The sequence below is a fragment of the Diadema antillarum genome, unplaced genomic scaffold (assembly GCF_040938485.1).
Source record: "Diadema antillarum isolate AM-2024a unplaced genomic scaffold, OU_Dant_1.0 seq00000187_RagTag, whole genome shotgun sequence".
NCBI lineage: Eukaryota > Metazoa > Echinodermata > Echinoidea > Diadematoida > Diadematidae > Diadema > Diadema antillarum.
In genome coordinates this window covers 101,522-225,000 of record NW_027271251.1, presented here as the reverse complement: position 1 = coordinate 225,000, position 123,479 = coordinate 101,522, and the positions used below count along the sequence as shown (strand labels likewise).

Below are 123,479 nucleotides of genomic sequence, written 5' to 3'. Positions count from 1 at the left end.
TCTTCTTAAAGTTCAAAATTATGCAGCTTTAACTTATATTAGCTCTTTATTCTTTTCGAATAAATGAATCGAAAATAAAAATGTAGTGAAAGTTTCGTTGGTATTGATATATGTATATGCAAGTAAGAGATCTGAGAGAGAGTGTGTGTTCTTCGCGTCATTAACTTTGAATAATAAACGGTTTTGGCCGATACAAGCTCTCTGCATGGGATACTTGTCTAAATCTCTCATTTCATTTTTTTTTTCATTCTTAGCAACGTTTTCCATACACCTATTTCTATATCTCTTTTTCTCTGTTTGATTTAAATGGTAACAGTGAATTAATCATCCATGACTGTAATTTAAGTATATCTATATGTATGTTTATTCCAGGCCCTCGTGCAGATTCACCCCTTCAACTTCTCTCCGATGTTCTACACAGGAAGTATTTCAACAGGCTCAGGGTATATCGACAGCTAATGGCTCCCTTTACTCACTACCCTGATTTTTGCTTCATTTTGTCGTCCTTGCCAAGCAATAATCGTTGATATTGAGAATGGCATAACGAGCTCTTCCAAACACCTCGGAGATCCGTTTTTCTCCCCCACCCTCATCCCTCGCGCCACGCAGCTGTGACTGAAGATTAGCGCCTTGCGGAAAAGGGGGAGAGATCGCTCGCGCACTAAACCTTGACGAATTCGATCAAGAATAGTTTCACGGAAGTGGTTCATGCCGAGCGAAAACTGTGACAGCGATGGACAAGATTAGCCAAAATGTGGTACTTGGCACGTGCTTTGATTTCAAAAGTTAACGTGCAGATATGTTATATTTGCATTATGATATGAAAAAAAAACTCTATATACATCATTTGCAAATCATTGTAACTGTCATCCATAGACTCATCACCAGCAATAACGGTATCGTGATCTTCTGTACGTCATCATCATCATCATCATCATCATCATCATCATGGTCATCATTATGAGCGCTACATATTTTTATTCCATTTTCATCATCAAAAGTGATATATAGCATGCATGTCTCTCACGCGTGAGCGTGCTAGCTTTAATTATATTTTTAAAAAAATAATGATTCCCATTGGATTTAATTCCCCCGATTTTGTGTTGCAAACATGAATGATGAAGAGATGGTGACCCGACATCAAAGTAAAGTGACATGGGAAAATCATGACGTTATGAAAAAAAAAATGAAGAAAACAAGGAGCGTATTTGTATTTTCGGTGAAAAAGAATATACATGTCGGAACAGGTACATGATCGTTGGGTGTCCCAATTCTTATCAGAAGGTAGCATGTAAATGTAAGTTGTAAAAATCTGGGTATCAATCTGTGAAGTTATATGATTCGTATTATCAACTTGAAACATTTGCGGAAAATTGACCCAGAAAATAATTTTATGCCCTTAAAGGAAATAGATGCTTGTTATGCCTGAAGAATAAAAAAGATATAAATCATTAATTCTATACACTTAACATATTGCATAAAGATGATTATGAAAAAAGCGCAAACTAACCTTTGATGATGGATGAAGTTCTAACCCCAGGCGCCCAAGTAGCAGCCCTTGAGCCGCCACCGACCATTAATCAAAGGCACAATCATTACCACACCAGTGATTGAGAGTTCCCCTCGGATGAGTGCCAGGAAATTGATGTATAATCAGGATATCATCTGGGAGGTATATATATATATATGTACATATATATATATATCCACTGTATTATTACACATTGCTTTATTTACATCTTAATGTCATTTCTTCAAAGTATTTAAATGCATTGTTTATCTCATACTATTATATACATTCATTCGCACATTATACATTTTGTATCTATATAAATAATATGCTTTGTAGCTTGTGCTTCTTTGTTTCACTTTGTATTATGTATCGCCTTTTGTTCGATAAAAATACAGTTCTCGAAGAATAATAATATTAATAAAAATGATAGTAATAACAACAACCACAATAATAATAATAATAATAATAATAATAATAATAATAATAATGATAATAATAATAGTTATTATTATTATTATTATTATCATTATCATTATTATCATTATTATTATCATTATTATTATAAAAATAATGATAATAATAAAGATAGATAGATAATGCATAGCGTTATGATTTCTTTCACGTTGCTGTAAAAGAAGCAATGAATGCTTGTAAGCAAGCAACCCTTGGACCAGGGAGGATCTCTTCCCACCTCCCTGCTTGGACCAGCACTTCCTAGGTGATATCAGAGAGGTGCCGCCTCCCTGGTGATATACCTTGCCTATTATAAGAGCACAAATACTAACCCACGTCAGCACCCGATGTGGAGGAAGAATCACTGGGTGAAGCGGTGATGAATGAAAGACGAAAAGGTGCTGTATATGTCTTTGACTGTAATACATTCCTCCAAATGATCTGAAGACCCCGCTCTGTTCATGATCAGCATTTGACCGAAGCTGCCTCGTTTCAGCCGACGTCACAAAAAAGCAAACAAAAACACGCCCACTGGGGGACAAGGGAGGTATTGGATTCTGACCTAAGTCAAGGGCCGACGGATTTGGACGATTTCTCCAGATCGTTTTTGAGCCGAGATTTGACAAGAGATCATGTCTAAGCATAACAATTTGCATACAGACTGCATCGAACTTTCATGGAAGGCTTTTTGAAAGAATAATAAAAAACAAACAAAAGAACTGTACCAAGAAGCAAAACTGAACAAAAGGACATGCCACACCCTTATGATTTTAAAGCTGTGATGTGGATCTTGGTGTGGGCCTGCCGGAGGTGATGACAGATTCGTTGATGAACATCAGACTCTGATCAGAGCACTAATAACAGTTGTAAAGTTCGGAAGTAAGGAAATACGAATTAACAAGTACACATATGTGCGAAAGGAGTGAGGGATAGTGGATAGTTCGTGGAGAGATAGAAATATATTGGGAAAGAGAGGGAGAGAGAAAGGGAGAGGTATAGAGCGTGTGGGGGGTAGGGTATATGAAGAGTAAGGGGCAGGAGAGAAGCAACAAAACAGGTTAAACAAGGGAGGTGAGACAACACCTCCCTGGTTAAACTAATGGATTGACAGGAAGATAGAGTAAGATTGATGAATGGCTTACATTTTCGTGTAGTTCATCTAGGCCATTGCAAGCGGCTAGAGTGGCATGGAGTGCATGGGAGAGGATGGAGGGAGAGAGAGAGTTGGGGAGCTTTCCTAGGCAGGGCGCGAGAGCTGACAGATGTTTCCTGCGATACTTGTGAGAGCTGATGTACATGCTGAATTGGAACCAGCGAACGAAGAACCTCGGCACCATACTCGCGATCTCTCTCAAAGTCTATCCGTGACATTTACCATGACCTGTAGCGTGACTCGCAACACATTTACCGAGTATCGATATGTGGTGTTTTAGGCAAAATCAGTTCACGAAGCCAACGCGCTGACATCGAGAAAAGGTATTCGAAGTCGATCCGGCACCATCTGCTTCCCACCCCGCGCATCGGGGTCGGTGCTCTCGCAAAATCACCACTGCATTACGAGTTTCGACTTCTATCTTGTTCCCGTCTTGGAAAAGCTGGTCCCGTTAATATACCTTGCAAGACCTATATCATTTCAGTGGCTGCTTTGTCTCGTATTTAAGGTAAGTTCTAGTTTGAGTAGAACCCCTATGAAACTCTTTCTTATTATGCCGTCTTTACCCCAAGTGCCGGAAATGTTCATTGAGGATGAGTGATGTGTCATCTATCATCATATTTTTTTTAAACCCATTATATCATGAAATAAAGGGCAAAAGCGAAGGACCATAATCTTTCACGATTGTTCAATTAATATTGATATTCACAGCTACGCCCTTAAATTTTAGATGTCAGCTGAATCCAATAATGGGACAAGGATGAGTCCCGTATACAACAACGGAATATAATAGCAATTATATCAAATATCATCAAGTTGTAGGAGCGCTGTGCATAGATAAGAATGTTGAGGATACTTGCTCCGACACCTTTATGAGACTCTCTGAGTTTGACTCCTGCCTACCTGACGATGGTCCATAGGCCTATACCCTCATTATCATCAGGGTATCTTCCAACGTAGAATAATAACGCTGTAATGATGACAGGGTACTAAAATCTTCGTCATTATTCGCAGCAGTAACAACAACAATGATAAAGATAATGATGATGATGATGATGATGATGATGATGATGATGATGATAGTTCATGAGAAAAATAGAAACAACAACGATGATGTGTCATTTTACTTGTGAATGCTCCATCACCTTACACACGTCATTTCTTAGTGCGAACCTAATTTGTTATGATTTTCCTTCAATAGGGCAATTTCAGACGTATTATTATAGAAATGCGGCAAATTCTATCTTGATTTAATGAATGCATTTCATTCCACCTCCCCCACAAAACCGATTTATGTGACATAAAGCATTTTGCATGTGTTGATATACTATTACGTCGCGGGCAAACCTAAAGTTGGAGACACCGCAGACAAGCACTTGGTTGTCATGGAAACCAGTGTTAGATGTGTGCAGTTTGAATCCATGCGCAGTGTAAGAATATACTTGCCATAGCAACACAGGAAATAAAAGACAGTACTGAGATACGAATATATCAAGTTTTTGTAGTTGTTTCCCTGGAATATTAGGTCCCATTTAACGGATTTGTTGTGTCCATGTTAATTTCACGAAACGAACACGTCTCAACAAAACATGAACTTTGTGTATAATAAATGCCTTACCCAGTAGCATAAATCGTGAAGCTATCTGCATGTCTTTTATATCACCATTTAATACACGGGCGGTGTGAATGTTGGCCACACTGATGAATGGAGCCATCTAGACGTAATCCTCTGGGCCTAATTCAGATTACATTTTCATCAATCGTGGTCCCTCATCACACTTGAGTGATGAAGAAACGCGCGATGAAGCTATAAGCTCTAAGTCGGTCGACGTTTCCTTGGCCTTAAGTATTACTGATCGCATGGGCGTCTCAATAATGTACCCACGGTAGTAACATCCCAAAATAAGTATGTAAAGCCGAGCTAAGTCTGTAGTTTAAGTAGATGCAACATCTTTTTCCAGGATGTGCCCTATAACCCGTATATACACCTTTCACATATCGATATTAGTGACTTAGCACCTTATCACCGAGCATCCTCTCCAATCGTCAACTACTCGAAATAAACGTCACAACAAAGTAGAGGAAAGAAACTGCTTTGAAAACAAAATGAGAAGATATAAATCATTGCTGTTGTTTGGGGGTTTTTTTCTCCAACGTCAGACTAAGACTGCAGTCGCCAAACTGGCGATGAATTCTTCCGGCTCGATATTCTTCAATTTCTCTGTAATATAATTAGGCCTACAATATATTTTGGTATGCGAACACACACACACGCACACACACACGCACACACGTACACACACATACACACACATACATACTCCCTCATCATCATCAGTTCCCTTCTGAATCGTATTAATGTAGATATACCACTTACATCCGAAATACAAATTTTTCATAGTGGTAACATACGATTACTCTGCATTGCGAATGTAAATTATGACGTCAGCATAAGGGTCTACGTAGAAAATGAAGAAAAAAAATCGACAATGATTTCTGAAAAAGATCGATTATTTATTAACAGTATTTCAGGCAGAGAGATCATAAAGCCCGTGTGTCATTCATAATTGAGCGATTTATTATTTTTTCATATTTGCCTTTCCGTATCTCTGAGAGAAAAAAAAAACATGTCTGGAACCGATAGCGCTTATCTCTGCCAGCAACCCTGCTGCATTTAATTACATTTTCCATTACCTATGTAGACAGTTCATGCTGGTGCCACACATTAGCAAAAAAGTAATCTTAACGGCATTAGGTGTTCCATAATCATGCATTTTCTGTCACTGGTAGATTTGTGACGATTTAAATCCTGCCCCCTCATCTATAACCCCCTTCTGCCCCTTCTCCCTCCCCCCCCCCCCCCACCCGGGCTCTCTGAAAGAGCAAGCATGCAAATAAAAACAAAAATACACCAGCGATGATACTGTAGGTGATATACAATCGAACATTTTATACTTGCCTTAAACAGACGCTATAGCAATGGAAATTATTGCAAGATCTTTATTGTATTAGAAAAAAATAGAATGGAAATAATATATACGCACATCAGGTTCTTCCTTCTCTCCTTTTTTTTTTCCTTCCCATTCTCTTCACCTCTCTCAAACCGCTCTCACGCGATATCCAATATAGCATAATCATGAATGTTCATGTATGGGCAACCTGTAACACTACGTTGTCAATGGCAAAATAAGATTGTGGTGGTGAGAGGCTGCATACGTGTATATTGTTTCCGACGTTTAAACCCCGCTTTTCATATTACCTCGTACCCAGTTTTTCATGGGTGTATTTGATAGTAACGAAGGTGTTTGAAATTACCTAGATTAGATTTCAATTGTTACCACCCCTGAAGTTTTGTTTCTCAGTTTCTCCGCTATGGATTGAAAAAGAAGTTCGATTTGATAGAGATTATTGTTACGAAAATGCGGTACCGATCTTCATTTAGATAGAAAACACGCTGGACTGTCGTTCATATCATCGAATTAATCACGTTCCTGTACCAGAGAATTCGCCCAGAATATAACATCGTGGGAAGTAATGTAATGTCGCTTCACGTGGGAAGGAACATTTGAGAAGAAATGGCGGGAAGCAGCCATCCACTTTATTTTTTCAATAGCAGACGTGACGAAACCGTGCCTACACCGTCTTTCATGCCTCAGTGAAACGGCTGTCTCGGTGTAGCCAAACTAGGGTCGTGACATGAGGGGGAGCCCCCTATTGGGCCGTGGAGGATGGAATACGAAGCCTGGAGTCTGCCGATAGAGGAAGAGTCGCACAGCCCCACCCCTATACTCTTTAGTTGGCAGTGATATGGCGGATGATTGTAGATGTGTCAATCTGCGACTCGCGCTACAGACAAGAGACAGGTATAGATTATGTGGATATTTCTGTTCCTCAATCTTGATGCACTCTCTCCACTGTACTCCACCTAGCGAACTCTCGGTGTTGGGAGACAGCAGCACGTTGGTTTTCAAGTTCGAGGAATGGTGTATAACGACTGAAATGTGCGCCTCTCAGGATTATCTGGTTTGATTTTCGTTGCTGAAGCGGTAAGTTTTCTTGTGATAACATGGTGATACTGTCATCAACTGATATTGTTTATCTTATTCTCTCCATTGCGTCATTAGGAGCAGTGGCGAGAATAAAGATGAGGTTAATATATAAATGAAATATAGGCATACTTGTATGTATTTTGCAGGCGCAAAAGCTGACTGACACCTGCGTCTTGTATTCACTATGGGCTATCTTTGTTGTAGCTCTGTCACATAATTATACGTTTTCATTCATTTACGGTACTTAGGGTTGAAAAGCTTTGATGATCAAGTGCTGAAAAGCGCTCACATGACAATTTAAATCAATCGCCATCACCGTTTTCACATGAACTTCGATTGTCATTATCAATGATTTAACGTAAAGTCCAAACTTGCTTTCAATTTCTGTCTTTCTTTCGAGATAAGGGGAATCTGTCAGGAGCAGTTCTTACCAATTTCTTTTTAATCTTTGAAACCCCGAAAAGATGATTACGTTGCAATGAGATTGTGTCTTTCATACGTCCATATCGGTTGATGTTGTGAGGGAGTGCGGACTGGAAGAGCGTACACGGAGTGGAGAGCACAGGGTCCCAACTGGGGACGACCTCGAGAGTTTTCTCGACGGTCAGGGGGAACGATCATCTCTCATCGAGGTCACGGGCAGAGCGAGCTCTCGGGAGCCGCTGAAATGCGAAACACGTGCAGCCATAAACACAAGTCTAACGAGCATAGGTGATCTCGTTGACCTGTTCATTACAGGACTTACTCTGTGCTCGGTGTTTTCGCCGCACTAAGGAACGATGGCTTGATATCTGTGGTAATGACCGAGGATGGCATATTTTCACCGTTGTCTGCATGATGCAGGCAGGCTGGCGTTTGGCACTAATACAAATATGCTTTCCATTTGAATTGCTGTCATATCATTTTGAAGGACATCTAATATCGCTGACTTCGATTTCTGAGACCCCCATTGATATATCATCTGAAGTATACATGCTGAACAGTTATACTATTATAGTTGTAATTGAATTAGTGCCTGCACTGGTGATGCTGTAAATTCAGTTTGTATAGTCCCTTTGCAAAGAGTAGTGATTTTGTTTATCGTAAAACTCTGGCGCGGACAGTATGCTGCCTCGAGTTTGACTTTGCGTCTTTACTCTTACTTCATCACTTGCGACTTATTCATTACTCAGCATGTGAGACAGGAAGTTTGGTTTTTACTCCGCGTCGCGTGGCTGATGGCGAGATTTACCGAGGCTGGCTTTTGGATTACGGAGAGGAAAACGATGGTGTAATTTCTGCTAGGTTCCATAATATTCTGGGCACAGAGTTTAAAGGTAGAGACTTACTACAAGCAGTGGAATATTCACATCTTGAAGGCCAGTATGATTGAAATAAAGGTAAGGTTGAAATTGGCTTCCTTTTCGAATTCTTATAGGTCGTCTGCTAGCATATAAAAACCGCTGCTAGAAATGATGATTTCAGTAAAGGTTGGATGATACGTACATGACTATAACAACAGAAGAATGAATATGAGCATGATCTCAACTTTTGACCTCTCAGCACTCCTGATTATCTGTAAAATGTAGGAATCAATAATATTATTCATAGTGAGGAATGACAAGCTACCACCCATGTATAATAATAGATGAGCGAAATAAAATACGATTAAACCCAGATGAAAACCTTTCTGTACAATAGACAATCATCATCGATGTATTTTGGATACTAGTGTTAATAGATGACTATTGATATAACCACCAGCAGCATTGTTTTTGACTTCCCATGTTTGTGATTCGATTGCGCAAATTCTCATCTAAAATATCTCGTCTAAAAAAAAAAATCACGCCGCTGATTTTATGTGATGTCTTCTTGTATAAGCATGATTTGATGTGGAAGAAATTGATATGAAATTGGCCATGGGTGATGGTGTTTTCCAAAATGTATTTTCGAGATTCATTATAGACCGCATAAGGTAGATCGTGCTGATATGTGATGTAGCTCATTTCAGCCGACGTGACGTCACTTCAGCATGGACGACTTTGGCAAAAATAATGAGAAAACTGTTAAAGCACTGCTTGACTATAGTGTGCAGACACGAAATTGTAATTCCTGAACGGAGTGATGTGGAGGTATTCGCGTATAGAGCTGTGTATTTTTGGCTTGTTTCAGGGCTTGCGGAGGTGGACGTCCTTCTCTACCCCCTAAAGAAGGATATGCTGAAAATTAGTAGTTATTTTGAGATTAAGTTTATAATATTGTTACAATGCCCTCAGAAGTTTCATAGCGGTCTTGGATATGCTGAAAATTAGTAGTTATTTTGAGATTAAGTTTATAATATTGTTACAATGCCCCAGAAGTTTCATACCGGTCTTTAAATTCTTATAATGAATGTGATTTTATTTTTTGTCCTGGTGAATGTTAATTTTAGTTTTTGGCATTGACAATGCACGAGTTGACAAGTTTCATCTCAAATATGTGAATGAAGTTGATTATTAATAATATTTTTGTTGAGTTTTAGTCATTGCACATTGATACCAAAAACAAGGCTTCATTGCCCTATAGGTTCTTGGTTTCTCAGTTATTTTCGATGACCATCTTTAAATTTTTCTTTTCCCAAATATGTATTCTTTAAAAGTATATTTGGTTTCGCCTTTTCTACTATCATTCACGTGAAAATTTGATTCGTCACACTCGATATGAATTCAATTCAATTCAATTCAATTTCTTTCTTTATTCCGATTGAACAAAAGGGGCGTACAATACATGACGTTGATTGTTAAAAGTAAAGAAATATGCACACTATAAAGTTTATAAGTGTATGTGGGAATAAAATAAATGTATGATAGTATTAAACAAACAATGCATACTTTGCAGAAATGAAATCAAGAAGTATAAAAGAGGAAAGAAAAAAGAGTGATCCACTGAAAAGCAAAGCTTGTAGACGTAGATCCCTCAGTAAACAATATGCATAAAAACCTATCCAAAATGTATCTACGTTGAATATAAGTATGTTAACTGTCATGATAAAAGCAAATTGTCAACAGTATATACTATAAAAACTACGAATTTAGAATATGATGTATAATCGGGACGGTATCATGCGAAATCATGCGTGCTTTCAGGGTAGGAAGCTTTATTCTTAAACTTAATGGTGTTGACTCATTAACACTTGGCTTTCCCTTCATGAGTGGCGTGGTGCCATCCTGTCAATCCAGATAGGACTCGCGAAGAGTATCAACTTTTCGACCTCAAAACTGTATCTACCGTTTCCCAGTAGAACATTATCACCAAAGGGCAAGATAAACTACTGTAATTCCACTTGTTATGCTGGCATAAAGAAAATCAATATAATTCTAAATAAGTGTATCTATAACTCTTGAACGAGGTTTTGTCCCATTTTTCTTAAACTTTCACTGGGAGTTCACTAATCGCTCTGCATTCGCTTATCCTAGATTTAAGTTTAGGGAAGCTTCCCCTTTAAGGCGAAGGTTACAGTAGTTTACAAGCTACGTTTGTAGGTATTCTTTAATTCGCGTTCCTTCTTTTTTTTTTTTAACTTTCACACGTGAGTTAGTTTGTGGTTTACCTGTCATTCTCTGATCCATCAAAACAACCGGGGATTTTTTCTTTTCGTAACGTTGAGGTTAGCGTTGTGGATGACTTCATACAGCCACTGCTATTTCATGAACCCGCTTTTAAATTTTACATGTTTTATGTTGTCGTGACTCGGCCTGGATAATGTGCCTCGTCACTACCTGTCAAAAACTTGCTCCATAGTGTTTTCTGAAGTCTCCAACTTATGTTACGCATTGCCGTCATTGGACACCACATTGTGGAAAGAGGTGTCTTTCCATTGTGGTATGGGGCCAGTTCCCACTCTTTATCAATGTGAATGTCCTCATTTATCACAAGCAGCTCTGTTGTCATCAGCCAGCTTTTCGACTACGGCTGAGGGGAGACAGGAGGAGTCAAGAGATCAGAAGAGGTGTCAGTACGGGAATCCTCCAGTAGGCCTGGCAGATCCTTGATACTCCGGGGACCCGCCCCCTGCTGTTCAGCGACACATAAACGTCGACAATTCTTCCGCGTCGAGATGTTTCGCAAAACCGGAGCTCTTTTAACTGTCTACAGTTTGCCAGAACGTGTTGCGTGGCAATGAATATTTCGCCGTATTTATGGCTCGAGACCATGAATGATTGATACAGCCACCCGGTGCATGGGTGTTGATGAGACGCGAGAGTGTGAAAATTACAGGAGTGGAAAAGGGGGAACAGACAAGGTAAAGGGAAAATAGAGGATTATCCCTTTCATCTATAAAATATACTAGGTTTGTAGCGCGGATAAAATGCTAGTGGAGAAATGCTGTAGATCTTAAATCAGGGAGAAACTTCGTTTGGTACGTTGTTTCACTAGCTGTCACGTGATGCCTGTGGTGCTCCTTGTCTGTATCTCGACGCTATGTCAGGTAATGAAGGTCCATTGGTCATGCTCTCTCACACAAAACTTACTCTCTTACAAGAACGTCGCTGTTTTCGTTTCTCTTTCTTTGAATGATATAAATGACCGTGATTCTTTAAAACATTGGTCTTAATCAGTAATGAGGGAATTATGCATGAAAATGCTGTGTGAAGATTAAGTTGTATCAGCAATAGAAGAAGGAAAGAAAAGTTTAAATACAGACTAGCAAGAGACGATCCCACTCACGGCATTCTCCTGTCCCCCGAGCTTGCCTGCAGCCATGTCAGTCGGCGCGCCATAGACGTTGAGAATAAAGAGCTGAATAATTACAGAGGAGAGCTGACCCAAAACAAACTTGGAAAACGTAGTACAGTTCTGATGACATCATTCATTTGAGGTGAAACAATCGGTGTTTTGAATGAGTTGCGTCGAATCGAGAAGTGGAAAGGTAATACAATTATAATCTTAACATTTATGGTATTAAAAGATAGAAATGAAACGTGGACTAGGGAATACAATTTTATACAAAGCTTCCCGCACACTTCAAATAGTGATGACTAGAAAAAAATAAACAAACAAACGAACAAACAAACTTAAGAAGACAATAATGAAACTTGTGAAGAACACATACTGAGATTGCCACAACTAGGCTATCTCGTTTTGGGTAACTAGATTAACAATAATGTCATTTTCGTTGTCACTTACAGTGTCTGTGACTTTTTTTTTCGAGCATTTCTTTTTTTTTTCTTTAACTTTAATCTGAATGCTGACTCACGCTTTTGTATTGATATGTTTGTGTTTAATTGACCAACTGAAGAGGTAAACAAAAACTAGATTCAAGTGGACAACAGTTGGCCACAAACAATAATATGACCGTACCATGACGAAAACCCTCGATGACCTTCGGGGAAGAGGTAATGTACCTGGGACAGTAAATTAATGATTGACTTATCACAGGTTACCACTGTGTAATACCCTTTCATACGCCTATAGCTAGATTCAGTGTACAGAAAAGAGTGTGATCACGTCTTCTTAACAGGTTGCAGGTGTGATGGCAATTAAGGGATGAAGGCAAACAGATCAGTCGATGATTAATCAACTGTGTTGAACATTAAACACAGCGTTACCATATTCAGGATATTTTGACCATATTGTTTGTTTTGGTTGACAGAAGTTTGATTGAACGGTCGACTCAGAGTGTGAATACATAGAGCAACTAAAGATACCTATATTATGTCAGCCCATACAAATGGAAGCCAATTTGATAAACTTGTGTCGCCTCTTCCGCTGGGGCATGAGATCCAGGAATTGAATTTATACACAGTTATCAAGACTGGTGTAAAAATAGGCCGGGTCGGTGCCATATATGTTACGTGTGATCTGGCGGAAATGTTCTGCCCTCTCAGGGACCAGGATTGTGAAATATCTGCCATCATTCACCAGCTGCCAGTGACTCGTTATGAGAATAACGGATTTCATTTCGTCTGTTATACCAACTAACGGAGTATAGAGTCCAGCCTGTTACAAAGCTATTGAACTTTAGTACAGCGAGGTAGGCGAGCAAAGTGTGTGCTTCACAGGTAAGCCTGTTTTTCACCATTTTGCTCTTCTCTTGGATTCCAATCGATATGCTGTACTATACCGTGTATAATTATTGAAGTTACTCTGTGTAGTCGTTAGCCGTAAAAGAATAGTATTAATCATTTCTTTGCGGCCTTCCTGCGCAGATTTCTAAACAAGGATAAATGAGACTTTTGCATGGTGTGCAGAACATTGCGACAGTCATGCAAAATAATATCATGCCCGCAAATTGACTTGGCTTATTAATATGATTCAGCCTTTGGATTTCAAAATATTTCATACGGGATGGTAACACGCAGGCGTTTGTGTGTAATAAGAGATAAAAGGATAATGCTTTGCACTCTGTGTGTGTGTGTGTGTGTGTGTGTGTGTGTGTGTGTCTGTGTGTGTGTATGTGTGTGTGTGTATTTTCTATTTTGCTGGACTGCACACCAGAACATTATGCCTACGTAGCATCTGATATATAACTGTGATATACTTGTTCGTTCTTTCGTGTGTTTTTATTGGGGTGGGGTGGGATTCTATTTCTTTTGACGAGTTTCGATGGAAAGCCACCTCGTCTGCAAACGCAAATCCCAGACACCTGCTTAGTGCAAATACAGGTCGTCATGAAACTGATGTTTGTTCTTTTTTATTTTCATTCGAGCCGTGCTTGATGATCGATCATTGCCATTGTAAGCGACATATTATATTGACCACCCTCGCAAAGGGTTATTACTATGAACGCCTGGTCCATACAGATAACAAGTCCTTACCTCATGCATGCGGTAGACAAAACAACAGAATATTTATACGCTTTTATACAAACAAGCAACAACAAAAAAAAATCAAATTTGAGGGTCTACATCAATATAAACGTTAAGATTTACATTGACACAACAATCAAGAGTCAAACCATGGACCCTTGTGGTAGGGTCCATGGTCAAACAGAGCTGCCTTGCCCTCCAGGGGTGTATTGGATGTGATGTGTCGTCATGGATGTCAATGTTCCCTCCGATGTTCCCTTTTCCCACAACGGAAGCATCACACCTTTGCTCGTCACTGACCTAGTCAGGCTTGAGTCATGCACGCAAAACTGATACATTTTTACATTTCCTCATGTACCCCTTACATGGTATACCCGTAAGCCACTGTCGCGTGTATTTTCCTTTTTGTACAATATGGGATGACCTCGTATGTTTCATTCGGCTGTCGAAGAAGGAGTCAGTTGACGAATGTAATATACATGTACCTAATTCTTTGACGTCATTTCGTTGCCTTTTCTTACCTTGGCCGCTCGTATGTTTTCGACTAAATCAATTTCATATTCATCGAGATTTGCACTGATTTGGTCCTTCTAAGTAACGAAATGGTTCAAACTACCTCTCTGAGGTAATTCCTCCCCCTTAATGTGACTAAGTATGTTCTGCGTCACCACAGTCTACTTCCAGGGCTTTGAGAATAATTATTTTATGTGTCCCTTTAATCCAGCTTATGACTTCACATAACACAGGGTTCACTTCGCCATTTACTCATTGAGTTCAATCTCTTGTGTTTCGATACACTGTCATAAAAATGCCACCTAGGGTGGACTGAATGCACGTAACTCCAACTATCTAAAATTGATTCTTCATTCTATCATAAAATTATGATACTTCCATATTAATTGTTCATCCCAGATTATGACAAGTAATCTACCGAAGATTGAAATGTATTAACGCGTTCAAATCTGTGTAGAGACAAAAAACAAACAGTAACAACAAGGAAGAGAAGAAGAAGAGGAAAAAGAAGAAGAAGAAGAAGAAGAGAGAGAGAGATGTTTCTAAATGTGTTCATCGGTGCATTCATAGTTAAGATTACTGCAACAAGAGACAACCTTGGCGTCTGACACATGTAGGTTTGAATGAGAACTTGGAAAACGCGCAAGATCAGACGGTATTGTATATTTTCAGAAATACCAGCATGTCACAGAACTAATATAACAAGAAACAAGAAACAAGAAACAAGAAACAAGAAACAAGAAACAATCCACGAATCGTTAGTGAGTGATACAATTTCCTAATCAACCTAAACCATGATTGTGCAATAATTTGTTGAGGGTATACGCGGCACACCAGCCGTCGCTCGATCCTATTATTAATGGCAGGAAAAGTCCATCAAATCAACATGGAACTTGAGCATCGCCGTACAAGCAGAACACTTCCTCCGTGTAATTACATCATGCTATAAATTGTCGCTTGGAGGCGTCGTCTTTCATCTCAATGAGATATGACACTACGACACGGTTTCGAACCAGTTGTGAACTTGGCTTCCTCTCTCCTTCCCTCTCTCTCTCTTCCCCTGCGACTCTCACCTCCTCTCATTCCGTCTTTGTCTTATGCAGGTTCATACGCATTGACACGTCATTTTACTCCCTGCGGTTGGGGAGATACACCGAGAAGGGAGACGTGTGAAGATGCGTCGTGGTCGACGGAATGGCGACTTCCACCACACACGGACAGAAGCTTACTTATCTTTGCCCTACTAGGATTCACATCACTTTCGCTCCCGTCCACGCCCTTGAGGTAGTGAGTGCACGCCCCGCTCTTGGAAGGCAGCAGTGAGCTTGATATGTTATGACGAGATAGATTGGGATTATGCGATGCAAATTAATGAACACCGCAAGCCATGACAGGATGAATAATCACTTATTACGTAATTCGTAATGCTGCGGATGCCATCAAACGAGATAATGGAGATGTGATCTCCGTTGGTCAGTACCCACGAAATTCCGCCTTGGCATTGATAAACGCCCGTTCTATTCAAACGTGAGGACCTCGAACCTAGCCGTAGCCCAGTGACATTACGGGCATTAACATGGCCCTATCATTCTTTGGTGGAACTGGTGGTGTCGGGTTAGTTAGACTCTCGGCGCCTTCGAGACCGAGACGAGGACTCCAGTTCGTTCTCGGTGTCATTCTCCTCGTCGGCTCCGTGCCCATCTTGATAATAGTAAGTTCGGACTCGTCTACGGCAGCATCGTCGCTTTCGAGGGGACACGACGCCCGGCTGGTCGAAGGATGGGTGAAGGACGAGGAAGGAAAGCCGTGGGGGAATGCAGTCAGTCTGACGCACAGAGGTTCCTATGGCGGCAGTCATGGTGGCAAGGAGGGAGGTGAACACGCAAAGGTGAGCTGTGATTGTTGCCGCTTTTTGTCATGATTACAAAAGATGGTATTGATACACTCACAGTTGTCGTATTTCCGCAATGATCTCTTCATTTTGATGGACGGAAAACAAAACAAAACAAAAAAGGACCACTTTCTAAGGAGAATGTGTAAGGTCAAATGATACCTTACTAATAGCAAAGTTTTTACTGCTAACCTTGTTACCCCTGAATGATACATGTATATTATATAAAACTATTTGTTCAAAATAATTGTGTTATTGGAAAAGAGCGGCCCACTTAAAAGACGAGCTTGTAGAGATGTGGGCCACTCGAAAAAAAAAAAACCAAACGTACAGTAGAAAAAAAAAGTAAAGAAACGGAAGTACACACACAAACCCAGAGACGCTCGGGGAAAACAAAGACATAGACAGGACAGAATAACAAGAGACATTTGACATGTCAGAGGGAGAAGGAAGGAAAGGAAGGAAATAGGAAGGAAGAACTCTCTGAGAGGAAGAAGGGGTACGCAGCACATACAGAGCTATTGCCAAACACTATCCATTGGCATGAGCATGGTATAGCTGACATCAAAGAAATTATGAAGATGAGATGGAAGAAAAAAAAATGTAATTCAAATATTACCTAAAACCAAACAAGACTGTCTGTACTTTTATGTTTTATTACAGCAAGACTTTATATTTTATTACAGCAAGAGTGCATTTTTAGATCATTGCTTGGATGATTCCAAAAGCTCGGTCCTGCCATGTATAAACAAAATTCTGAGCGAGAATTGTGCGGAGTAAAGGTATAGGCGTGGATATATGAAATTCGTGGGATCCTCATTGTAGGCTATAGACTTATGAACGCTGACATTTTCTACAAAATACATCATCAAATACTAAATTGGGCAGCTAATATTTCCTGAACATTGACATCGGGCAGAATCTGGAGCTCGGACGGTAGAAGAGATCCCCTCGTCTGTGGCACTTCCGTGCAGGAAGTCACAAGTCTGATGTGTTTGTGTTGTGAGATACATAGTGTATGTGAATGTACCCATAGCACGAAGAGTTGTAGCTGTGTGCATAAAACGGGCAAATCCCTTATATTCATTAAAATTTGTAGTAAAACCAGATTGTCACTGTGGATCCTCGCGCACCGTGCTTTAATGATATCACATGTGTTAACGCATATAAGATATGAAGTGTAGAAAGACTCGATTTGTTGACACTTTCAGTATTCCTTGTTTACTTTACTACCGACCTGGCTGCATATTCGCGTGTCCATAATCTTTGGTTTCCTGTTATGACGCGCCTTGGAGCATAAAAGAATGTACACAGGTCTCTGTTTATGACTTCTCCTTTCTTACGTTCACATGCCGTACCGATATAGCTGCTAATATATGTAGGCCTATTTACAATCGTGTATATACACTTGTCATAATATACAAGTGTATATACATGAGCGTGTCAAAAAATACAAAATGTCTGTATAGCAGGTATGTTTGTTAGTACATACATTATACAATGTACTTACAAACATACCTGCTATAGACAGACACGAGCATAAATTTGTGTCTCTCTCTTCTGTCTATTACACATAACACACATGCGCGCGAAGGATGTATATCATATATATATATATATATATATATATATATATATATATATATACATTAGTTGCTGATTTAGTTGCTGACGATTGACGAAGCTTCGGCCGAAACAGACTGTCCAGCTAAGTCACTAATAAAGCAACGCCTTCCTTCCTACTGTATATTGTACTATACATAGGCTACTATATAGTTGAGCACTATCAGCCATATTGCAGTTCACACTCTACTTACGTATATATGTATGTATGTATGCATATATATATATATATATATATATATAGAGAGAGAGAGAGAGAGAGAGAGAGAGAGAGAGAGGCAAAGTGAACATACTGCAACGTCTGCCAGCAGCCATTCCTCCGTCACATGAATATATAGATATAGATATATATTCATATATTTGCATCTATCGATGTTACTTTCTTGTGTTGCCTTCACCGGAAGGCCTGAAGAATTCAGGTTAAAGCGATCCTTGCAGTGAACCGTTGTCGGGTTCTCTATTTCAAGTATCCTGAGGACGTCATCGGATCCAGTCACCCCTCCGAGGCAATACCTCGTACGGCAGACTGGTGGAATCTGGGCAATGGTTGTAACTCAAAGCCGATATCTCACAGCGTGTGGAAACTAGACGCGGTTTGTCACGCGCTGTGGGCAGTAAAAATTCAAAATCATGCAAACTTTGTAATATTATACGGCGAGTAGACCGAAAATGAGAAGGCGTCGGCACCCGATAATGTAAATCGCTTCCTCTTCTTGTCTTTTTTGGTAGGTTTTGTCTTTCTCCTTTATTCCTTAGTGTAATCCTTAGAAGCTTCACGACAGACACCGTTCAGGATGTGTTTTAAGAATTAATAGGATTGCTTTCTTTTGTAGGTGAAGTCCTATTACAAAAGCAATAGATCCCTCTTATACCTGTCTATCAGCTTGCAAACTTTGAATTCCACTGAATTCAATTTACAATACAGTACGATGCCCATTACTAGTAGCTTGCTTTTAAAAAAAAAGTTTGAAAAGTCACGTTTTCACTTTGACAACATTGCTGAAATGATTATCTATAATGTTTTCTCCGTTTATTTCCAAAGAACAATTAACACGAAGAGCTCGGTTATTATTAGATATTGGAAGTGCTGCACCAACAACGCGTGCATGATATCAATAGGCCAGTATCGCTACGCATCTCACAGGTTAAATCCCGATTTTATTTCTGATAACGAATTCAATATTCGAAAGAAAGTAATATTGTGATTGTTTTCGTCGTTTCGTTGTTGCTTGTTTTTAACGGGAAGAGTATGTAGTACGCAGAAATCCGAGAAATAGTTGTGATATACAGATCCGGAATTGAATATAGCTTAAAATGCCATTGTACTTTAAAAGTTTGCCTGAAGATTTAGATGATTACCAAAGCAATGTGAGTGATATTGATAATTACAATAGTTTAAGATGTTTAGTACTTAGTATTCACAATTCCAGACTTTGCTCGAAGCGTTGCTTCCATGTATACTTATGTGCAATACGATTTCTCTGGTAAGACTCCTGTGATCTGGCAAACTTTGGTGTTGAATGTTTGGTCTATACATAAGGAGTATCAAATCAATGCTACATCCAGGAATTGCAAGTTAACGGAATGTTCGAAGACATTGCTCTGTATCGGCAACCCAATTATTACGAGATTCAGGAAGGGGCGAGAAGTGAGATTTCCTGCATAAGCTTCGTATATATAACAGAAACAACCACGCCAAGAAAGTTACTCGTTTCATCAGTCTTAAAAAAGGTCAAGGCAACATCTCAGGATTTACGCCATGAAATCTTCAATTTAGACATCTATATATATTTCTGGGGGTTGAGAGAAGAGAAAAGGTATAGAGAACGCTGTACTTTAGATTTCAGTGATGCTCTGCTACCGGATGGTGCAAAATAGGAAAAAGAGAACATTGAACTGCAAGATGTGATTCATATTTCTCTGTCGAGTCTCGTAAATGATACGCCTCAAGAGCCTACTTTCCCGCTCCTCAAACCGGGTTACATGTCAGCGATATAGCTCGTCTTATTACCACTGGGCATGCAGCTAGGAAACACCACATTGGGAAAGTTCAAGTATAACTGATCGGATAAGACGAAATGAATTATATCGTTTGCAGGAGCAGTAACAACAACAACAACAACAACAACAACTCCAGCATGATTCAGGGATATTCCCTTGTAGGCTATAATAACCGAGTCGCGCCAGAAATTTACTTTAGTCTGCCCTGTCATTCCACGGCCGCATGCTGCATTTTGATAAGGGTCGGGTTTGTTTGTTTGTTTGTTTGTCCTTTATTTTGACTTTGAGATTATATTAAGTTTATGTTCTTTTAATTCAGATTTTAAATTCAAATCAAATTTAGTAAATATTCATAGTGATACATCTTAAAAACTCGCAGGGGTAGAAATAATCTGATTTCATGCCTGTGAGCCTATCCATGAGCAAAATGCCCTAAAGGTTTATAAGAATATATTACAACTTTGTGATAAGTCAAGGTCGAAAGTCTCGAATCATTTTCAAATTCTTAAAGTCTTTACTCGGAATCAAACTAATTCCATCACTGAATCGGTTTCATCGTGGAGTTGTAAAATATCTGTCAGTATTTTGCTTAAGTAATTCTAATGTGTGTTGCGAATATAAACGAATGATGAGGAATACGGACAAGAATTAGCAGATAATCTTTATTAATTTTCATCCCGTCAAAGCCATCAGTATTCCCTCGCATTAGACATGAATTACAACCCTTGTATTCATGAGTCTTATAAAAATTCATCAAGAATACGATCATCACCCTTATATTGCAACACCACATCAATACTAGTACCTTTACCCCTCATTTCAGAGACGTCATTTGTATGAATGGGACTGCGGAGCACGAATTTCCTGCGCTCATTTACTATCCAGCGTACGAGAAATGAAAATCAACCTCCAGTACTTGTTATTTTCTTTTTGCTTTCTCATTCGCTACAAAGGACTATAATTTTAAATTATTTTATTGTGGTATTATATATACACGAATATATATATATATATATATATATATATATATATACATACATATTCTCTCTCTCTCTCCCATCCTACTTCTCCACCACCTCCCTTTAGTGCACATAAACTTACTTCGACACCGCACTCTCTAGCCACCTTCCTCTTTTCTTTTCACATCACGTTCGTGCCCAGCGTTAAGTGAGCTAGATTTATTCACGTCCCGAATATCCAAGATACGTGCATGGAAATCCTTCGGGTCATTGATTGCAAAACTAATGGTTGTGTTCTTAGTGGCAGACTGGGTTGTAGGTCTCCCTCCTGTAAGGAATTTCCCATGGTGACTTGTGTCAACAATATAAAAAGGAAAAAAAGATATTTCAAATACTAGTTTAAAAAAAAAAAGTGTAGTCGGGATGAAGGACAGAGTGTTCAGATTCCGTGTGGGATGTGTTTTGTAGAGGAATAATCTCACCAACCACAAATAACTAGCTGGAACTGAAATATCTTATAGCAATTCAATTGATTTATTAAAAGTGCGTGTCTATACACCATTTATTTGAATTAGCCTGGATAAATAGAGTAAAATCAAACACAATATTGCAGAGGTTTCATCATACACGGACCTTAAAGGGGATGGCTAGTAACCGATCAGTGGGAATGTTGAGGGATGATTGTTCCAATCCTTGTGGGATTCATTTAAGAGTACATTATATATCTACTGTTGAGTGAAAATTATTTGCTTCAGAACGGTCTCATATTCAAGTAATGTGCAGATTAATGCCTCGTCACTGACCAGGCACGCTAACCTGGAAACATTAAACTGCACATTGCTTGAATATGAGACCATTCTGAAGCAAATAATTTTCACACAACAATCAATATATAATGTACTCTTAAATGAATCCCACAATGATTGGAACAATCATCCTCCAGCATTCCCACTGATTCCCACTGATCAGTTACTAGCCATCCCCTTTAACAGGAAACTTGTGGAATAAAACATTGAAAGTTTCTTTATAAATACGTGGTTTCATGACACAGTGATATCAGTTAACAATAAGATTAATATCATTGGCAAATCAGAGAATGATTGATGGTGTCTCGGTCTCCCTTGGCCCTGTACAGTATGCCCCCCCCCCCAAAAAAAAAACAACAACAACAACAAAAACAACAACAACAACAACAACAACACACAATCAGATTTTCACATATGATTAGATTGTCTAAATGCTATTTCAGGGTCTTAAAATATAACATCCTAGCTTTAGAAAACCCCATTCAATTTGGTTAAGTGGTCACAGAGAAATATGGATCGTTGTAAAGCATGTCATGGGCATCATTCTTCCAAGTTTAGCACATGGATGCTCTTGGAACTGCATATTAATGTGTGAACACAATTGACAGAACTTGGAGGGAAGGAATTCCTGACATGCTCTACAAAACTCCTCATTTCTCTTTGACCAACGAAGCAAATCGGATAGGGTTTTCTGTAAGATGTGGGTAATAAGTTATACCCTGAAATTGTATTTGGATTGATTCACTATTTTTAAAGTTATCGTTGCGGAGGGTCCCGTTGTAATTTTTGGAACATACGGTATACGTATATAGACATTGAATATTCCCGTTTATGCATGAAACAAAATGAAAAAGAGAAATTGTGATGGGATACTTTCTTTTTTTTTTTACTAGTAGTATAAATAGAAGATTCAGTCAGTTGATGACAGCATCAACTCATATAAATTAACAATTGCATGATTATCTCAGTTTACGTTAGACATTAATGAAGGGCCTATAAACCATTCCGTTCGATCTTCTTTCTTACGTTAAAATCACTTGGAACCTGGAGGAGTGTTGCATTGATTTGGCTGCCAGAGATTATATCTCATGTAGTCTATTCACTGAAACCAAACAATATCACTGTAACAACAATTTTAGAAAGTTCTCCTTAAACGAGGAGTAATTTCAATTCGGATTTGCGTTGTCTCACTGCAGCCAGGAAAAATCAAAACAAAACGAAATGAAACAAAAAAAAAGTAGATGGGAACGATAGTTTTGAATAACGCCTTTCCTTAACTGTCTCCAACTCACGTTTGTGGGTTTTTTTTTCCTTCTCCTGCTTTTATCTCTTTGCGTGTACGTTCGTGAATATCATTCAAATGGCGCATGCGCACATGTAGATATTATTATTTTGACGGCTATCAATAATGCATTGCTCGTATCCATTTTAAGGAGATTACCGTATCGTGTGATGATAAATTATGTTAGTTCTCTCCGTGATATAGAAAATATATGTTTAGAGAAAAAAACAACAACTACAAAAAAGACCCAAAGTTTGTTTCATTTCCTGTGCAATATGTTGTTTGAGAATGAGAATGAAATGAAATAGGCACGTCAGGCAGAGTCGGTCTATACCTGTTTGTTGTATTCTATTTTTCGTCTACATGTCTGCATCGGATCATAAGAACGGTATGACAACACAACGGCATATCAGACGCGATTATAGGTTGGCTATATACTGCAATCATGGAAACAGGAAACAGATATTGGCCATAGATGTTTAGCAGCACTTGTGGTTTTTTTCTGTACTTGGGTGTGTTTTGTTTTTCAATTCAAATGAAATTATTGGGAATTTTCTGCATTGAATATAGATTACAAATAAAATACAGTCATTTCTTTTTATTTTCAAGACAAGTAAAACACACAGTGTGTGTATACGTCCTCTTCCTCTTATTTTGTGTCTGGATCTTTATAAACAAGCCCATTTGTAAAGCGGACTCCTCTTTAATCATATTCGTGCAAATTACATTTTACCGCGTTTTACTGTCAGGGCGTACAAGGCCAGAATCGTCAACTTCAGCACGAAGAGCTATCAGTAGACCATGCACGTCAACAAACTTCTGACCAATTACAAACTTCGAGGCAGTCGAACGGGGTCTCTCGGCCAGTGCTCCGCAAATCATTGGGCAATTTCGAACCACGTGACCAGCCCGTGAGAAACGGACCGGGCGAATACGGCCTGGGGGTCCACCTACAGAGATCCGAACAGCCGTTGTACGACAGAGCGATTGAGGAGTACGGCTTCAACATGGTCATCAGTGACCGGATATCTCTGGACCGAGCCGTGGCGGATCTCCGCGACAGGGAGTGAGTACCAATGATGGAAGGATCAAGATTATTGTAAAACTCGTTCCTAAGGGATAGAAGCCATATTTTGTGTTCAAACATCGTATATCAAGCATGTTCATATTCAACTCACACCCACACACGCACACACACCCACATATATGTGTATGTTCTTGTATATATATGCACACTGTGCACAAATAACAATTATACAATACCCCGTCATGTGGAATGATCTTACACACATTAATAACTATTTATGCACGCACTTAGTATACACAAACATTTACGCAAATGCACCTACAGCCAACATGCAGAGATATGAATAAAGACTCAGAGTTGAAACCAAGGTGAATTTATGTGATTTGCATAAATTTTATGCTACGTATAGTAATCGTTCATATCGCAACCCTTGAATGAATATTCTGACACCGTAGAAATGCTCTTGAATGATTCACGAACTCGATCTCCGTGTCGCGGTGATCAAAGTGTGAACCGCCGTCGATTTCTAACCGCCAGTGATGGACGATGTGATGAATCCAGAGGGAAATGGAATATCTGATGAAATGCCGCTACCTTTGTTTCTTGAATCATTGCGAAAATCGAGCTCCCCGGGCTCAGAATGCAGCGCTCATTCTGATGTGCGTCTCTCGCACCCTTTGCCATTTTTTTTTTCTTCATTCGCCATCACTTCTGACACAAAGTTTCATTAATAATACTTACGTGTTCCTCATCAACCGGTATTATGATGCATAAGATGATGTTTTTACTATGATTAGCGCATTGTGACAAACAACTTTTGCAGAGTCACATCCGGTGCACATGAAAGTAACAGCTCTGTTTATAGGCCTGCATTAAAAAAGGAAATGGGATACCAGACCTGTAAATAGCATTTTTAGGGGATGGGTGTTCGACTTTTGAAATAATGTCCACCTTTCATAATTATATAGGGAGTTAAGCGACCGATCAGGATAGGGTCTCGGAGAAGCATGGCCCCGGGAGTGTGGAGTGGGGGGGGGGGGGGGGGGGGGGGGGGACGCAGGCGACTGAGCTGAAAGAGGGCTTGGGAGGGAATCTCCCTCCCACATGAGGGAACTTTTGCATTTTTAGAACTGAAATTCGACGATCGGCGATCGGGTGCACACTTTAGGTGGAATATTTGGAAATATTTTCAATGAAAAGGTAGGACGATACGCTGATTTTATAACTAAGTTGCAAAAAACAAACAAACAAACAAACAAATCTAGATTCTTTCATTGTTGCGTGGTTACAAAAAAGCAACAACAACAACAAGAACAACAACAACCCAACATGATTGCAGGTCCTTTTTGTCCTTTTATTTCGTTGTCATTGTGACCAATACGAAGAGACTGCAAAATATTGCGTAGCATTTTGCCTACTGCATGTTGGTCGCCTGACTATATAAATACAAACTTCATAGGGTTTGCTGCGTTTCTAAATACGGTCTAATGTTTGACGTAGTCATCCATCCTTGTCACAAAATAGTCTTCAACTTTAAATAAGATAATATCATTCCTATTGCTGAGTACCATGCAATACTCAGTATCGCTGAATTGGTATCGACATCACTGAATTAATTTGCTCAACGTGTCATTGATATTATTTTTGGACATTCTTTTATCTACGATTGTTCATATTCATTGTTATCATATTTCTCATTTTTCTCCTCCATAGTCTTCACTGTTATTGAAATCATTATCATAATGATTTTAATTTTTCATTATCATTATTACTGTCATTATCGTAATCATCGCTTTCATCACGAGACATATTGGTTCAGTGGATAAGTTCATGGATTCACAGTCATGGGATCCTTGGTCTTCTGACCACAACACACTGCCTAGTCCTGCAGACTGACCATAGGCCGTCGGTCTCGTGGTAGCTTGCTCATAAGCATTAAAGTACGTCCGTGATGACCTCTCAACGCAAGTCCATGCAAACAAAAACATCATCCATGCCTGTATGAAAATTTGTTAAAATTTCCGTGCGATTTTTCTCATCAAAGATGCAGGCACTGGCACTACTCGACCAACCTGCCCAATGCCAGTGTGGTGATCATCTTTCACAATGAAGGTTGGTCTACCCTGCTACGGACCATCCACAGCATCTTCAACACGTCACCACCTCAGTTCCTGGCCGAAGTCCTTCTTGTCGACGACTTCAGTGACAAGGGTGGGTTAAGGGTGGGCAGACGACGTTCTCACGCTCTTGTGACAACACCATTTTTGCCTTTGTGTTCTTGTTATGTTGCATTAGTGTGTTCTTGTATCAGGGTTTTGATATAGGGTGTTTTTCTACGTTGTTTGGTAATCATCCTTTATCATTTTAAGAGGGGGAGGAGGTTGTCAATGGGAAGACACACGAGTCCAGACTGAGACACTTTCCTCTCCCCAAGATTTGCCGTTGATATGCAAATGTTATCGAAAGAAATAAAATGGGATATGTTTTTCCTGAAGCCATGATGTCAGTTTTTTTCTTTTGTTTAACCTCTTAACCCGACTTTTTCTTGAAGAAATGCGTGAAAATGGCAGCAAAATATCGCAGTGATAACAACTTATAAAGATAAGACAGATGGAACGCATCAGTCTGACCTTTAGCCAAATGAGGTATGAGAAGAGTGACAAGATTATCATTGTTACTTCTGCCTCCTCATCTTGATACAGCTCACCTGAAGACGAAGTTGGAAGAATACCTTCGCCAGCCTCGCTTCTCAGGGAAGGCCCGCATCGTGCGAAATACTCGTCGGGAGGGCCTCATCCGATCCAGGACCATCGGGGCGAGGGCAGCGGTAGGCCAGGTGCTGGTCTTCCTAGACGCTCATTGTGAGTGCGCCCCCAATTGGTTACCGCCTCTGCTCGCTGAGATAGCATCGAACAGGTGAATGGCGAGATATTTTTGCATAGACGATCAAACCTGTAACTAACCTTGGAAGTAAAGACCCTGTATATTACAGGTTAAACAAGTTGATAGACAAGTTTCATCTATACTATCAGAATACGATAAAAACTTGGAGAGCTACATAAATGCGGTTTGGGGCATGTTTCCCTAAGTACTATGTCCAATGTTACGACTCGGCCGTTTCGACTACCGACTTTCAATCATGGGGTCACTGGTTCTAGTCGCCTTTACAGCAAAGGCTATGCAAGCTTTTCTCATTCCCTATATAGTCCTTCAGTGTAGAATTCAAGCTGTCCGTAATACCGTGGTTGCTTACTTACAAGAATTCGTTGTTTCTAAACAAATCGTAAATCATGTTCTAATTCAGTTAAGTGAGCTAAACATGGAAGCCATAATTTGTGTTACTATTGTTTTGTTTGTTTACTATTTTATTCTTCGCAAATTTAGATCCGTATACCCATCAATAGCTAGATAATAAATAAACCCTTCCAAATGAAATTATCGTCTCATGATTTGATAGAACCACCGTGGTATGTCCGACCGTGGATGCAATCAGTGCCGACAATTTTGCCTACGGCTCTCAGGGTGACGGGCTGTGCCGCGGCGCGTTCGACTGGGACTTCTGGTACAAACGAATTCCCGTGAGGAAATCCAGACATAGGCTGGGCCTGAAACACTCCAGTCAGCCCTACCCGTAAGCATTTTATGTCTTTAGTACTCTCTGCAGTCAGTTCTGGGGAAAAGGAAGAGATTGGAAGAATATATTATGACGGGAATGATACGTTTTGAAAACATGGCTATGAAATAAAATGGAAAACGCAAAAGTAACCTTACATTCATATTCAATCCATGATGCTTATACATGTATTCCATTCTATTTTGATGTATGCGCACAGGAAATCTACTCACATAAATTATGATATAGACTGTGAGATCTGAAATGTTTCGTATTTTGGATGTGATATCTACTGCTACATGGAAGAGTGTAATATCAAGAGCAGTTTAACAAGTTATTCTAATAGCGATTTTAACTTGGAGCCATTGGAATTTGCGCTTAGAAAATTTTGATCCCACTCATCTCTCGCCATTGTATGTCTCATCTTACTTTGACTTGCACACTCTTCTCCTTTTCCAAGATTGTTCACATTAATTGCGAATTACTGAATTACCGATTTCATCTTATTAGCAGGTATAGTGTTTGTGATGTTAATATAATGTAGTACTCCAAGGTAATGATAGGAGAGTATCTACTTAGCGCTCACAACCATCTAGATCTCAATGTCAGAACAATCGTAAGCGCCGATGTTACGGTTATCAGACGGACTGATGGCTACATCGGGCAGCTTTCGGTGGGGAAAAATTGTCCTCCTCATACAAACTAAAAGCTCTCGAAATTTCTTAATTGTACCGTTTCGAATTATAAGAAAATATCAATTGTATCGTTCTTATATATTTGGCTTGTTTTTCTTCTCGCATTTCCCTTACGTCGCGTGGAAATCCTTCCTGGATCCACAAACCAGCTCTCCTGTCATGGCCGGGGGACTCTTCGCATTGGATCGCTCCTTCTTCTTTGAGCTTGGTGGATATGATCCGGGATTACAGATTTGGGGCGGAGAGAACTTCGAAATTTCGTTTAAAGTGAGAACATTATGTATTATTCATTAATAATTCCATTCAAAATGACATAATCCTTTCAGACAATGGCTTGTTTGCTCTGTCACGTTTTGATGCAGAATAAGAATAAAGGGGAGATTGGTAAAATGCGTTCAATTCAATGGTGGCAACTGTTCTATTCCATTAAATTGAATTAAAACATTTATATATGATATTGTATATAAAACGGCACATTCCCCATAAGAGATACCATGCGTAGCTCTTATCACTCTAAAAGACAGTAATCGATACAAAATACATTTTAGATAGTACACGGTGTATTAGTATAAAAAGAATATTTTTTCTTTTATGCAGATCAAAGCAAGACCTATGAGACAACGCTATCATCATCATTTAGTCGTATTATTTTGTAAATGTATTGTGAATACATCACTGATTTAAGAAAACATGCTTCTTTGAACACACAATAGCAATTGGAGTCTACAACGTTCTTATACACGTGTCCGATTTTTATACAAATTCCTCCATTCCGTTTTGTTTGATATAGCTGTATTTCCCAAAGTCAACTTGAACGAGTGGCTTTACACTCAAAGTACTCGTAACTCTCCTACATTTTGACGCGTGATACTAGAACTTTGTATGATTATCTCGTTTTTTAGACATGGATGTGTGGAGGGAGTCTGAAGTTTGTGCCGTGTTCTCGAGTCGGTCACATCTACCGCAAGCAGGTGCCTTACACTTACCCACACTCTGGCGTAGAGGGAGTATCAGTTGTAGACTTGGTGAGCGTTCAAGATTAGGTTTCACTAAATCTAGGGTTTCACAAACTGATCTTCAGAGATCAGTGTGTTTGACATGTAGACGTATTTATAATCTAGTGTTTCAGATCACAGCTTGCTGTACAGTTTTCTACACTTGCGCACTGTGGCGCCATCAACGTCGTATACATTACAATGCATTTTCTATTCAGAACTATATCAGGACTATTTGCACCATCTGAACTGATTGGATATACCACAATAATATGTGCACCAAATTATAGTTATCAATGAAAGGAATGAAAATAAAGGAGATGTATTTCATAAATCAAACAGAAAGTGGATGAATGGAATCCATCAACATGGAACCCCACCTCGGATGTAAACTATTAGTCGACAGAGCATGGTTGTGGGGGAAGAAAAAAAAAGACCATCAAACTCATACTTTTCAGCTGTCGGACCAAGAAAAAATAGAGATATTCCCATTATCTGCCAATAACAAAGGGTACATGATTGACACAGGTATTGCAGATAGTTCACTCATGTGCATGGTTAAAAAGAGCACCTGAATGGCAAAATAAAGCTATTAGTAGATGTATGTTTCTTTACTTTATTTGTTTGAATTTATAATTTTATTACATCCCATTATTTTAAAGTGCGTGCGTGTGTGCACACACACACCCACACACACACACACACACAATATGAATAAAGTAGATAATCACATCAGTTATTCCTGATGACTGACCTCCCCCCCCCCCAAAAAAAAAATAAATGTACATTGAATATGTTCAAATATATATATATATATATATATTCAAATAAAAAGTTAGAGTAAATGGAAAACTGAATAATAGGCCTATCCATGAACAAATTTGGTAAATTGCAGAATTATATGCGTGTGGCAGAGGTGTGGCTAGACGAGTATAAGGACTTCTTCTACGCCACCAAGCCACAGCTGGAGGGAAAGTCATGTGGCAATCTCAGCGAGCAGGTGGCATTTCGACGGGACCACTGCCAGAGGTCTTTCTCCTGGTTCATGGAAGAAGTTGCCTTTGACACCCTGGAGGAATACCCTCCACCAGCCAAAAACAAGATCTGGGGCGAGGTACGTTGGGGTAACTGACTGACAGTAATTCACATTGCAGGTCAAGTGCAGGGTGAAGCATCATTAATTGTATTACTGATGTTTGGCTCATACCAAAGAAAGGAATGAATATATATTTTTGATATTGAAATTGATGATGATAATGATGATAACAAACTCCTGCTTTCAAGTTCATGTTTTGTTACAACTGCCATAAGGGTTTGATCATTAGTTTGTTTTGCAAATTTGTTTGAAAAACCAGCAAGTGAATTATTTTCAGAATTTCACCAAAGGGCTAGGAGATATACATGTATAAATGTTTGTTAGCTTTGGGAGCCCACTTGAATTGTTATACTCTTGATCATGGCCAGCAGAGCTTTTTATTAAGTTTGCTACGGCTCAAGAAAAAGACACATTCATTCTATCAGCTTCTTTTTAATAGGGAAAGCTCAGCTAAGAGTGTAATCATGAATTTAGCAACTAAATTGTAATTTTTGGACATGCACGTATCTAGTTCTATCAGTCTTTGAGTTCATCATAATATTCAGCAACAAACACTTGTTGATTTTCTTTTTTTATAATGATTTTTGTTGTTGCTCTTCTGTAGGTCAGGTCGGTTGACTCTGAGCTGTGTCTGGACACTAATGGGGCTCAGTCCAACCCAAAGGCAGCGATGGCAATGGCAGGTTGTCATGGGATGGGTGGCAACCAGCTCTTCCGCATCAACACCAGGGGCCAGATGGCTGTGGAGGATGGCTACTGCCTCTTTGCCAAGGCAGATTCCACCAAGATTATGTTTGTTCGCTGTGCTGCTGAGAAATTCCCAACAACAGATGATACAGAATGGGACTATGACCTGGTACTTTATCTATCATTCTTTAATCTTTTGATCTCTCTGTGTTTTTGCATGCATGTTTTTTTTTTCAGTTTGAATGATGAAGAATCCCAAAGGGCGTAGAATGAATATTTGCCACCATGTACAGCCTTCAAAAACATAACAGACTGTATAGACTACGTTTTGATAGTCATTCTATTTGATCTTCTTCTTTCTCTCCTTTCATTATCTTCTCGATCCTTCCTCTTCTTTTCAATTCCACAGGAAGAGAAGATAATTCATTTAGGGCACCGACGTCGATGTCTGGATCATGATCAGGTGACCAACAGAGTTTTCGTTGCCCCATGTGAGAAAGGCAAGCTCTCTCAGGAATTCAAATTCTACAAGGACACCATGCGGTGATGGACACTCTGTGCATGCATCATTTTAAATGAAGAAGTGCTTCAATTCTGCCTTTTTAGATGTGACTTCATAAATATGAGCAGCCTGAGCGGCTTCAGGACAGTCCTTTTGGCCACCTTCACTCGGACGGATAGAGTGTTTTCGTTATGAATGGTTTCACTGAACCCATTAACCACAGAATTCTTCACAGAGACATTGGAGTACTACTACAGATGGTACATCTAACTGCTGAAGTGCCCTTGTAGACGGGGTGGACATTCTGAAAGTGAAGATGGGAGTCACGTGAGAGGCATGCCAATGAACCCAGGAGAGTTAGCAGTTTGAATGATCAAGACAATGTGCCATGCGTAATGATCGATCAGTAGCAAATGGAGTGAGTCAAGTACCGTAGTTGTCAAAAACACCACTGGAACTTAATAGCATAACATGATGACAATCAAACAGATCGAGTGACTGGTCACAGTACCTCACTACAACTGTGTTTGATTCGATGAGTGTTCACTGCAGTAGAATGATGGTTAGGCTAAATTGGAAAACAGTCTGACTTCTCCTCCCATCTGAAATAGCTGTTGTACTCCACCCTTGTAGATCCCAATATATTGTTGCATGAAATAGATATTATACTGTTATCTCAGCATACAGGTTAATAACTTGAAATAGGAGAGATCATAATGATTATGAATGAAATATGATGTAAGATTTTTTTTTTTTTCATTGGCCGACATGATGATCTATCAAGAGGCTGCAGTCAAACTGAGGGGAGGCTGGTTGGATGATGTGGAGAATTTGTGGGAGGTCGGGTAAATTGAACTTGTCTAGTGGAAGACCCCTCCCTTGGACTGATCGCCAAAGCATCCACGATAGACTATCATTTCATGAATGGTATTATCTTCCTTGTAACTGGTTGTGGATATTTTGTTTGTGAAATGGAGTTCTGGAAGATGCTGATGATGACTTTAGTCAAATTTGTCCATTTGGGGATGGTTTCATAAAGATTGAATGATCATAAATTGCAGTACTGCAGCAACACCTGGAATATTCATAGCTGACTCATCTTTGCTTGGCTGCTGCCATGGCCACTGGAAAAAAACTTGAATTTTTTTTCCTTTTTAATGAAATGGGCCCAGAAATGCTTTATAACACATGTGGTTTGCCTTCTTTTTGTTGCTTCTTCTTCTCTTTTGAAATATATACACTTTACAAAATCATTCTGTTCTTTTCAGTATCTGCAGTAACAAGCATTATTACTTATTACCATCACCATCCACATGAAGTTTACTTGATAGCCCTGAGCAGATCTTTCCAAACAAGTCTATCTACAAATTTATTCCAACAGTCACAATTAAAAAAAAAAAAAACCACCAAAGTATGACTTCAAGATAATCTTTCACCCTTGTAGATACTGAATGCACAGACTGGTACAGACGATTCAGATTCATAATTTCACAGTAGAAGATTTCGGCGTAATGATGACTCCTTGTTTCATTTTATCATTTAACGTACCTTCACACACATATTCAGCTCCTTTTGAGAACTGTGCTGTAGTTGACCACTTTGTATCCCCAGTAGTTCATAGCAATGACTATGGCAATACAGTGGACATGATTAAAAAGCTCACCTTTTGCTCAGTAAGTTATTTGTCACCATATCATCAGACAAGTAATAACTCTGGTCATACATCTGACCTCAGAATATCATCATCACGGAGATGGTGATAGGGCAAGGAAGATGACAAATGGGAGTTTCCATAACAACAACAAGGTAATTAAAGTCCCAAATAGAAGCTGCTATAGAAATGCTGAATAGTGTTCCATATAGATAATCTTATTGCAAACCAAATCTTGAAGTGGAAAGGTTGATGCTCCCAGGAATCCCAAGAAACTGCAATTAAACTCAAGAAAGGATTTGATATCTTTGTGCTAAAACCCACAAGAATTGAGCTAAACATTGATTCATGCTGCCCTAATACTAATTGGGTTATTTGTACTAAAAGAGTTATGAGATGAGAGCACCGTGTTTTGAGGTGGTATAGTCTCTATTGCATGCCTTCCAAGTTTCCATAGAATTCAAATCCAAGACATTGACCCGCATCAAAACAATGTGAGTTAAATTTTGAATAAATATTAAATCAAAAGATGTTTCTGCTTATCAAATTCAAATTCAAATTTTGGGCATCTCATTGCCTGAGGGGAAAAGTGTCAAATGTCTCACTTCAATATTCCTCAATTTATGTGGATGAATGTAATACTGTATTATGACCCTGTGAGTTTCCATTTTCAGTAGCAGCGTGCACAATACCTGTTTGAAAAAAAAAAAAAAACCAAAACAAACCCACTTTTAGACTGAGGGCAACCATCCTCAAAGAACCTTCATTAGCAAATCAGATGTCGATCATTTTACTTTTTTTCTGTGGTACTGAAAAATTATTGCTGAATTAAAAGTACAATAATGATGTACCAGACATTCAATTCAACATTGTCATCAGCAGCCTAAAACCAGGACTAAACTGGTTGTTTATAAAGTGTTCTCCATTTTCATGTGGCCATACCTTCATAATAGAAACTATACAGGATAATTGTCACTTGCTCCTGGCCTGTCTTCTTGAGTCTAGACTTTTGATTAATGCTTTTGTAGCCTTTTTTAACAAATGCATTGGATTATTCCAGCATGTATGTATATCGAGGTGCAATAGTTTTATAGGATTTATGTATGCTATGTTTAACCAAAGAAAGTGAGTATGTACTATTTTTATAATTGTTGAGAATAGATGAAATACATGTGACATAGTACATTGTATTCCTTTACATGATATTTCAGTGTTTATATAATAATTTAGTAAGAAATGTAGACACAGATTACAGTCATCCACCCATACATCAGCTTTATCTCAGTCATATCTGGTGCCAAGATATAAAATTCTTCCTTTCTATACTCATTGACTGGTACGCTGTTAGCTAGAGCTAAACTGAAATGTGTAAACTAATTCACGTGAAGGATGTAATGGCCATGTTCATTTCATATTGGTAACTGTATGGACATCTTCTCACATATTTGTTTCCCTATTGGTTTCATTTCTTACAGGTTACAGCAGCTTTGCTGTTTAGGGAAGGCTATTTGAAATTTGTGTTTACATGGTGATTTTAAATTCCATCGAGTTAATTTTCTATGACCGAGATAAAAGGAATAACTATCCAAGGCACATAATTAGTTGATGTAAGTATCAGCACTGTTAGCCTCATAAAACTGATGACAGTATTACGCATACGTGTACATGCAGCTTGCCTCTATGTAGTATCAGTCACCAATTTATACTTTTTCAGGTGAATGTTCATTGTTTCTAAAAATGTATTTTACTACTTCATTAAAACAAAGAACATGAACATGATTACGTATTCATTCCTCTGTGTGTGACTTTGTGAGTGTGTGTGTGTGTGTGTGTGTACACAATATATTTCTACTCTTATCTTATTGATGTCTCTTTAAGAATCAAAACAAAGCTGACGATTCAAACTTTTACCATATGTGTGTACATAATACAAATCAAGGTAAAGAATATATATATATATATATATATATATATATATATACATACATATACATATTATGTACACATGTGCCGAAATACAAACATAAAAACATATCCTATTAACTCATCAAGTTAAAAAAATTTTTCCTGATGATGGCTAATCATTGTACACTACGATTTATCTATATCGCTGAACATTGTCTGGAACATGGAGAAATTTTTCACAATATCATTTTACTATCTTTAAATGCTTTGGGGTTTTCCCACTTATCTCTCAAATAAAAAAGATCTAATCTAGGTCTACAATTGCAATCTTATATTAGTACAATGGTGTAATGTCTTCCCTACGATTTGTCCTGTAAAGCTACCATATGACTATTTTAGTACTGGATTACATATGTTGTTTACTGCAATGGACTGTTGCACAAATCATTTTAATTTCTCCCTTTGAAGCAAAAGCTTGAACCATAAATGCATGGAATACATGTTAGAGGGAAAAATAGATGATGTGATGGAACAATGCTACTATCTTTTATCATTAGCCCTCATGCAAAGTGTAACTCCGCAATAAATTAAAACTGGTATAGTATTGGTTGAGGTGAGGATTGGGCTTTTAACTTTTTGTAAGATACCAAGAAACAACTTATGAAATGGTACAGAGCATACCATTCAAAGAGGAATTCATAGTTTATTCAATGAAAATCTGTTTTGGAATGGCTGAGACATCCAATAATAAAGTAAAACAAAGCGATGGCAATAAAAGGTGGGTCCCACTTTTTATTAGGATTGCTCTGTTTTGGATATTTCAGTCATTTCAAAACCAATTTTCATCAAATACATGTTGAATTCCTCTCGGAATTACATGCTCTTTCAGATTTTAAAAGCAGTTTCTCATTATCTCACCAAAAAATGTTAGAAACCCCTTGTTAGGTCTGACCCAAAACTATATGATCCCTTTAATAAACAGAGTAATACCAAAGAATAGGAATTTCATTGCAATCACAAATATGCTTTGAAAAAAGAGCTATGGACTTTTAAATGTTTTCATGATAAAGTGATTTTAGTAACAATATTTAAATAAGATGTGGTGATGTTGTTGTGGTCATAAAAGTTTCCAACTGATTCATCATAAATCTCTTCTTTAAAAAAAGATATGAAATAAACAAGAACTTGTATCCTGGGAATCAACTGTTGTTTAAAAAGCCTACCATTGATAATTTTAACAATAAGAATCTTAGTTGCTAAATTACCCATCAATGACATGAATGTACATTTTTGTGCATAAACCAATAGGGTAGATGTGAGTTCACAAAATTCATTGTTACAATTAATGCACATAATTAATTGGTCAGAACCAATACCGTCATTTGATGAAAATGTATGTAACATTACTATTTAAAAACTTGCACATTTCATGTCAATTAACTCACCCCTGCCCCCATCTCCAAGTAAATTGCAAACCTTGCCAGCTAACAGACCAGTCTTACATCTACTCGACAATAAAACAAAATAGACAATTACTGTAAAGTTACACACGGGAATATTCCATGCCGATTGCTAACATTTATTGAAATCGTCATCAAATGCCTCAATCAAGGTAAAATTGATTCTGTACAATTTACACCATAGCTCTTCTTGATAATCACACTGTCATCTTTGTACACACCCTGCCTAACCTGGCAGAAAATATTGTCATATATATTCTCAGACTCTTTTTCTCCTCTGGCACAAAACAGAGAATTCATGTACCGAATATAATCTAATGTATGTGAACGACCTTACAATTCTCATTGAACTTGAAACTTGCGCATACATGCTGTTTGTGACTGCCATGTGGACTGGAAGCAATTATATCTTTGGACTACTGCACCAACAATAAAGCTGCAACACCATGGTATACGTACAATGAATCTAGATGCAACACTGACAGTGATATAAATGCCTGTGGATTCCAGGGCCCAGTGATGGAAAAAAAAAAACACCACCCAACAATAACACCCCTCCATAAAACATTTTTTCATATTTTCTGTCATCTGATTGTCTTGCACACGTTCACATTAAAGAATGAAAATCATTACTACAAGCCCTGATGATGACCCTGATCTGAGATCAAATGTACATATACCACAGAGCTGTAAATTTACAGAGGTATAGATTACCATGGAGGTCGAGCATGGTGATCATACCTTGACATAGACACAAAACTATACCAGTCAAGATGCCAGTCCTGGATGTCATTGGCAAAAAATTGTGGGCATTTTCAGGCAAAAAAAAAAAAACAACAACAAAAACAAAAACAAAAACAAAACCACAAACAAACAAACAAAATCATCAGAATTTATCATACATTACAAGAGGGAAAAAAACTGCTAACCAGATGAGCAAAACATACAGTATGAGCAGTCAGTTTGATCTGTATTATGATTACAGAGTCAATATCACCAAAATGTCTCTTGCCAAGTAAACTCCTTGATATGAAGAGGGTTAATGCATGGAGCATGGTTGTAACACATTAAACAACCACATTAATGTGGGTATACAATATATTAAAGATGTCCACGCAAGTAGTAATGGTTTACATGAGAACATCTTCTGGAAAAAAAAATCACACACCTGACCCAAAACAAAAGACAAAAAGTAATCAACAAGATATGAAAGGGGTCACTTATCATCACATTGAATTCATCAGCTTTCCATTTACTGGTGGGAACATAACCCTATGTGAATCCTGTAAAATTAGACATAAAAAATGACAGCGGTGTTTGGATCACTGTATGTTGTCATTGCATGTTCTGGTCAATTTACCCAAGAATTCACACCGGCTACAGGGATGATATTGGAGTTTGTTGAAAAAAAATCGGAAATCAAAATTTTTAGGTGATTTTGATACATAGAAAAAGCAAAATGTGTAAAGACTTGAGAAAAACAAAACTGAAATCAGATTTAAATCTACAGAATATCATGCCTGAGGCTACCAAGGTATTTGCTAGAATTGATAACCTTGGTATGTCCTTCAGGCATGCATAGTCTATATCAGCATTATATTTTGTGGATGACATTTATATCAAAGCTTCTGCCACATACCGCATGTGTCTGTCACATTCTTTTGACCCCCCCCCCCAAAAAAATCCTCCATATGACAATGAATAAATGCCCCAAATGGACAGAAATTAAACTTTAATATCAATGACATCAATGAGATAATAATGAACATAATAATGATGATAATAATAATAATAATAATAATAATAATAATAATAATGATGATGATAATAATAATAATAATAATATAATAATAATAATAATAATAATAATAATAATAATAATAATAATAATGATAATAATAATAATAATAATAATAATAATAATAATAATAATGCACCAACAAACACAAAGGCAGAGTAAACTAAATGAATATCTGAAGAGATTGCTCAGATATTTACTGTTCTCATTTGTTATTTATCATATACCTCAACATAAATGTCATGTTTGACCAGCAATGTTTGCACAGTATCAAAATTAGCATTCATGCCAAGTAACAGATCAAAAATATTAAAAATATGTACACACTTGTTGCTTTCAGTGACTGAATGGCATTCAGTTCATACTCTTCAGTACTTATCCATCCTGCTACTCTCTGGATACCTTCATTGTAATAGAAGGAAATATCGTATTTACTCAGCTCAAAAATGTTGACAAACTTGTGCACAAAAGAAAGACGTATTAGTTGATACATTATCTTGACACTGATGGTGAAATAGTGCAATATGTGACATGGCATAATAAAAAAGGAGAGAGGGAAAGTAAATAATTTTTAGAATGCTACCATACCAGCATCAATGCATTTATGTCACGGGTACCGGATGCTAGCAGTTCATTGCCTACACAAAGACCAGTGTCCCAAGTCTGTTATACCAGAAGCACTAAGGCCTTGCCAGCTAGGTGGGCATTATAAGGGACATGCACACAAAGTTTGCTGGTACAGCCACAAGCATACAAACATCTGCTTTCCTTCCTCAAAAAGGCCAATATTAAACACTCCCAGCTATGAAAAAGCTGTGCCATCTCTGGCAGCCTTGCTGACTATCAATACACGTCCACTTGGTACTGGTTGTCTCGTGATGAGTGCAGCTCAAAGTATGCAAGGTTTCAGTATTAATAGTGAGAATGAATCTTGACATATAGGGTGTGATGCATCAAGGACTTTCGTACAATGTGACCATGCACTCTAATGTTGTGCTGTTTTTGCCTCACAGGAAGTCATGTTGAATTTGCTTCCGAATGACACCCACAGCACAGTACTTGCCTAGAGGGTTGCTACCTTGGCTGGGATGGGACGTGGAACAAAATAGATTTTTAACATGACACATTTTGGCAGACAAGGGGTGTATGCATCCAGCCTGTCCAGTTTAAGACCAGAAAATATAACTCTCTTAAAATTCAGGGGATCATAAGGATAAGCATATTTCTGAAATGTGTTATTCAAGCATTAAAAATCTTAAACAGAAGACAAAGATCATTAATGTTCCCCATTTTGGAAGCCCAAATTTCAGAAATCTGTTCTTTAGTGTTAAACAAGCTGGGTAAAGCATTTAAGAGCCATATGCAGCAAGAACAAAGTATTATTCAGACCCAAAATTGCAGGATACAGAGGACTCACTTATCCGCATGGCAAGGCCCACTAAAGCTCACGGTGAGGCATGTCATATAACTGGGCACTTGCCTGAATGCCTTTTGGCCAAGTGCCTGAAATATCTTTAGCAATAACCAGCTTATAGGTGACATGATTGATACCAGATGTAACCAGGCACCCTATCTTTTTTGAATAAAGTTTTGACAAATCTAGGTTTTTATAATGGGGTCCCTAAAGGGCGCATCAACCTAATAAACAATGACAAACACACCCCAGCATGGCCATAAAAATTCCTTGCACTTTATCTTTGCTATTCAGTGTTATCTGTAATCTTGCCCTTGTCGTTACAGAAAAGACAAATGTCATGAAAGGTAACTAAGTGCCACCAAGTAAAAGACAGCAAATAATCATTATTGTTCCAGTGTGGACTTGATCAGTCAAGGGTATACATGTATGTGTAACTCATGACATGCCTACACACATAGGGTCTGCATACTTGGCTCAAATCCAGAAAATATGACATGCTGCAGTTCATCTTCCACGCAACAGATTAATACTAGTGAAACAATTACCAGTACTCTCTTCAAATGAACTGACTTTGCCAACACCTAGCTTTGGTGCATTTTTGGTTGTGCATCCCCCCCCCCCCCCAATCCAATTCAAGAGAAACTGACTACCGGTAATTATGTGGTGACAAGTTTCATTACATATATTCCTCTTTATGTGGACAGACAAGCTGAAGACACAGATTAGCAAAGTGTGCATAATTGTGCACACTACAAAATGTACCAACATAGCTTATATATATGGCCATGCAGGATATACAGTGTACATGACACCCTTTTTCCTTTCCTCTCTGTTGTCAATGAAATGTACAATGGAGTATACTTCCTGTGACTTTTTAAATCACTTCTTCTTCTCCAAAAATCCATTTGCACAAATGTTGGGTAATAAACACTTTCTCCCATGTGAAAGAAAAATAAAATTAACCATCAAGATTATTATAAAGAACTATATTTGGACTTCCAAAACTTTATACACCGTATCAAGACAGTCCTAATAAAATGCAGGATTGCTTTTTAAAATCAACAGTGTTGTTTTTTTGTGACACATTTGATATAAAAAACAAATATCCTTGCATGAATAATACCAAGTGATATTCCACATTAACCTCTTCAAACATTAAATGAGAGAGAGAGAAAAAAAAATTGCCATCTGGTGCATGCATTCATTTCTGAAGAAAAGGAGAGTTCAGATGTGAACTTTGTTACTTGCTGAAATAATAAGAAATAATCACATAGTTATAAATTTCTTAAATACATTGTCCATGGCATGGACTTGGAGTGCACACATATAGATAAATGTGTTTCAAGGAGCAAGCCACACCAAACACACTATATTTTGACCGATGAATTGATAAGACTTTGAATTCAACCGTGGAAAGGAGGTAAGTGACATTAAACTACTTTGTCTTTATAACATTGCACAAAAATGGCACTATCAAAGAACATACAGGACGATTGGCAAATGACTGCAGTTTACAAATACAAGACGGGTCATTTTCCAACTGCAACACTTTCTGTGATGCTGTAGACATAGTTTAGACACCCCAACTTTGGATGAAAGGGCAATTACTTTTTATAAAATGGGTTCAAGAATGTAGCCAATAGGAAGCGCTAAAATGAGTCACGTGTGCTTTGGTTATTTTAGTCCCATTGCACTGCATGTTAAATCCTATTGCCGATCATCTGTGCACGCGGCGGCTCCTTTGAATTGCATGCATACGCGCTGTCAATCCTGTAAACAACTTCTAGTTCGCGCTGCAGGCCGGCCGGCCTTTCTTCCCTTGTGCATAACATGTGTGGCGTACGTATACTCTTATACGTACAGTAGACCAAGCGTTGTGGGACCGGACGCGTACATGGAGTCACTTTGAAGGGCAAATCCAACGATTTAGCAGGTTAATTCTCACGCCGTTTTCAGAGTATGTTGTCTAGTAGGCCTATATGAGGAGTCTATATCAAGTCTTTAAGGTAAAGGGTGCATATTCTAAGTAAAATAAGTAAGTTTTCATGCGGGAACTTAAGTGTCCGGAAACCCAACCCCCCATCATACTTATGTGCGGGATTTCCGAGTGCGACGTGCGTAAATGTTTGGGACGAACATCTTCGGACATCTTGACCCACAAAGGTACGTGAAAAATGCTGTTAGTTTTCGAATTTTCGACCCATTTTATAAAACAAATGATGCACAGGATTATTTCGTGGCGTTAACTCTATCCTGTGCATCATTTGTATAACATTGCATGAGTGAGAGTGAATTTGACTGAAGTATCTTCTTTAAGGCTTGCACATATTATAAGAGTTGGAATATCAACAGTAACTCTTACAAAAAATATTAAGGTTTTCACAAACTATTTCATGAACAAATCTCTGTCTGTCTGTATCTATAAACACATGTTGTATGTATGTGTGTACGTATGTATGTATGTGTGGGTAAGTAGGAAGGTAGGTATGTTTGCTGGTGTGAACATACATCATGTATGAAATGCTAGGGGAACTCTGACCTTTAGACACACATGCTTCATATGCTATTTATACTGCAAACATACTGTCTCTGTCTCTCATTCATACCACCTGCACACTTTCATCCTACCTGAGCTTTTCTGTCTTTGAAGGGAAAAACAAACAAACTTTAAAACAATGATTATAAAAGCCTCTCTTGGAGCTCACACATACATGCTGTCAACACCTCAGTCTGTGATCATACCTTTGCTTATTGGTATTTCACATTGCATAAGGTGGCTAGATATACACTATCAAAATTGCCATGACTGGAAGAAAGTTTGATCACTGCTGCTTTGATATTCCTTTGACAAATATATTCATGATCAACTACTGTATAACCAGGGAGAATTGACCCTAACATTTAAAGTGTATGAAAAAATTCAATACCCTTGCAAGGTGAATAATAGTTCTTTTTTTATATTTCTGTCTCAATGTGTCTCTCTCAAATGTGTTTCTGATTACCTGTATGTTGAGGCTAAGTTGGGTGACATCAAAAGGCAGACTCATGGCAAAAAAAAAACAACAAACACACTTCTCTTACTAATTTATGCAGTGAGGCACTAAACCTGCCTAGCACCAAGAGTTCAAAGGATCTGTCAACATTGCTCAAATGCAGCAAAATTTACCTTAAAATTTCTACGAATGAAACATTTTCAATCAAACAAATTTGTATTGAAAATGCATCACCTAAAACATATCCCAGTCTACAAATGTCTGTAGCATTTAAACAAGTACACAGTTTGGCATAAAAACGAAAGCCTGAAACCTTTCACTCTTTCAATTGTTGGCAACAACCAACACACAGGTTTGTTTAACATTTCAACTTACTTCCTTATTTTATAAAAAGCTTTCCTTTGAAGGTTACATTTCAAAAGTCATCCAATGCAAATGAAATTCAAAATCACACTAAAGCATGCCAAAAGGTAGAGGTGCTGTTACTGTATTGCCAGGGAGATTTGATATTCCCTACTATCTCATTTTTCTTCTTCTATGCTGGCACTTCACAGCAGCTGTATAACAAGAGAATACTTCCACATGCACATAATGACAACATGTGACATTGAAACCAATAGGGCAAATCTTATAACACTCCATGTGAATCCCCATCTTGCGATCCTACAGATTACTACTTGACTGTTTGAAATCTCCCATGCTGCATTGTTGCTTCTGCTTCTGCCATTCAACTTGCATGTTGATCACACAGGTAGCAGTACCTTCTACTGACCAAGAAAACTTTTTTTTAAATCAAGAAATGACATGCCTGCTGTACACAACATCCAAACAAGTCCTATATCATGACCTTCACAAGTGCTATGAACATCTCAAAATCAAAATGATGGTATCATCTTTGGGTGCATTCCCAAGACATTGGTATAAAAAAGATTGTTTAAATACAAAGGGCAATGAAAAGTGCAAATACAATCATAGAAATCATCTAGCTATCTCTTATCTCACAAGTTGAAATCACATGAAAAAAATATTAACTTTCAGGATTCTAAAATCAATGTTACATCATACAAGCCACCATATTTTCCTTTTTTTTATCTCTCTCTCTCTCTCTGGAGACTACTTTATGAAAGTCATTTGTGTGAAGCTGGTTTAAAACGAGTGGAGGACATTGATGCTATGTCACATCAAGAACTCCCCTTTTCAATTTTACTTGCCTCTTACAAATGTAAAATCATACTTAATAGACTCTAAGCCCTGTTGCATTTAGTTTAGACTTTGCTTCCTTTATTGAAAATGAAGTATCCCTGCATGTGTGCGTGTGCATGTGGTTTTTAAAAACATTTGTGTTCTTGTTTGCTTGCTTGTTTGTTTTTCTTTTGCTGTAAGAAAACCCCAATTCTTTGCATCTAGATTGCTGCGGTGAGCATGCTTCTAAGTGTATTCAAAATTCATGGATGCTTTCCTCCAACCGAAATGCTATCATCTACTAGTACATTTCTATAAGTGCAATGCAGATGGCATAGACTATCAACTCTTGCTGTGTCACACAAGCCTGTAGCTAGGGGGCAGGAACAACCGACCAGGCATTGGCACTGTCATCAACTCCGTCGTGATGATCCTCATCACAAAGGAGTTAAAAGCTGAATACACCATACCAAGAATCAAACAAATCCAATTCAAGATCAGCAATGATTCTGATATGCACACTTGGTCTTCATTTGTTGAAGAGGGAACTCTGTGGCATTCATGCTATCAATCTCAAGTCATGTATAATTTTTGCATAGCAATCGAACATGTACACAGAACAGTGCAGGGCTCTGTTGCTCTGAAAATTACAGATGAAATCAAATATTATCATCAAATAAATTTCCAAAATGCTGGATTTTAACCTTCGAAATGTATGATATCAATTATGGCTTTCTGTGCAAACGGAGGAGAGAACAGTACTTCACTCTATTCATGCAACTTAGCGTATACAGGTAAACATATTTTTAGTCTTGTCAGACTGTGCATTTATGAAATTAACTCAGGTTCACTGTAGTCATTTTATCCATTCTTGCCAAGAAAGTTTTCATCACATTCCGGATGCATGTTCCACAATGCTCTAGTCCTCTGTAGGTACTTTGCAAGTGCAAACTCATTGAAAAATGTAAGTACAGTTGTATTCGATGAAAGGCTTGCTTTGACACAATACTGACATGACTGAACACAAACATTTGTTATGTTGCTATCTTTTGAAGAACCTTATTTTAAGGCAGCAAATTGCATTGTAAGTGTTCTTGAGGGCCTGACCCTCTCACAGCCTGGTCAGTTTCATCGCAGCCATAGCTTGAGACGAAGGGCATCAACACCATTCAGGTAATAGCGGAAGAGACGCTTGTCCCGAACAAAGCCCAGATTCTCATAGAGACGCAAGGCAGGTTTGTTGGTGATCTCCGTCTCCAGGACAACCTGTATCACGCAACACAGAAGTTAAACAAGATTGCACTTTAGAGGGATGGTATAGTATTGGTGGAGATGAGGATTGGGCTTTCAACTTTTTTGCGAGATACCAAGAAACCACTTATGAAATAGTACAGAGCACACCATTCTAAGAGGTATTCAAAGTTTATTTGATGAAAATCGGATTTTAGAATGGCTGAGACATCTAAAAACAAAGTAAAACAAAGCAATCATAATAACAGGTCGTCCCACCTTTTATTAAGATCGCTCTGTTTTGGATATCTCAGCCATTTCAAAACAAATTTTCACCAATTAAATGGTGAATTCCTCTTGGAATTACATGCTTTTTCATATTTCATTAGAGGTTTCTTGTTATCTCAACAAAAATGTTAGAAAGGTGTGAAGTTACGTCTTAACCCCAAAAGGGCCGGGGGGGGGGGGGGGGGGAGCGGAATCCGCCCCCCCTCGACGTTTCGCGCTATAATTCTGTAACGCGAGAAGGCCTCGTTGCGAGGCTTCTTGACTTTCTTCGTTCAAGTCTCGCGCAACTTTTGAGACCAAATTTGCAACGTCCACGCATACTTTTACGAAGCCACGCCCATTTTTGTAACGGAATGTCGCCCCAAAATGGGCACAATTTTGTGATTTTGTGTACATTTCCTATGGAAAACAGTGCTCTGTCATGAAAGTCATAAAAACCTAATCATTTTTACAATTAATCACTTTCATCGATTAATTTTGTGCTAATTATGGTAGAAAAGTGGTCAGTGACAATTTCCAATGAAAAAACAAAGAAAAAACAAAAGTTTAAAAACAGAGAAATACATAAGAAATTCTGAAAACAATACATAAGAATTGAAATGAGTTTTGGAAGTTTTTGTGATGTACAATTGTTGAATATGCTAGAACAGATTTACAGATCAAAAATTAGACTCTCAATGCTTTTAATTAGGCTAAAATATGATCTTGAGCTTAATTTGCATAATTAATTAATTAAAATTAGAAATTGATTGTTTCAAAAAATCTTATGACACAATCTTGTAGATTTTGACGTGGGTCTCACGCATGCAAAATTTCATCACGATCGCACCACCGATGGCCGAGATCTCAGGGGGGCGGAATCCATCCCCCCCCTGTCTGAGCATAGCCAAAAAAGCCCGGCCCCTTTAGGGTTAACCAAAACTATTTGATCCCTTCAAGCTTGCAAACCTCAATCCTAATAGTTACAACTTTTCACAGATACGAAAGTATTTATGCCGTGAATATGCAAAAGAAATGTTGCAATAAAACATAAGGCAAGTGCTTTATATTAATTTAATGACTAAAATAGGGAGGCAAAGGGGGAGGGTGGAGATACTGGCATGTCATGATGCCACTTAATTTCCATTTAAATAAAATTTGAGTTGATTATTTGTCTGAGTATTACACAATTGCTTTAATGCTACATGAACATTTTGCAGGTGCATACATTTGTATTAAAAAAAAATATGTTCATATCACAAATTTCGAGAACTATGCCATTATTTGTCAAAATAGATGAATAAAGTTTTGGTAATACACTTTACCCATCCTACAACAGCAACTTCTGCTACATACACATTTGAACTCTGTGGCATTCTGTGGTGATGCAACTACTATGAATGCTTTGCAATATCAACCTTCAGACTCACCTCGTCACACTCTCCTCGCACCATTGCACGAATCGCCTTCTTGACCAGACTTGAACCTGACAGTGTAACCATGGAAACAGTTTACATCAGAGCAATGCCATTGAAATTCTTGACTCACCAACATCATGCATGGACACATCAAGGCACTCAAGTTTGATCAACCTTACCCTCTGCTAAACTATTCCACGGTTGCACCCTGCAAAAAGCCTATGTCTTCTGACATAGCAGGCAATCCATTCATGACTAAAATCATCCATTGCCATGTGCTCATTGAAACATCTCATTTCCTGCTCTCCAGACATGCTTTGACTATTAAAGACTCAACACTTAAAGTTCAATCTGTCTCCTCAAATAGCCCACTTAAAGTCTCAATGGTTCAAATAAGGCAACAAAGTTAGGTAAAACTAATCCTGGCAAGAGAATTGAAAGATACCCAACTTAGACCCCGTTTACAGTGCGGGACTGGGCCGAGCCGCGGCCGAGCCCAGCCTCAATTGCGGGGCCGAGCCCCGCAATTTTGTCCGTTTACACTGCCGGGCTCGGCCGCACTTTTAATTCAAACCTTTCAATATTTTGTCATAGTGGCGCTCTACTTGCAAACAAATGCAATTTGGCATAGTCTGGTTTTCAGACCCTTTGCCAAATGGATTCCGCGGCCGGGCAAAGGCCGTTGCCGAAGGAAAAATCCTTTGCAGGACAAAACCACTTTAAACTATACTGGTTTTCGACGTTGAGGGGGTTAATATCCTGAATAGCGAAATAGTACAGGCAGAGGGTTGGAAGCCAGACTAAAACTGGCCGCGCATTTGGCCCAGCTTGCGTTTACACTGAGAAAAGGCCGGGCTCGGCCGTGGCTCGGCTAAGGCCGGGACCACCTCCAGAGCGAGGCCAAATGTGTGGCCAATTTTGGCCTCGCATTTGGCCTTTTGCGCGTTTACACTGAAATGAAGGTGGGCTCGGCCGAGCCTCGCACTGTAAACGGGGTCAAAGTAAGTAAGAGATTCTTTATGACCAAAGAAAACATGAAAATGTGTAATTATGAAATTCAACATGATGGATGCATACAAAATGACTCGAGTTATTCATGCACAAATTCACCAGAGTCTGCGAGTCAACTCACACAATCATCCTACTTAGACATACTTGTACTGCAGTCTACAAACTGAAGACATGAACTCATGTACAATGTAGGCAAATGCCGTATGTTTATTAAACTTTTATGAGCTTACAAGAAAATTCTACTGTGGTGAACATTTATCAGAGTATGCGTCGGAAAAAAAAGAGCAAATTGTTTCTCCTCACCTAATTTCTTTTTCCTGAAGTCCTCATCAACGGCCAGCATGGCAATGTACCCTCTCCTGACCATCTTTTTGTGTACGTCCAGCTTGCAGACGATGGCTCCTACACACTGCGATCCATGCATGGCCTTTGTGGAAAGAAGCAAGACATCACACATCACAGTTTGACTGATGACCTCTGCCATCTTCCTGGCACACCATGTCTCATTGAGTTATGACTGATACCACTTGTTCATTATAAATTGCTACATGTATTCTTCATGAGACAGAGGCCTAGGTGGAAATCATTAGTGCTCTTTGGCTACGAGTCTGTTTTGCTATTTTTGCTTTGGAAAGGATCGACAGGTGTTGTAAAAAATGTCTAATACTAAACCTGGTGTTTTTACTGAAATCATATTCCATCCTCAGTCTTCAGAACAGCCTAAACACAAAGACTGGAGTTCAAATTCTTACCTATTTAAATATTATAGGAAAAAACAACAACAACATGAAGACAGAAGACCAGTAATGTTCAGTAATGTTGTCATGATTGGTAAGGTTGATATCAATCACTACCCATAAGACTTATAGCAGGGCTCGACACTAACAGTGGCCCGGTGGCCCGCGGCCAACAAAAACGCATGTAGGGCCACCCAAAAAAGTCGGATGCTTGTCGGTAACAATCAGCTTCGTAAGATGCTAAAATAAATGTAAGATGTTTGCTTTTAATTTTGGAAATGAATAACGGTAATATTCGACTCCGTATGATACTAAAAATAAAAGTTAGTGTGGAACCCTGCTTATAGTAATATGAATAAACCTAAAACCAATAGCATGTTTGTGCAATATACTGCTTCAGTAAGACATAATCTGGAATGAAGACTGTCCTCTTTTCATTCTCATACTGTATGTACATTGTAGTATGCATTAGACCAATTTCATGATCCAGTACATTTTTCCTACAGGCAAAAAATGCCTTTAAATGGAAAAGATCACAAATGACACAAAATGAAACAACACAGAATAATCTAATAAATGATTCAAGGAATCCCAAATACACACACACCTTGACAAAGGCAGCTAAATTTATATTGATAAATGAGAATACTTTCTGCACAGTTCATAAAATACTAGATATAGCAACATAAAGCAGGACCTTATCATGACCACAGTAAAATTGAACAATGGTCACTTCAATTTTTTATTCATATCCCTACTGGCCTTACATGACATTCTTTTGAATACTAACTACTTCGAAGGTTCTCCCAAAAGACCTGACACAGTGTGTGAAAAAAAGGGAATGATGGAGACTCTCTTTGAGGCATGGATTAGTCATCTTGTAATTGAATCTTCATACCATCAAAGGTGCTAGATATGGTTTCTTGCACATCTCCCATACAAATAAAATAATCCCTCATCTGAAGGCATAACCCAGCCTTCAATAAGTATCGGGACCACACTTGCCTTAAAAAAGGGGGCCTTCTAAGTCCAGTAATACACTTTTTTTCCCATTAAATATACTTACTCTTAGAAGTCTACTCTAATCAATTACACTTTTTGTAATAACACCATCAGGTCAGAGAGAGAAAGATATGACATGGAGGAAATATGATGTAGAATTATGCGCATAAGATTTGACTGTCAATGCATCCCATCAATCAAATTTTCTACTGCACAGAGGTTCTACAGTACAACCCGTAGCATTCTGAGTTCCTACATGACATAACACAGCAAATTGTGCAACACTTTCTATCTAAAATGATAATGCTTATAAAGTAATGATAATAGTAACAACAATAGTAATAGTAGTGGTAGGAGTAGTAGTAGTAGTAGTAGTAGTTAAGTAGTAGTGATAATACTGGTAATGATAATAATAATGATAATAATAGAATAGCAATACTGCAGCACTTTTAAGATAATATGGAAACTCTATGGTCCAGCTTTTCTCTGTCATTTTGCATCCAAAAAGAAATACTGTAACATGGATGGGGAGGGCATGGGAAGGGAGGGAGGGCATGGGAAGGGAGGGAGATGTTTTGGGGAGGGAAGGTACAACAACATAAAAGCAGTTGTAACAGTTTACTGCATTGCTAGGGACCATGCTTCACAACTACAGCATCTACATAGGCTGTTCCTTGCCTCATTTTGGCATTAGTATTCAACATGCTGTGGGTGGAGAACAAGATGTATTTCTTCCATGTGTTTATGATTACTTCTATTCAAATGTATCCTGTGGTAATAATGTTCAGCTGGAGTATGACCTACAGCATAATCAATTCCTTGCTCGCTGACCTGAAATGATGGCAGGATTAAAATAGTCCCAAATGTACTGAGCAAATGACACAGATAATAGAAAGGCATTTAGATCACTGTGCTGTCAGGTATCCTGTTAAAATCTATAGACTAAACTGGAATCAGGAAATGAATTCCAAGGCAATGTGGATGTTGGCAAGTGTGCAAACCCAGGAGAAAATATAAAGAAACAATCAAAATGAAAATTGAGCAAAGATTTGTATTTAGGTCAGGAGTAGACTTGTGAGGCTATGACATCTAATCTAAAGTACAAATGTACATAAATATACTCATAGATGACAGCAGGCTGGTGAAAATTGGAGGAATATCAAGCAATTTGGGTTTTGTTCTACTAGCCATCTGACTATGGTGTTTCTGATCCTTTGTGTTACACAGTTTTGTCATAATGAATTGAATATGACCGGCTAAATAGCATTTTCTTTTAATTTGCTTGGAAGTTCTGACTTCCTCTGTTGTGTGAGAAATGCAAGAAGATAGTGTCCAAAGTCTTGATCAGAGTCATGGAGTATTTAAATCTTTCTTATGAGTAAAAAGTGAAATTTGTGATTTATCTCAGACAAAGCACTGAAGGAATGCCATGCAAGTGACACATGAAATCGTTTAATACAACGGATGTGTCGCTTTTTTGTTCAGATGCTTGTTGGACGGTAATCTTAGTCAAATTACTGAATGTCATGTCTTCCTTTAGAACACCTCATCACATACATTATTTTGCTTACTTTAAAATCAATTATTGCTTCTCTTTCATTATTTTCATTGCAAACAATTCCTTGATTGGGAGACATTTTCCTTTAAGCATCTCATGGGATCATTTTCAAAAGAAGCAACGACTGTCATTCCCTGGCACACAGTAAGATATATTTCAAATCATCTAATGGGACATCAGACACCACTCTGGCAGCAGCCCATGGCTTATATGTTCATTTGCATTCAAATTTATGCACACATCTGGATACACTCTTGAAATGCACAAATTCATGCCAAGCAGGGTTCTCATGAGTGAATTTCCTGCCATAATATCTGTCGCCAAAAATTGTGTAAGCTGATGACAGGTTGACCTCTTTTCTGTCTTTCTCTTATTTTCCCCTTTACATTATGTCTCGTAAAATGCCCAAACTCCTATAAATGGCACACATGACAATATACAATCTTTGTATGAAGCATTAAACATAATATTCATTCAAATCTCTTTAAATTGTCCCTTCAAAAATACATGAGCCTGGGCATTTCAACTTCAGCTGAGTTTCAGGATAAATATTACCTTGATACAACCAAATCTTCTTTGGTGTCCCTATCAAATTGCATACATGTCATGAAACAAAACTGGGATAACTTCTTCAGGGGCACTACAATCACACTTCTTCATCCTGATTAAGGTTTAAACACGATGTACAATGTAATCTCAAGGCATGCTACTGGATTATTGAGATGATGCTTGAATTCAGTGTTTTGGCCCTCTTGAGCTTGGCCCCTAGTTAACAATGGGGACCCTCTGTACCTTTTTAATGACAATACACCCTTGCATGTTTGTACAGTATTCCCTACTAAACCTGATTGAGTTTTTTGAAGACAAATGACAATGAATGAAAGTGTTAATTTCGGGATTAATTTTTCCAGGGAGACCTAGTGGGGCCACTCCTGGAACTACCAAGAACCAACACCTGTACAATTCATCAACTTTTTATCTCCTGCCTGATAAAATGATTCTAAAATTTAAAGGTACAGCTTATCACTGGGAGCAGTGATTTCAAAAATGTTCAAGTTATCACATTTGATTCATATGTGTAGTTCAGCTGTGTCACAAAACATCCTACCATATAAAAATCATGCAATAAAACCTGAAATAGAGGGGATATCACTATTTTTCTCAATAAACCACAACTGTAGACGGTTTAGTCTAGAAACAATCTTATTGTAACTATTATTCACATTGTGAATATTTAACAATACTTAACATTGATTATCCTGATTAACATTTTTATATTGGTTGTTTCTAACCCTAACTCACATTTTAGAACTATTTTGAAGTGCAAAGCTGGATTTTGTTTTGTAAATGGTATTTACGAAACAAAATTTTGTTTTGTAAATAGTTTTGTAAATGATTTTGTTTTGTAAATGGTAAATAATGCCTTTGACCACCAATACTAACTTGGTACCCCTTTGCATGCTAAACCAGGACATTGCTGTGAACGACATGTGTAGTTTACTTGTAAAACATCTACATGTATTATGATTTCATTTGTATTCTTTCTGGATTTCTTGCAAGAATATCTCATATGACACCTCAATTTGTGCACCAAAGATCATGTTACTCAACAGCATTTGGATCTTACATTGTACATCAGATGTACCATCTACTGTCAATCACCACAAAACATGTTCTTGTACTATACTCTCCAAATTATGCATAATTCAGGGTGCTACATAACTTTATTTTACCACTTGCCCGGTCGGGCAAGCAGATTTTCAAATTTGCTGTGAAACACTAGCCTGAATAATTTTTACTTGCCTGAAAAGAAAGTCCAAAATATAAGGAAATAATATAGAAAATCATGTGTAAGTCAATGGCTTAATAAAACACTATCACTTGAATAAACAGCACAACAAACATAGTCTGATCAAGTGTTGCCGTTGAAATGCATTGGGGCTTCTTCACGTAAGTGTTGGAAAGTTGCTAAATGATGTGTTGCATCACTAAACAGCCATTATTGTTGGGCTTCTGTATGGTTGACTTTGTGGGTTTGTTGGGGGTAATAGTGAAAAAACGGTGTCTTCAAAACTTTTTTGCTTGCCCAACTCGGGCAAGTATTTGTTCTCATCGTTCAAAAACACTTACCCGAATTTGATTTTCACTTGCCCCGGGCAATCGGGCAAGTGCTTATGTAGCACCCTGTAATTGTGTCATGGTCACTTAATCCTTGACTTTGGAGGTTACTTCCTCAATAGCATTCACAGACAGATACCAGCTAACACTACTAATGACAAGACACTCAGTAATACCACCAACATAATCCTATGTACAATATGAGGTTGAGGGGGGGGGGGGGGGGGGGGAGAGATGTCAACTCTGCCCAAAATCTTAATGGAGTCACAAGGATTTGCTTTTGAAAAGGAAGCAAAAAAAATCCCCACCTATAGTATGTTTTACTAATTTTCTTGTTTGTTTGATTTTATGGAGATACTGATTTGATAATATGTCAAAAGTGAAACATTCTTCCTGTGCCTGTTACCACAAGTTTTCTATGATACCATTTTGGGTATACATACACTGTAATTGAATTTATTGCACTCAGCTTTTTTGTCTTCCTGCATGAGGTACTGAAACTGTTTTTATGTGCTCTACACCATGTCTATATTGGCCTAGGCCATATACATGTACGTGTAGCTGTACAGTCACTAACATTGCAATATGGATTATGTGGTGCACTGTATTCAAGGTTGCCATCAATGAAGGCTGCCACAAGAATACAAATGTATCACAAAGGGACCTCAAGTGTGCCTGTACATGATTGATTGCAGAACACCTCATGGGAAACTTCACATACATGATCAATAGGCGTTTTCACATCAGCCCGATGTTTCAAAATAGCGCGCTATTTTCTGACTTGGGAAATTGGAAAATATCTCGAGCTTGGATTTTTATCGGGCTGATGTGAAAACGCCTAGTAGGCGTTTTCACATCAGCCCGATAATAATCCAAGCTCGAGATATTTTTCGCAGAAAATAGTCAGCAAAATAGCGCACTATTTTGAAACATCGGGCTGATGTGAAAACGCCTAGTGTGTTTATACATTCTGTGTTGCTTTTTATCATTGCACATACAGTTTTTAAATTTGAATAAGCTTTAAATCAATATGCCTAAAATTTACATGGCAAAACATTCTCACATATTTTGCATTCTTTATAATCAAAGTGAGGTTTCAGAAAAAAAAAGGAGAGTTTTGTTAGTCCGATATACTGTAACACTATATGGTATCTGTACAGTCAGTACATGATTTACGTTGGTTCACTTTAACCCTTGATATGTTTACTGATTAGCACACATTATGCTGGAGTGCTTTCTTCCCCGATTGAGGCACAGACTTCTGGAAACTAACTTATTGGTAATTGTCAAAGAATAGAGATTACCTAATCCCCCTTATCTCTACTGTGACAGCATGGCTTTCCTGCTCAACTGAGGCACATTGTTACACCTGAGTGGGTTTACTAATCTACAACTAAGTAAAGTTTGGATAGATTACTGAATGTACTAAGTGCTTGGGCACATGAAGGGTTAAGGACTAAATCTAGACATGCAAATATACAATGTAAACCCATCACTTGAAAGAAGCAGTTCACTGGGCTTACTGTAGTTTCATTCAGTCCTACTTAAATGCCACTTACACTGAACTAACAATAACATATGATAAGTGATTTTTTTTCTTCTTTTTTTTTAAATGGAAAGCTTTCATAGTTTTATCTTCAGTCACATACCAAGCTGTCAAGATGTTTGGATATCATATAGCACTGCACACTTATGTCTTATGATTTCTTCATTGCATTTTAACATCAGTGTCTTCCTTCAAATCTTCAAATTGAAACGGCAAGGCAGGCACCAAGACCGAAAAAAAAAACACCTATTGAAGAAAGTATTATTTCTTATACTATATAATATACAAAAGGACACAATGGATGAAAGACAACAGATCAAAGGATATTTGAACAGAAATGACAAATAAGAAAGCTCTTACCATTTGAATATCAATATTCTCCTCGAATATGGAATCATAACACTACTGCACAACACTGCATTAAACAACCCAGTCACTCACATGATTGTAATACCATGTTTGGCATCATTCACAATAAAAATGGAAATCTGACTTTCTTAATGTATTGGGGATTCCTTGCTGTAGGAATGAGCAGGAGCGCAATGTCTGCAATATGCAATTTAGTCATACAGCCATAAAAATGAAAAAAAGAAGAAGAAAAAATGAAAATAATGGAAGTGGCATATACCTACTATTTTCTGAATGAAAATGATGACTACTGTACTATAAAAGTGGAAATTTTCATGCATTTCACGCTTTACAGTTCTATCAATATATCCACAGGGTGTCATATCAGGTCATTTGTAGACTTGAATTCATTCTTTTCTCAACATTTGCTTATTTTTTATCTTTTTGTAAAGCTATTTGTTATGACTGCTTCATTACCTTCATTACAGCAAAGGTCTTCTTTGGCACTTAATTCCCTTTTACAGAATAAGTCTATTGTACAAAGGAGCTTATGAAGCTCCTTGATTGTTTCTTCAACACATACAATTGTGTGGTAAACTGTTTGCCATATGTACTGTACATTTATGAAAAAGGGGGATTTTAGTAATGACTTTAGTACAAATGACTGTATGTGGAGCAAACACAAACACCCCCCCCCCCAAAAAAAAGAAGAGAATAATACTGCATGGAGAGTCCAGTATACATGTATAGTGAATTGTCTGAATGAATTTATAGCTCTTTCTTTGTCTGCAGTTGCTTGGGTGGCTGCACAGAGCTCATCCTTTTAAAACCATTGTAACTAAAGTGTCAAATTTGACAAATGATAAGCAGATAATTATAATGTATTCAAACAGCTACAGCATGTATTACTTTTGATATAACCACTTACCACAAAGCAAAGATTCGGCCAATTGTGGATGAAGTATCTATAGGTGTAGATGGAGTATGGCTCAGAAAGATCTTTTGTTATTAGTCTTATGATGTCGGGCATCTGCAGTTCTGATTCATAAGGTACTAGTCTGACCTCAGAGTCATCAAATGCAATGGTATCAATGTCATCGTCATTCGGTGGTAGCTTGGTTGCAGCATAATGGCATTCGTCATGGTAACCAAGCACAAAGTCTGAGAGCGAGGATGGCAGTTCATCCTCATCCTCCGAGTTACACTTGGCAATGGCTAGCGACTCCTCAATGCCCCCGTCGCGACTTGACGGATCCAAAGGCACATCTAGATCCCCATTGGGAGACTCGAGCTGGGAGCGGGGGCTTTCATCCTCCACGCCAAAGTTTGCCACCATTTGTGTCAGTGCTGCCAGTGGTTCAGACACATGGTTTTCCACCTGATTGTTCATGTGGCCATCAGTATCTTTGTGAATCACATCAGTAGCAGTCCTTCGTGAATCTTTGTCAGCTGCAATACTGATGCCTCCCTGCTTTTGATCATTACCTTCTTGATGAAGGTTGCTTGTGTGAATGCCATTACTACTTGATTTGTCTTTTCGACGTCCCTGTCTTTTCTTTCCTTTTTTCTTTGTGGACGTTTGACTGCTTGCATCAAACTCCTTGTCCTGTATATGGTTCTTTCTGGAGTCACATGCCACTCCATTGGGTCCATGGTTTGCTATGTGAGGTGACTTCACTGTTGCTTCCACACATGTTAACCCAGGCTCAGCAGCGGCTGCCATGTTCGACCAGTTGTGCTTAAACACCTGCTGCTGTAAAGAAGAAAACAAATTTAATCAGATTTTGCATTATTCAAACATCTAATTTTAACATAAAAAACTCACAAAACTCTCCTCTTGTACTGGGATTTTGGTGAATTGTTTCTTAATGTATCTTAGCATTAAGCACATGTGTATAAAAATATGAAATGAAGCAGGTTCTTTGATCACCAAATGTGAAACAAAATACAACAAATTTACAAAAATAGACACGAAGAGCAAAATCATCAATTTGAAATGGAACGTTGCAATGCACGGCATAGATATTGCAAAGACAGAGGCAGAGTCTGCATTCAAAGTACCGTACTAAAAGAGATTTGGTACAAGAAATAAACAAGGTACAATGCACAGTAATGCAAAAGTAAGGATGATATTGATTCTGAATATCAAGTATATCTAAAGATTGTATACATCTGAACAAGGTTTATAATTACCTCCACAAAAGAGGTTATGTTTTTGGTTTTGTTTGTCTGTCTGCATGCAAAATAACTCACAAGGTTGTGAACGGTTTGGATGAAACTTACATGAAAGGCTGATAATGACACAAGGAACAGATTACTAAATTTTGGTAGTGATCTGGGAATTTTAATGAATTTGTGAAGAATTAAAAAAAAATCTTTGGACAGATAGGGTCAATGAACTTGGGAGTTCAAGCTGCATGTATTTGAGGTGTGCATACGTGCACTAAATTGCGTGCTCTGCTCAGGTGAGGCACCGCGCAGCTGGAAGGAGATGATGTAAACAATAGGCTTCAAATTGGGAAATTGGGTGATTTTGAGCACGCATGTATGAGTGGAAATCACTGATCTCTATGGAAGAACAAGATCAGTGGTGGAAATGAGCTGCTTGGTGGAGGTCTGCACTCTCAAGAGTGCTTTCCTAGACGCATTTCATATCAAATTACTGTAAGAGTGGAAATTTTTGCGCATTTCGCGCAACCAGAAACTAGCGCGAAAATAAAAGCACGCAAATATTTTTGCTTGCCATATGTTCTAGTAGTTGATATCTTGATTCCGCGGAATTAAAAACATGGGAAACTCTTTTTAACACGCAGAGCGCGAAAAATTAGTCGCGCGAAAATATCCACTTTTACAGTAGCAGGAACTGCTCCTAGATTACTGTATGTATACGCTGTTATTTTCGTGTGCAGATAATTTTTGCGAATGAAGAGGTCATAGACATTTTCGTGAGGTGTTGTTTTTGTGCATTGATGCTGACGCGAACGTAAACACACTATAACCCCAGTGCATCACGGCATTTTCGTGTGTTGTTTCGCGATCCAACTGTGATTTGCGAAATTTGCAAAAATTAAACCATCACAAAAATAACAGCTTATACAGTAATTAAATATCAAAAAGTCCACATTCCAAGACATATCAAGGTATGTGATCTATCTATTGTTGTCTCTTCAAACTTAAGCAAATCCCATTTCAGGTAGTTGTGAAGAGACATTTCAGTATCTTGAAGGCAAAGGATAAAACATGAGATGATACTTATCACCATCCATCTTGCTTGCACTGTTGCAGATTACAGAGCGCACAAAGTTTCATACTTGTAAATCTGGCCATCAATCAACATGAATATTGTTCTAATATGATTGAGTTTTAAGATACACTTTTATCAATGTTGTTAAGTGATTTTGGTACACCTTTCAAAACATTACCTCTACCTCTCTCCCGAGTATCTTGGGACTGGTCTTGGTTGGACAACTACTATAAAGTGGAAATTTTCATGGTGTTGAAACTTTCGCGCATTTTGTGCAACCAGAAACTAATGTGAAAATAAAAGCACACAAACATTTTTGCTTGCCATTTGTTCAAGTAGTTGATGTCTTGATTCCACAGAATTAAAAACATGCGAAACTGTTCTTACCCGCATTTTAGATGCATTAATATGGGATTACTCAGGGGACAAACTTGCCTCAGTTTTGGCTGCATATGCACTCGCATCACAATTCTTTCTTTATCCAGGGGTATTTTTTGTTGTAAGATTTCTTTGCTTTCCATCATGTGACCAGCACATTGAAACCTTGCACTAACAGTTGTGAACCATGACTCTAGTGATAAATTTAGAAACTTTCAACTCTTCTAAAGCTGAATTATAGCTAAAAGGCGCAACAACGTAAAACCAGACATAACTCCATTGAATCGTATGGGAACTGGGACGTGCGCGAGACAACCGGAAGCGACAATGGCACCAAGGGCAAGGACTCCCACAGTTCATCTGTGACAGGGCTCTCCACCGTGCGCATTGGCGATACCGAGAATTAGAGTAGGCAGTTTATTAGTAGATTCTATAGATTTAAATACTCAATACTATGCTGGCCCTATATGGATAGACTGGTCTACACTCACACTATACAGTCACATCATTTAGACCGATGCGATGGTATCTGTCTCTTCACAGTGGGCTTCTTATCTGACGTGGAGGGCTGACCATACATGTCCAAACGTCAGATAAGAAGCACTCTGAAGGCTGACCATACTATGTCCAAACGTCAGATAGAAGCCCATCGTGATTACATGTATGAAGAGACAGATACCATCAGTCTAATATACAGAGTCTAAGTTAAAAAAGTTATGTCTGTATGACACAGAATTAGAAACTGCAAAGTTTATCTAATAATATCTTTTGTATTCTTAATTAAAATGCAACACTCTCATTTTCATTACTAGATTGTACCCTTAACCGCACTTCTGCCAGACGTGTTTACAATTGCCAAATCTACATTGTTATAAGACAAGAAAATTTTCCATTTCGCCAGATCTTGAGATTAAATTTACATAGACTAGCCTCATCGATGCGATGCGACTTGACTTGATTGACTTGGGTACGCGGGTTGTCGACCGATTGGGCTAATAATGATCAATATCTTTGGTGATCAACAGCTTTTAATATAGGCAAAGCTACGTAGCCACGCTACTCCTTACCAATCTTCATTTTAACAGAAACTGCACAATCTTGACACTCGACTTGATCTTTCTAAAACGGCAGTACAGCTCAGCTCCAAATGTGCCGACTCTCCTCTGCTCCGAGATTTGCATTCAATCGTACGTAAAAAGAATTCAGTGCGATTTATGCGTGTACATACGGAGTCCATTACATTGCGCTAGCTGCCACCACCACCTCGCAGAGAACAGAGAAGGGTCGGAAGCTTGTGAAGTTGAGGTTGGTTGAGATACTACACCGTACATGTAAATCTGCCGTGGAGATTGACGAGAGATGGTCCCCTCTCATTTGCACCAGCAAGAATGATCAAATACGACGCAAATGAGTTACAACTTACGTACGCTGCTGTGCTATACTATCTAGAAACCTTCGCATGGTATAAAATTTGCTGAATCCCAGTCTCCATATCATTTCATCCATCGTTCGAAAGTATGGGTACAAGCGAAAACATTTTCCCATCATTCGCTATGTTCCTCTGAATTTCGTCTGCTGTTCAGTTACGAAATCGTATCCAAGGCACTCAAGGTAATACAAATTAGGAGACTAGAGTGTACGCGGTCTGCAATTGATTGTGTTTCTTAGTTGAATATTACAGAAAATGTATTTTGTATTTAATTATCAAGTTCAGAAAGTCTAAGAAATGAACAACACGAAATAGGTAGACATAGGTTATCTATGCATGTAGTCCAACACGTTGCGAAAGTTGCTGTGTCCAGTGCAGTGGCAGTGTAGTGTCTACAACTTATATAAATGCGACCAGCCCGAGGCCGAATGCGAAGTATAACTGTGTTACGGAGCGCCCCGGGTTTTACAGCTGTCTGTAGAATTCTACTGAGTCATAGGGATGGGGACAGGGATAAAGCAAAACACCGAACAAGTAGCGTGTAGTTAGGCTTATACTAGATTCCTATGCAAGTCTTGCCCAAGTCTTCCCATTTGAGCAAGGTGCGCTGTCGGTTAAACTCAGTCCGGGAAACCCGCTCATGAGGACCGCTCCCGCGTACGAGGACTGCCTCGCCTCATGAGGACCGCCCCCCGCCTCATGAGGACCGCCCCCATGCCTCATGAGGCCTGGGGGGAACGCCTCATGAGGCCCCCCTATTCACTTCTATTCATCTCACATCTGACGTATAAATTGTCGCAACTTTGCACGGTGATTTTTGTTTACACACACATGTCCACTATCCATGATGAAAAGAAGAAAAAATCCTATCTGTTTTTTTTTTCAAAAATCGAGTTTTAATCAACCGATGCAGAGCGCCCATTAAAACACGTGTGTTTCGATGGGCACTCTGCATCGGTTGATTAAAACTCGATTTTTGAAAAAAAAAACAGATAGGATTTTTTTCTTCTTTTCATCATGGATAGTGGACATGTGTGTGTAACAAAAAATCACCGTGCAAAGTTGCGACAATTTATACGTCAGATGTGAGATGAATAGAAGTGAATAGGGGGGCCTCATGAGGCGTGGGGGCGGTCCTCATGAGGCGGGGGGGCGGTCCTCATGAGGCGAGGCAGTCCTCGTACGCGGGAGCGGTCCTCATGAGCGGGTTTCCCGGGCTGAACTACAATGTACTTCTCTTTTCGCTGCTTTATTACAGATTCAACCTAACTGAGACAGCAGCTAGTAGCATGTCAAAACCCTCATTTCCAGATGCCAATTCCAGGAAGCGCTGCTGGGCAGCCAGGGATTCTTACTTTGAATGCCTCACAGCAAAGAATGATGATGAAACCAAATGTCAGGAATTTAAAGAAGCATTTGAAGCCAACTGCTCTAAAGCCTGGGTGAGTGTACTGGCGAAAATAAACCATGTAGAGTCTACTAAAGCAGGGCTCGACATTGACTGAAAGATCGGTCTGTATCTGGTCGTCAGGGATATGTATATACTGTGTCTGGCGTCACAGATCCCCTCCTATACAATGTACAATGTCGATGGAGGAGAGCGATAACGTCAAAAAATAAAAATAAATAAAAGACTCCTCCGGACAGACGGATCTTTCTGTCTAGGCTCGACATTAAACTATTTTTCTCTGCGGGCCCGTTCAGGCCACAAAGTAAAATCTTTAAATCTGAAATTTGGTGGCCAAAATAAAAAAAAGTAGTGGCTCAAAATAAACAGAAACTGAATGATCCATTTTCAGTCTTAGTTGCCTGATTACTGAGGCCACCAAAAGATAGGTGACCTGATACCAATTTTTAGTGGACCCAGGCCACCAGGCCGCCCTTAATGTTGAGCTCTGCCTTAAGGATCAAATCTATTCTTCTTCTTTTTTTTTTTTTCATAAGCCTATGGTATGATGTGTTCATTGCTAGAAACCCATGCAGTAAATCTCATACATGTGTATAGTTGACACACACGGGACTGGAGAAAAATCTGTTGACTATGCAAATGTTGACTTAAGGGGAAGACATCAAATTAAAAACATTTTTAAAAAGAAAAATCGAGGACTGTTTTATTTCACCGACTGGTGTGATTTGTTGTCTTAAGTGATGTCAACTTATGCAAGATTTATTGTGTTGTAAATTATACATAGTATGTGCTCAAAATACTAAAGGAGGAAATGTACATTTTTTTTTTGGGGGGGGGGGGAGGAGCATTCATCAAAATCCAGGTGACCATGTTTAAGATTGTCTAAAATTGTCTCTTGCATATATTTTAAGTACTGTTAGAGAAATTTTTAGTAATACACTGTATTTTTCATGCAAATCTGAATCTGATGTTACTTGCTTCTTTCTTGTGGCAGGCAAAATATTTTCTACGGAGACGTCGGTACCTAAAGTATCAAGATGAACTAGCAGCAGGAGGCTTCATACCAACAGAAAATGAGGACTCCTAGCACAAAGATATTGCTGGAATGAGTACAAGAAGTATCAGAAAATCATGGAGATGGACATTATTTCAAGAGTGCCTGACTTTGCATTCAGAAAGTATGTCTGCCATATGGATGTAGTGTGTATCAAGGAGTTTGTGAGATTTTATTGTACATGTATATGAATAGAATCATTCAAATAAAAAAAGAGGGGTATGATACACTAGTTTTTCTGTGAGGATGAATACCCCGTAAATTGATCTGGACTTTACTCAATGTGAAGTGAAATGTGATAATATTGCACATAACATACACCTATTAGTAGTTTTGGTTTCAGACCCTTGTCTTTTATTCTATTGTGCAGGCCAGTCAGTGGTATGAAAAAATACTGCTTTTTGTGTACCCCAGGATACTGTGAGCATTGAGTAATGAAATTTATGCACTTGAGTCAGTGAAGTGCAAATAATTGAAGTCGCCCCAAATGTTCATTAGTTTATTTGTTTGTTTGTCTTTTGTTTTTTGTTTTCCTCAAAATTTTAGTGGGTGATTCAAGGTACAGTGGACTAGCGAAGTCCTCGGGACCGGCAGTTCTCTTTCGTTATATCGAAATTTCGTTACAACCGAACAAATAAACGATAAAAGTACATAGACTGGATAATGTTCCAGCCCGAATGTTTACTTTGTAATAACCGGAATTTCATTATAACCGTGTTTGCTATAACGGGAGTGCACTGTAGAAAGGTACAGCATTGATTATAATTTTGAATGTAGACCATGAATTTGGCATAGGATATTCATCCACTACAACTTTGTTATGACAAAGTCATGGCAGTGATGTTGATCAAGGATTTAAACCACCCAGAAAGGTTTGCCGCACATTGTTTGTCTACAGTTTGTCTATGCTACGGTAACAACATGCAAGCAAAAGTATAGTTGACAGCTGAGAATTGAGCTTGTCTGGGTGTATGGTTAATGAAAATTGTCTGTTTGTATCCAACCATGATATGAAAATTGAGCAGGTGCAGTACTTAATTGTGTAAGAGAGACATTGATAATAAAGAAATTCATATTATCAAGTATCCCTGGTATTTAGTTGACTCTCTCATTTTAAACATCACCGTCTAAAGAAACAGCTACAACATTTCAGATAAGACAATTGCATATTCAGAATACAGCATTACTTTGATATGTGCACAATGGTCATTATACATGTACTTCCTTTGATAAACAGAATTCATAGTGACCAAGTCATATAGATATGATGAGGAAATGTTTGTTGTTTCCCTTGTCATGCTTACAGGTCATACTGCAAAATTTCTTTGCAGCCAATATGTATGTGTATATGTGCTGTATGCATTGTTGAACATTATTTTTGTAGAGTCACAAAAGCTTGCACTATTGAGTACCAACTTTTCACCTGATTGCTATTATCATGATGAAATTGAAAATAAAGACTGTGAATATGACTGTGAATCAATATCTTTTGGTCAAGTGTAACTTGTATTGTACACCAGTCAAATGTGTGATGTCTACAGGGAGAGGCAGATTGTTGATACATTGTACAGACTGTATTAAATTTTAGCTTGCCATGTCTTTTGTGGTGTGAAACTATGTTGTAAAAAGTAATTATTAATTATTGCAACTTGCAAGGTTGGGGATTTTGGGAATGATGCATTTATCTATGTGCTTTTAATGTCTGTTTGAGTGGCATTATTATTGATGATGTGCCGTGCTTGGTCAACTTGGGAGTCCAATAGCCTATGCATAGGTGGTAAACACCACTTCAGAAATATGTCACCTACAAATGTTCATAAAGCCAACAAATTGTGTATTTTGCAAGAAATGTGGTATTCTCTTTCCCTAAGTTGCCAATATGCAGAGCCTTCTAGAGTCATGAGTATATGCAAGTACCACTTGAACAACTTCAATCAGCAACAGCAAAAAACAAAAACAAACAAACAATCATAAGAACAAACAAACAAACAAACGAACGAACAAACAACCTCTTATAGCATGTACCACTTACACCATACCTTAAAGAAGAAATCCACTCCAAAGTTGTATCAAATCATAACTAAAAGATAAAAATCACTGCAGAACAATGCAAAAATGACCAAAATCAGATAATAAATAAGAAAGTTATGCCGTTTTGAAATTTCCAAATTTGTCGCAAAACACTTCTTGACCAGTCAACATGAATATTTAAAACAGCGAGTTGATGATGTCATGCTCTCATAATTTCTTACTTGTTTCATATACAGAAATGACAAAAATCCCATATTTCAGCTGTTTAGATATAAAACTTACCTCAAAATCGCCCAAAATAAAAAGAAAAAGTAGCAAATGTTAACTCTGATTTATTTTCGTACAAAAATATGCTTTTACCTGAATTAACTAAAGACAAAAATGTTTTCCAAATTTCATATGTAGCATACATAATTGTGAGGGCATGACATCATCAACTTGCTTATTGAATATTCATAGGGGTTGATCAAGAAATGTTTTCCAAAGATATATGAAATATCTAATTGTCATGTCTTCCTAAAATATATCTTATCAAATTTTTGTCATTTTTGGAACATTTGGTAGGGAATCTTTTTTTCTTTCTTTTAGAATTTAGTTTTTGGGTGGATTTACTCTTGAAACAAATAAGCATCTAATTTAGTCTGATTGGTTGTCATTAATGGAAGTTATTTAAGCAAAAACAAAACAAAACAAAACAAAAAACAACCACCTATTGTGAGAATTGAAATAAACTGACTCTCCTATCTAAACTTGTTATCATAATGATTAAAAAGAAAACAAATCTCTTGTTTAGGTTCACTTACCTTTGTTTTAAGGTCTCAACTACAATGTGAACTGTTTTCTGATGTAGCTTCTGTCCATTGTTACTGTCTGTTTCCTGCTTTGTCCCTGTCTCACTCTTTCCCCAATCCTCTGTATCTTTGTCTGTTTTTGTTTGTTCATTCATTTTCCTTATCTGACTCTTGATGGCAATCTGTATGAGCTCATGACATTGTACAAAGTATCTTTCATTGTTGGTTGTCAATCATTTTCTCTTGAACTTCCATTCTGAGTAATTTGTAATGACCAGTGATGTCATTATTTCCCTATTTTTATGTATGTTTGCTTTCTTGATCCCTAAGGGGTTGACTGTCAAAGTTTTCTTTAATTTGTCTATATACTTTATTTTCGCTGTTTCTCCACACTAGTGCACATAAAATAAGGTGTCAATGTTGGGTTGAAAAAAAAACAAACATTGTCATTTGATTTTTTTTTTATAAATAAGCACTATCTTCCATTTGAATGTTTTTTCTTGTGATCTTTTGCACATTGCGCAACTGTGTAAAAGGAAATTACTGCGATGAAATGCAACTAAGAACCTGATAAATGCCGATACCTTTCAACACCTGTCATTTCTTTGCTCCTCTGCCTCCAAACTTACAAGAAGGACCTTAGGGGTGTTTCACAAGGATGTACTTTAATATAAGTTAACTTATATCACTGCCCATATTGACTTGAAAAAACAAAACAAATGCCCTTTAAATAATTATGAGTGGTACCATTGGTGAGTGGTACACAGGTCAAGCAAAGGGACACGAATGGCCACCCTTAAACCAAGCCAAACTTAATCAAAATTAGCCTTTGTGAAACATTCCCATTACAGATACTTCTAAATACTAATTAGGAGTAGACCAACAACAGTCAGTAGGCCTATACATGTATATCTGACAAACATACAAATAGATAGGCAGACAGATAGTGAGCAGGAGGGAGGAAGAGGGCGAGGAAGGGACAAAATGGGTTTACTATAATTGGTTTAGAGAAGTTGACAAGAAGGTGAATGGCCACACCCCCTTTTTGTTTGTTTGTTTATTTGTAGTTGTTATTGATTTTGATTTTATTTTGTTTGTTTTTGTTTTTGCTATGTTTTGTTCTGTTTTATTTGTTTGTTTGTTTGTTTGTTTTTGGTGGTAATGAATCCGTACCTGGTAGTTGAACAACAGATGGCGACTCGTGCAGTCCGAACCCTGCTACCGCTACGCATACGTGGTGGGCTCCGCGGCCGTAAAGCCGCGAGCTGTGCCGTAGCAGACAGGTTTTCTTCTTCCTGCACCGGCTCGTCTCTGATCGACTGGATCTAGGTATAAAACTCGACCGACTGTGTTTCAGTGGTGTCAAAAGTCGAAGAGGATGGAACAAGTGTCGCAAGGAACGACAAAGTCACAGGGTGATAACGACATTCGTATTGCAGACTTCCAAGTTAAAAACGTAAGATTGAAAAAAACAAAAACAAACCCGCTTTCAATGTTAGCCGTGTATTTATAAGTCCCATTCATTTATTTTCGTGTCCCCACATACACAGTTTTGAGCGATGTTTTGACTTTTGTTGTGTTGATGGGTAATAATGGCTCTAATGCTGTTGTGCACCAGAGATGAGGCAAACTCATTAGCCTTATTTAGATCTGGCAGACTTACAGAGATGCACTTGATTCGAGAAAGGAGTGCTCTTGTCAGTCGAAAAGGGGGGAAATTACTAAGACTCAAAGTTAAACCATGGAGCTACTAACAGAAGTAGCTCCATGCTGGTTAACTGCGACAGCCGCTGTGGCGGCTGCGCCGTGCTCCCATTTCAGATCTTCATGTTGAACAAACGGGTGCCTTTGCGGCGCTATATTTCCTTAAATTTTCAACAGAAACTACTAGGAATACTTACATGGGTCGATGAAACCTAAATGACTATCATCGGCGACTGTTTGAGGCATTTCATTGCTTGTGATGCACAAAATGATGTCTTATAAGCAGCTCACCGATGTTCACAGAATTCACAATCACTCGCACAAGCACACAGAATAGGGGAGCTCTCACATTAGCGAAACTGGGGGGAAGCCGCCAGGACCGCGCCTGGCGGCGCGGTCTCCGGGGCTACATGCTGGTTAAACCACTGGCACTGCAAGTGCAATTAATTTCACTCCTTTGCTTCAATGCACTATGGCTGTTTATGAACATGACGAATCAGGTTTGTGGCAGCATCAATGCCATCAATCATACAGAAGTTAAGCGGTGAAGAGATGACATTTGACAACCCAAAGTAAATTAATGAGAGGCACTGTCTTTTCCGTTTGTCTCAAGTTATTTTGAATACAAAGAATGGCTTAAAGTGTATCTGATATCTGTACACAGAAATTTAGTTTTCTGACATTGTAGGATATTATACTGGCAATATCCCTATGAAATATAAGAGTGCAACGTTGCTCACATACAGAGATATAGCAATATATAAAGAGACATCTATGAGCAATCTCTAAAATGCCAAAAAATACATGTGCCTTGATCTAAGAGTAGTCGTCTGGCGTTATCGACTGCATTCAATTGCATAGTTCCATAATTTTCTGTACAATCAGTGTACTATACTACTACGATACTCTTAAAACACGCAAACGCACGCAAATGTCCACGTATGCAGCTAGGTTGGTGCTGCCACGCTGGCCGTGCCAGGCCACTGAGCAGGCAGCCGTGGCAGCATCTACTCATTGATCATGTGGATGCATATATGGCTCGATGAGGCGATACCGATAGACAGTATTCGATATACTGTAATAGTGGAAATTTTCGCGGTGTTGAAATTTTCGCGCATTTCGCGCAACCAGAAACTAGCGCGAAAATAAAAGCACGCAAATATTTTTGTTTGCCATTTGTTCCTGTGCGTGATGTCTTGATTCCGCGGAATTAAAAACACGCGAAACTCTTCTGACACGGCCAAGCGCGAAAAATTAGTCGCGCGAAAATATCCACTTTTACAGTAGCTGTGTGCAGACGGAGGCGAACGAAGGAAATGTGCACACACCGATGGTCTACGTGCGGCTACTATTTTCAGATCTGGGTACTATTGCAGCGCGCACTAGTGCGTGCTGATTTATTAAAATTAATATTTCACAGTTTTGGGCATTTTTTGTGATGGGATAGAATTTTCTCTAGAGTTCTTAGGACATTCTCTCACACCTCTCAAATTTAGATTTTAGGGGAGAGATTCTCTTTAAACCTTAAGCAGATATATTCACAATAATGATAGTTGATAGTTTTTAGAGCGCCTTTTCCACTGGATACAAATTAAGCACTATTATGACAATTGAGGTGACATGATTCAAGTCTTCAAAATTATGAATGGCTTTACTGACACCAACTGATCCAAACTTTTCAAGACAAAAGATGAAAGAGTTTATCTTTGTGGTCACAATCTCAAGATCCAGAAGCAAAATGCACGATTGAACATCTGGAAAAATAATTTCACCCATGGGGTAGTATCTCCCAAAGTCAGCCGTGGAAGCTTGATGTATTCCTGTCAAAGATGTACAACAGATTCACATACTCTGTAGAGTAGTTTTCTCAAACAGCAGCAGTCAATTACTGCAATAAAGGAAGTCAAAGGTATCCAAGTTGACAAACAGTGGAAGTTTTTTTTTAATTTAATTGGGAGGGCATTAAAAGACTATCATCTTTCCAGATGTCTGACAAGACAGGTGAATCCAGGTGAGATATCAACCCTTGTCGCCATAGGAGATATCTTATACAAATTACCAGGCAGTGACAGTACAAGTCCAATGCATACATATGGATTGCAGGTCTTCAAATTTTGTTTGAAGTGATCCAGTGTTGGTGATGATTTAAAAGAGGAGGGAGCCTATTTCACAGCCTGGGTGCAGTAGAGGAGAAAGCTGCATCACCAGCTAGTTTGTTGGTGCTTAGTTGAGTGAAGGTAACCAACGATGAAAGATGAGTGCACCTAGAGTTAGAATCTCGTACCAGACACTCCCCAACAATCAGAGGCTCGCAAATCAGACTTTCAGAGAGTTTGCGAACGTAACAAAACTGTGAGTGTTGATCAAGGAGAAAGTGATACAGGTGTAGAGAGACACAGATAAAGAGAGAGAGAGAGAGAGAGAGAGAGAGAGAGAGACAGCATAAGGTTGAGATGCTACATTTTACGAGTAGATACAGACACTAGATAAGGTGTGTAGAGTTTTATAATTTTTTGTTTTTATTGTTTTGTTTTTTGTGTTTTTCAATATCATGTGTTGAACACAAATTGCTTCATGCTTTTTCTGGCACAGTTGGGATTTATAGTTTTTGGCACTTATAGACCGGAGGCTACCTCAGAATTAATCATTTGTCCTATGTCAGGTGAATATATATCCTCTTCAGGTACACAACATTTCATATGTCCAGCCTTATTTCCATATTGAAAGCAGATACTAAGTTATCCTGAGCAATCCACAAATTTATTGAATTTTACTTTAAAAAGTCATGTGTGCCAATGATAGTGATGCTTCAATGCCTATCAAATGGACCCACGGAGTAACTAACATCATTTCATTTTTTTTTTTTGTAATTACATTTTTTTTTCCTCTGCAGGTTCCAGATGTTGTATATTACATTCCAAATTTCATTTCAGAAGAGGAAGAAAAATATCTCCTGAGTCAGGTATGCAAACACCACACTGCCCTCTAATTATTTCTGATTATTTTATGACACACTTTGTTGTACTCTGGAGGGTATTTTGTCCTATTCTGTATGTGTGATGTCTGTCTACTTGGCCTTATGGCTGATGCAAAACGTACTGTTATTCTGTCAAGATCCATTCCTGCAATCCTCATATCTCAGTAGTTGAAATGATATGATAATTGGCTCACTTGATCTATACCATGATACAGACTGAGAACAGTAATTGGGACATTCTAGGACTATTTACTGAAGATTTGTATGCAGGTCAATGGGAGACTTGTGAGGGAATGACATCACCTCATCACCTGTTCCATGAAATTGTGAAAACTTTTAGATGTTGTATCATTGTCTTGTCATTTTTTGATTCAGTTAACATACTATAATTCTGTTTGTTTGATTTATTGCTTATTCAAGTCATCTTCAGGATGAAGTGGCATTGGAATACAGTAGTTGGATATGTTGACATTTTATGTTTATGTTTATTTTTTCTTCTTCTTTTTTTATATTTTTTCTTAGGTTTATGCAGCACCAAAACCAAAATGGAAACAGCTGTCACATAGACGCCTTCAGAACTGGGGTATGTTTCAGGAGAAAACAAATCTAAATTAAGACTGATCTCTTATTCCAAGAAACAATATTTCAAGGACATCAATCTTATGTTCTTGTACCCTGAGTAAGAAAAAATAATAATTAACTTATTTTTCTTGCTCCTTGTCTACCTTATTTTTCTCACTCCTTGTCCTGCTAATACAGCTTAAGCCACAGGAGATTCTTGTTTGTGTGGTCTACATCATGTAGCATGCAATCTCTTCTTTAAAAGAACATATGAAGTGTTAAGATGCCTTCTCTGAAGGCTGTCTGGTACACACAATTACATTTTTACATGTTTTCTGACAAACAATACCATGCTACCTAATAAGGAAAACTTAATGTAATTGCGTGGTTCCCTTGAATTCCTTGACTGTTATGTGTGGACGAGTATTTGTTGTAATGTTATGAATTCTCATTTCTTGTTACAGGAGGCCTACCTCATCCAAAAGGGATGATTGCCGAAGGATTACCAAAGGTATGGTGTGTGATGATCTCCTGTGTAGTCTAAGGTCATAGACTTATGAAGGGTACTGGTATCATGTTTTTTGAAGTATCTGGTCATATACAGTGTGTCTCCAAAAAAAGTAAACCCAACTTCAACAGCAAATTTTCAGAAAACTATAAAATATTTGCACATTATTTTTTCATGGTTAGATAGTCCAATAAGTCCTCTATCCAGTGATACCACGTAAGTTATGTAACTCTCATGCATGACTGAGCATGATTCAACTTGGTGAATGGGTGTGAAATAATCACTGTGGCAAGTTATTTCTTGCTATTGTCATGCATTCAGGGCATATTTGAAGTTACATTTTTGTCACATGTTAGGCCTGTGATTACATAACAACTTCAGCAAAGGTTGTTCCTGACACAGGCACACTTCACATGCTTTCCAAACATGGTACAGTTGACAATTGAGCAGAGAGTATTCCTGGTAACTCTATACCAGGAAACAAGAAGTTTCGTGGAAGTTCAAGAGGCTTTTTAGGTGCAGTTCCCCGACAGGCAGCCTCCAACAAAAAGAGCCATCTGGTACAATGTGAGAAAGTATGCTGATCACGGAACTTGCCACAGTGAGGATTTCACACCCATTCACTAAGTTGAATCATGCTCAGTCATGCATGAGAGTGACATAACCTACGTGGTATCATTAGACAGAGGACTTATTGGACTATCTAACCATGAAAAAATAATATGTAAATATTTTATAGTTTTCTGAAAATTTGCCGTTGAAGTTGGGTTTACTTTTTTTAGAGACACACTGTATAAGCAAGGCTAGTAAGTATATCCTGTGATTTTGGTGCAAGTTGGGTTTGCATGTTTTGAGATATTGACATAGATACGAAAGTACATTGGCACCAGACAGCTTAAAGAAGCTGATCTTCCAATATGAATAATAATCATTTCCACCCACTCACCTAAAGTTATAAGTTGATGATTTTAGTGCCTTAGAAGCTATGACAAATTATGTGTATGGTGTGTGAGATGCTTCGGACAACCACACGTAACTAAGTCTGCTTACATTTTCTCCAATCATTAAAGTGGTCACATAAATTGCACATCTGAAACATTAGAATGATTCATGTGCCTGGCCTGTCTGTACTGAACTTAAACTTAAAGAACTTATTAAAGATACAGTGTAATACTCGCCCTGTTACATATTCAGTTTGTCTTTGTTTCGTGCTTCTCGTTTAACAGTGGCTTGAGCTGTATACCCAGAAAGTTGCCAGTTTGGGGGTATTTGAAGATCATGTACCCAATCATGTTCTCGTCAACGAGTATCAACCAGGACAAGGGATCATGGTATGTTGTACTTTGATAGTAGAAAGCTTCAAAATTGAGAGTATTTCATTTGTTTGTGCAGTTAGATATTAAAATGTAATCCCGTAATTTAAAGAATTTGTGGAAGTACTAGAGCAAATATGTTTTCATGCTTTCAAGTGTAGGGGCAGCGGACCCCCCTCTCACACCTCCATCCCACCCACACACACCAAAAAGAAAACATTCTGCGGCTTCTTAATTGTAATATGAAGAAAAAGCACTTACATTGCTCTGTTGATAAAAAACAAAACAATGATGTACTTGAGTAGATAAAATAACCTTTGGTTTCTCATTGTCCCGCAATGTGTTCTTTCTGTTAAGCTACAGACACACTGTAACTGAAAGTCTAAGTATAAGCAAGGAGGTAGGAAGAGATCTCTTCTCACCTCCCTGGTGTAAGGATGTAATGCAGGAAAGTTTAGAAACATATTTCTCAGGCATCCGGAAGGAGCATCATAACTCATCTGCCTCTGCTCCCTTCCCCAAAAACTTTGTGTGGATACCAATAAGCCAGTTTGTAGTTTCATTCATAATCATTGTGATGCTTATCTCAGTGAATTTAGAAACCAACATGCCTGTTGGTACAAATGAATTTTTCTGCCTATGAGGAAAGTAGAACTCTGATCTGACTTATTTCCACAGCTGCTGCAGCTGTTGCAGCTGTCTCCGAATTCTTTTGCCCTAATGACAAAGAAGAACACAAGCTAAAACATGCGTTCAAATTTGCTTCGGAGTGTCTGGTGTGGATGGACTGCATAGGGCAGTCTGTTGTGAAAATCCCTTTCACAGTCTGCTTATCAGTATCTTTAAATCTTTCTCCCACAATTACCATAATAATGTAGCACAGTGCCACCTAGCATTGATAATGTGGAACACAAGTGGAAGTTGAGGGGAAGTCCCATGGTCTAAGGGGTGCAGTAGCTGATGGGGTCATGGTAAAATGTTTAACCTAGTGAAATTCCTGCTCAACCTTGCAGGAAGCACCACATGGAGCTCAACTTCCAAGATGATGTCATAATTGCAGTGGAATAGCCACAACACATCCTGTGTTGATCAAAAAAGGGGGGAAATGCCATGTGTACCTGGTAACTCTAGTTGCTTAGATTTGTTAAACATGATGAGACATTAAATATGGAGAGATCGACATGTCACATTCTGGTATACCTGATGGAAATATGTGTTATGAGGGCAGTATTTTGGTACCCAGGAAAGGAATATCAGTTGATTCTGAAATTCATAAAAATAAAATCACCCTCAAATGTATAGTATATATTATAGTACATGATGTACATGCCTGTAATAATGCTGCACTATAATCAACTGTCTCCCCCCCCCCCCACCCACTCTCCCTCCCTCTTTCTTTCATCTTCACTCGCTCACAGCCTCATGAAGATGGGCCACTGTTCTACCCAACAGTGACAACTATTAGTCTCGGCTCCCACACCTTCTTGGATTTCTACCACAGGAGAAATGAGAGCCGTGAGCACAATGGGGTAAGCTGTGGATACCTTGATACCCGTTTCCCTGCAACAGGAATTGTGTTGTCCATATTATGCAATGCTTTTTTTGTTCTACATGGGCTTTCACATGTTTTGCTAATTACTGGACAGAGTCACAAGTTAGTCATTGCACCAATGCCCGGTGAAAAGTACAGTTGGGTTTGTAGGCAAAGTAAAAGACTGGTCATGTGATAGCTCTCAGCCAGTCATTTGAATAAGAGCCATGTTACCTTTTGATAACTATCATTTACCCATCTTTATGAGTTCTTCATATTGTAGCCATCTCTTTGAGTTAAACAATTTACAGAGGCAGCTAATGCATTGATAGGGCTTTGTTAATGAGTATTAATTGCTTGAGACAGTCAAGTTAACATTAAGATGTGGGGCTGCCAACACTCGTCCATCAAAATGAGGGAAATTCCAAATAGCAATCAGGGAGAAACCTGTCTGTTACATGCATCTCGATGGGCTGAAATAAGTTCTGAATCAGGAAGATTTTTATATTGTGTGATCTGGACATGACAAGTATTTAAGATTTCAGGAAGTGTCCATCAGAGTCAGGGAGACTTAAGCCCGCCGCACACTACACGATTTTGTCCCGATTCATCGGTCTTAAGACCTTAAGACTAGAAGTGTGACGTCACAGTCTTGCCCTTTTCTGGTCGTACGACTGGGTCTTAGCGCCAGTCGTAGAGTTTTGACATGTTGAATTTCTACGACTGGTCGTAGGCTTTCAGCCATTCACAATGCAGTAAAATGCAAGCGCACGCAGTGCGCACTGCGCGCGCTTTGCAGTCGGGTCGTATAGTGTGCGATGTCCGGTCGTACGACTGGTCTTAAGACCCAGCTTTGCTTAAGACTTTAAGACCAGTCTGATCGTGTAGTGTGTGGTGGCCTTTAGTAGCTCTGTAAGATGTGATGATGATGATGATGGTGATGATGATGATGCATGCACAAAGTTGTAATTGTATCAAATGGACCCCCTTCACTCCAAGGACTGAATAATCCTGTATATTTGTTTGCTTTTATCCTAACGGGATCTGTTATTCATAAAAACTTCAACAGCTCAGACAGAAGATGACATGGTTCATACAATCTAGTGTGGAGTTTCAACAGCTTCTTTTAAAGGCCAAATGTCAAGAACTGCTGAAAAATGCTTTGTGTTGTGAAATGACTTCAGAAACTCCTGTTGCTCACCGACGATGATAAGTGTAAGCTATTGACCTACGTCATATTTTTACAGGAAGGAGACAGGGATGCCTCTAGTGGCAGTGACCCTCCACCAGACATGGAGCCATTCATGTCACTCCTGCTGGAGCCAAGGAGCCTCCTTGTGCTCCAGGGATCCATGTACACCTCCCATCTCCACGGCATCACAGAGAGGGCGACAGACAGCATAACAGACAGAGTGGCCAACCTGAGCGCGACTAGGCATGGCATGGGTGAAGAGCTGACGAGAACCTGTCGCGTCTCTCTCACCATCAGATTCGTTCCAAGGACGCTCAAGATGAAGTTACTGTTTGGGAAGAGATGACGGATGTGGATAAAGGACACTGCCAGACACGAACAAGAGATGGTGGCAGTATCTCTGCCTGGACTGGAGAAAGATAATCAGCACAGTTTCTATCCCTGGGTAGGAAGATAAAAGACAGGTGATCACTGGCCATCAATGTCATACATGATTGGATGCTCAGTCCATAAACAAAGAGTGGAATGAAGGTGCAGCAAGCTCACATTGTATGGAGGATTTTTACACAATATGTGTGAAGAGACTTAGTTCTCTTTTCAGAAAGCCATGAGAAAGGAAGCACTGGTTCTCCTTCTATAAGAAAAAAAAAAATGGATCAATGATTGAATAGCATAAGAGTGAAAATACAAAATAGTGGTTGATCTGTTTGAAACTGTATCACAGATGCATCTTTCTCTCTTTCTTTTTTGTATGTGTCAATGCTGGCTATCTTCTTGTGCCAAAGGTGTGAGATTTTCTTCTCTTTAATACATGTTGATACCAGGGCTGTTCAGTGCACTCCCGTTATAACGAACATGGTTATTACAAAATTCCGGTTTAATACAAGGAAGTAAGAATCCAGGCTGCAACATTACCCGCTCTCTGTTTTTTATTGTTTATTTTTTTCAGTTATAACTACAAAATTACGATATAACGAAAGAAAAATGCCGGTCCCAAGGGCTTCATTATGGCGGGAGTCCACTGTATATTATGGAGATTTGCAATTGATTCCAAGTTTGTCTGATACATAATTGGCCTTATAGTGTCAGTTGATGTCAGTATTACCACAACTCTTTTAGGCTATCATGAGTATCAACTCAGAATTTCATGGCAAAAGATTTCTCTCGTTACAGTTAATAGGTGTACGTAAAATGCTTGTACTGCAGACTTCCTTATCAGCAAATCCAGTGTAATATATTTTCAGATTACCTAGTTATGGCTCAGCAGTAAAGTAGGATTGAAGACTTGAGGCATGTTCTTACTTTTCTGTCAGTGCTTGGCTATTGTGTTTCGCTCTAATAGAGTGTACAGTGAGTTGTGTACTGATGGACATGCTGGTCACTAAGAGCTTCTAGAAGGAATATTCTTCTTGAGCTCTACTCACAATCAGTGATACACTGTACAGTGCACTCCCATTACAGTGAACACGGTTATAACGAAATTTCAGCTACAGAGAAATAAAAATTCAGGCCGCAACATTCCTCGGTTCTATGTCTTTTATTGTTTATTTGTTCGGTTGAAACGAAATTTCGATATAATAAAAGAAAACTGCCGATCCCGAGGACTTTGTTAGAAGGGGAGTCCACTGTACAATGTTTCTGGAGTGAATAATACAGTGATGTTAGTGATATGAAGGATTATATCCCACATAGGTATGCTTGACCAATAGGATTACTTGAATTTGTAACACGTGACTGAGAGATGTTTTTCTCCCAACATCCATGTTGTGGTACTATTGGATGTTGTGGTACTTTCACATATGTGATGGTCTTTTTCGTTATTAGCACTTTTTACATACCCTCGATGGGAATCGATAGAGGTATTGCTCACATCTATCGGTCATGCGAGTAGCAAGTAAGTTCTAGTGGTATGCATCCGTGCACATTGCACAATTATCGATACATTATTATTGCTTGTTACTGTCTCAGATCTAACGTCAGTCTCGTTCATTTGACTACCGCGGTGCCGCGGACCATGGTTGCACAGTACAACCACCTGTGTTGTAACATTCAGCCTGAAAATCTGCTTTGTTGATGGAATACATTTTTATTGAATCTGAAGTTTGTTAATCGATGTGGGATATAAAGCAAATAATCATCTCTTATTTCTCGAGCAATGGATACAATTGTAACATTGCCTCGGTGATCCTTGAGGTGCTATCAGCCCTCGCCTTCGGCTCGGCCTGACACACACCTCGCTGATCATCTGGGCAATGTTAGATTGTACCATCACCCTCGCAGTCGATGATTATTTGCTAAATATTCATCCTGCAGCAAATGACACAAATATGTTGACCTTGCATTGGTTTCTTACAGTTTTGAGTGCTTTCGGGCTTGCAATACTGTAGATACATTGCTGTTAGGTTTTCAGAGAGGAGGTTCTGAACGTGTTAAAATCATCTAGAGTTGATTTGAACCTTTTGCATTAATCTCATGAGCAACTCTCTCATAAACTGAAATGTCTACCTTTGTGTGTAAACAACAAAGTGCAATTGAGATGATTTTACAAACTAAATAAAGCTTCTTTGTTACACTGTACTAATGTCATGCCAACATACTTTTGCTGAATGAATATCAGTGTCATGAAAGTTAAAAAATCAGAATACATGTACATTGTATATCAAAATGTTGACTTATGATACAGAAATAGATGGCTTTGAATCGAGGGGTATATACAATTAGTATACCGGTACAGTGTATAAATGCAGGGCTGCACAGTAACCCATTGTTCCTACTGGTCAGACCTGTCTGTTGGACCAGTTGGCACCCATTTTGTACTTGTCCATTCCTGAAAAAGTTTCTGGACTAACGTGAGTTTTACTGGTTATGGACCGTCGGACCAGTGCCACTGTTCAGCATTGTGAGCTCATTTTTGCTTTTTGCTTTTTTTCAAAGTGAGCAAAGAGGAAACAACAGCAGTCCCTTATTTGGCATTGTATATGCCTTGAATGCCCTTGACGTGGTCACTTATGTGCCAATAGTAATGACTGTGTATGCTGCCTGCCCTGAACTTGTCTGAAGGATTTTTGTTTTTTGTTTGACATGACCATAAATCGTCTTCCCTGTAGAGCACTTTCTTAGGATGCTACACTGTACCCTAAAACTGATTGTGGGTTTCTGTCATCATACAATGTTTTGTCACTGAATTTTAATTCTGCTGCATTAAATGTGTATCTCATTGTGGTGGCAAAATTTGGTCTTCTATTTCTGTTCATTGCTTTCTGACAATGAAGTGACCATGTCATGTGTTAAGTGTGAAGGCAACTCCTGTTATAATGAAATTCTTAGAACTGGCAGTTTTCTTTCATTATATCAAAATTCTGTCATGGCTGAACATGTGAAGCTATATACATGTAGATACAATAAAAATTAGGGGACTTGAATTTTTACGTTGTTGTAGGTAGAGTTCCATTATAATGGTGTTTCTTATAACGGGAGTTCACTGTATTTTCTCTGTAACTGTTATATGTGCGACTCCCTATGATTCAAATTGCATAATTTCTGGGAGATGTTTCAGTTGGAACTTTTTTGCACTTCAGACTTATGCAAGTCTTCTGAGGTTGGCAGCTAATCTCTGGGGCAAATACCCGTAAGTAATTTGGAGAAAGCAGCATTATTGATTGTTTTTAGTGTTATTATGACCTCATCACGTAACATTTTACAATATATTTTACCCAGTCGGTAAAAAATAGGAAAATGAACGAAAGACAAGAAAGTCATTGAGTCCACAGAAGTCTTCATGTGTCTTTATTCATAAGCTATTACAATCATTCACGGAAACATACACACTAGAATATGCCAATTCTTCTGCACAATTAACTGGATATTAGTTTGCAGAAAATATCAAAAGAATGCATGTATAACTTTTCATATTTTCACTAAGCATATGTGGTTTGCTTGGGTTATCTTGTAATCCTTTATACATCAGGAGAGGGTCTACATCAGCAAACATTAAGACATGAACCATGAATACTTTCATCACATTACTTAACGAGCTCATATTTTTTGCATCATCTTGAACTCTGCAAACCTTTTGGCGACTTGTTGATTTTTGACAAACAGCTGTAATCTATCAAAGGTCTTTTTTTTTCCTCCTTTTTTAAAATTTATGCTAGGATTTTATACAAATGTCAGTTATACACACTCAGACTTCTAAATTGACTCCAATACCATAACAGATACATAATCCTATTTTTTTTTTTTTTTTGGTAACATCTTCAATTCTGATAGCATCCAATCATACTTTACACCATGCAAACTTTACTCAGATTATACATTAACAAATCTATATATACATTGCCCCTCACTCACATGCCACAGCAATGTACCCAACACCTGGAGTACACTGTAATTGACAAGATCCCCCCTCCCAAATAAAAACAAAAAACAAAAAACAAAAAACCCCAAACTGTTAAGTACATTTGAATCACACATTGCATAAATCATGCTTCATGGGTTATACATGTATATCTAAATACCACAGCAACTCAAATTATCTTGCTTGCAGAGAAGCCCAACGTGTACTATGAAAGGCACAAATGCGGAGTAAAGTGAACACTCCATCTGTGATGCTTTACAAATGTCAGAGGAAAGCCAAAGGACAAGCATTAAAAAAAAAAAATAGAATGCTCATAAACACTGGGATCATTGAATGCATACACTGAAAGGTCTCAAAATCCTGTCCATCCACAAACACTCTTGCAAAAAGAAAATACTGGCAAGCAAATGATTGGCCATTTTAGATTTCACACTTTTTAATTACATGTATTTGCCACATACAGCTGTAGAGATGAATGTTTAAAGGACTAAAGAAAAAGCAGATAATGCCAAAATTATCTAGGGAGATTTCTTAGCTAGAAGTGTGAGAAGAGGTCAAAGAAGCCACTTTACTGTCACTCACTAGTATTGGATCTTGTATGTCTTGGTTACTGTAAAAGTGGATGTTTTCGCGCTTGGTCGGGTAAGAAGAGTTTCACGTGTTCTTAATTCCACAGAATCAAGACATCCCACACAGGAACATATGGCAAGCAAAAATATTTGCTTGCTTTTATTTTCGCACTAGTTTTTGGTTGCGCGAAATGCGCGAAAATTTCAACACCGAGAAAATTTCCACCTGTACAGTATCCACAAGCAAAACACAGTGCTTCCTTTACATTTCACAGGTTGGCTTCCTACCTCCTACCAGGGTGACTTTTACAACAGAAATGAACCATCATCAATTAAAAAGCTAGCTGTGCTATTCATTGCCTTGTTGGGATAGTCATTTGCAAAATTTCTAAAGGGGGGCAGTGTGTGTCTTTTTGTCTTTTATACAGACATAGTTTAGAACAAAATACATGTATTTTATACTGTACAAAGGACCATCCATTTTGAATGCCCTGCGCCAAAAATTAACCTGAAATGGAGCTTGCTAAAATATCTCAGATTTTAAAATTTTCCAGATTGTACAACAAGTGGGAAAATCCTAATTGACGTTTCATGTACTGTAAAAGTGGTTTCTTTCACGGTGGTTTTATTTTCGCGCTTTGAGGTTGAACCGCGAATTTAACATCACGCGAAAATGTTTTGAACTCGTCGCTTGTTACAACGCTATCATTACCGACCGCGAATTTAAACACACGCGAAAAAGTCGGCACCGATGGAAACCGCGAAAGTTTCTGTACGCGAAAGAAACCACTTCTACAGTACAGTACGTCATGTCCATTGGGTACAGCTAATGCAGAGAGGATTTTTCATACACATTTTAGACCATTGTGTTCCAGTCACATTTCATAATCTCAATCATACAATTCCAACACTGATACTCCAAACTCATACTAGAAACACCACAAGATGAAATTGAAGAGACAAATGTTGCATCCTTCTTCCTCCAGGAAAAAAAAAATACAGTAATTTTGCTCATGTATGTATTTTGCTTGCAATTTGCATCATAATGCATTGTCACTTTGCCAACTCATTACACCACCTGTCTGCTTTATAAGAACCTGAACATCCTTTTGAGTATGGTATACTGTGTATTTTTCATACACACACTCCCCATGTTCAGATGAAAAATAGAAAACTGTAAGTATGGTGTAGCAAGTTCCAGAAAACCATATGGGAGTTTAGGTGGTACACCTGAGGTCAAAACAGATTACAAAGATCTGAAGCAATCAGAACTTTGTCACACTTTTGGACCACACACACACACACACACACACACACACACACGCACAAGATATGCAGCAGGGGCGTGGTCCATGAATCAGCCACACAACCAAATGTTCCAACAAATCATTTCACGTTAAATGCATCTGCCCATCCGACGTTACTTCACACCCAGGAATGCCCCCTTGCTTGCAGACTCTGTCAAATTGAATGTTACCAATCGTCTAGCACTGACAAGAATTAAATCTTTTCATGTGTTTTGTTCACCTCTGCATAAAGACAACTTTGAGAACCTTTTGTTTCCTTCTCTTCACAGGTTACTGAAAAGTAGAATGATCCTATCACTTTTACAACATCAGTGATCAAACATAGCCTTGTGGACTGTTTGGAAATCTACAAAGTAATTTGGTATACATTCCTCTTGTGCATGGGGGGATAACGCTATTTTAACAACTACACAAAGAAAAACTTTCTGCATAACACTCCAGGAAGTCTCATCATGTTTGGCATGTCAAGAGTAAGGGTGCATTTATGCTCGACTTTTTGGGGGCCACAATTTGCATTTTGAAAGACGATTAGTTCAAAACATGGTTGTGTCCCATCTCACTTTGATATAAATGCCCACTCAAAACGCTCAAAGTGATGCATCTATGATTGGCAAATCACATTTACCATCGGCGATTCTCACATATGTTGAACAGATCACGGAAGTAGGGGTTATTAGTTTTTCAACAATGTGCAGTACATGTTTGCGAAATCGGCTCTATCTCGAGCTTGAAAAAAATCAGCATATACTTTTTCCTTGTGTGAACGGCATTTTGGATTGGCATTTCAAAATGCTGATTCTACCTTCACAAATTGAGCATAAATGCACCCTAAGAGTACATCAAGTTTCATTTGAATTCAGATAATTTTCAACACCCACAGCACAGTAATGTATTTAGTGGCCACCCTACTGCTCTGAGTAGACGGACAAATGCTGGCAGAGTCTAATATCTTTATCATGTACAGTATATGTAGATGTATTTTCTAAAACATGTCTTTGCTTTCATCTGTACGTGAATGCTGTAGCTCTCACTCGGAGCAATGGGGGTATCAGTATTTATAAACCAAACCCAAATGACTGCAGCTCGAGATATTCCTTAGATCATATCCCACCACTCCAATCATATGAATTCATGTTCATAAGGTTCACGGAGTGAAACCTTCAGTTTAGAAATGCAACCTCTTTTTCTTTTTTTTCTCTGTCTCTCACTTTCTAATGTGAACTCTCCAATATGAACAGTAGAAAGATGTCCAGAGGATTATTAAAATGAATAGGAATTTGAAATAGTAGGAAATGCTTTGATACCTCAGTATGATATGACACCCAAATACCAAAGAGCAACTTGAGCTTCATATTGGTAGGGTAGTTTGATTGGTAGGGTAAGTGGCTTCCACATGTGACATAGCACAAGTGATACTGGGTCACTACCTTCAAGGTGTTTGGTAGTAAGAAATACAAAGATTCCAGAAGACATAACATTAAATATGCTAGAGTGTGGATGATGCGGTGCGGGTGTCAGGCGTCAAATGTTACTATCCCTCATAGTATCGACACACGTGATCTCTTTCTTTTTAGGGATGAGAGGCAAATAGCTTAGGGGGACACAAAGACACAAAAAACAAAAACCAAACTCGCGATATCCTCCTGGACCAGATGTAAGCAAGAATCTACATGAAGAAAGAAAACAAGGCTTCAGTCAGTCTGGGCTGAACGATGCTTATGCTAACAAATTCATAGCTGAAGGTTGCATACCTACTTCAAAAAAAAAGAAGAAATAACAAAAAGATGACATTTGAGCTCACACACTGAAAGACTACCAAATGAACAGCACACCAGTTCATGTCCAAATCAAGACTCTCACTCATATCACATCATCTTTCTTCCGCCAATATTACTTGCAAGTGTCAACTATGGGTAGACTGGAAGCCCAGAACACTCTTCACAAAACCTCAACTTATTTAGTCCCCAACAGCAGAACTCACACATCTTTTTCCTTTGTCTACTTGCCATTCTATTCTTTAAAAGGTTGTACTCTTCATGTTGAACAGAAATATATCACAACCAGTGACAGGAAGTGTACTTTGACACATCAGACTTTCAGTTTCACAATTGAATAGTAGAAGTACCCACATAGGTGGTCCCACATTTAGCAGCAGGCTGGACTAAAAAATGCAAATGTTATATAAATGAAGATGGTATATCAAGGTTATGGAATGAACAGAGTGGACATGTTTTATTTAATATTATGTCATAAGCAACTCTTTTAGTAGAAGTACACCGTACTTGCTAATCTGCTGATGAGGCATTCCCTATGAAAGTGGATTGGGTTTATTCAACCTAAATCCTGTCAAAAACCCACGCAATAACTCTTCTCCTAAGTACCACACAATAAATAGAATGATCTCCTAAGGTTTGTAAAAGCTTTTCTTCTAGTGCATATACCGACACTACACCTAATCCACTTACAAGTATATAAGATTTTTTTTTTCATTGCACTGCTCTTGATGTACACCCATTAATACAGCAATCTACAATCTTATTATAGAAAAAGAAAACTGATCTTCAGTGAGTTTTAGCTTGTATTTTTGAATACAACGCATTGCTGTTATTTCCTGTGCCTTTTACAAGAAGTTTGACACTGCTGTCTACATACCTGATCAGCATGCAATGCCCAGACATTGAGATATTTGAACCAATTGACAAAATAAAAACCTAATAGTGTACAGACAGGCAATAGACATTATCTGCTGACTCGCAACATTCCACTCCACATTAAACACAGTGAGCTTATACCGTTAGTATTGCAGAGACAAACGGCATACATTTTCTTTTTCTTTTAATCCCTTTAAGAATCATCTGTCTACAAAGAGTCATCTGTCTAATCATTTCCACTTTTAATGTCTCAACTGCCTTTTGAAACCACTGCAAAACAGTGCACAAGTTGTCTGACTGGAAAGGAAGTACATATATTATAATGATGCAAAAGTTACAAAGGCAGAAGCCGGTTAAAGTGGCTGGTCTGGTGAACATGTTTTGCACCACATACACAGTGACGAAAGCTACAGAATTTTACTGGTGGGTAACCTGCTCTGAGTCTTGTGCTGTGTCAATGTTCCCTCTCCCCTCGCTACTTATAACCAAACCACAGCGTATGGTATACACAAACTCATTACTTTCTTCGTTCATTTTCTGGCAGAAAAATCACACCCTTCATTTCAGATAGTATGCCACTCTGAGAGGATTCAGCACTAGAAAGAAGAAATGAGTTCAGGCAAGAGGAATAAGGGATCATTCACGATCCACTCTATATATTACCAAACCTTGTTTTTGGTTTTGTTTCATACTTGGGGAAACAAGAGGGGAGTAGGAGAGAAACTTGATTGCAATACAATGAACCATCAAGGATAAATTTCACAGCAGAGCAATCACTAAAGGATATTTCATAGCATGCATTCCATTTCTGTTTCAACTATAAACACAGCTGTCTTGTACAGAGCGAAATATCATGAATACACATGTCATATGCATGAGGCAGAGTATTTAAATTCAATAATTCATCCTCTGTGAGACATTGCTTTGTAGACACTGTATAAAAATAACTTTCCGTGAACGTGAGACACAAAACACTGAAACAAAATACATTCACAGCTATACACTAACTTTGTACATTTTATTCATAAGGGTAAACCAAGAGGGGAAAAAAAAAAAGTTACAAAAAATCTCACTAATGGATTACCTAATGTAACCAGCTAGAATACACCATACATTCATCAGACTCAGATTCAAAATATGTCATTCATCAATATACATCATAAACAATAAAGTCTAGACTAGTTCATCTTCAATGAAGTATGGCAAAATGTTAAAGCTTAACACTCTCAAAATTATGTACAATAATGTCATCAAAATTACAGTCATATTAGAAATTCATCACTTCAGGTTCCGGGTAAGAGTTCAATTAGAAATTAAGATTAAATATGGAGACATTTGTGGGAGAAATGATACCATATACTACACATAAAATGCCTGAGTCTTTACATTTCTGAAATAAATAATTGCATGCATACATGTTAAATACCATGTATATGATCCAACAAATATTATCAAGTTCTACCTCGACACTTAGAATATAATAACAGACATTTAGAGTAAATCCTGCAAAAGTCTAATGAATCTATTGATAATGGCATCAATTGCGTCTAAACACACCTCGATAAAGGTGATCTGGTGGAGTTCATAAACCGTACAATCATTTAAAATGGTTATAGTTCTACATGGACAAATAATATGCAATCACTTACATAACACAAATTATCAATAAACTCACTGCAAAGAAGCATACATTTGTACACATCTGAAAGTGAGTCCCAAGTCCTACAGTCTTAGGTGCAAACTGATAACACATACTTTGTAGGATTTGTGCATCATGGGGATACATCCAAATTCTACATATTTTACCTTCCATTTACACATGAAATAAACAAACAAAATATTTAATCAATCTGTGATGTATAGTTATCTGCATCTATTTCATCTTGGTTATGTGATCCATACTTCTTAAAGTTAAGATCTACACAACCAGTTGCACTCATAGGTGAGTCCAAAAAGCTTGTTGTGTTCATTTTGCAAGTTTTCTCTTACTCTATAGCAATGTATGGTTAAGTGCAGTGCTACAGATGTATATCAATGTCCCTATACCACATAATTTCCAGAAATTTGAGTTTTACCTTTATTTCACTGAACTTCAAAACATTCATGATATTAAGGTGGTAACTGTGATGAAAGTAAATGCCATATTTGAGAAGCATTTACAGAATTTCTTGAAACCATACACTCTCAACACAATTCTTTGATAAATGGATTGTGGGTCATATATTTCTTCCTACACCATAAAGTTATACAAAAAATAGGGAAAACAGCCTTACTGCTTAACTCCATACAGAAAATGTTACCTTGGAAATACAAAACAATTTTGAACAAGTGATTTCACATGAAGCTCTCCATGAGCCCCCTGACATTAAGACTGCTTCCTTAAAACATGCTGAAAACTACCATGACTCACATGTTTAACTATGAGATATAATGCTCTAAAAAGACTTTCTACAGGGCTTTCAAATTTTTTCCTCACAAAAGGTGGGGAGGCATAGCAGTGAAATGACAGGTCTTGTCCTATGAAGTCATGCACTGTTCTTAAATACATATATTACACACTGACAACTTATCTTCATCTTTATTTCAAACTTTCACTACATAAAAAGTGTTAGAGTTTACATTACATCTTCAAGATAAGATAACACCTATAACTTTAATCTGAATAGACTGAATGCATCAAAGAAGATAATTCATATCATTTACCTCGTATTACCTTTTGACAATACAGGAAAAAAGAATGATCTATCAAACCTCCCATGCATTCGCCGACATCAATATGCATATGCTACTCCATAATTATGTACTCCACTCCCCTAAATTGGCAATAAGTTAGGCCAATGGTGTGAGATTACAGTCTCAACTGCCATGTGGTCAATACATTCCAAGCCTTGACAGCAGCACATACATGAATATACTTCTGTTCAAAAATGTACTTTAAAAGCCATTACCCTCAACGACAGTCCAATGCTGAACGTATTGCTTAGTATTCAGGAAAAACACAAGTGTATGGACAAATCATCCCCATACATTACAATGCAATTAGTAGCATGTTGACTATACACAAACATTTATATACTCAAATTACTGAATATATACTTATACATAATATATAATGCATTGCTATGTAATCCATCACATCATTATAATGGTCAAGATGCTCTTGGCATTTAAAGATGTCTACCAAATTTCAGCAAATTTAAAACCCCATTTCAATCAGAGATGGCGAAGAGTGTTGCAATCTGATCTCTTTGGAAAGAAGCACAAATTGAGACTGCATTACAGGTCTCACAACAAACTTCCACTCACTATAACTATCCTGCATCAATCAACAGCCATCTTCTCATTGGGCTGGCTCTCAAGTCTCGTCCAGCGCATTCTCTGCGGGCTCCCCACTGGCACAACTGACCTCTAACAACATGCCAATCTTATCTCAGCGCATACATCACGGAATGTCATCACAGGTGGCTCCGTTTCAGTGTGCCATTGAGGTCCATCATTCCTCCCTGGATTCTGGGAGCCATCTGTCCATCTAGGTACGCCACATATGCTTCAATATTGCTGCCTGCCAGTAGCAAGCAAGGTCCCGACGTGCCAGCCTACTTGAAATGGCTTTACACTGGCACTGCTTGGCATTCCATGCAAATTGAGTCGCACTAACAGTCTGGGGTATTTTCGTTGCTAAATCTCACCACAAATCGCTGCATTTGATGCCATCTTGTCTGGCAATGTCAAATTGTCCACTTTTCTTTTTCCTGTATGTCTGAATAGTGCTCATTCAGCTCTCCTCTTTCCAAAGACTACATAAATATGTTCCTATCAGTCACTATATAATTTTTTTTTTCATGACCAGCATAAAAACACAATGGTTGCTGATTCGTCAATTCTCCTTTACACCTATTCACGTTAACGCATGATACCTGCAAAGCACTGCCACATGTAGCAGTACTATCTACCACAGCACTGCAACAAAAGTCGTCTAACGAAGGAGGAACACATGCCAATAACACCGGTGCCCTGTCAGCAGCTACCACTTGTCGTCTTCCGAGTCCTAGTGGGACAGTGCAAAAGAAGAGAAGGGTAGTGCAGAGATAGAGAGGGACACGGATGTATGAAAGAATTCAACACAGACATCGACCATGCACAGCACCAGGGGCTCATTCATGGTCATGACAGGATAGTAGAGACGAATACCATCAACAGACACTGTGACTACTGCATGGATTAGTAACAATTACCACACATGTCAGAGGAAGGGGGAGAAAACAAAAGGGAAAAATGCATGGATGTTACTCACAGTGACTGATTTAATTTTGCATGATCCCATTTACTTGTACTAATCTACACAATAATGCCAACTCACATTTACTCATGCCTACAGTACAGATAACAGAAAATACACAAGCAGCAAAATTCATGATTAAGAGAGATAACTTCTATTCCAGCACTTGTGAAAATACTATGCATAAGGTGACTCTGCATTAAGTGAAAGAAAACACAAACTTCCAAGTACTAGTGCATACACTTACAAGCAAAGCACTGCTTTTAAATTGCTTGCACAACATATTTTTGTGATGAATTTCTGCACAAAACCCCACATGTAGACTACTGTGAATGCAACAAGTACTGGATATTCACAGTACCTATCATTTCTGTCTTTTCCTAAATTGTACCAGGTCACAATCTTATTTTCTAAGTCTCTCAAATTTCTAGTTTTTAATATGCTCAGATACATTCAATATGGAATAACATGGCCAATCTGTATAGGTGTATCCACTTGTTTGGTCAAAGAGAATCAGCAGACATCTATTTGGCAATACCAACTGAATTTTTCTGACTATATCTGTAAAAACTTCCAGGAAGAGAAGCTACTCTTTGTGAACAACTATCACTTGGGAAATAATAACAACTATCACCATTGGGAAATATAATTTGTGATATGATCACTTACTCATCATTTTCTGTATCTGGTAGGTTTGATTTGCAATCATTCCCCACAGTGTATAAATTTCAGCTCACATTTGTGAGAAATATCTCACATCTGATTTCTACGGCTTACCCAGATTTCATTCCCTTCCAAGTGAAGTTCGGTTCTAAGAAATCTAAAATTTGAATTGGAGGACAATCGCTGTGAGTGTGAACTGACCACAGTATGACTGCATCTTCTACACACTTTTAAATTAATAGTTCCTAGCACAATCCCCTACTGAGAAAAAAAAACCAACAACAAACACTTTTGGCACATTGAGAGCAGAAACATGAATGGAGGAGGCCATACACTTGATATCTACAGATTAACATCTTGAAATTGTGTAGTTTCCACCACCTCTTTCCCGACCATTTCTTTCAGTGAGAAAGTGACATGATTTTCAAAAGGTTTGTATAACATCCAATAAACTGCATTTTGCCTACACCTTAGGTTATCACAATCTAAGTGTCCATACCAGTAAAATTGTTCTCCTTGAATACGTATATCTATGTCTGAGTGCATACCATTTGGGAAAATATGAAAATAATGCATTTTTTTCATGTAGCCATAAAATACAGGGGCAATGGAACATATTTTAGTGGGGAAGGGACAGGCAGAATCTCTTGACAAAACTGGTTTTACTCAAAATGAACAAAATGGGTTTTGTTCAAAATTTGTAATTACATGTTCAGTTATTGTTTTTAAAGATCAAAAGTGTGTGTATGTGTGTGTGTGTAGGGGGGGGGGGGGGGAGGAAAGGGGCAGTTCTGTTGCCCCTGCAACATATTCCTCAACCAATGGAAACTGTGACCAATGAAGTCGACTTTGAAAAAGCCACAAGTTTGGGTAAGTTATTAACTTCTAATTTTTTAATTTTTGGCTACTTGGCTAAGTTAGGCTTTATGAATTCCAAACTGCAGTCTTCAATGATGCTCGAGTGAACACAACAACGCAAATTAAAAAGTTTTTTCTTTGTTCTACTGGTAAACAAATCTCACTGAATGCAAGTTAGACTACAAGAGACTAGTAGCACTACCACAAATATTTCTCATGACCAAAACACACACAGGATATATGAGCTTTAAGAATGTTCTGTGTATTCAAATCCCTTCTGCTTCATCTGAGAGGCAATCAAATGCATTACTATGGTACACAGTATTATTACTGCTCTGGCTTTGCGAATCCTCTGCATGCTTTACCTTGTCCTTCGGTCTGCTCGGATTGAGTCTATTCAGAATTTCTTCAATGGTTCCTTTCCTGTGTGGTGCAATTGTTAAAACAAAAAGACAAAAACAAATGATGACTTTATACATCACACTGCATACAGAATATATCCACAAGGGACTATGACATGAGAATCAAACCACACAAATCTATTACCTAGAAAATAAGAAGTTAATAAATTAGTACTAAAGAATTTCATCTGCATGCTCATTTTCTGGCAGCGAGTGATATCTTGTCAGTCAACAACTTCTAACTTCGCTCAGAGATGAGCATCACCAGGAACACTGAAAGAGTAGACAAGAACATGCAATTAGCTGCAAAAATGCAGGGCAGAATAGATTCTTCTTCTTTTCTATGTTCACACACTCACGAAAGTATCAGTTGCAAGTATGATCAAAGACTTGATGAAGTCATATGACCATACATCTTGTTAAGATCATAAAAAGAGCTACAGACTATCAAATTGTTAATTTTACAAAGTCATTCACTTAGATGGGCATGCTGCAGAGAGTTTCATGGGAATGTTCCATTTCCCCAAATAATACTATTTATCATGGTAGTCTGCTTGCAACTTTCATGCTTCATGTTTAATGCATTCATGCTCATTGCCAACTGTAAAATCCTACTGCAAATGATTTGTGGATGGTGTGTAAACACATGAATTTCAGATATAATGTACAGTTGATTTGAATGATACAGTGCTCTGGGAAAGACATAAGATAATGAAGTATGGATTAGGTTGGACTTGATAAAGATTAGAGACAAAAGAGAGGCTACTGAACCAAACTGCCCGATACATGACTGTATGAAGTGATGTTTGCTTGAGATCTGGTAAATGGCACAACTTTATAATTCATATGATGTGCAGTTTGCATTAAAGATATGATGAATAAATAGATTGCTGGCAGTGACCTGTTGAATGAAGAGCTGTCTTAACTTGTTTTCTTTAGAACAGTAATTTTTTCTTGTATTTTGGGACTAATGGAAGTATGTAACATAGAACGACTACGCCTAGACACTTTGATCCCTACCACAACCCCCCCCCCAAAAAAAAAAAACCCCAACAACAACAGTTTTTCACACATTCAGGTATGACACTGCAGAATACAGAGGTACAGATGTCTGCATTATTTACGTCCAAAGATGTGTAGTGCATCGTCTCCACTGTTTGTTTACTCACTTTCACTACAGTGTCTGCTGCCTAATGAGTCATTTCACCACAAGTTGTTGTCAATGCCAAGTCAGTTGTCCTACATCATACCTATGACAACCTCTCCCTAGATACCGGTTCACAGCTGGAAAATCCGCAGCTACATGTACATTTTAGCTGCAAAGGCAGTGACTAATGCAAGCCTAGCAGCTATCAGATTAGTGAGTGTTATATCACAAGAAGGATACTTGTAATTTGACTGCAGTGCTGACAGACAGGGAAAAAACAATATATATCAGGGTAAATAAAAACACTACTGAAACATCGTTAAAATTAGGCAGTGAAAGCTAAGTTACATTTGTGAGTCTCTGACAAGAACGAGCAGCAATGACAATCAAAGAGGGGGAGTTTGGGGAGGCAGGTATCGGGTGTGGACTCTACAACAGCACATAGATAGTAAAGAGAGATACTGTGAGGCCAAAACAATAGACAAACAGAACTAAACAAGAAATAAAAACGGCAGATCAGAGGCAGCTGATACAAGGAGACATTAACAGATGACACCCTTTGGCACCGAAGCCATTGGTGTCTGATGTTGGACCAGACTAAACATTTCAAAATAAAAACAAGAGTGAGAAATCAGCAAGGCCCAGGTGTTCACATGAGAATTGCTCTTTATCAGAGTCGTTAATATCCTCTTGCCATCATGACATTCTGTTTACATCTCTGAAGGTTGGGTCTTATTTTCCATCTTTTCACTTTTCTTGTACATTCACAATTAGGGTAGATCATCCTCCTATTTTCTTTTTTTGTTTTGTTTGAAGGGGAACAGCTTGCGCAAAATGTATCTGTTCATGAGCAAATTTTCAAGTGGACTGATACTAAAGTCTGGGGACAACTGACGCTGAAATGAATGAGTTCTGTCTATTATCTCGGGACTCCCAGGAGGTTTTTCCCCCCTCAGTTATGAGACATCTGAGGTCGATGAACAATGATTATCCTTTAAAAAAGTCATTATGTAAATCATGTATGTGTATGAGAGAATGTATGTCCTCTGGAATTGAATTGTTGAGTGTGTATTATGTTTGTGCATGAGAAAATGAGGGCATGTGCTATCATGTTTTCCTTCATTCCAGTCATATTTCTCTCACAATGTTTATCTTCCCCCTAATTCGCCAAATAAATGGGTCAGGGCTTCAACGAGATGGGGGATGGGGAGGGGGGGGGGGGCAGGATGGGGGAAGGACAGAGGGGCAGGGCCTTGCATTGGGTTGGTTGGGCCTGGAATAGGTCTACAGCCTGAGATACATTGCAGGTGGGGCTGTATAATGGAGGATTCGACCCTGAACCTGAACTCACTTGGCTGAGATGCCTCCTCCGGGAGGGAGACCTGGTATATCTGCCATTCTAAGGACATGCATCACTAGATCCAGCTGGGTCTGGTCACCAAAGTTTTCCATTACCTCTGCAGAAAGAGACCCAGGGAATGAGGTATTGCATTATCATGACTATGCAAATGAACAGACAGAGTTCACACAAGGGTGAAATAGAAGAGAAATGAAAGAAAAAAAGACAAACAATCACTGCACACAAATCTGTTGAGAGATATGAAGTACATGATGAACACACTCCACACACAGAGAGATTTGGGCCACGAAAAGTGGAATTTAAACATGTGTATAGAGAGAAAGAATGTATGAGAGAATGCAAGAAACATGGACACAGCACCATGTAGAATGCTGGAAAGTGTGAATGCAAATATGCTTTTGCACTAAATTGTTGAAAATGGCTAGGAGAGGGACTTTTTTTACTGTCTAACATATACCTGCCTGACGATAGGTGGGTACAGTAATGACAATGCTATTGCTTGTGAGCACACATAATGGACAACTGATGCCAACAGCCAAGTGAAACATATGCAGACATGAGGGGAAGGAAAAAAAGTGAGAATGTAAACAAATTATAAAGGCAAGAACTAAAGAGATCCAGATGCTTTTATCCTGCAACATTTGTATTTAAAAAAAAAAATCCAGAGAAAAATTGTTTGCCTTGTAATGGCACCCTACCATGCCATCCCAAGCTTTCCGCCCCCATGTTCAAGACCACTCATTTATCAATAACTAAATGATGTTTCCATCAGTCTCTCTATATTACAATCAGCTCATTCCATCCTGTATGTGTTCCATATTCTTAACTTGGCAGTGAGTTTCTGCCAAATTAATGCTCAAACTTAATTATTCTCCCTGGTGTGTTTGGGATCAAGCCTTAAATCAAATCAATAAATTATTTTGTATCTCTCTCGTTTCTTCTCCGATAAACCTTTAAAAAATAACTTAAACCCTCATACATATTATCTGGATCATGAGTTCTGACCAGTGACCGCATCATCCACCAAACTCATGGAGCTCTTGATTACCTTATATTTCTGGCATGATCTATTCATTGTCATATTTTTCTTTTAGGTTTAAAAAGATTCCTTTTACATTTAAATACAACAAAGACCTTACACCATCACAAAATCTCTTCATGAATAATACAACTGTTCTGCTATTTTGATTTTCTGGCTAAAAAATAAATAAATAGCTTTACTCATTTTTGCTTATCTGCAAAGTTGAGGAGCCCTTTTTTTCAGAGTACTGGAGGGATCAAGGGAGTACCGGTACAGCTGCACTTTGCACTGACAACTGTGACCGTATATTGTACAATCATAAAAGTTTATTAATCCGCATTGAAATGCCGAAAAGATTCATAACGGCATAGATGAAGACCAGCATAAATTTTAGTACATGTACATACACATGCATTTGCTAAATCTCTCAAATAGGTTTAAAGACGAGACTGTTAACATTTCGAAAGACTTAGAACTATCATGAATATTCTCATCAGCATGATTGGTAGAACTGTCCATGAGATGGAATGGAACAGTTCTGATTTATGTATTGCACTCTGGCTTCTAGCACATTCCCACCACTAAAAGGTCTCTCATTTGATTGAGAGATACAGTCGCCACCATTTAATTAAAACTCATATAAACAGGAATACTGATTTCAAGGGGTATCACAGCAATGTTTCGAAAGCACTTCGTTTGAACTGCATTCTAAATGGGACAGGACATCGGGTAACAGGGTTTTTTTCCTTCTCATCAGGTATCAATTACAAATACAAACTTTATATGAAGTGTTCTCACTTAACACAGAAGAAAATTCAATAGAATACAGTATGTCAAAAAATAGCATTCCTATTTAATGAAGAACATTCATTAATTAACTGCATGTTAAAATGTGGCCATAGGTATAAAAAGACAAATCTACCAGTCACTGAAGCTAAACGTGTATGAAGGATAATTTGAGTGGCTTGGGATTTATTGCCTAACAATGCATCACAAAATCCATTGGCATGCTGACCCAAGCCTAGTCCTAACTTTGGTTAATGAAATACCAGTATGATGCTATTCACATTTGCGAAAGGTAATCGTGTTTAATCTATTGTAAGCCAAACTTTGCTGTCAAAACAGATGCAAAAACTTCATCTTGGTACTAATAGAGGAATGCATAAAAGTACATGTTGACTGAACTTATTAGCAATATTCAAAAGTGTGTATGTTAAAATGGGACGTGTAAGTAGGCTGATGTTTAGAATCATGTGTAGTGCATTTATAATTACATTTCTATTATAAACTTCAAGCTGGGATCATCCCTAAATTGGGATACAGATCATACTCCTGGGCAATTCCGATTGAGCAGTGGCAACTGTACTTGGGCTGCAGATGTTACCGCAATACACATTAAAATACAGTCAAGGACATTTGGTTGCCACAAGCCCCCTTTCCCTGCGTAAAATACCATAGGCATTTGCATTTTGCCTTGAAAGGAATGACGAATGTCATGATCGTGTGAAAAGACAACATCATTCTGGTTTCTTACTACCTTGTTCAAATTGAAATGTGTGAAAAAGATAAGTAACGCTTCTTGTTCTGTTAATGATGTAGAGAAATAACTGTATGGAATAGTTACAAATGCTGTAAGAGAAAAAAAACACACAGTGTGTAGACATTTTTGTGCAATATCATCAATATACATGTAAGTACAGTGTCACATCAAAGGGCAAATGAATTCATAGAGAGAGAGATAAAAGGCTTTCACCTTGTGCAAGAAAAAAAAAAAGATGGTAAAGATGTGATAATCCAATCACAATGTGCATGCCTTGTGCTACAAAGGTGCATACCCAAACAAACACATGACAGGACATTCATTGATAATTATATACAAATTTACATGCTTGGAATGCACATGCAACACTTAGCGCACATCTGGATGCACTCAACTTCTCTTTGAAACCAAAACTGTTTGGACAAAGCTCCCTCAATCATATACACAGATGTTCTAGGACTTGCAGTATGACAGAAAGTGGGGAGTGCATTAGAGGCAGGGAGTCAAAGCTAGCCTCACATTACTGACGTGCTAAGTTTGCTCTTCACTCATTTGGTTATGTCCACTGGCACACAGGTCTGCTTGTCCAACGACAACTCTATGCATAGTCCTACATGTACTCACTGTGCACATGGTAGTTTCTAAGCATTGCATCAAAACTAAAGCACTTCAAACCATGTTTCTGAGCACTGGAGAGGGTGTGCTCTGGTGGCGTGAACGTGCGGAGTACCTTTTATCTTCTCCTCCAGGAGAATGTCCAATTCCTTCTCTTTAGTGAGTGCGTCCTGCGATATCTCTGGTGCATTCTGAAAGGTGACTATCACGATGCTCATATTATCTCGGCTTCCCTGAGTACATGAGAAAGAGAAATGTGACAAACAAACAGTCATGAAGGTTGCAATTACAAGTTGCAATCAAAAAGATTTTCATGAAAACAAAAAAGCAACATGTTTACAAAATATATTTATCATATTATGTTTTACATATTGTAGCAACACACTGAACAGTGTTCAAGTGACTCCCTTTCATGGTCACACGAACCTTTCAAAGAAGGCTCAATTTCTTTTTTGACCTGCCGTAAAAAGAGGAATGTTTGTGTGCATTTTAATATCGCAAATTTCTTGAGAGCCAGAATTCAAAAAATCAAAATGCAAGCGAAAGTTCTTGTCTACACCTTACAAAAGTATGAAATGAATGCCAGTGGCAATTTGCAAAAATTTCATGCTGCGAAAAAGGCCACTGGCTCAAATTTGCAAAAATTTGATGCTGCGAATATATTGTCTTTTACAGTATTGCACTGTTTGAAAGGGAGAGAAAACTGCTGACACCCCAAAGTTATGGGCTTGTTGCATACTAAATTTAAAGTGGGTTGCCTTTTTGCAACCCTTAAACTAAGATTCCTTTCATAAGCCAACTGTACAATCTGCATATCATAGAGATTACACATAATTCAGACCTCAGAATAATGAAACTGGAATCTTCTTTATGATGGAGAGGGAAACAATACTGTTTAAAAAAAAAGAGTGTATTTAATTTGAATTTAACGAAATTAATCTGAAATTCGCCAAAATAAAATGCATGCCAACATTTTTCTACACTATATGCATTGAATTTCGCGAAAATTTCATGCTGCGAAAAAGACTGCTGGGTCCAATCACAACAATTTCATGCTGTGAAAATATCTTGCTTATTAAATACAATACTTTAGATTTCTAGTGAATTTATTCCAACCATGAAAGATTTCCAACACTGTTATTCTCGGTATAAAGGGGGTGCATATTCTTGAGTGACATGGGGTGTGTTTTCAATTTCAATTTAAAAAAAAACCCAACAACTTTGAGGTGTATTGTCATAGGATTTTATACATGATGTTGTGAGACATTATTCCTCAACCGTGCAAAACTTTGTGACATTTGCATGGGAAAACTATCACAAAACAAGAGATTTAACACAGTCCATCTAGTGTATACACATCAAATTAAAAATATGGATCTGGTAAAATCTGGATTGCCATAGATCTAAATTCCTCTTTCCCCCTTAAAAGAACACAGAGTTAAATAAAAACTTGTGTTCAAAACGTAATTGCACATGAAGAACAAACTGCACAATTCTAGATTGTGCAGGAATTCTCCCTATTGCAGGTAATGCAAACACTACAACAGCCGCAGCGCTACTTAATTTCCATAATAATGTGTTGACAACGCTGAGCTGGCACACAGCATGTGCTTTATAATACATATGTACATGAAATACATTGAGCACTACGCGTATCTTGATCTTCAAAATACCATAGTTTTGTAGATTTTCTCAGCAATTGTGATGTGTTGGGAAAAGAAATATTGACTGTAAGCTCTATCATTACGAAGTGACAATTATTCTCTTTTTTGACAGAAGTTTATCATCATCATAATTAAATTTGAATTCTCATAATTTTTTAGTGATTCTGCCATCAATGTTCAGCCTTTGACACGGTAAAGGTAGCTAATATGTTACATGTATGTTAATGTTTGCATAATAAATGGAATATGTACAATGTAGTATGCAATTGTAATCATACAAGTAGATGCATCGCCAGTTCATGTACATGTAACAGATGACACTTGGATATTTTAGATTTTGTTGATTTCTTGTGCTTGGCCTATAGGCTAGGCTTATTGACCGATATCTTTATCTCATTTTAAATTCAATTGGTTAAGGAAGTGTATCATTTGAAGTTTGGCTATATTGTATGGAAATTTTCGGTGGTGCCAGCCTAATGTATCCCATATTTATGCACATGTGATATTCTACAATGTATTTCACAAATTGTTTAACAATTTTGTTTTGTTTGATTAATCATGATGAGTTGTACATTTGTAGTGATGTTTAATTGTGTTCTGACAAGTGCAATTATTCAAATCAATAGTTCAATGAAGTGTCAGATTGTTGGTTTCTGTAGAGGCTGGATTTTGAACAAATCTGATGTATGTTGTACAGTGTATGTCAAAATTGTATTCATGATGAATAGCTTGTGATTTGTGATATTTTTGTGTTATGTTTTATGTGTTCGACATGAAAAAAAAAAAGAAGGAATGTCCAAATTCACACAAAAAAGTTTAAGAATGAATTGAAATTGAAACTTAGTCATGATGAAAGGGAAAAATTAGATGCAATTACTTGACGCCTTTTGCGGAGACTCTGCTCAGCATAGTTGCACGACTCTATCATAACGTTGTACATTACAGCTGCCTGCACCTAAGGGCCCGAATTCACGAAGGTGGTACAAATGAAACCATGGTTTAAACCATGGACAAAAACCATGGAGCACCAAGTGTCGCACGCAATATTTCGTTACGAAATTGGTCATTTTGTCGACAAAATGACTGTTTTGTTAAGGAAATGTTCATTTAGTAACAAAATGTTGTAATTTTGTTACAAAATAATCATGTTACCGACGAAATGACTGGTTTCGTAACGAAATATTCCGTGCGACACTTGGCGTTCCATGGTTTTTGTCCATGGTTTAAACCATGGTTTCATTTGTACCACCTTCGTGAATTCGGGCCAAGGAGTTTAAGAGGTTTAGACTTTCTACTGCAACAACTAGCTAAATTATAATTTGCTGAAACCAAAGTCATGATGAAATTCGGTAGAAAAGTGGAAGACAGAATATGATTAGGGAAAAACTAATCACTATCATGCATCATGCATGCATGGATGTTTTGCACATGTCTGCTGCACTGTGTAACTTCACATTACTGCAAGTGCACAAGTAACTTGCTATTAAAAAAATGTGACCCTGTTTGACCTCCTCATATTGCACATGGGTGCGTAAGATCACCTCATTCATTTGCACGTAGCGTACAGCCAATGCACGGACCTACATGTGTAATCGCTAGTGATGAAATGTATACATTTACATGCGATAGGGTCCATTACATAGATCTTCAGCTTGGCCTCCTGGAGATTTCAATGTTGCACTTTTAGATACTCCTCCTAAAGAAGAATAGCACTAAAAAAAAAAAAAAAATGAATTCCTTTTGCACCATATGATAGGCCCTACTGATCAGTGTAAAAACTTAAAAGCATGCAAATCTTATTTTGTTTCCTACTACACTATACATTTCATTTATTTAAAATACCGGTACACAGTTTAAAATTCTAGCATTGTTTCTCAACAGCCAAGCGTATATTCTCACACACAGAAATGCATCCCCACACACAAGTTAACACACAAACAGAGTGCACTGTACATACATGTATTATGTTTGTACCGCACAATTGTACAGCCACATCCAGGATTGCAGAGTGCACTGCATTGTATTGGCCGGAGGGTACAAATGTACAATCAGTCACTACATGTACAGTATAGCCCTCGATTCATTTTTTACATCTTGGCGCAAGGCTCATACATATCGTAGTCCTAGTTTGTGGAATTCTATGAGGGGGAAAAATATTTCAAAAAATGCCATTAATTGACACCCAAATCTTATCTGGGAGACTCAACATGTACAATGTACACCTGGAGAATTATCACTCCTCTTTGTAGTACTGTACAATTGTACATGTACATTGTATACTGTAATGTTACAAACATATTAGCATGGCTTGATCGCGTAAGGCAATTTTAGAGGCTTCAATTGCTACTTAAACTATTGACTAGCATATCTACATGTACATTATTGTATATTGTTACACTCATATTACAAACGCCTCATTTGCACACACAATATACACTGTATTTGTACGTGTACATATTCCTGGCTTTCAGTTGCTTCCTTTGATAGCTTGGATGGTAATACGCACTATCTCACTTGTAAACATACATTTACATTGACCAAATGTGGTGAACTCTTTTCGAATGCCTCAGGCACTCTTTAGGAAGGCGGCATAAAAATTGATGTGTAGGCCTAATGCCCAATTGCCCAATTTTTTCTAGTTGCAAACAAAAGTTAAGTTGGCTCATCAACAATTACTTTAAATCACTATGAAGTGTACAAATGATTAAAAGTACATCTTCTAATCATACTATAATCACCACAAGAAAAACTAATTCTTACTGAATCAGTGGGGAGAACATTTTTTTTTTTGGTATGCGATGAATGAAGTGTACTACATATAACTGACATGATCCATTTGTTGGGTTGTAAACAGTGACCAAATAAAATTTTGACATAGGCCTTTAACACCACAAATTCCCCAAAGGTTAATGTGAGGACCCTGTACATGATAGCCCATGTTTTGCCTCTCTCCAAGGAGATGTTGAGGCCAGTGTTTGCTTGACAGCCCACTGTCCTATTTATAAACCATGACTCACCCTAACCATTATGCCAATCGGTTTTAATATGCTCACATAGCCATCTGCCGGCTGAGCCTGTGAGACAGGGAGGGAGGGAAAGCAGGAGAGCTGGGCAGGAGAAACGAGCCAAGTCAAGCCGCACTTAAGCAGCATAAGCCTTGGCGAAGGTGCAGGGATGTCAGCAACTCAGGCACATCACTAAAGGCGCATAGAGGCCTCCTTGATCCAGCAAAGTGTCTCCCTGACACTTAGTGGAGCAACTTAATATTACTTAGGGAAATTCCAGTATAATACCTACATGTATAGTGCTATGGCTATAAGCAGCCAATGTTGACAAATCACCATGCACACTCTTGAGCCAGAACCCACCAAATATACACAATGCACATACTCTATACATGGTACATTGTATGTCTGCACACACCCTCTCTCTCTCTCTCTCAGGCATGGCCATTGAAAAATGAACCTGTCTATTGTGTAGATATTTACTAGGGAGCTTCAGGGCAATTCCATAATTAGGAAGACTGGTGACATCAATAATACAAATGTCCCTTTTTATGTTTATCTTTGATTTAGGAATCACCAAATTGCCATGGATGTTCAAAAATCATGACGGTCTTTCAAATTTAGTACAATTTTTTTCCTTTTCATTGATTTCAATGAGATCTCAAAACATACACTTGTACAATATGTACAATTGTACAATATGTATACATGTGGGACTGGAGACAATTGAATTCACTTTAATGCATGTTATAGTAGATTCATCTAATGTTCTTCCCTACACATTTTGCTTGTAAAAGATGGAAGAATATACACAACTATTGCATTCTGAAGGTCATGTGATATCTAATCAATTACACAGGGGCGAAATGACCTGTGGATCTATACATTGTACTCTGGACAAATGTAATGTTACTACACTGTAACATTATAAACCATAGCATCACTACAATACTAACCATGCTTTGGGGGTCTAGCTGAAAAATTATGGGTCAAAGTGCTAGAAATATTTGCTGGAACATTTTTTATGATGCTGTAATTGAAATTAATGCAACATTTCGTTTGAAGTACAGTGCTCACCCATTAATTGGAAACCGCTTCGGAAAGAACCCCATTTAAAAAAGAAATACACCCCCCAAAACTACTAAACTTCAAAAGAGAAAAATATTCCTTACAGAATGATACTAAATAGACAAAATCTGATAAGAAATAGGGAAGATATGACAGAGATTTTGAAATTTCACATTTTTTTCAGAAAACATTTCTTGACCAATCCTTATGAATATTCAAATGAGTGAGTTGATAATGTCATACCCTCACAATTTTTCATGAATGTTATATGAAATTTGGAAAAAAGCATGTTCCTATACCAATTTTATATCAGAGTTAACATACAATGTATGTTCTTTTTATTTTGCGTGGTTTTAAAGGGACTGTACAGAACTGGTTGAGGTAGGGATTCATGTTTTGAACATTCCCAAGTGAGATAATGAAAAGCCTCTTATGAAATACGAAAGAGCATGTAATCTTAAGAAGGATGAAACATTCATTTGATGAAAATTGGTTTTCAAATGGCTGAGATAATAAAAAAAGTGCTAATAATAAAAGGCGACATGGCACAACTTTATTAGGATCTCTTTGTTTTACCTTGTTTTTGGATATCTCAGCCATTTCAAAACCGATTTTCATCGAATAAACTTTTGATACCCCCTCAGAACTGCATGCTCTTTGACATCTTATAGAGCGGTTTCTGAATATCTCACAAAACGTTAAAAGCTAAATCTTCACCTCGACCAGAACTGTACACACCCTGTAAGATCACACCCTTTAAGATAAGTTTTATATTTATAAACAGCTGAAATATGAGAGTTTTGTTATTTCTGTATATGAAATGAATAAGAAATTTTAATGATTAATGTCTCAAAATAATAAGTAAATCCTTAGAAATAATCACAGGGATTCCATTTCCTTACCAAGATGATTTTGTAACCAATTCCAGATAGATTATAAACGCTGATTGCAAAGCCTAAACATTTGCCGTTAACACAGTAGGACGAAGTGCATGCGGTCCGATCGAACGTTGTCAGCTTTGCACGTACATTGTACATCAGCTCATCTCAACTGCATGAAGGTGCACTGGAGCCCATGATAACGTCATATTGTCTGAGAACCAGGAGGGCATTTTTAGTAAAATGTCAAAATTACACAAATTACACATGGGTGCTATTTTACCCCATATTTGGTAAAATACTTATAAATCCACCCACTTCTCATTAAATAAATTTTGATTTCATAAAATTGCTAAGTTTTTATTTATGCTGAAATCTGTGAACGTAAGTGCACCCTTCTGGCTCTGCACAGCACATCAACGTACGATGTACAGCAAACCTTGCTGTCAGCATAATGGCCTCTGACTGGTTGATTGCTAAGGCAGGAAAAGCTCCATTGACTCAAAAAAAGTTCTAACAACCTATTATGTACATGTACAACTGTATGCCCACAATTGTATGTTAATATGCACATCTATGGTAAGGTACATGTAGTGTCACGAGCATGTTCAGAAGTGGTCTGCATTCCCAAATCTTGCTAAAATTGTCAGTAAAATTGTTATACCATTTAGGCACAGAAAACACACAGTAGGTACTTTAATCAGAAAAGTTGCAATTACATTTACTTGCCCAAAATTGAGTTTTAGTTGCCCTACGTACATTTGTAGGCAAGCATCCCGGCAGGTTTGTTGTACTCTATGGGTGGGGATCCTGTATTGTGACACTTTACAAGGATGAACAAAAGGTAAATCATCAGTTTCAGTACTGATAAGTTTGCAGAAATTTTCTTTTGTTAGCTGAATGCCTAACGATCAAACCCATGATGAATCTCAGCTATTTATTGTGCGGAATACGAACAGTCACTGTAAGTTCCATTAATCTTAAGCTGTTTATGATGCAATATAGCCATCACTTCAGTCCCTACAATATCCTGTTGAAATGTAGATTTCCTTTCCCTGTGTATCTGTCTACTGTAGCAATGCTTTGTATCTCTCTTTTTCTCCCTCCCCCCGCCCCCCCCCCCCCACTTCCCTCACCCTACACTGCATGCAATATCAGAATGTGCGAAAGCCCTTGAAACAAATTCGGAAGGTACAATGTGATCTGTCATGACAGCCATGTCATAAGTGGATTTTTATAATGAACTCTGATTCTACACACAAACACACACACACACACACACACACACACACACACACACACACACACACACACACACACACACACACAGTCAGAATGAAGACTTTGTTCTGTATCAAGACTGCATCTCTGGTTGATGACTGGAATTGAATAGTAAAATACAGTATATACAAGTAGTACTTCATACCAGTAAAATGTGTTGATGCTCATTGTAAAATCTAAGCTACTGTACATATAATATATAAAAATCTGAAGAGTAAGCATTTTTTTTTTTTTTTTGGGGGGGGGGGGGGTTGCTTAAGAATATGACATGACAGCATCAAGTTCACAAATATGGATATCCTTCACACACACAAAAAGAAGAGCGAGTAACACAGTATAGTATACGACAATACTGGTACTGAATTTTTTTTCTCTTTGATTCCATGAACATAAACAATAGTGCAGTGTGTTCTGCATTTACAGTACTGTACTACAATGTTGCTATGCCCCAGATACATCTCATGGCCCATGCAGAATGCTGTACAGCTGTAGAGCTACAGTAGTTACAAAACTACATGTACATTTTTGTATACTGTACAGATGTATGTGTAGTTGCAAATGATCCAGGGTGATATGGTATGATTTTGTTTTTCTTCCAGAAACCATATTTTCCTGCATCATTATTTTTAAGGCAAATTTGCAGGGAAAAAAATCACAGCGAAATTATCAGCTCTTAAAGACAAAGAATACTTTTTTTTAAATATAAATTTGAAATCTTACAAGTAACTCCATTTGTATGTATTTTACTTTTCCTCTGCAGAACACTTTCTCTGTGACTGTTCTAGACACATGTACTGCATAGTTTGTCATACATTCACAGATAGAACTTGAAAGTACAGATTGTACTACTTTAGTGGAAAGCAAGACGAACATCAAAATTCTGGTCTCTTTTTCTATAAAGTAAATTAAAAGTACAACTAACAGGTTGTCAACAGTCATGTGACCAAGACAGCTCTTTGATTTGGCTTTACAGGGTCACATGATTTACTGACTTTAAATTGTAGGCTTGGTACAAAAATGTACAATATGTATCACTTGTCTATATTTCGGTTGAGACTTTCACCCACCTGCTACTTTTATACCACTGTTTCCTGTCAAAATCACATGAATGTATGAGCTAAATTTAGACAGTGGGAATGCCAATTATGTATAGTAGTTACATATGTTGTATGATGATGTTCTACGGAAAAGTAGCAAGAGTTATCATCATTGTGTTAATAAATTTACATTGAAGTGAATTTTGTGGAAGCAGGATGCTTCTTCCCTTTAATGCACTCATTCTGGTCTGTGTGACATGTCTGTGTTCTATTTTCTCTTTGTGGGAAATGAAGTTTGACTACGTAAATGGTCTACTTGGACCTAATAATTTCTGCCAGTTCAGATAGACAAAAGTGATAATTTCTTGCCCTGAGTCAACTTCCTTCCACTGTTTAACTTCTAGTACAATGTAGTATCCATATAAATTTCCAAAACTAAATACTGAGTTAGTGTTAAGATTTTTTTTTTCTCAGATAACAATGACCTGCTTTACCAGTGTTTCTACATTTCATAGAGTTAAATTGATGTTTCACTGCACATTTTGTGTGGGATCATAGCAGCACCAGATCTTCCACACAACTATTGTTGTACATAGATATCAATTGATTGCACTAAATCTTTTGTACCGTATTTCTGGTATAGCAAATCTTTAAAAAAAAAATTGTCTTTGATCCGTGAGTTTAACTAGATCTACTGACACATTATGCATGCAATGGCCTTACTGTATCAAAACTTGTCCCTGTGCTACATGTACAAAGTGTATGTTAGTGATAATTTCATCAATGCTTCTTTAAATATAGAAATTGAAGAAAAAAAAGCATAATGAATTTGAAAGCAACCTTCACAATAACACAAGAATCATGTATGAATACACATGTAATCACTACAAAGAAAGGGTAAAAAGTTGTAAAAATAATGTCACAAAAAACATAGAGGGAAGAGACATACGTACATGTACCTCATAGTTCCTAAAAGTGGAGGGTGAAAACTGTAAATGGCAGATAATCACTCAATATTAGGTTTCCAACAATAGCTAATACACTGTACATAGGAACAGCAAGATCACCAAGAGATGAATGGGTTTGTTACCTCAGCTGTGTAAATCTGTTACTCTTCTTGGAGAAAAACATATCTAGTTCAACATCCTACTTACAGACCATTTCTTGAGATTTGACAGCAACAATTTATCTTTTTCTTCATTTTTTTTTTTTTGAAAACGGGGGGGGGGGGGGGGGGGGGTTATACCAGTGGAAATCTATTCAGCTAATGACCCTAACATTGCATACATTTGTAAATTTGTTTGCACACACAAGGAATAGCCAAAAATCTTGTCTCTGCACCATATTGGTAATGTTATGTTATAGTGTTTGTTCAGGATTTTTACAGAAGAGAATATATTGTGTTACATGCGATATATATGCAGGTGTGACTGTACAGCCTATTAGTCACAGGATGTCTGGAAAAACTGTGATTAGGTGATATTGGAGTCTGGACAAGCATGAATCTATGAGGAAATGTATAGCAGTAAGCAAAGTCCCAGTGTGTTGCATAAGTTGAATTACATGACTCAAATGTTTTGCAGGGGCATATTAACATGTACAACGTACATGTACACATATGTATGTCACAATGGAAACACATCATTTTCTTTCATATTGTCATTGTTCATCAGTACAGACTTTAACTTGCAAGATCATTTCTTAAAGTAACTTTCCTGTCTGTTTCACAATTGAAAATTACCTCAAAGGGTAAAACAAAATTACAATTGTAGCTACTCCCTCACTTTCATCGTGATGGCTTCATGAAAGCAAGCATCAAGTCTGCCTGGCAAGATATCAACATACAATGGATTATACATTGAAGGCCAACAACTGGTTCAGCACCCAGATTAAGAAGAAAAAAAAAAGAAGAAGCTAACATAAGTAAATACTTCAGTAGTTGGCTTATGATACGTTGGCAAGCATTTTTCAAGTGCCATGGCACAGTAGAAAGCTGCTATGACAAACGAACATCAACATCAACACACTTTTGGTTCTGGGTGCTACAATTTTCAAATAGACAGCATTTCTACTCCAAAAGTCAACTTGCATGATACATGTACAAATTGTAATTCTCTTGACAAGCAAGTGTAGATTTGCTTGCTTTTAAGCTGTAGCCTACTGTACCTGTGCCAATTTCTGAATGAGACCAATTCATTTTCATGTTCATTTACACTGTAGTTTATTACGCAGTCTTAGTAAAGCAAACATCTCTAAAAGTATTAGGAAAATCTTGTGCAAACCTATGCTGCAAAAACACTTTTTTCTCATGTACGCTGAAAAGATATTAAAAAAAGTTTCATTCTCATAGTACAGTTTTCGTATTGTATAATTTTGTGTTCGTGTCTCCTCTTTGTTACCATGTCAGTACATTTGTGTTTTTTACTCAAATTGTATTTTGTATGTACTGTAATGCAGGGCCCCTTGGTAGAGCAGTTCCGAGTGAGCTGGAAGGGCTACCCCACTGAAAGAAACCAGAGTAAATGAATAAATCAATTAATATAAAACGTTACTTACCTTTTGAAGGCAGGTTTCCACAACCTGATTGCAGATCTCCTCCAGATTATCAGTGAGAGCTAACCGAGAGCGAACAAACTGGCAAAGTTCCTCATTTGTCATGACATCCCATACTCCATCGCAGGCCAGTATAATGAACTCGTCTTCGTCTGTTCTATCTATGATTGTCACCTCGGGCTCTGGTGACACAAGCTGCTCTGTTGGGAGCTTGTCGCGATTGTTCTTGTAATCGTAATCCCCAAGTGCTCTTGACACAGCTAGCGAACCGTTTACACGCTCGATCATCACGCTCCCTCCTGCTCCTTCTATCCTCTTCATCTCATTTGGCTTTCCTGGCTTGTGATCCTCTGTACTAAAGGCTGGCTTCTCTCGGCCACTCCTCGATAGCACAGCTCGTGAATCTCCACAGTTGGCAAAGAACATCTGGGTTGGGGAAATGAGAACTGCCACAGCGGTGGAACCGCTTTTATCTGATCCATCTGTCCGTGCAAAATCAGTTCTCATCTTTGAGTCTATTGATAGGAATCCAGTCCTTATGCTCTCTTTTATACATTCAGATGCATCCTTCCCATTTGATTTACAACTATTGAGGAAATCTGGACTGGAAGAAATTTCAGGTAGCAAGTGGACTGCACAGTGTTTTGCCACCTTGGAGCCTGCATGCCCATCAAACACAGCAAAGAAAGACCAGTCTTTCAGACCAGTCTGAGGCAGGCCTATGACTGCCGAGTGCGCATCTTCCATTTCCACTCGCCAACCCTGCATACTGCTGAGACCATAGCGGAGTCCGTTACCAGAGCCATGTTCGTTTTCCTTTTCTGTATTGGGTTTCTCCAAAAAAGCCCCCATGATTGAAACTCAATGCTTGTGGCTCCAACCGTTGTATAAAATTTCCTTAAGTGTAATATGGCAGTTACCTTATCAGAGAAAAGAACAGTTCTACATCTGTTGCACATATCCTGGTGTTTCTGTAGTAGTCATCACTGGGATGCATTTCCTGTGGTCATCATAGGGCTGTACTTCTGACATACATATCCATTACTCATTCCACAAGGCACGTAGCAGCTTAGCCCACACGATGCACGACTCACAACAATACAGTGATGAGATCACTTGCAGTTCAGCCCACCATTGTAGCTATGCAATACCTAAGTAGTTCAATAAAGAGAGATAGGGTATATAAGATTATGATCATTAGGAATAATTGGTATAGCTTCCTGGGTTTTTGCACAATACATAACACAAGGCAGAGATTTATGTACTGAATAGAGGATTCTGTCTAAATACTTTAATTCCAAACTATGCCACAAGCGTAATTCCATGCAAGCATGCCAGGATACCAGACGTCTATGTCCCCAGTGATATAGACACAACAGAACTGCCATCCAGCCATCATATCAGCTCTGTATTACAGAGATGGCAAAACGAACATATCCATGGTTAATCTCCTGCATGCATGCCACACCTAAATCTGAACTGAGCTTAGACTGCCATGCGTACTTTATCTTAAAAACAAAACGCATACTCCAGATCTCGCCACACCCGTACACGTCCAATTACACATGATCCTGTGAGCTAAGTAGCTTGGGTTCCTCCCCATTCAATTGAACCTTGCAGAAATCCTGGGCCATCCATCGTTTCCTTCTGCACATGTTGACTACTGGTGATTGATCTCTCACATACAGAGGAAATGCTCCTTTACTCAATAGCTTTCAAGACAAATGCATCTGAGGTACTGCAGTTCCATACCCTTTATTTCTCCCGAACAGCTATGAATTCATTATTGAATACATTGCAACTGTTGCAGCCATTACTCGCAATATTTGATCAGTCCTTAGATGTACCATGCCTCTGAACAAACCTAAAGTTCTACTAAAAAATGGCATTTGATGTTGGAAGAGCATATTTCCACTTACAATGAAAACTACCATTTTGTTTAGCTGTGACAAATGAAAAGTGTCCTATTCATTTTTTGATCGCATGCTCATGATATTTTTAAATTGTGAGTCAGGTAAAGATCTACAAAATTAAATATCAGCTTCATGACGCACTGGAATCATGCATCATATTGAAGTGTCTTATAAGATGAGTGGTACACTTGAAATGACAATGAAGTCAATTCTGAACTAGAACCCAACAGCTTGATGGCTGCTGCCATTAAAAACAAGTATTTCTTTTCCTCAACACAATAAAAGAAAAAAAAATCAGTCCACAAACTCACTTTCCAACAAATATCAAAAAACACTTATCAAATTGCTAGGATTTTTTCATCTTCCGAGTAGATCATCACGAGTAATATGACAAGAGCCTTCTTTTTTATGAGTAAAGACATGATTGCTCCCCCACCCTTTTTTTTTTCGGGGGGGAGAGGAGTAATTGTCCAAAATAATGACTTAATAATAAGCTGTCATTTTGGCAAGGAGTTCACTTTTGCAAATTTCCCAGTTCCTTCTTAATCACAAATTCAATATAATGCAAAAATTACTGAAAATTTCTCACATCCTGTGTGGTACAGCAAGTGTCTAAATACATGCCTGTACATGCGCAATCACTCCTACACCGTGATATTATCATCAGACTGGAAGCACTTCACAAGGGGCGGTTACCAATATATTGCTGATGACAAACAATAGTATTGAGCTTCATGTGTAGACCTACAGCTGTATACAGTTGTACATATGTATAGATGTATCGATGTGTTACCTTTGTGTCACATACCCTAATCAGATATAGCTGAAAATCACAGGCAGATCTAGCTTTTTGCTCATGGGGGTTGACCCAATGATAATTCTCTCACCAATTTGGCTGATAAGCTATGAAAAAATAAAAATAAAAAAAGGCTTCACATTTTTTGCTGCCAATGCTAGCGACAAATCAGCTGACAAGTAACAACAACAAAAATACATGATTGCAATTTCTGAACATCAATTCTGTCGACAAATTGACTGACAATCCAACAAACAACAACAAAAAAAGTAATTATGCTTAAAAATAGGCCAAATTATGCCTACAGTACATCAGCAGAATGCTACATGCTGAAGCATCAAAAATTATGGCAGAAAGCATAATCATGCCAACTCTGGCTGGCAATGTTGGGCTGAGCCTGACACTGAGTGCTATAAAGAACATACTGTTTGGGTCTGAACTACATGATGGTCTTTTTCTATGCACATCACATTTTCACTTGGCAGCCCAAGATGGAGGGAGGGTTTAAACCCTGTACACCCCCCTCCCCCCCCCCCCCCCCCACAGATCCGCTAATAAAAACATTTGTGGCAGCACATACTTTAATGTCAGGATGTTGCAAAACTTCACGATTACTGTTCATTGAAATATTTATAGCGGCATGAAATTTCCGCATATTGGAGTCAACAGCTTTTTTTGCAGCATGAAACTTTCGCGAAATGCCATTGGCATTCAGTGCATCACTGCATCTAAACAGAATAGACAGTATAGAACTTTCATGTCCATTTTAATTTTGTGAATCTTGGCTCCGTGCATAATTCATGAAAATTTCATGCACACAAAAATTTCTGGTTCTACAGCACTCTATTCAAGCAGTAGAGAAGTTAACTGGCTTGTGTGTGTGTTTTTTTTTTTCTTTAAGTCTTCTGGTACTCTGTTGCACCACCCGATTACGTCAATTGCCATGAAGCATGCAAAGTATTCATAAAGATTAGTACCAATTGACAGCATGAGACAAATGCTTGTCAAATAAATGCCATTTACAATGATGTATGGCTTTTTCAAAACTCATGACCAAGGCGTGTTTTTTGTTCCATGTGTCCACACATAGATAAATATTGAGAGGGCATTGCATGGTACTTTATGGAAAAAAAAAGGACAATGCACTTTGGGCCATCGCAATGCGGGTGCTTTCACACTCTTTGGTTATCACCATGTGTTAGCATGTAATTAGCGTGCCAACAAGCCGGTAGCTGTGTCTTTTTTGATTAAAATTCTACCCAAATCTTTGCTATTTCAAACAGCTGGTGAGTACAGTGTATGTATGAGATATCAATTTTTACTATTTAAGTTAAATTTGTTGATCTACGACTCTGAATTAGACGTAATCGAGGCGAGTGAGGTACCTCACCCAAAATGTCGACAGGGACAGTGGTTAAGCATCCCCCACAGCAGTGCCTATGAGAGGCTTCTGTCTGTCTTGGAGGAGAATAATCAAAGTCAACAAATATTATGAAACTCCTCCAGACAGAGAGATTTTTCAGTCTACACTTGTCATAGTCAGCAGCACTATCTGGATATCGCGCGCATGTTTATACATTTGCACACACGGCAAGCTATGATATGGGTGGATTGATATCCTTTTTCCATAATGTAATCTGGGCCCTGTTTTATGAAGAGTTGAAATTGATCATATGGTTGATTTCAACTGTAAGTCTATGGCAGCCTGTGTGGTAAGGAAATTTAAAATTGATTTTACAGATATCTTTTGATACAACGGGGCCCTGGTCACATCACATTACCAATGAATTTTCCTGTAATAAAAATGTGCCTGTGTCGGTTAAAATAATGAGCTTGCAACTGTGCAAAGTAAAAAATATCACTCGCGTTTGTCGGCAAGAATTTTCTGTCATGTAGTGATATGAAATGGCAAAGTGAAGCCACAAAACTGAGGGATATTTTCTGAGATACACTGTACAAGGTATTTAAATAAAAAAGCGGTAGATGAATAGTAGGTCGGTCCGACCTTATTACATTGAAACTGACAGCCCTCTATTTCTAGTATTAATGCGTTAAGAACGAAAATGCACACATGAGATTATGCGCAGTGCCAGTGGTTTATACTTCACTGGGGATATGAAAAATAGAAGGGTCTATCCAAATATTACTGAAAAACCTGAAAATAAATAGCAACAGTGAAACAATGATACCATAGATTATAAACCGTATCCGGGCAATTACCCCCAGAGGGCAATTACCCCCCGGCTGAATACTGGTTAGTGGTAAGGTAAGAGTTAAGATTAGGGTTAGGGTTAGGTTTAGGGTTAGGAGTTTGGGTTAGGCATAGGATTAGGTTCAGGATTAGGATTAGGATTAGGGCCAGGAGAACGGTCCGGGGTAATTGCCCAGGGGGTAATTGCCCTAGACCCATTATAAACACATGCTGGAAAAGTATTATTACAAGCACTTCACACTTATTGGCAATAGAGGGTAGGGTGTTTCAAAGTACAAGTATGACACACAAGAGTGCAGGAAAATAACTCTCCGCTCATTTGAAGCAGTTATCTTAGAAGAGCACGTACCTCAAATCGCATTTTCACTACACACTAGTGAATTCAGAATTCATCATCTTTTAGTGTCCTCTATTTTGTAAACCTTTTGTTTCATTTTTTCTAGTACCATGATAACTTTGTAATACAGTGTATCTTTTCTTCATTTCTTTTCCCCTTTTCCTAGCCTTTCCCTTTATATTCTTTCACCCTTGTCTTATCACATTTTTCACAATCTTCTTTTTAATTCACACACACGTTTTGTTTTGTCAATCTTTTATTTTCCTTTCTTTTTCATATTATAAACAATAATATACAAATCATTTGATTGCAAAATATAAATTTCATCAAGACAACATAAATTTTCACATTGTCAATATTACAAATGAGAAAAAGAATTTTGCATATAAAACAAAACACACAAGACCCTCACACACACACTACAACACACACAACCAATCCTCAAATCAATCACTACCGCAACTCGATACAAGCTGAGAGAAAGCCGTAAAAAGTATTATATTCTTAAAGACACCATAGAAGAACTTGCTCTGGTTACTATTATATAGTGTGAGATAGCTACATTCAGATCAATCGCTGGCATTATCGTGATATAGTCCCCACCTAGATGCCCACCACCATGACCACAGTGCGTGTGCTCCCGTACGTTTAGGGTTAGGGCATAGGGTTAGGTAGGGTTTTATTTAGTACGAACACGCAGCGGTGGGGACTATATCACGATTATGCCCAATCGCTTTGCATGTTGCCGTGTTGCAGTGAACAAGTTTTGTATAATTGTACACCGTGCTGCGTTGTCTGCTCCTGTGCAATGCAGTTATATCACAGAGCGAGTATACAGCGAGTACATATCAGTTCGGGAAACCCACTCACAAGGGGGGCCCCTCCTTATAAGTAACCCGTCCCCCTTATAAGTAACCCCGTCCCCCTTATAAGTAACCCCCGGGGCACCCCTTATAAGGAGTCTCCACGCTTTTTTGCAATGCAACGCGAAAATGAAAGGACTGCGGCAATTCGCTTGATTATGTCCATAAAGCTTCACAAGTTTCCTAGTTACTCACAAAATTTGAGCAAAATCAGTTTGAGGCATCATATCTAAAATCATGGATTTAAATGCGATGTCAAACGACCCATGCGAATGCTGAAATGCGAGCGATTACTGGCGTGAGTGTCGCCAGGCCCGGCGGCGCGGCAATGCTTGAGTGCAGACGTGGCGAGATCAGTCGCCACGTCTGCACTCAAGCATTGCCGCGCCGCCGCGCCTGGCGACACTCACGCCAGTAATCGCTCGCATTTCAGCATTCGCATGGGTCGTTTGACATCGCATTTAAATCCATGATTTTAGATATGATGCCTCAAACCGATTTTGCTCAAATTTCGTGAGTAACTAGGAAACTTGTGAAGCTTTATGGACATAATCAAGCGCATTGCCGCAGTCCTTTCATTTTCGCGTTGCATTGCAAAAAAGCGTGGAGACTCCTTATAAGGGGTGCCCCGGGGGTAGACAGAAAGATCCGTCTGTCCGGAGGACTCTTTTTATATTTTGCCATTAACGCTGTCCTCCGTAGACAGACGGAAGGTTGCAGTACCCATTGCTGTGTGGATGTTCTTAACCACTGTCTCTATGGAAAATTGGGTGAGGTACCTCACCCTTCTCGATTGCGTCTAATTCACGGCCCTAGGTCGGCAAATTTAAGCTTGTATAGTGAAATTAGCTTTTTAAGAATACATTAAACTCACCAGATTAATGAATAATCCAAAATTTTAGTAGAATTTTCAACGTAAAACACAGCCTGTCGCGTCGTCACGTTCAAACTGCAGAAACATACACTATGAATCTATTAGCTAATCACATGCGAGGTAGCTTCTACGTGTTTGTTTTACTAAAACAGGTACCTCGCATGTGATTGGCTTACAGATTCAAAATGGCGACTTACAGCTTGCGAACGGCGATGTTGCGATATCGATAAAAAATGTCTGCGTTATAACCGAGTTTATGTGAGTATTTCGATTGCACATTTGAGAAATTTATCCCAAATATTGCTGCATAATGTGTCATGTCATGTCAAACTTGTTTGGATGTAAAAAAAACTGTCTGAAATTTGGTTTATCGTAACGTTTGATCTGTGCGCGACTGCTCCACACAGGAGCCGCAATCATTGACTTCGGTCTGTATACGGAGGGGATCCGTGAAGCCAGACGCAGTCTCCGCGGAACATTCCCCGACGGACAGATACAGACCGATCTTTCGGTCAACCCCGGGGGTTACTTATAAGGGGGACGGGGTTACTTATAAGGGGGACGGGTTACTGATAAGGAGGGGCCCCCCTTGTGAGTGGGTTTCCCAAACTGATATAGCTGCAATCTACATTTTTCCGAGAAGTGTCAATACGGTGAAAATTCCATTTCTCCTGGATTTGAATCTCACTCAGATGCAAAACATATTCGAGGGAGGCTGTTGGAATTGGATATAATTTAGAATGAGTTTGTGCATGTTTGGAGGTCAATTGACAAACAGGTGCAAAAACCAAAAGTACACTCACTAGCGCAGGCAAATAGTGAGATATTTCAGGTTTTTATGCATCGTTAGGGTGTCGATGTCCATATATATAGGACACCCAACAGTACACAACCTTAACCATTGTTACTACTTTAGCTTTACTAGCTCACATGTCAGTATCGACAGACTAACGTTAAGACTTCTCTGATGAATTTGCAGAGACTCCAACTCTCCCGTTTTCGACGGGAGATCTCCCTCCGAAAACCCATTTTTGCAAAGTCTCCCGTTCTCCCGTTTGAGATTTATTTTCTCCCGCCCTGGCTCTGTGTCTCCCGTTGGAAAGGATTTCTTACTTATTGCTATTGTATGTTGAAAAAAATAAGCCTTAGATAGCACCAGAAAGCATCTAGAACCCTAGGAATTTCGCTCTTCGCACACATCAACTTGGAGTCTCCCGTTTGCTAGGGGTTTCAGGCGGGAGAATCTCCAGATCAGAAGGTGCTTTGGGTTGGAGTCTCTGAATTTGTCATAGCACACGCACCAAATTTGGCCCATATTTTGGGCACTTCACTTTCCACTCCCTGCATCACATGCACACTTTCATCAATTAGTGAATGAACAGGTATCGTGACCAACAGCAGTAGGAGTTAGACTTCAACCACCCCAGCACAAAAGTGCGAGAAACAGATGAGTTTAGCGCGTCAAACAGACATCAAGAACAAATATGCCATGCCAATAAATGGTAGCACCAGAACGAGAGTCTACGGATCTACCGTACCCATTTCAGGAGCGGATTAGCGAAACACTACCGTCTACCCAACAGGCACTACGCACGGTCGGCTTCAGCGTCAGAACTACCCGGTTCGTAATCGAGTCCCGTTCTGCACTAGCTAGCACACAAATTTACGGCATCTAATCTGAGACCTTCAAAACATGTTCTATATGAGCATATTGGGAAGCTGCTTGAATAATACGTCCCCTTATACTCTAAGCAATATCAGACATACATGCATTTTCGGCAATGAAAATACTCGCTCACCTCTGGTCGATGAAGGTTGCCATTACACCGGATAAGCGTTGCTTTTGAAATTTGATTGGCGATTCATGTCACGTGATAAATTACATCATCTATAGCCGCTATATTTAGACGTTGTAGGGACAGCTTCGGTCCAGGGTTCATGAGATGTGCTGTGTCAAAGCTCTTTCTATAGGCTTGCAAAATTATCTCAAAGATAAAGCATAAAAAATGATAAACTCGGTGCGATCCAAAAATTAATCAGCATCATTTCTCGAAAATATCATTGTCATTTATCGTCAACATTCAACTCCTGGCTTCAACAGTACTTTATAATTACATTGCGTAGGCCTATGATTCGAAAATGAAATAAGGTCCGTTTTTCCGAAGATCACAAATTCCCTTATAATGCCTAATGTAGTCCTATAAAGGCTTCATAACCCAAATATTTGTGGTGTTATTTCGAAAGTTTGTGGATCCGAGAATGAAATAAGGTTCGTTATTTCGAAGTTTCGTTAATCCGAAAATGAACTAACATTCGTTATTCCGAAAATTGAATGATCGGATCCGATGATGACGTATAAGAGGAGGAAGGGTGCATACGGAGGAGAAGGATTTCTCATTTTCCCCCATATAACACAATTATATGCACTGAGATACGATATTATGTTCCATCAGTTCATCAATAAGTATAGACCTGTGTATTTAATCAAGATATACATGTATCGTGCGGTGTTTGTATGTAGGACCTATATACTCAATTTATTAAATAGGCCTACATGTCTGCACTGGGTGTCTGAGTGTGTGTGTGTATGTGTGTGTGTTTGTGTGTGTGTGTGTGTGTGTGTGTACGTGTGAGTGTGCTTGCTTATATCCCGTGACCATTTTGTAACATCGCATTTGTTACTAAATGAAGTTTATTTAAAGGACAAGTTCACCTTCATAGACATCTGGGTTGAGTGAATGCCGCAATATTAGTAGAACACATCCACCAGTGAGAGTTTGAGCAAAATCGGACAATCCGTTAAAAAGGTATGCATTTTTGAAGTTTCTGCTCAGTCACGGCTGGATGAAAAGACTACTATAGCTTGTGATGTCACATGAGTACAAAAATCTAAAGAAAGAATACAGAAAATTCAACATATTTCCATTTTTCTCGCACAACAAAAGAACACTCGACTTCTCTCTTTCAGAGGCAGGTACCAATAGCATACGTCAGTAGCAAGTCGAAGAACTGTGCACTTTATTCAAAAAGTAAAGTTTCGTGAAATTATCTTTTTATTTTCCTTATTATATATTTGTACGCATGTGACATCATATACACTGTATAGTAGTCTTCTCTTCCAGCAGTGACTGCGCAGATACTTGAAATATTCGTAACTTTTGAACGGATCGTCCAATTTTCCTCAACCTTTCACTGATGTGTTCTACTATAATATTGCTGCACTCTCTAAGTCCTAATATGTATCACTGAGTGAAGGTGGACTTGTCCTTTGATATTCGGAATCACAAACCTCATTTCATTTTCGAAATGATGAACCTCACATCATTTTCGGATTACCTTATTTCATTTTCGGATTAACAAACCAGCGGAATAACGAACCTTTTTTCATCTTCGGAATTTCGAATCTTATATAGGAATAACGAAACTTACGAATAACGGCAATTCATTTTCGGATTAACGAGCCTTCGGAATAACGAACTGTAACCTCTATAGTGAGGCGGGAAGATTGTTAGAAGACTGAAATATCAAATAATCTTTTATTCATATCGCCAGATTTGCATGTTTGTTTGTTTACTATTTAGTTTGGCAGAGGCTCGGCACTTATAATTGCTCCAACTTAGGCTCCCACTTTCAGTCGGTTTTCTGAAACTCTCCGCTCTCACGCTTGAGTTTATCCAGGGAGGTGACTCACCTCCCTGGTTTATCCCACCCTATAGCTGTGTACGGCCGGTATTTTCTCTCGCATAAAATCTATATAGCTATATACCTCTCGTCCCAGAACTTTACTTTTGTCATAGAAATGTCGCTATAATATGGCGACTGGTATGCCTCCGCCAAATGCATAGTTCTCCCCCGAGTACTTACAATGTGAGACGACAGTTTAAAAACTGGCCAAACACTAGAATGACATGTTTTTCACAAATGTGTTGAGTGTTTACATTATATACCTCGAAATAAGGTTCCTGGATGGATGGTTAATTGCTTAAAGGGAGCAGATATTCGAGGATATCTAAGTTGACTTTTGATCTTGCCCCTTTGACACCTGTACGACCAATCACAATTTGGATTCTTCAAATAATATTACTAACTATAAAACATCCATTTTCATGACAATTCTATGACCTCTCTTTTTTTCAAAATATAGGAAAATTGTGAGATTTTAACATTCCATTGACCTTTGACCCCATGGCCATAATCTTTCCATGCAGAATCGGTTTGAAATGGCTGAGATATCCATTGAAACAAAGTAAAACAAATTAACAGTGGCGGATCCAGAGGGGGGCGCAACCGGCGCACGCCCCCTTTATTTTTCGTTTAAAAAAAACAATGAAATGAAACCCGGAAGTGGCACCAGAAATATTAGTTGCGTCCCCCTTTACAGAATTCCTGGATCCGCCCCTGATTAAGGTATTAATGACCACCCTTTATTACGACCACTTTGTTTAGCTTTGCTTTGGCGTTTTGTCTTTTTATATCTCAGCCATTTTAAAACTGATTTTCATCAAATAAACTTGCAATTCCTCTTCGAATCCATATGCTCTTTTATATTTCACATTTATATGGATTTTAACTATCTCTCAAAAACTAACAAACCTGGATACCCATCTCAACCGAAACTGACTTGTTTTATCATACCGTGCACATAGATTCATTATGTACATTTTTTGTTCAATATACATTTACCGTTAAAACATATGATTTTCATTGAAAATGCAATTCAATGAAAATAATCATAATTTATAATCTGAACTGAACTGAACTGAACTGAACTGAACTGAACTGAACTGAACTGACCCAAGGAACTGCTGAACTACAACAAAGTACCGCCTGGAGCCCCTCGGAGGAACTGAGTTTTGAAGTGCAAAAATGAAGCAATATTATAGGCCCAGTGGCGTATACGTATACCTTGGGTCAAGACATTGGGGGGCACCTCGTGGAAAAGTAATTTTGAGGGTGTGTATGCTTGTGCGTGCGTGCGTGCGTGAAACAGGTAACCAAGATACCACAATATGTAGTATGATTTGGCGTGCAAAATTGTTGGTGTTTGTGAGTGCGCATTGGTGGGTATATGTTGTTGTTGTTTTGGTTGATGTCTAGTGCATGAGTGTGTGTGTGTGTTGAGGGAAGGCTACGGGGGGGGGGGGTATGTTAGTGGGGAAATAGGTGGGGATGGTTAGGGTTAGGTAGATGTAGTTAGGCAATGGTAGAATAATGGTTAAAGGGTCAGGCAGGAATATGATTTGTTTTGATGATACACATATGGTTATTTTGTGCTGTCGCGGGGGGGGAGGGGTGGTTGATAGGTTAGATAGAAAAAAAATGATGAGTTTTGTTCGGTTAAGTAAAGAATGCTTTTTTAAAAATATGTTTTAGGAAATGCTGTATTCTCAAGAGAGTGTAAGAGAATTTATATAATGAAGTGGATATTGAGCAATCTGATCAAGTTGATCAAGATTTTTTTCCCTTTTAAGAGTTATACTTTATCTGATATATTTATGTATATAGTGTGTGCTCTGCCAAAAAAGAAAGAAAAAAAACAAGAAGGAAGTTAAGTGAAAAAGTGATTGAGTAGCACACATCTCTTAGTCGGTGTGTGAGTGATAAGGCACATTCGGATTGGCTTGATTAGGCTGATCAAAATAGCTTTTTCTGAGAATTATGCAGATTTTTATGTCATTTCTCTTATAAAAACAGGGTATGATTTGGTAAATAGAATCAAATACATTGTACTGTATGTTTGAAAAATGATTTAGCAGCACAAGAAAGAAGAATACAGCTGCTTTCTTTTTTTTTGTTGGTGGACGTATCAATTTTATTGTTAATATGGATTTCACATTGAATGAAACTCAAATAAAAGAATATTACCAAAAAAAAAGTGTATGTGTGTGTGCGCGTGTGTGCGTGCGCTGTCAGTCTGGAAACTTAATGGGGACTACAATACATAACGGAATGTGATGCATTCCACAGCGCAGTATATTCATAATAGGCGTTTTCACATCAGCCCGATGTTTCGAAATAGCGCGCTATTTTCTGACTTGGGAAATTGGAAAATATCTCGAGCTTGGATTTTTATCGGGCTGATGTGAAAACGCCTATTGTATCGCTCTGGTCAAGAAAATTTCTCGAGTCCAACTTGGGAAATTTCTGAAATAGCGGGATAAATGGCGAACTAGCGCGCTATTTGATAATGTGAAAACGTCTAAAGAAATTAGCGCGATGCCATCCCATCATGCCTAGCGTGTGTGACCCAATCGATCGAGGCAAACTGCACACAAAGCATGAGAAATTTTTGAAAGTGATTACTGATGCTGTTTGCACATGCTCAGCTGTCGACTTAGCTCGAAAAAATTTCGGGCTAGTTCTCTTCGGGCTGATGTGAATAAGAAATGAAATAGCGCGCTAATTCGCAATCGCGAAAAAACATCTCGAGCTTGGATTTTTATCGGGCTGATGTGAAAACACCTATTGAGCAACATTGCATAAGTTTTCCTTTTACATGGCTGATGGAATGACGATGTGAAACGACAATAACTGGCAGCAACATCAGGAAAATTGCATAACAATTAAATGCGAGCGAGCTTGAAATTTTGACATTTTACAGTCCCCAAACTGCCATTTGTAGCTATATTTTTCGCTCATTGGAAATTAAGGGGGAGCGCACCGGGCGCAACTGCTGGCAATTACTGGCAGCAACATCAGGAAAATGGCATAACGATTAAATGCGAGCGAGCGAAGCAAGCGAGCTTGAAAATTTGACATTTTACAGTCATAAAACTGCCGTTTGCTAGCTATATTTTTTCGCTTTGGAAATTAAGGGGGGGGGGCGCACCGGGCGCAACTGCTGGCAATTACTGGCAGCCATAGGCGCCGGAAGTGGGGGGGGGGGGGGGGGGGCGGCCGCCCCCCCCAATCCAAAAAGTGGGGGGGGGGGGGCAAAAACGCATTTTTGCCCCCCAAAAAGCCCCCCCCCAAAAAAAAATAATAATAATGATAAAAATAAATAATAAACAAAGAAAATAAAATAAATATGTATATATATGAATAAAAGGGAAAAAATTGGCTTACAAAACGGCAGCTTTTGGACTGTAAAATGTCAAAATTTTCAAGCTCGCTCGCTTCTCTCGCTCGCATCCAGCAGTTGAGCCCGGTGCGCCTCCCCCTTAATTCTAAAGCGAAAAAAACATAGCTACGACGATAGTTGTTGGACTCTAGAATGTCAAAATTTTCAAGCTCGCTCGCTGCGCTCGCTCGCATTGAATCGTTATGCCATTCTCCTAATGTTGCTGACAGTAATTGCCAGTAGTTGCGCCCGATGCCCCCACCCATATTTCCAAAGCGAAAGATAAATATAGCTATAACGGGAGTTTTGGGACTGTAAAATGTCAAAAATTTTCAAGCTCGCTCGCTTCGCTCGCTCGCATTGAATCGTTATGCCCCTCTCCTAATGTTGCTGCCAGTAATTGCCAGCAGTTGCGCCCGATGCCCCCCCTTAATTTCCAAAGCGAAAGGTATATAGTTACAAACGGGAGTTTTGGGACTGTAACATGTCAAAATTTTCAAGCTCGCTCGCTTCGTTCGCTCGCATTGAATCATTATGCCACTCTCCTAACGTTGCTGCCAGTAATTGCCAGCAGTTTTGCCCGATGCCCCCCCCCCCCCCTTAATTTCAAAAGCGAAAGATATAGCTACAAACGGGAGTTGTGGGACTGTAAAATGTCAAAATTCTCAAGCTCGCTCGCTTTGCTCGCTCGCATTGAATCGTTATGCCATTCTCCTAATGTTGCTACCAGTACTTGCCAGCAGTTGCGCCCGATGCGCCGCCCCATTAATTTCCAAAGTGAAAGATATAGCTACAAACCCCAGTTTGGGGACTGTAGAATGTCAAAATTTTCAAGCTTGCTCGATTCGCTCGCTCGCATTGAATCGTTATGCCATTCTCCTAATGTTGCTGCCAATAATTGCCAGCAGTTGTGCCCGATGCGCCCCATTTATTTCCAAAGCGAAATATATAGCTACAATTAAAACTCCAGTTTTGGAACTGTAGAATATCAAAATTTCAAGCTCGCTCGCTTCGCTCGCTCGCATTTTATTGTTATGCCATTCACCTTATGTTGCTGACAGTATATAATTTGTCGATCGTTTCACACCGTCATTTCATAATCCATGTAAGGAAAATTTACAATGTTCCTCAATGACTGCGTTGTTGAATGTATCACATTCCGTAAAGTATTGTAGTCCCATTATTGCTCACGCACACACGCACAAGCATCAGACCGTCAAAATTACTTTATGGTTCCCCCCCCCCCCCATGTTTCGACCCACCGTACGCCACTTCACACACACACACACACACACACACACACACACACATATATATATATATATATTATAATAGATGTGTGTGTGTGTGTGTGTGTGTGTGTGTGTGTGTGTGTGTGTGTGTGTATGTGTATATTGTGTAACATATGCATGGTCTAATCTTGAGCCCCCTCCAATGTTTGCCCCCCCAATCCAAAACTGCTTCCGGCGCGCCTGCTGGCAGCAACATCAGGAGAATGGCACAACGATTAAATGCGAGCGAGCGAACCTGAAAATTTTGACATTTTTACAGTCCCAAAACTGCCGTTTAACATTATATTTTTTTCGCTTTGGAAATTAAAGGGGGGGGGGGGGTGCACCGGGCGCAAGAGAATGTATGGCATAACGATTAAATTTGACATTTTACAGTCAAAAAACTGCCGTTTGTAGCTATATATATATTTTTTTCGCTTTGGAAATTAAGGGGGCGCACCGGGCGCAACTGCTGGCAATTACTGGCAGCAACATCAGGAGAATGGCACAAC

The 123,479-nt window shown here is 38.4% G+C and overlaps 4 protein-coding genes across 7 annotated transcripts; 2 read left to right on the top strand and 2 right to left on the bottom strand.

Annotated features, from left to right (window-relative positions):
- Positions 1–6,821: 6,821 nt before the first annotated feature.
- On the top strand, positions 6,822–31,670 carry LOC139728589 (N-acetylgalactosaminyltransferase 7-like). Of its 2 annotated transcripts, none has more exons than XM_071639526.1 (11): positions 6,822–7,165; positions 15,552–16,336; positions 23,760–24,076; positions 26,082–26,248; positions 26,740–26,953; positions 27,495–27,668; positions 28,495–28,612; positions 29,248–29,370; positions 30,236–30,454; positions 31,041–31,292; positions 31,533–31,670. In XM_071639526.1, the coding sequence occupies exons 2-11, from the start codon at positions 16,025–16,027 to the stop codon at positions 31,668–31,670; spliced, it is 2,034 nt and encodes a 677-aa protein (XP_071495627.1). In that variant the 5' UTR covers positions 6,822–7,165; positions 15,552–16,024. The 2 variants fall into 2 exon arrangements, with proteins under 2 accessions (XP_071495627.1, XP_071495628.1); XM_071639527.1 differs by lacking the exon at positions 6,822–7,165 and adding an exon at positions 11,109–11,429.
- A 13,039-nt stretch (positions 31,671–44,709) lies between these two features.
- On the bottom strand, positions 44,710–60,159 carry LOC139728588 (uncharacterized). 2 transcript variants are annotated; one of them, XM_071639523.1, is made up of 5 exons: positions 59,956–60,159; positions 56,195–57,019; positions 48,261–48,384; positions 46,959–47,014; positions 44,710–45,297 (listed from the first exon to the last, which is right to left on the bottom strand). In XM_071639523.1, exons 2-5 carry the CDS (start codon positions 56,987–56,989, stop codon positions 45,160–45,162), a joined length of 1,113 nt encoding a protein of 370 aa, XP_071495624.1. In that variant the 5' UTR covers positions 56,990–57,019; positions 59,956–60,159; the 3' UTR covers positions 44,710–45,159. The 2 variants fall into 2 exon arrangements, with proteins under 2 accessions (XP_071495624.1, XP_071495625.1); XM_071639524.1 differs by having other exon boundaries at positions 56,195–57,016.
- Positions 60,160–61,606: 1,447 nt separating this feature from the next.
- On the top strand, positions 61,607–76,283 carry LOC139728612 (alpha-ketoglutarate-dependent dioxygenase alkB homolog 6-like). Its single transcript, XM_071639554.1, has 7 exons — positions 61,607–61,759; positions 70,199–70,267; positions 70,805–70,865; positions 71,308–71,354; positions 72,578–72,682; positions 74,083–74,200; positions 75,450–76,283. The coding sequence occupies exons 1-7, from the start codon at positions 61,607–61,609 to the stop codon at positions 75,731–75,733; spliced, it is 837 nt and encodes a 278-aa protein (XP_071495655.1). The 3' UTR covers positions 75,734–76,283.
- A 6,972-nt stretch (positions 76,284–83,255) lies between these two features.
- On the bottom strand, positions 83,256–116,473 carry LOC139728600 (protein phosphatase 1B-like). Of its 2 annotated transcripts, XM_071639539.1 has the most exons (6): positions 116,436–116,473; positions 107,645–108,792; positions 96,271–96,388; positions 92,971–93,076; positions 90,437–90,494; positions 83,256–88,319 (listed from the first exon to the last, which is right to left on the bottom strand). In XM_071639539.1, the coding sequence occupies exons 2-6, from the start codon at positions 108,491–108,493 to the stop codon at positions 88,296–88,298; spliced, it is 1,155 nt and encodes a 384-aa protein (XP_071495640.1). In that variant the 5' UTR covers positions 108,494–108,792; positions 116,436–116,473; the 3' UTR covers positions 83,256–88,295. The 2 variants fall into 2 exon arrangements, with proteins under 2 accessions (XP_071495640.1, XP_071495639.1); XM_071639538.1 differs by lacking the exon at positions 83,256–88,319 and having other exon boundaries at positions 90,064–90,494.
- Positions 116,474–123,479: the final 7,006 nt, after the last annotated feature.

Coding starts and splice junctions, on each gene's coding strand:
- LOC139728588 (XM_071639523.1), bottom strand. CDS start 56,989: ATGGCAGCCGCTGCTGAGCCTGGGTTAACATGTGTGGAAGCAACAGTG. Junction 47,015..48,260: donor CTTCAGGAAAAAGAAATTAG/GTGAGGAGAAAC, acceptor TTACACTGTCAG/GTTCAAGTCTGGTCAAGAAG. Junction 45,298..46,958: donor TGCGAGGAGAGTGTGACGAG/GTGAGTCTGAAG, acceptor TGCGTGATACAG/GTTGTCCTGGAGACGGAGAT.
- LOC139728600 (XM_071639538.1), bottom strand. CDS start 108,493: ATGGGGGCTTTTTTGGAGAAACCCAATACAGAAAAGGAAAACGAACAT. Junction 96,389..107,644: donor TGGAAACCTGCCTTCAAAAG/GTAAGTAACGTT, acceptor TCATGTACTCAG/GGAAGCCGAGATAATATGAG. Junction 93,077..96,270: donor CCTGGAGGAGAAGATAAAAG/GTACTCCGCACG, acceptor CTCTTTCTGCAG/AGGTAATGGAAAACTTTGGT.
- LOC139728612 (XM_071639554.1), top strand. CDS start 61,607: ATGTCAAAACCCTCATTTCCAGATGCCAATTCCAGGAAGCGCTGCTGG. Junction 61,760..70,198: donor CCAACTGCTCTAAAGCCTGG/GTGAGTGTACTG, acceptor TTTCCTCTGCAG/GTTCCAGATGTTGTATATTA. Junction 70,866..71,307: donor TAGACGCCTTCAGAACTGGG/GTATGTTTCAGG, acceptor TTCTTGTTACAG/GAGGCCTACCTCATCCAAAA.
- LOC139728589 (XM_071639526.1), top strand. CDS start 16,025: ATGGCCCTATCATTCTTTGGTGGAACTGGTGGTGTCGGGTTAGTTAGA. Junction 26,249..26,739: donor CGACGACTTCAGTGACAAGG/GTGGGTTAAGGG, acceptor ATCTTGATACAG/CTCACCTGAAGACGAAGTTG. Junction 26,954..27,494: donor GCTGAGATAGCATCGAACAG/GTGAATGGCGAG, acceptor ATGATTTGATAG/AACCACCGTGGTATGTCCGA.